This window comes from Pleurodeles waltl, chromosome 5, assembly GCF_031143425.1.
Source record: "Pleurodeles waltl isolate 20211129_DDA chromosome 5, aPleWal1.hap1.20221129, whole genome shotgun sequence".
NCBI lineage: Eukaryota > Metazoa > Chordata > Amphibia > Caudata > Salamandridae > Pleurodeles > Pleurodeles waltl.
In genome coordinates, this window is record NC_090444.1 from 76,165,033 (window position 1) to 76,300,813 (window position 135,781).

A 135,781-nucleotide genomic window follows, 5' to 3' on the forward strand; every position below is an offset into this window, starting at 1 on the left:
TATTGAATGAATATGCCAATGTTGTACCTGGCCCTCTCAGCAGGGTCACCCTCAACTTTTGCCCTTTCCCTCCACTTTTTGCTGATTCGTATTTGTTGCTCTCAGGACTGTGCACTTTACCACTGCTAACCAATGCTAACGTGCTTGTGCTCTCTCCCTAAAACATGGTACAAATTGGTTTATACCCAATTGCCATATTTAATTTACATGTACGTTCCTTGTAGAGTGGTATACCATATACCCAGAGCCTGTAAATTAAATGCTAAGAGTGGGCCTGCGGCACTTATTGTACCAACCACTATTGTACCAACCACTTAAATAGGCCTTGAAATCGTCCCAGGCCTGCCACTGGAGCCTGAATGCAATAGTTAAAAGATTCTACATGTACTTTTAGGTTTTACATGTCCTGATAGTGAAAAAACACCAAATTTGTTTTTCACCTCTGTGAGACCTACCCCTCCCATAGGATAACATTGAGGATTCCTTATTACATTTAATAAGCTGTAATTCCTAACTGAAAGGAGGGAGACAGTTCAGGTTTGATATATTTTAGAAATGGAGTCTCTAATTGGCAGTGGTTTGGACAAGTCCAAGTAGGGAAACTAACTCTAATCAGGGCAAGGGAGCCACACAGCTATGATAACTCCTGCTCACCTCCTTGGTAGCTTGGCTCAAGCAATCAAGCTTATCTCAGAGGTGTAATGTGTAAAGTATTGGTACACATACACACTGTAACACAGTGAAAAAAACCTCAAGAGTACCCCACACCAGTTTTTAAAAAAAACAGCCAATATTTATCTGAGTAAAACAAGACCAAAATGACAAAAATCTAACATACACAAGCAAAGACATCACTTTTAAAAGATTAAATGTAATTGTAGTTCCTTGAAATCAATGAAGCGCTTGACTGAAGCAAAGTACCCGAGATGTGTCAAAAGTAAAGACAAAAACCTCCTTCAAGGGCCCAGACTGGATTTGGCACCACTTGACAGGACAGGGCTCTTGGCAGAGGAGCCCAGGTGCTTGCGGATGAAGTATTTGATGTCCCTGAGACTTCTTAACAGGAGGCAAGCTCAACTCAAGCCCTTGGAGAACCTTGAAAAGAAGTGAATAGAAAGCAAAGTCCAGTCCTTTAACTCCCAGGACAGAAGCAGCAAGCAATTTGAAAATGGCAGTTTTAGAAAGTTGGCATTTTCCTGCCCTTAGCCCTTTGTGCTTGCAGCCTGTCTTGGGTTACATGACTGGGTGTAGCTGACAGACTTTATGAATTCCTCCCAATCACACAATAGAGGGATTAGCTGAGCCTCAATGGGCCATCAACTGGCAGGATGGGGGGAAGGGGCGCGGAGCTGAGCACAGCACCACTCACACCTGAATAGGCTCTGTCCTGCCCCCTCACAATAGGCGTAACAACCCTGTATTGTCGCTGCAGCCAGCTTAGAGCCAGGGCAGGGGAGCCAGGAAACTCCACAAACTTCAAAGAACCTTTCCAGAAACTTCTCCCAACTTCTATGACTAGGGCTCCAGGGTATAAAAATAGGACTCTTAGACCCACACTTCAGTTCACTACTGGACCTGTGGAAGGACTCTCTGAGGATTGCCTGCTGCTCTGACCTGTTGTGCACTCTGCAAGGCTGCTGTTCTATTGGGAAGGACTGCTTTGCTGCCTGGAGCCTGCCTTCAACTCTCAGAGGCCAGCCCTGCATATACACCTGAACCCAGGACTTCCAGAAGTGACTCCATGGTGTAGTTTGCTGGCCTCCTTCTCAGAGCCACAGGGACATAACTGACTCCCACCATCTTGAACACACACCTAGACCCTGCCTGAGTGAGTTCTGAACCCCCAAGAGTCTCCATCAACTCCTGGTCCCTTGGTTGTAGTGCTAAAGGTACCCTGTTGGCCATTTCCAAAACTGAGGAGTTGAACAAAATTTGGCCAAAAATTGCTCTGAGAACCAGGAAGAGACCAGGATCAACCTGCTCGCATATCAGCCCAAGGTGCATCACCGGTCTGATTGACTTTGCAGCTTCTCCCACTATGTTCTTTACTGCAGCAGGAAATCTGTTTCAGCGGTCCATCTTCAAAGGGATATCCAACCTTGTGGAACTGTCTCCAGCTACAGCTTTCTGCTTCATCCCACTGGAGATTTTCGACTTCCATTCAAGCGACTACGTTTGAAGGTAAAAATCTTCACAGCGGCTTCACTCCACGGACATCTGACGAGGACGCTCCCTCCTCGGACACTACTGCAGTCTTGCGCTGCTGAAATTCTACCTTCTCAGACATTTTTCTCTCCAAGTTATTCTAAGTCCGAAAGTAAGTGCTAACCAGGACCAGGATCTTCTAGCATTTAGGGGCTATTTTGAACCAGAAACTTTAAAAATCCATGTCCTACTGATAGGATTTTTGTTGTTTTGGTGTCAAATAATTTATTACAATCTTCTCTAATTTTTTAAATTTATTTAAGATTTTTCTTGTGTTGTGTTTTCACTTTATTACTGTTTGTGCACTGCATAATACTTTACTCATTGCCTCTAAGTTAAGCCTGACTGCTTTTTGTGCCAAGCTACCCAGGGTTAAGCACAGGTTGATTTAGTGACTTTTTGTGGTTCACCTTGCAAGGGATTGTGGCTGTTGCTTGACCAGGGGTCACACTCTAAGCCAACCAACAAGCCAATTTCTCACAGTCAAGGCCAGCATACTGTCCTTTTTGATGCATCAGGGGCTATTTGCAATCATTTGCATGTCAGTCCCGTGAAAGGAACATTTGTGTATGTAACTGGCATGGTTGAGGGAGTGAGCCACCAATTCCTGGTCCAAGGCATTTTCTTTCTCCTTACTCTTCTCTATCACAGAAATAAAATTAGAGGGATTTTCCCGGATTTTTAGATCAAGGTCATTTCTAAAGGGAATCGATTTAGGTTCTTCAATCCTGGTAACAACCTGAATAGAAATGGGACACGGATGAAGAGAAAAAGCTAATGAAATATCAGATAAAACTTTATGTCATTCAATAAGCATAAATCTTTTAAAGGGAACTTAGTTCTAAGGGGCACAACATTAGAGAGGGGGGATTCCTTCAATTACTTGGGAATTAATTTATCTACATCTATGTCCTGGAAGAAATATGTCGAAAAACATAGGCAGATAACTGGTGTAATTTACAAAGAGCATAGTGAGTCTGTTAATAAGCCGGCAGCCCTAGCACTTTTGATATATAAGGCGAAATGTGTGGGGTCTCCACTTTATGGCACTGAACTCTGGGAATGTAACAACTGCTCTGGTCTAACACTCTCAGGAAATAAGTTCAGATGAAACTTGGCCCACCTACCGCCCAGCACTCCTGTATATCCATTGCTGCTTGACAAGAGGAGAAGGGCTATAGCTAACAAGGCAAGATTGCGCCCCCTTATTATTCTAGAGGAGGATATGGTCCAACCTGGAACTTGGCCGCTACGCAACTGCCCTACAGGAAGCTATGCAGGCAGATAAGTAAAAAAAAAAACAGTTGGTTGGTATACACTAGAATGCTGTTGTTTACGCTGGCTTTGGGGGAACTTTGGGAGTCTGTCTCGACATACCATGCCATCACAAGAGCAGCTGAAAAGCCATCCTGGGCTTGGGTGTTGCAGTCCGAAGACCACACAGCTGTGAGATCTAGGCCGACGGGAGTTTCTTTCCTTTGGTGTCTGAATCTTTTTGGGACATTATAATGGTCCAGATGGACAGAAATTATATTTCCAATTCAGAGTGGGTACGCTCCCCTCACCTCCAAATGGTCATCTAACAATTCCATTCTGTGCCCTGCCTATGCCAACGCTGAGGAAACCATTGCACCTGTCCTTTTTGGTTCTTCAGCATTTGCAGAAACTCGTCAAGGTCCTGTGCAAACAATTGGGCATACGCAACTATTGTGTCGCTCTTGGAATTTTAGGATCTGAAGATCGCCCTCTGCATGGGCTGTCGCCACATTTCTGGGGCTATTTTGGAACATGAGAAGAAAGGCTTTATCAACTTGAGGTCAATGCTGACTGTACTATATACACAACAATCTTAATTTAATTTTTTGCACTGATTTTATGTTTTTATTAGAGGTTGGGCAAGAATGGAGTATAGCTTTATATTATAATGTCTTAATGATTTTTTTTTAGCATTTTAATAACCATTATATTGTATGCATTTTCATAAATTATTGTGAACTTTTATGACAGTATTGCCGAAATAAAGTTATTACAAACAAACAATCTAAGCCCATAGGCCTGCTGGTGGTAGCCTTCATCAAGATTAGACAATTGGGAGCATAGTTAGTTGTAGCATCACCAGCCTCAGAACATTAAGGTATCTCGTCTTCTTTTTCATGCTGAAATCCGTCTTCAATATCAATATTGCTAAAATTGGATAAACATTTCTGAGTTGAGTGTAGTCAAAGACTGTTTTATGTTAATTGTATGTCTTTTATATGTTTTTTCTAATAATGTGTAATGCTTGTTTTTGTTTTACCTAGCACCTTGAGAGTGTGCGTGTGTGCGTGCGTGTGTGTGTGTGTGTGTGTGTGTGTGTGTGTGTGTGTGTTCTGTGTAGCTAAACTCAGCTATAAGGCACACTGCGCTTGACAGCGTCAAAGGCAAAGATAGTCAACAAGTAAAGGGAGGGGTATTTGGATTCGGAGGCTTAAGTACAGTTACTTTGTAGTGTTCTTTAAAGAGGGAGTAGTCTTTAAAAAGGGTTGTGTCTTCAGATGTTTCCTAAATTAGTTCAGATTTATGGCAGTCCTGATGGATAAGGGGGTGCCATTCCAGATCCTGGGGGCACAGGTGAAGAAGGATTGTTTCCTTGTTTTTCTTTTTGTGCATCTTTTCGTCTCTAGATCTTTAATGGTGTGTATTTTTACTACACAAATATTACAACAAACAAATCTGGTGCAGAAGCAAGTCTTACAGCTCTCCATGGGTAGAGCACGTTTGCCAACCTTGGAGCTGCAACTAGTACTGAGCCTGTCTCACATTGGATGAATGTTGTGGAGTTCTCTTTAAATAGCTTATGTGCTTGTCCAAGATGTTGTAACGAAGGCATGCGAGTTTACGTGGGATGAGGCGGCAATCCAGAAACGCCTACGAGAGAGGCCTGTAGTTTCAAAATCAGTTAACCCTCTTGCTAAGCGTTTCTGTTTCTACCACAAACCAACATTATGGTGTCAATGGTTAGGAGCACAGGAGACAAGTCGATACTCTCCACTGATAATCAGCTATCTTCAATAAAACATGGCTGCTTCTGCGAATAAGGAGATTTGACCAAGTGACAAATTGTGGTTGATGGGCTAGCTGTGCGAAAGGGTTTATTCTTCACTCTTAATTCCTTATGTTGCTGCTGAACTCATAATGTATGTTTAAGGAAGAGTGGTCTGTGTGGAGACATGTTGTGGTGGGAGTATTGGAAGACAAGGTGCTGTGACTTCTGGAATCCAGTAAACCAATGAAATAACTGAGATGATGTTGATTGAAATGTGGTAAGATTAAAGTTCTAGAAGAGGGTGGTTAGCAGTCAATGACTTACCTCAAGGTGGTGTCTTCTTCGCTGGTGCACTTATCTTTCTGGAATAAACATCTTATACCACCAGCTTGTCTCTTCGTCTTCTTTGTTCCACACATCTGCCAGTCTGTCTATGAAAAGTTTCATCCAACCAAAATACAGCCTAAAAACCACCTTCCAAAGCTCCACGCCTCTGAAACATTCATGCCATCTGGAGTTCACACAGGGAACTCATATGCACAACATATGTATCTTCTAGGTTACTCTTACCTCATGTGTTATAGAAGTTTCTGAACATGTCACATGTTATCACAAAGATTCCTAAAAATATTACAAAAGAAAATAAATTCTTCTGGACTGATAAAAAAATCATTTATTTCCTTTGGGTAGTCCACCAGGGAACATAATAGCCTCCTGACCAACGAGCACTGGAAGATGTGGAACAGGTGAAAGCCTGGAAGTAACTGAAAGGACAATAACTGGATGCATGATCCCATAAAAGGAATGCGACAAAGATTTTTTTTTTTACTTTTATTTTTACTTTTAGTCTGGCTTTGTGAGGTCATACTGAGTAAGACAACAGATGAAGGGAGTTGCTTGTATGTTATGTGGCTGTGAATTCATAGAAATAAATGTCTGCACGTAATTGTTCATTTCCAGACTCTACTAAGACATCAATGGTGCTGTAATGTTTTGTGTTACTTCATGAGAGGGGAAGTACACAAAATGAGGGACCAGAGCCAGTGTTAATATGTCACAGATTTGGCAAATATTGCAGCACGGAGACACAATCCATGGTCTTTCAAGATATGCAAGGGCATCTGTGTGCCCCTAGGTGGGCGATCTTTCAACAGAAGCCCGACACTCATGACAGACATTGTGTTTCGCTTCATGGACTTTGATGTTCCGGATAGGTCTGGATACACAGCAGATTTCCTGGCTACCTGGTTCACATATGACCTATATAGAAGTCGGTGTTTTCATGGACACTTCTTTTCCAAGTCGTGAAGTCCAGGCCCATTCTTCTCACTAAAAAGGGAGGCTGATGTCATACAATCCCATCATATCCTTGGATTCCACACTTCTTGCCTGCAATCTGGCAGCCAAAGGTCAGGGCTTCCTGAACACTCTTACCTAAAAGCAGCACAGGGAGAAGTATGAAATAACCACAGACGCACAACAACATGACCACCCAAACCACCATTTTAGGGGAAGCTACAGGCAGAGAAAAGGGGAACGGTAAAATGAGGATATCTACTAGAAGAAACTGGCACAAGGGGCTACTACTACACCTATGTATTGTTTAGCAATGTAGAGGAAGGGAAGGTCTGACCTCCATCACAACTGATTGCGCTTAAAGAGACCAGAGAGAGCTGATTTTTCAAGATTTTACTTTACACTATACATGCATACATTTTGGGCACAGAGAAGTAGAGTGCTTTGCTCAGATTTTTGGTCAAACTATAAAACCATGGTTTACACTCCAGGACTCTGAGACCCAGGGTTAGCAACTTAGCCACCAGACGACACCGACTCTGGAGTTAAAGGGTTAAGACCGGTAGCGCCACAGAGATTAGGAATAAGGGGCCAGATGTATGTAGTTTAATGATTGCGATTTCTTAATAGCGACTCTTCGCGATTTGCTGTTAGGAAATCGCAAACTGTGATTTTTGGCAGTGTGTTTGACACAGTTGGCGATTTGCAGCGATTCGCAACTGGACCTGTCTCATCAATATTTATGAGGCAGGTTGCAATTTGAGACACACTGTGAATAGCTAGAATCAGAGGGATGGTGGCCTGCTGGGGTCAGCAGACCCCATGTCGTGATTGCTTTTAAATAAAGCAATCTTTGGTTTGTAATGCAGCCCGTTTTTCTTATGGAAAACAGGATGCATTACAAAAGGGAAAACGGAAAAGTTGTATTTTTATTTTTTTAAGAGTAGGCAGTGGCCCATCGGACCACTGCCTTCTCTTCAATTATGTTTGCACTCCCATTCGCAAAGGGGAGGGGTCCCTTGAGGTCCCTTTTCTGTTTGCGAATGGCTTACCACCAACTTGAAGTAACATTCTTACATCCCCCTGGGACTCACTATTAGGAAGGGACCCCTTTGGCACACCCCTTCCTAATAGCGCTTCAGTAACAGGTTAGCAACTCGCAAAATAGGGATGGTACATGGCAAAAAGCCTTTTACCGGTCGCAGATGGCCCAATGGTCTGTTTTTGACCGGTAAAGGGGCTTCATACATCTGGCGCAAGTCTCTCAAAGTCGGCTTTCCTACAACAACGAAGGAGAGGCTGGAGAGAAAGGGGTGAAACAAAGCTCCTCGGAGACACTGAGTGCCACATACCTGCAGAGAGGGCGAATATCACAGATGCATTAAATGTATCCCCAGCTCCCAGCGTGTCCACAATAACATCAGGGGGGAAGGCGTCCGTGTGAATTAATGTTCCATCTGGACCCAGGGCATCGGCTCCTTTCTCTGCCCAGGCACAGATTAGGTGGGCTCTGTTCATACACAATACAAATTCATGCATTATCCAGCCAGTTCTGTACAAAAGCGCTCATTCAGAGACGAGGGACCAACAAAGGTACTTTTCTGTTTGGGTGATTTTGAAGGGTTGTATGGCTTTTTTTAAAGAGATTTCTTTTGTCCCAATATATCAATTCATTTCTTCAAGCTTTTCTATGCTGTTAAGTTATTGGAAAGCCTCTCTTGGCTGCCTTCTTACATATCAGGTGGAAGCGAAACCAGTAAGATAAGGGGGAGGGTGGATATTATGGGATATTTGGGTTATCCATGCTGGACATATTGTTACAGTTAAAAGACCCGGTACAAACTTACAAAGTGCTACACCGAAATCTACAAACTTGTTTTTACAGAAAGTGTCAACTGATTTACACATAGCTGTTTCACATATTTTCCGGAAGGTTGGTCACTGCCTAGGAGTTCTCTTTCTATCCTCTATCCCAATTCCAATCAAAAGTTTTACAAAGTCTGAGAATGAATCATCAAGGACACACAGCCTTCACTCTTTGCCCCAACCCCACTCCCTACTCCATGTGAGCGGAAATGCTACATTTGAAACAAACACATTGAAGGCACTTATGCCGCTTCAGAAACAAAGAAACAAAACATCTAATGGGATTCCAACTAAGCAAGTGAAATGCCAGCTCCACAACAACCTTCATGTTTGATCTCAGGACTGAGAGAAAGGTCATTGTCAGGTGTTCATCTCAGGTCTCCATTTGATCTCCCAGTTGTGGATACAAAACTGAAGAAACTCAACACAGGAGCTGTGAACACTTTAACCACCAGAACAATGTCACAGGTGAGAAAAAGAGACCACAGAAACAGCAAAGGTATGCATTCAAGCCACGTTCACCAACATCACCGACTGTGCCCGCCATTCTCTGGCCTGGGTGGGTCTTCCTTACCCTTTTCTCACGCGGCCATACAGGCCTCGGAGTGCCTCCGGAGCGGAATGAAACCCAAAGTGCTTTGCTACATCCTTGCTCACAAACACCTGTGATGAGAGATAAGGAAGATGAGGAGGTTTCATTAAACACACAGCACCATACTTACACCCCCAGAGCTGAGCTCCTTTTCATGCAGCACACCAGAAGTAGTGGAAATAACAAAGAGCGTAGACCCTGCTCACCTCCCCTGAGACCTCTGCACCCAGGATGGGATCAATGAGTGTGGACATATAGGCATCTACAATCTCAGCTCTCATGTGCGACCTGTTTGTGAGACGCGCCGTGTCAACCATCCTAAATGGCAATGATCAGGACTTTAAACCCACTCCAGACATGTAATGTACTATCCACAATCCAGGGTGCACACATCAAAGAACACACAAAGTGCTGCAGGACTGAAAGACCAGCTTCAGACTGGACATGCTAACGATGCCTCACTGTCAGCGGTAAAGATGGGCTCCTCCACATTGCAGCAGGAGACGTACACCCCTCCTAGTGCTACTTGGCTTGCCTACAGAGTTAGAAATAATGGAACAATAAAAAGTGTGTTCTTCTTCAATATGCTGTCTCAAGTGAGTGCAGACATTTCAGCACCCCCACACAACTTTAGCATACAATATATACAGCCATTGCCTGAGCATTCTTAAGAAGCCTATGTAAGCTGAATATGAATCAAGCACACCACCAGCTAGCCATCCTCAACATTAGAGAATAAGGGGCTGGAAGGTGTCAAAGCTAGGATTTCAGGTGCTGAACAGTCACCTGGAAACATCACATTCAGATCCCTGTGACTGAAGCAGCATTGTGGAAAGCAATCAGCTCTTGCTTCAGCAAGCAGAGAAAGGCTGTCTCCCTTCATGGATACAGGTCTGCTGCAGAGCACGGCAGCAGCCTGATACTCGGCACAGACACTCGAGCCTCAAGCCTGAGCCCACCGAGACTGGGATGAGTAAAAATGCAATGTGGCCACCTGAAAATAAAGGTTTGCGAGGCATTAAAGCATGACTCCTTAGTTGTGTGTACCAGAACTGAAGGCACGCCAGAGGGTATAACTGCACCCCTAAAGACGATGAAGTGAAACCATCTCACTGGAGCACAAAAGCGTAAATATACTTGAAAAAACAATTTAATTTGGCACATCGAGCAATCTACGTGTCAACTTTCACACACCAATGTGTGTGTGTTCCAGTTAAAATCTTAAAGGCATACTTTGTACACGGCTGGCTGCAATGTTCTGCTCCTCAAGGAGAACCTGGAAAGGCGGAAGCCACGGAGGGGCACATCACACATCCAGAATTTCTTTCGCCTGATCTGTGCTCAATACAAGGAAGTCTACAGAGAAAGAAGAGTCTCACGGCTGCGAAGAGCTGACATCAGAGCACAGCCAAGCGGCTCCAAGTGTGTGCTCAGGACAGCGAGGTGACAATTTAAATGAAGAGATACTACAGTCAATGACTATTTCAGGAAGAGTCAATCTGGCACTGTTTTGAACACCCCAGCTCTACAGCACCCTACTGAGCCTTTGGGGAGGGACCTCAACCTAATTCTCCAAATCTTCAATATTACCAACTTTAGAGACATTAGGGAACAGGGAGGACACGAAGGCAACTTGCTGTTAGAGCCTAGACGTTTGGGGTCAGTGTGATGGAGATGCTTTCAGTAAAAGCCCAAAGGCAGATTATATATGGATTTAGCCTTAATTTTGAAATTCCAGATATGTCAACTTCCTCTGATAAAAAATAAATAAATTAATTCATGCATGTAACCCCATGTGGAAAAGCCCGAATAAGGTCACCCACACTTTGGTTACTGGCCGGAAAGCAAATAGAGGTGAAATCCCTACAGCGGAAAGGGATGTTACATTTTGGATAAGACAAGGCACATAACCTAGGTAAGAGCATACAGCGAAAATAACCAAATCTATACACTTTCGTATTTTAAGCGCTGGTTAGATCGCACCTTATAGAACCCATTAACCATCCTCCATCTTAGCATACAATCGCATTGTGCTTGTCACTTACAAAGTCTCCATATCCGAAGAGTTGATAGAGGTCTTCTCTCTCTTTCTCGATCTCCACAGAGGTGGTTATCTTCTGGCCTTCGGGACAGGTTTTGTTGTAGTTGTCCACTCTTTGAATCATCTTCACCTGCTCACCAGCATTCCTTCCCTTTAGTCATAAAGAAAAGTATCAGTTATTGCAACCAGATTGCTGTAGACCGGCATACGGGCATGCTCCAAAACCTTAAGTGATTAGATGTTTATCCTATTTCAAATTCCAGTGCTATTTTGATGTGTATCCACACAAAACAAAGCATCTTTGTATTCCATGGGCTCTATATGGACTGATATATCTAAGAGTCCAAATCTTCGGTCACAGAAGCACAGCATTGCAAATCGAGGGTGGGATTGAAGAGACTGGAGATTCAAATGCCCTTGAGTGGTAGTAACCAGTGAATGGTTCGCGAAAGAACCACTACGAGTAAGGAGTCAAGAAAATATGCATTTGTAAGACAGAATTTCCAAATAATGTAACGAGGAGGAGCAGTACTTACTCACCTAAGAAATTCTAACTCATAATTCCCTCCATCTCAAAAGCAAAGCCATGCTCACCCAGCCTACGTTTTAGGAACAAACCAACAGCCCACTCCACGGATATAATCGTAAGCATTCCCAAGTCATGAGTTTAGGAATTTTCTCACCTGACAGCTAATAATAATAATATTATTAATAATAATAGCCACAATTGGGACTGCCTGATCAAGGAAGCTAAGATTGCAACTGTGCCGGATACCTGGGACAGGCGAGTGTGGTCCGCAGCCTGGTGTCCCGCCTGCCCCGTGCACCACCCTCCCCCCTCCGGCCGGGCCCCGCTCGCTTGCGGACACACCTGCAGACCACGTAGTTTGGTTCACATCACTGGGCAAGTTGTATTGTTTAATATGTTAAGATTGTTCACTTCAGCACTTGAATTAGTCAGGTACCTGAGAGCCTAGAGTCGAACCTATTGGTGTATGGCCACTCGGCCTTCTGAACACACCGCACGAACCAGAGAACCGCTGGTAACTCACACTGTGCTTGTCTTTTCTATACACAGAGTAAGCGAGGGTTCATCATCAGTGTGAGGCGCATGCTGAAGGATAACAGTGTATGTTGGTTAAGTAATGCTCGTCATGAACATGTGACCAATGAGACTAACAGTAAAGATGATCCTGTGACTAGGACGCTGTACCAAGCAAAATACCAATAAATAAAAATGTTACAAATAATAATAATAGCCACAATTGTGCAATTTCTAATTGTTTAAAAAATGGATGGTAATATCATTCAATTTAATGGTACCCACAAATGATCATATAGCATTAAAGAACAAGATCTGCTCACTTGAAGTCCATTCACTGAAAATCTACAGCTTTGAGGAACAGAACCGGAGAGTTTTTGTAATGTTACAGCTCAGAAAGTGATGATTCCTTAGAGTCAGCCACCATTAACTACACATCCTAAGGGCCTACTTGTCTGAGACAGTCCCTCATCCTCTCATGCTGAGCTTGTACATTGCTCATAGTTGATGCAATCCATGCAACTGTGTGGAGACTTGCCTGTTCACCCCAGAAAAGTAACTTTATGAACCATAACCTCACCACTACTAAAAACCCCGCTAACTTGACACACACCTTGTGAATGCATTCCCATTGACCTGCATCACTGAGATGAACACGGTTTAGAAAGGCCATAGTCCTTTTGAGCAAAAACACACAATACCTTTTACTGTTCTCAATGATGCAATCCCTTGCGTGACAGTTACAAATATGCTTACCTCCCAGTGGATCCACTTGTATTGGGAAAGCTCCACTTTTTCGAAATCCTCTGCAGAAACATCAGGCAGATTTCTATTACAGGAAAAAATAGATGTAAATTAAAGTCAATATGCCCACATGTAGCTTACTCAGGGTGTGCTTGTATATTTTAGGGCAAGTTCACAAAGCTTTGTCCCCATGAGTAAGTATATGTTACTCAGTGAAAATCAAGAGTAGGTTTCAGCTACTTACAAAAACTTTGTGAATCAGGCCCTGTATGTTCATATGTTTGTGGGAGAGGGCGTGCATCTTCTGCTCACTGGTCTGCCTGTTTTTCATACTGAATAAGAGTTTATGACAATGTGTGTGTACAACTGTCCTGTGTTTCTTGTCTCTCTGTATTACTGCAGAGGGGGTTCTATGCCTCTTCTCTCATGCTTACAAATGTCCTTGAACAGATATGTGGTTGTCCATCTAAGCAGGTCTTTATTATAGAAGAACTGCCCACTGCCAAGGGCCCAACTGGTTGTAGAAGGGCCCTGAACCCGAATGATATGCCCAGAAGGTTACAAAATCACCCATAGAGACCGCACCAACAAACCAGGAGGAGGTATCGCCATAATACACAAAAACACCATCAAAATTTCCAACGACACTCTAGACAATGCAGAACACCTACGCTTTCAAATACACATCAACGCCAACACCACCCTTAGAGGAACACTCATCTACAGACCACCAGGACCCCGCCCCCCATTCTGTGACACCATCGCCGATACCATCAGCTCCCACGCCCTCACCTCCACAGGCTACATACTCCTTGGTGACCTCAACTTTCAACTGGAAAGCACCCACAACTGCAACTCCACAGCCCTGCTGGACAACCTCACGAACCTCGGCCTCAAGCAACTGGTCACCTCACCCACCCACTCAGTGGGACACACGCTAGATGCCATGTTCACCTCCAGCAGCCACATCACCTTCACTTACACCACCAAAATCCACTGGACTGACCACTACTGCGTCCACTTCTCCTTCATGAAACCCACCACCAACACACTACACCCTACCGCAAGTGGAACAAGATCTCCAAAGAACACCTGATCTCCAACCTCGCACAAGGTCCAGCTCCCATCACCAACGACCCCAACACCGCCGCCCACAACCTCACACGATGGCTAGAAACCTGCGCAAACTCCCTTGCCCCTTTGAAAACAAACAACAACACCCTCACCATAAAGACCGCCCCCTGGTTCACCACAGAACTCCAGTCTTCCAAACGAGAATGCCAAAAAATTGAGAAAGCCTGCCGCCAAGAACCCTCAATGAGCAACTTCTCCGCCCTCAAAACAGCCATGCGCAAACACCACCAACTCATCCGGACCACCAAACGGTCCTTCTACAAAGAACGCATAGACAACAATACACGCAACAGCAAGGAACTCTTTGCCATCATCAAAGAACTCACCAAACCCAAATCCTGCACCATCGACCCTCCACACTCCCAAGACCTCTGCAACTCCCTCTCCAACTACTTCCACCCCAAAATCGCAGACATACACGACAGCTTCACATCATCAGCACCCACCATCACCACCACCGAAACAACCAACACCACAACACCCTGCAGCACCGACCGACTAAACACCTGGATCCCCACCAACGACGAAGAAATCGGCAAAACCATGAACTCCATCCACTCAGGCTCCCCAACAGACCCTAGCCCCCACCACATTTTCAACAACGCCAGCCAAATCATCGCTCCCCAGCTCCGTGCCGTCATCAACAGTTCCTTTGACACCGCAACCTTCCCAGATACTTGGAAGCACGCCGAAGTCAACGCTCTTCTCAAAAAACCCAAAGCAGACCCTGAAGACCTCACAAACTACCGACCCATTTCTCTTCTCCCCTTCCCCGCAAAGGTCGCTAAGATGATAGTAAACGCGCAACTGTCTCGCTTCCTAGAAGAAAACAACATACTCAATGCCTCCCAGTCTGGATTCCGCAAGAACCACAGCACTGAGACCGCCCTCATCGCCTGCACAGACATCAGGACCAAAGTGGACAAGGCGAGACCGTAGCCCTCATCCTCCTAGACCTCCCTGCAGCTTTTGACACTGTATGCCACCAAACCCTCGGCGCACGCCTTTTTGATGCCAGAATTCGCCACAAGGCCCTGGACTGGCTCACCTCCTTCCTCTCCGAAAGAACCCAAAGAGTTTGCCTCCCTCCTTTCCGGTCTACAGCCACCAAGATCATCTGTGGGGTCCCCCAAGGATCCTCCCTCAGCCCCACCCTCTTCAACATCTACATGGCTCCTCTCGCCAACATCCTCTGCCCCCACGGCATCACCATCATTTTATACGCTGACGAAACCCAGCTCATCATCTCCCTCACCAGGAACCCAGCCGCCGCCAAGACTAACCTGCACGCCGGACTCCTCGACATCGCCAAATGAATGACAACAAGCCACCTCAAATTGAACTCAAACAAAACAGAGATCATCATCTTCGGCCCCAACAAGACAGCTTGGAACGACTCCTGGTGGCCCACCACCCTCGGACCACCCCCCCAACACCCATCACGCACGCAACCTTGGCATTGTACTGGACTCATCTCTCTCCATGACCCAGCAAATCAACGCCATATCATCCTCCTGCTTCAACACCCTTCGCATGCTACGCAACACTTTCAAATGGATTCCTTTAGAAACAAGAAGAACAGTCACCCATGCCCTCATTAGCAGCAGACTGGACTACGGCAACACCCTCTAGGCAGGGACCACAGCCAAGCTTCAAAGAAAACTCCAGCGAATCCAGAACGCAGCTGCACGTCTCATCCTCAACCTCCCTCGCCACGAAAACTTATCCACCCACCTTAGATCCCTACACTGGTTGCCCATCAACAAAAGGATCATTTTCAAAGTCCTCGTCCACGCTCACAAAGCCCTCCACAACACTGGACCGGCCTACCTCAACGAACGAGTAAACTTCCACATACCAACTCGGCAGCTCCGCTCCGCCGACCTCGCCCTCGCTACAGTCCCCCGCATCCAACGCACCACCTCCAGCGGAAGATCCTTCTCCCACCTTGCCGCCAAGACCTGGAACTCCCTCCCCACCAACCTACGCAAGACCCAGGACCTCCTAACTTTCAGAAAGCACCTAAAAACATGGCTTTTCGAGCAGTAACCGCCCCCCCAGCGCCTTGAGACTCTACCGGGTGAGTAGTGCGCTTAAGAAATTATTTGATTGATTGATTGAGTGATATGCCCGAGCCACAAATATAGCCACAAGCATAGCATGCTATAGCAGAAGTAGCCCAAGGACGAAGGGCCACAAGGGCACTTGGCTAGTGCAATAAAGCAAGACAATTCACATGTTCGTTATCATCTGTATTCCAATATTGAAGTATGCTAAACACCCACAGTCTCGGTCAGATCACAATCTACCAATCAGAATTCAGATGGCATTGGCTGAGCCTTATTTAATAATAACTTGTTTGATATATGCACCCGTTGACAAGTCCTAGTCCTGTTGATGGGGCACAGTCTAAGATTAGCCTACAACAGTCCTTCTGCGTGTTAATTTGTAGCTGTGTGAAATGAAAGCTATCTACAGCCGTGGCATGTACTACAGTGTCGCCCACAAAAAAGACAGAGAAAACAATGTACACGGCTAAAGTACTGACTGTAGAATGGAATCCATTATGACGTAACCAAACCTACCAAAAAGTCCCTGAAGCTGAGCACTCCTGGAATTTGAATTGTGATGCTATCCAATACAATATTAAGTGGGAAGAAAGTTTGCATTAACAAGGCAATATTTTTGTACTGCAATATTAGCGTGCACTTGATATTTTCACTTTCTTTATGTATTATGTATGTAGGACATGTATAATGCAAATCTAGCCTAAAAGGAAGTGGAGTGATGTACAGGGGCAAAGGCAGACACAACGTTATTGATTTACAGGAGCAGTAGCTGGTTACTAGATTGTTACTTCATAGTGATGTAGTATTCTTCGAAGAGGTAAGTCTTCAACTCTCTCCTAAATTGGAGTAGCATTTATGAGGTCCTGATGGATATAGGGATGTTATTCTATGTCCTGATTGCACAGGTGGAAAACACCTGTTGCCTGGCTTTTCTTTTTCACACTTTTTAGCCGCACAGCTAGCGGTGTCTTGGTTGGGTGGTATTTCGAGAACCACCAGAGTTGTGAGCTTGTCTGAAAAACAGGTGGGTTGCTGGTCATACTATGTTTGTAGACAATGCAGCTTCTTATGAAGGTGGTGTGGGCTGCCTAGGAGAGCAAGTGGAGTTCCAACAAGATAGTGGTGATGTGACCATAATTTTTCTGGTTCTGGGTGAGACCTGGTGTGTTGTGGAGGACGCCAGAAAAGGATGCCAGTCTGAAGTCTGAGGACACGGAGCAGGTTGTTACCACCATCCAGATCTGAGAGTACAAGGACCTGAACAGCAGTTCTGAAGTACCTTTCTGGAAGAAATGAGTTCACTTACTTTAGAAGAGAATGCTGGAAGCTGCAAGTCTTCGTTTTTAGCAATTAATTCCCTGAGGACGAGGTTGGTGTCAAAGGTGGAGCCAAGTGACTTTGCATTCAGTGAAAGTTGGGGGTGGAAGCTAAGAAGGTTCATGTCATTGAGCCACGTTTGTACTATTTCTTGCTTGTTCTTGTCAAATAACATGAATTCTGTTTTGGTTGGGCCAGTGCTTAATTTGTATTAAAAAAAAAAGTGTCAGGGACCTTGTCAGGAGATAACTGCAGCTTGCTTCACCCATTACCTCTGCCAACACAGCCAACGATAGTACCAACATGACTACTTACCATCACACTCCTGCAAGTGGGACAATTCGGAAATATTCCAGGCCCTCAAAGCCATAAGAATGGCAGGTATTATATTTTTTATGTATATTCAATTAATAAACAACTGTTCTTGTGCTCGTTTGTAAATGAGACAAATAGCGCCATCGTTGACAATTAAGTGCCGATGCCGAGCCCTGGACACCAGCAGCTCACATTTAAACACTGGGTCGAGTTGAGTTTCAGCCAGACACTAAACATCCAGGTCTACATGTGTTGCCGACACTGTTTTGAGAAGCTGGATGTCTAGAACAGAGGAGATTTTAAAGTAATGTGTATCATCAGCATATTGTTGAACTCTGATGCAATTATCTGTCGGTACAGGCCCAAAGAGCACCATGCTGAGGTTTAAGATGACAGGAGACAGTACAGGACCCTGGGGGCTCCGCAGGTAATAGCGGTCTTCCGGGGCCTGCAGGTGAGGATGTGAAAAAAACTGGTGCTGACTGGAAAGGCAGGAGGAGGACCAGTGAAGGACATTGCCAGTGAATCACACTCCAGGGTGTGGATGAGAGTTGGATGGTCGACTGTGCTGAAGGCAGCTGAGAGGTCCAGCAAAATTAGGAGCCAGGGACCACCTTCATCTGTGGTTAGGAGGGCATAGTATACAAACTGTCAGGTAGCAGTCTTCGTGCTGTAGCGTGATCTGAAGCCAGACTGGTAGTCATGCAGGAGATGGATAGCACTGATGTGATCTTGGAGCTGAGGAGAGACTGCTTTTCCATTTTTACTCTACAACATTCTACCGAATGTCTGAGTTCTATATGTTACCATGAAGACAATATTTACTGCTTCTCTGTAGCTGGACACAATCTCGATGTGTCGGGTAAAAAGTAAAACATGCCACCTCCAAGAGAGGCGGGGGAGGACTTGTTAATGCTTGACCCCTATCAGACAGTGTTGATCTGCCGCCCGAAGTGAAATGGAGAGGGAAGGTTAATGTTTGACTCTTATATCAGCCAGAGTGGTACGCAAAAAGTGGACTTGGCACAGATGATTGTTTTGTACTGAGATAAAGTAGGAAAAAGATGTGAGTTCACAACTAATGCAGTTAACCCTTTGCTGGAGATATAGGGTGGAGCATTGCCAAGAGGATATCCGACAGGTACAGTGGTCTAGGCTGCTGTTAATCTACGGAGGGTAATAACAGCAATTGTGAACAGGCACTTGTGAAAAAACTTGTGAACACCTCAACAGCACATGTACCCCTGAACTGTGTGTGAACCCCTGGAAGCATGACTTCTAAAGTAATCCAAACACCCTTCCCTTGTAGCCCAGGTTGAAAGGGTGCTGTTCAGTAACCTTATCTGGACCAGAAGAAAATACTGAACACGAGTTGGATGATAAAGCTCTGGGTTAAATATTCCTTTTCGGTAAATCTTTAAACGGTTACACACTGAAAAGCAACCCTGCACTTGTACCATTACTTGTTAGAGCAAAATCTAATCGATAAACGTTAACATACGTGAACCAGGGTGAAGCAGTAAACATTTACAGGTTACATTTACAGCTTCAAGCATGTAAAAATACTGGTATTTAAAACCAATTCCGAAGTCCTGAGTAAGTAAGAACAGAAAGGACCTACTGATGTGCCCAGCTCCTCTTCTCAGAGAAGTGACACTCCTGAAATTCAGTAACTTATGTGGTTGAGCTGCAGGCCCGTACAACTGAGTGTATGGGTATCCTACAAAAGCTATTGCATCCCCATTCTACCATAAACATCAGTGCCTCCCTGCCAGTCCCGGGCACGGGTGAAAGTCATCTGCCTGAGCTACACGTCAAGCCAATATGGCCATTTATACATTCAGCAGAAAGTCCTTTACTAGAAACCATAAGAGCCTGGGTGGGACCTCTGAGAAGATGTACTATAGGGCAACAAAAAGATCTCCAGTCAACAAAGGTCCCTCCGGGACAATCTTCTTTCCCAGTAGTTGCTGCCGTCCTTGGCTCACCACTTGCACAAAAGCCATGAGGGCCCCTCTCTTCAATGACAACACCCTTCCAAGCCAGACACAACCACACCCCCACCACTACAGCCCAACAGACAAGGAAATTAATCAAACTGCTATACCATACGTATGGAACAGTATTACCATCGGGCCCGGGTGTGGCCACTCCTACATACCCTGAAATAATGCTATTTGTTCCCCTATTAATGCAAATAATATAAATAACTAGTTGATTCAAAGGATACTCAAGGACACTATTTGTGAATGAACATGTATGTGATTTGCACCACAGCACTATCAACTTCCCTACACTGAGTCTTGCGGGGCTGGGCCATGGCTTGTGGCACACAGTTGATCCACTCAAATGCACGTGAATAATTTCCTTAGAGCGGATCTAGCCATTCATCAATAGTATGTCACAGAGCCACATCTGAGAGGTGCGAAAAGAGATACCTTTGGGTCCTGAAGAGAGACTGACACAGAAAAATTTGATACCTAGATTAAAAAGTACATCGGCCCATTTTAACAAGAGGAGTAACAATTTAAAAACACTACTGTGATACACAAATACACGTTATTAGCACTTTTTTGGTACACCATAGACAGAACTCCAAATGAGTCCCGCCTCAATCTTTAAAGAAGGAGCCTGGATTGCAAAAAGTGACCCAGATAAGGTGGAAGCTGTAATGGCAGATGTCTGAACTGATCCTGTTTGGTTCTCCCCGTGTGTCGTTCCTACTTGAAACTATCCCAAATGTCTGCATAAGTTGAAAAGAGCACTAAGCGGGCAGCAGGGGAGCAACAATGTCCCCTGCAAGGTAAATGGACTTGACCCCTTTCCCTGAGTGACCAACTATTTGTGTAAATGGTATAGTGACTTTCTGAACTTGGCAGCACGCTAATCGAGCAGAGTCCTGGGTCTATCCTGGGTAATGCAAGGCCCTAAACCTGTTGTGTGACCTGAAGGAGCACATAAAGGCACTGGGCACCTGTCCATGCCCTGTGTATGTCACATAGAGATGTGGTGGTCTCGAACTGAGTTTTTGTGCCCGGGGTACTGCTTATAAGTCCCAGGGCCAGTGCTCTGTGTAAAGTGGATATGCAAATTAGGCTAATTATAATTGGAAGTATAAACCTACCTATAGGTCCCTAGTATATGGCATGAAGGGTTAGGGACCCCAGCATAGGTAGTGTATCCATAGGTGCAGTGATGCGGTGCCCAGTGTCATTTTAAAAACAGGCCTGCCTTGGTGGCTGCTTTTAAACTAAAGTTATATGCAAAGTCAACTTTGGAATTAAATGTACTTCCAAAATCGTACACTACCTTATTTGTACATAAAAGTCACCCGAAAAGGTGCCCCTAGGGCTGGGTGCTATGTAACTATAAACAGAGTACTTATAAAAATTGTTTTATAAACCCTGGTGAGGAAAAATAGCCAAATTTGTTTTTCCCTCACTGTAGTGAAGGAGCTCTATAAGCTATAATGGGGAGACCTTGTTTCTAATTAATAAAGTCCCAAATGGAACTAGATATTTCAAGTTTGGTATCAAACTGATTGTTATAATAAATCCCACAACTTGCTGCTGTTGGATTTCTATAATTAGTTCAGGGAAAGAGTTTTAGAACCCTACCTGAACTTTGCCAACTTCAGCTCCGTGGTGCTCTTCTCTGATTGGCCAGCCTCTGGCAGCCTGGGCAGGCTGCCTTGATGAGGTGTGAAGTGTCCTGGGCTGAAGATAAAGAATGTGCCCTGGGAGAGGTGGTGAAACAGGATGGTGTTAGAGCAGCCAAACTGGACTTCAAAGGAGGGAAGAACATTTGAGCCAGCTCAGGACCTCCCCCATTTCCTGCAAACCCAGACAACCAGGTGCCCTCTTGATTAGATTAGGAGAGGGCAGGAAAGGGGTGTGTCAAGGATTTTCAGCCACACAAGTGGGTGGACTCAGCCAGACCAAAATTTAGTTTTCACCATTTTTGATTTTTAAAGAATGTTGCTCACTGGGATTGATTTTTGCCACCCTTCCCAGGAAGTGGTCATTCAAGAGGGTGGTGGCCTGCCTGTGATTGGACAGTTGTCCTCCCCGCTTTCCACCCGAGGAGCACGCAGACCAATAGCAATGCACTGGACGGCAGCCTCAGAATCGCTGATGGTGGTATGGAGGGTGACATGAGGATATAAGCATGGGAAGAAGACAACATAATAAAATGCTTTCACCATCAGGCCGGCAGAGACCCGCAGATCATGGGATGGGATGTGCTATTGCTAAGACGAAACAAAGACTCAGATTTGAGACCCCCCCTTACACAGCTACACTACGTACACCCTTGCATACTCTCCAAGCTAGATCACCAACCTCGGCGGAAAACCCCAAGACCTCTCAGACATGCACAGCACACACAGTGGCTTCTAAAATCTTACTTCTGTAGCATCTGTAACCTACATGCATGTCTGCCCCAACAAGATGATGCCGCTAATTACGACCTATGATTACTGTACTTGTATATTCATAAACTTTCAATATGGAACAATTAAAAAAAGAGTTCTGAAACCATATCACCTGTCTGGAAAATGCATATGATAATGGGATCCAAACCACCCCACTTTGCTCCAGTTCCATGTTCTAAATGACCAAGAATGGGACTGTTTGTGATAATACTTGGAGCGCTGTGTGAACGGAGATGTGGTCAGCATGACATCTAATCTCCCAGAGATGAGGGGGCATCACCTGAAGTCTGTACTTTCTGCTACAGCTGCTGAGGAGCTACTTAGATCCTAAACTCCTGCCTGCATTCAGAGAGATGGAAGGAGTGTGCCTGGCCCTGCAGGAGAGGAGACTATCCTAAAAGAGAAGCCCAGTATGTTTGCAGTCTAGACTTTAACTTGAGAAAGCAAGCAACTACAAGAGTAATCTGCTTGTAAAAGGTGTCCACTGGTGTACCTAAGCAGTTCTTGTCATGATCTGCATCAAGATCTTTACAAGTATCAAGCATCATGTGTGATCCTCTGCCTGCCAGGTGATTAAGAGACTGATGATCCTGCTGCTGTAGGAGTTGCAACCCTTTTTTGAGCACTGATTGGTCTGGAGGGACAACAGCTGAAGACATCCACATGGCAGAGATCAACCCTAAAGCCTCACCTTTCCCCAGCACCCTGTCTGCACCTGCCCCAGGGAGGCAACAACTGCAGAAGAGGACAGCTGCTGTGTGAGCTGCAGTGCTGAAATCTCTCAGCTGTCATATTCTGAATGGGTTCCTAGCCGCTATATTTCAAGAGTTACTGCTGCAAGAGCAAAACCACGGTCCACGTCCGTCCCGCACCAACTGAACTGCAACAACAAAATGCAGGTAACTGTGGGGCCTAAAACTGTGAGTTGACTGAGAGACTGAGGAAAAAGATCAAAATCTGAGGAACAAACCTAACAGTTTTACTAAGTAACCATAAAGAGGCAAAGCAAACTGAACTGTTTGGGGTATCAACGTTTTGGGGGTGTTTTAAGTTAACTGCAGCTGTGGTTAAGCAGTGCCTTATCCTGAGTTATATGCCAGGGATGACAGATGCTGGGGAACTTAGCCAACAGGAGGAAGGATTCCAACACAAAGTGCCTCAAAGAAGACCGTAAACATAATTACAACCCTGTGCCCGACTCCCCAAATTGCACTGTGTAGCGTCATGTTGTGTGACTGAAGTGCTTTTTTTTTTCAATTCAAAAGATAAGCCCTGGGCTCGCGTCTATTAGTTGATTGCTCCCTCTTCCTACCCTGAGAGTCAAGTGCAGAAAGGGTGTACTTTGCCAAGTTTGCAGAGTCATTGCAGGAAGGACCCCTGGATAGCAGAGGCAAGTAACCTCAACCATCACTGTCGGGGTCCAGTGGTCTCTGTCTGCTCTGGGGACACTTGATCCGGTGTGACAAACGGCAAATCCCATTAACATTATCTAGCAGGGTAAATACAATTATTACGTGAAGTATTACAAAATTAAAGAATCTGACCATGCAAAAAACAGTCACAAAACTAAGAAAGGAAGATTGCTCTATAATCTTGCAAAGGAACAGTATTTAACTAAAGGTAGAGAGAACACAGATCAGTATAGAGCTTCAAAACAAAGATAGGGAAACAAAACTCCTGCCTTTTGAAAGTGAAGTAGGCAAGAACGGTTGTCCAGTGCTGACTTGAACAGCTTAAAATCTGACCTTAAAAGAACCTTCTTCAACCCCTTTCCCTTACCCTTTCTCAAAAAGAAATAAATGGCCTGTCTTAAGGTGCGAGGAACCACAGGGAACTTCTCAGTCTCGCCTTCATATAAAACAGTTTTAAAAGGGATGGGATTTGATAAAGAAGCAGCACAGTCTGGGTGCCGACTGACCAGTGGGAGCCACGATCCATCCAATGTATCTTTGCTGGCACCTACTGAGTGCTGAACTCAGCAGCATGCGAGAAGCTATAGGCACTTTGAAAACCTACAGAAAGACCCAGATCATTTCAACAAGTGATCAAGTGGTTCCTCTAAAAGAAAGCAAATATCAAAAAGTGAATGTCTTATTAGCATAGCCATAGGAGAGGAACAACAAAGATCGAAGAACTAAGGGCCTGATTTAGAACTCAATGGATGGGCTACTCTGTCACAACCGTGAATGACATCCCGTCCGCTAAACTCCAAATCCCATAGACTATAATGAGATTTAGGTTTCATTGTGGTGGAGTAACCTGTTCGCGAGTTCTAAATCGGGCGCTAAATCTGCCTAACTTGAAACCATTGGACAGATTCTTTTCTTCTGTCATGATAATAGCCTGAATGTGAGACAGTCTTTAAAAAAATGCTAACGTAGGGTTTCGGTGGACTAACGTTATTCATACTCACCTTCTTCAGGAAATGTAAAAGTAATTCTTCTTTTCACAATGCAAACAAAGTTTTTATGCTGTGTGGCTCAACAATGCTTATGATTTCAAATTATGCATTATAGAAAGCTTGGTGTCTTATTTCTTATATTAGAACACTGGAATGTTGGGAACTCCGCTGAAGACAGTGGAGTCGCTCCGGGCTTCTAATGGCTGGTAGAAGCCCACAGATCCAACATGCCAATGTTGGTCACAGCTGTTGCTGTGAACAAAGGCCTCACGGAGCCTGAGGAGATTTTAAGGCTATAATAATGTATACATTCTTACTGGATCCAAACTTTAATTCCCAAATTCAACATTGCTATAAAAGAAAGCTGAGTCTGCTTAATCAAATATTACAAACAATACAACCATATTCCTTGAACCTATTCATTGTCTTTACACAAGTGCTTGTTTGCCGCAAGCCAGAAAATGTATATAATTAGACCACTTTAGAAAAATCCTTGGCTAAACCCAATATATCAGAAACCTACAGATTTAGCTAACCAGGGCAGAGAAAATCTAAGATTTTAAGACAAGATGGCAGAAGACCTATTCCTCATGGGTCTGACCCAGTTCCGATGTGTCTACATTCAGGTGTTTCTTCTAACCAATTCCTTAAAGCTACAGAATTTTGCATATTTTCCCTTGCTTAGCAGGCACCAACCATACATCTACCACACCTAAACAACTACATTAATCAGCCTTTTAATTGCTTCACTGGCCACCAAATGCTCCACCTTCAAGGCACTCTAAGTATTCGGCATTTCCGACATGGCCATTAGTGGCGCTAGACCATCCTTCCTTTAAGCACACCTTTAAAGATACTGGTAGAATAGAACCATAGACTCTAGACTGGGACTCCTAAAGACCTTCCCTCCTGATCTTAAACGCTCCCTATGCTACAAAGGCAATGCATCAATGCATCTGCCTTCTCCGTCCAAGCAACTACTAGAAAGAGCACCAACATCTAAGGCCACCTAAAATTCAGAAAGGCTCTACTGCATAGCTAACTGCAGCCACATTGTTGTAAACAAGAGCAATCCTCCTATCATAAAAACAGGACACCAAAATACTTCCCACATAATTCAGACTTGAAACCCACACATTCCCAAACATAATAGTGATGTAAAAAAGAAGCAAACTTCATAAGGTTCTATGGCTTCCTATACATCAGACAATTTAAAATGTCAGGAATTCTCTAATATTCACACCAAGTTCAGGACTTTTGCCATCAGAATAAATAAATGAAACACAATGGGATTACAATCATCTAAATGCCATTGAATTTATCAACACAGTGTGGACACCTTACTAGCTCAATACTTGAATGGGCACTTCTGTGGCACGCATAGCAAACAAGATCACAGGCAGGCTAACACATTTATGTGCATTTTCATGACATGCAATCTGAGTGAGTTAAATAATTAATGTGATGTTTGTGTATACACCACCCAATGAATCTAATTACAAATTGTGCATGGGATTTATCCACACTCCCTTTATGACTTGCTATCTGAATAAATAAATGGATGTTGGAGATACATGAGCAAACAATGATAATCTAATCCCTTCACAGACATCAAATTTATCTAGAACATGTTCACAATTTACTTTCTGAATGCATGAGTGAATGAATTAGACATTTGTATAACTCATGCTGTGAGTCCAATCAAATCTAGAGTTTTATTTATCTCTTTGACAAACCCAACTGAGGCTTTAATGTCAGGGATGCTTACTGTGTCAGGCTGGACCCATTATACAAACATCTAACTACCTCTGTAAGATAACAGGACTCTCAGCACTAGGAGAAAACTCTGACTGCAACCCCTATACTAAAGATGTTTCATACATAAATACAAACGTGATTAATGTTTCAGAACAATTCATTCTACTAAGCAAAAAAGTGTGCATATCTGAAAAATTACCCCCTGCAATAAACATATGAAAAGTATCAATAAAATGTTAAAATATTCAAGTGTTTTCCATCTGTCAAGTGTTTAAACTTACATTGTTCATTCCTGCAATATGAATTTTGCAACAACTTAAGAAATTGAAGTGGAAATTACTTATGATTCAATATCCTGATCCAAGTACCATGAGGTAACGCTGGGGAGAAGGGATGGAGTGATAGGGTATTAGATTTGCTAGGGCCAGCGTGGAGATACCCAGACTCTAGATCATCCTCTGCCGAAGAGGGCACAGAACCGCCAGGTGGGACATGGATGAGGCTGTGTCTCAACACAACCACCAAAAATAACCATTCAATATTCTTGCTCTAGCCAAAGATCAGATCATTCATGTGTGCGTGGCCTATGCTTGTGAATGAAACACTATTAAGAAGCTTCCTCGGGGAGTAACCATTGGTGTCTGGGTTTGAGCGATTAGTTTTGATCTATGATCAAAGTTTGTTCTGCTTATACCTTGTGAAAACAGTCTATTGGTAGCTGCTCTGATTTATGAGGATAGAAGGAGAGTACACAGAATCACACAATCCAAGTTAATTTCCAGGGGCAGGGCGGTGCAATTGATTTTTCTTTTAGGGGAGTAACGCATATTTCATCTGTATTAAATACCGAATATCCAGGGCCCTACGAAGACCTTAGAATCTGTGGATCCTCATTAGGATGCTTTAATTAGTGAACAGTTGGGATTCCAATATTGTTCAAGGGATGTCCCAAAAATGTTAGCGTACACTTTTTCAAACATATACATTTACATTAGCCAGGGAAAGAAAGGCTTCAAACTAAGTCCAATTTACGAAGAAATTAGGATGCCTCAAAATATATCTCTGGTTATTGAAGATGTGCAACCCCTACCATATATGTCTATACAAGTGCCTGTAAAATGCTAACCAACATATAATTTGACTCTGCACCACCACAATTTGCCACTGCTCTGTTTTTCAGGTCCTCTTCTTGGTTAACAGGGGAATACATGACCCGCATCCCCTACACTGCCAATGCCACAGCATTTTCACTCTCTGTATCCCACATCCTAACACTTCTGAAGACTAACCCTCAATGCAGATTGTCCTGGTACGGAGTCTTTGATCTCCGTGCTCCTCTTCATCACAACACTGCCTCTCCACACCCAACGACATTGGGCTACCATCAAGAACTCAAGAAAGTCTACAAGGCCCGCAAGACGATCTGCTACCGGTTTGTGTTGCCCCACTGCTGAACTCTTGGACACCCCGGTAACACGTTAGCTCTTAGCTTGGTCCTCTCAGAAGGTTATTAATGATATTTGCTTAAGGAAAGCACCATCTTCCCCTCCATAGCACCTCCTTCCTGTACTTTTGCCTTGCTGAAACTCTATCTTATACCACATAAATAAATATAAAATTCAAATAACTACCTCTAATAACAGGTAAACAGTATTTCACAACCTATGCCTGTACTGTGAAATGAATAACTTGTCAAAGAATTACCATATACCCTTTTTTTTAGGCTTGTGGCAAACCGTAAACAGACCATCAAAATAAAACAGAGTACTAGGTTATATATGTGCTTACTCTATTATAAAATCTCCAAATGTAGTCATTAAATTCCTTCCACCCAAAACGGGCAATCTAAAGAGACACATGCGCAATTTACAAAACACACCAAGCTGATAAAACACCCAAAAAGAATTTTGGAGGACTACATTCAAAACCTACTGTATCATTAGATACTGGTCCATTGCTTTGCAATACTGAGCCAGTGGAAGCAGATCTTTGGTAGATCACATGCAGTTTTTTGTACAGAAGTTTTTTCAGGAATTCTTGCTATTTTGACAACACCTGCAGGAAGTAGGCACTGTGAGGAACATAGCACACACTGCTACATCTGCTTCTTTTGTATGTCAATTTCTTGTTTGAAAGGGATATATTAAATGTTAAGATTTTAAATTTAAAACATGCTCATGAGCTCTTTAATGACAATATGAAGATAAGATTCACCTATAAGTTAATAATTATAACACATGACTTTGCTGATGAGTGATGGGCTTAATAACTGTATTTTACATTGATCACGTGAAGTGAACTGAGGGAGAGAATGAAATGTTCTACAGACCTTAGACACAACATAGGTTTTTATGGGTACAAACTGACAATATCGCATGACGTTGAAATGTCAGAGGTAAATGACATAAAATGGGTTAATAGTTATTTAATAACAATAGGGCGAGGTAACTCACATTAAGAAAGGAGTCAGGGTTTTCCTTCAAGATGATGTAACGACAGGTGCTGTAGTGAAGGGGATGTACTTCTAAGTGAAGAAGTAACAATCAACCGTGTTTAAGGCTGGCGTACAGAATCGCTATTGAGCATCTTCAGCCCAAACCACACTGTTGCATTCTTCAACACACAGTGAAGTCCAAATGCCTCCACGGATACAGCGTAAAGTGAACACGGTGGGGATTTGAAAAATCCAAACTAGTGTGAATCTAACTGACCTTTGTTGTCCACTTTGACATACAATACATTTTGAAAATATTTTATGTGCTGTGAAATCAGGACTGAGGTTATTGCACTGAGTCACTGAAGCCTTCCATACAGAGGCAAAGAAGACCTACAGTGGTGCTCAGCAGCAGTCAGTCCTATATTCCAGCCTTCTTCTGGGGAGAGCTGAGCTTCCATCCAATGAAAGACTAGAATCTGCCAAGTGTGAGCATTCAAGTCAGCAGTGACTGCTTCAACTGATGGCATAGGACCAGACGAAGAGGCCAAGGAATATTGAGTGGTTAATGTGAGGTTGGTGTCAATTCGTTAAAAGCAAGGCTCTACTAAACCAGCACAAATAAATGGTAGAATATGTCAGAAACAGTACAAACAGAGTATCACTGTCTCTTCCTGGCTTCTTGGGTGTTTCCACGCTGGCACTGTAGAAGGAATTAGCAGTAAAGTATTGAATTAGTAGTAGAGTATTGAATTAGCAGTAAAGTATTGAATTAGCAGTAAAGTATTGAATTAGTAGTAGAGTATTGAATTAGCAGTAAAGTATTGAATTAGCAGTAAAGTATTGAATTAGCAGTAAAGTATTGAATTAGTAGTAGAGTATTGAATTAGCAGTAAAGTATTGAATTAGCAGTAAAGTATTGAATTAGTAGTAGAGTATTGAATTAGCAGTAAAGTATTGAATTAGCAGTAAAGTATTGAATTAGCAGTAAAGTATTGAATTAGTAGTAGAGTATTGCGATTTAGATGTGATTGGCTGTTCAGATTTCCCAGTGGCATCTTACGTGTCATACAGCGTGACCGTCCGCGAGCCGTTTGCCGTGTTCACAATGCAACAAGCGGATGGCGTATCCCCCTGGCTCTGCCACGCCACATTTGATGCATCCACACCCCTTTTCTGAAAGTCCATCATGATATAACTTTGAAAAGGTGCAGGAGGAATAACAGGAAGGGAAAATAGGCATTACTGTCAGGGCATCCAGATTAGCTACTTAGAGGTAGGAGTTGTTCGGGAGTTGTAAAAATATGAGAAATTGGTAGCACAGCACATCACTAGAGTACGAATGAACTTCAAGGATGCCAGCATCATCCAACAGCTCCTTAACTCATCTCATACTGTACATTCAAGACAGCACATTTACAGAATTGTCTTGCTTTACACAAGAATTAAGTTTTGAAGAACTTACCTGTGTTACAACTCACCGATTACCGCTGCTCCCACGCAATCACGACCATGCCGTCAGTTGTTCTGCAGTGCAGAGATTCTCTACACACTGAGATTTAGGAGACAGGTGCAGAGGGAAAACACAGCTAGACTCTTTAGCCAACAATCAAAGCAGTACATTGACCTTTCATTTGGTTCTACAGACACCAATGTTTGCTCGTTCCTCATAGGTCTCAAAACACAGGCATGTCACAGTGAGGACCTTCACCTTGACAGCTTTGCTGCTGCTCACCCCACAATACGTAAGCACGCGTATGATCTCAGCGCATGTCTGTTTACCATTACACACCTGTTCATATGGAGAATGGTGCGGCTACCATTCGTTGTGTTGCAGATGACTATGGAGGCTGGGAAGGAGCATCCGGCATGGGTGGTCACGTGACTGGTGTCAATTTTGTAGCTTTCCAGGCTGTCCAATACAAAACTGTCGGAGGTATCACAGAGAAGGGGGAGGAGAGGGTTTCATCAATTCAAAACCAAAGTTGGAAACACTGTCACTTGCAGGGAGAGAGAGTCTGGGAAAAGAGAATATGGAGTTTGGATAATCAAGGCAGAGAAAAGTAAAGGAAGACATGGAATGGTGCAGTGCATGCTGGTATGGTGAGAGCAAGAGGCATGCTGGGTGTTCGCATTGTTGCATCAGAAAAGTAAGGCATGCTGGGATTATAAAGTAGCGATGTGCATTAAATGCTGGGAACTGATTGGAATAGTGATAATGCAGGTGCCTGCTGGAACTTTAAAGGAATAGTGACATAAAACAAGGGCAGCTGGGAATATGCAAGTATAGTGACATTGCACAAGCATGCTGGGAATCCCCAGGACTAGCAGCATGATAACTGAGCACGCAGGGAATGCAAAGGCGTAGGGGCTAAGTGAAGCAAACTGGGTATCCTCCGTGTCAAGCCCACAGAGTACCCAAAGATTTGCAAAATAGCCAAAAGTAACCAGGAGATTAAAGAGGCTTGCTGCCAGCCCATAGGCATGTGAAGATTCAGGTGTATGCAGGGAATGCAAACGTATGGAGGCAATAGAGATATCGACTGGAAATCCTACGGATTGATACAAAGACGGTGCATGCGGGGAATCGCTCCGGACAGTGAAATTAAATGCACAGACATACTGGAAACCTACTGTGATTGGAGATGAAAAAGACTACTTACCAGTAACTTGGCAACTCTTAGAGTAAACAAGCCTTCCCTACGAATTTATGGGAAAACCAATTTAAATCATCCAAAAAGCTGTAGATGAAAAGACTTTCTTTGGATGCTCCACTAAGGATATTTGGGTAGATATTGAGGCATCGGTTAACTGTCTCAGCGAATTAGACTAGGAAGAATTAGTCACTTTTAAGTAAATTGTTTTAAGTATGCATTCTACTTTGCCTATTCCCCATACATGCAAACTAATTTCAGAAATCTCTCAAAGTTAGACACAGAAAGTAGAAGTGTGCAAAGACGTGGTGTTTAAAACTTCAATAAAGTGGCTTCAGAATTCAGTCTCAATCAAATAAAATTGTTACCCGTAGTGAAGTGGTGTGTAAAGCACACGTATGGCAGAAATGGACTTCCTAACCTTAGTTGGAAGAGGCAGGCCTTAACTTATTTCAAAATCTGGCATTCAAAGATGGGTCAAAGACTAGAATCTTGCCAAGCTGTCTGGTTACAGAAGACTAAGGACAGGAATCTTGCCAGGGTTACATCCCAAACACATGATTGTGCCAGGGTGAAAGGAAATCCTGACTGACGGATTGATCTTGAGATGGTTATTGATCATCCATTGCCTGACCACTGTAAGCGTGGAGACCGGATCTGTCTGTTGTGATCCCTGCTGGCTGTGGAGGCCTAGGACCAGCAGAATCTCATCAATGTAAATGAAAACACAGTCCCCGAAAGAATGAGGTTCACACATCGAAGGCTGCTATAATTACAAAGAAGACTCGCGATGGCAGAACCTTGGGGGACTCTCCTAGTTACTGGTTTGAAATTAGTAGACACATCCTCCAATAAATCCCATACATGACAATCATTAGAAAAGGCACCCAGAACTGCGAGGTGGGCCAAAGACTAATTGCTTCCAGGTATCAGATTTATCCGGCATGATTGACCTGGATGACTCTTTCCCCTTCCCTTCATCCACAACTCCTTGGAGCTCTCTGAACATCTGAGGCAAGGTCGGCGCTAGGACCAGGGAATAGTTGGCACTTCAGAACACCTCTAGAAGCTTCAAATACAACCCCATTGCCAGGAGACAGAGTAGCAGATGTCTAATTCATCAATGCTTTTGCATCAGCCGTGAACTGAGCTATTTATAGGCAAATGAACACGCTCCATGACAAACTTGCTTTTGCACATGAGGCAGTTGTATGGTTCAAATCTCTGATATTAGAAATGTATAGAACACATACGCCCACCTACATCCAGAAGCCAGTGAGGCGAAATCTTGGGGAGGAGGGTACTCGGGAGGCAGATAGGATGATGTTTGAGGGTGGAGGGGGGTAGGTGGGCGGATCAGGTGATTGAGAGGGGAAGGGAAGGGAAGCAGGGCCCGGTAGTCCTGCTGGGGGCCGCAGAGTGGTGTGTAATTGGCCAACAAGCAGAACAGTCCATTCATTGGATTGAGCCAAGTCTAATCAGCTGGTGTGCTGAATCTCACCAGCCGTCAATCGAAGCACCCTAAGGCAGCGGAACAGGTATGTTCTCTGTAGTCCTGGGCAAGGAATCGAATGCATGGCTCCCACTTTTTAATCGAAGCATGGCAGCTTGCGCTGATGGGAAACCGTGAGCTTTCCCATAGCGACAATGTCCCATAGTTTGCGCAACCAATTTGAGTGGGCTGGTATGGTGTCCGTGCCCCATTTAAATGTGATAACTTGCCTTGCAGTGCATAAGGCCATTGTCGTAGCGCTACCCCCACCAACCCACCCATCCGATCAGAGTGGGTTGTTATCTGGCTGGGGAGACCCAGAAGAGCGTAGCTAGGACACTGAGGAACGTCTGTGTCGAAGATGTCATCAGTGCCTTTATGCACCTCCTCCCAGTATCGCTTGAGTTTAGGGTATCGCCAGAGGAGGTGAGTGCACCTGTTTGGACACAGCTCCGCCGGCAGGTGTCTTTGGTGCTGGAGTGCCACTTAGCATGTCTAGCTGGGGTATAGCACCAGTGGTGAATGATTTTCAATAGAGATTCTTTCTCTACGGCATGGAGCGAAGAGGTGAGAGTTCTGTATAGGATTTCAGCCCTATCTTTGTGAGTAAAGGTGTACTCTAGCTCTATTTCCCAATGCTGTTGAGCTGGTGATGTGTTGGTTTCAGCCCTAAGTCAGAAAGCAATAGATGCCAGAAAGCACGTTTTTATCGTCTGCTTTAGTGATCCGCCATTTTTCAAATTGTGGCAGTGCCCGGGAGGCATATGGCGAAAAGTTGGTTGAGTTACCCAATGTCTGTTTTAGGTGTAGTGCCAACATTGACTGTTAGGTAGGTCATAATCGGTTTGCAACCTTGGGAAGTCTTGAAGCCTCATGTGGTTGAATAGGTCACCAACTTGTTTACAACTAGCAGTTTACCAGCAATGGAATTCAAAGCCCGCTCACACGGGGGGAACGCTGGGTCGCCTATGATCGGTGTGAGATGGGAGATAGGGGTGGATAAGCCTTTTGTAACCCTTACCCTGTCCCAGGCTGCTACAGCTGCCTGTGTAATGGGTGAGATAGTTAAACCCCTACTCGTCAGTGCTTTTTAATGAGCCTTGGGATCTTCCAGATGTGAGTCCTTGCTTCGGATTGGTCAATGATACACCAATGCTTTTCTGTGAGAGGCCTGTTCCATTCAACCAAATACCTAAATTGGGCTGCCAAATAGTAAAAAGTGAGTAAGGTGTGGGATACCAAGGTCAATGATCGCTATGGGGAGGTTTGCTTGCTTCTTGGCGTGCCGGGTCATTTACCGTTCCAAATGTAGGATTCTATCAGTTGTTGGAGTTTACTAAGGACCAGTGAAGGGGGTTGAGGGAGATGCAGTGGACGTCTGCATAGCAAAAAGAATCTTGGGCAGCAACAATTTTACTGCTGCTATTCCCCCCACCCACGAGAGGTCTCCAACTCACCAGCTCTGTAGATCTTTGCATGCTGTGGTGAGGAGGTTTGCGTAAATTCTCTCCACTGTATCTGTGGGTGAGGGGAGCATTGTAAGACCCAGTGGGGCATCCCTTCAGTCACCCAAGAAACAGGAAATTGTTGTGCAAGAACCTATCTTTCTGTTTGTGGTGTAGTTATACTGAGGATCTGCATCTTTTAGATGTCCACTTTCAAACCTGAGACTTTCCAAAAGAAGTCGAGTTCGGTCATCAGTGTTCAGAAGGAGGACAAGGCTTGTCAGATGTATCATCACATCATCAGCGTAGGGGGCTATTTTATGTTCTCACCCTCCAAGGTCTCTCACTGATGCATTCATTGTTATCCTGCCAGCAAATGTATGTATAGTTCAAAGAGGAGGGAAGATAGAAGACAACATTGACAGGTGCCTCTGGAGAGTACAAAGGGACTGGAGGTGAGGCAGGTTACCCTTACCGGGGCACTGGGGTTGGCACAGCCACTCCACACCCACTGTGAAAATCACAAACCCAGCTCAGAACCCCTCGCAGCCTGTCGAAGAAACGCCCAATGCATCCAGTCTAATGCCTTCTTGACATTGATGGATATGAATAGCACCAGGAAACGTGACCAAGAGGCTTGATCTATGAGGTAGAGGAGGCGTTTGTTATTGTCACTCCAAACCCTTTCAGGAATAAACCCGGCTTGGTCGGGCTCGATCAGTCCCTGCACATGAGGGTTGAGGCCGACTGCTAAGATGCTAGTAAAGAGCTTGGCATCTACATTTAGTAATGATATAGAGAGTGAGGTCATCCCCTGGCTTGGGTATGACCGTGATCACAGCCTCCCTCATTGTGATAGAGAGTGTGCCTGTCTCACTGAAGGAGATATATAAATGTGCATGGACTGGTGCGAGTTGAGACCCAAAAACTTTATAAAAGTCAGGAGTGAAACCAGCGCTCCCTGTGGCTCTGCCTCGTTGTAGCCTGGAGATGGCGGCCAGCACCTCCTCAGTGTGGATGTCCATCTCCACGGAGAGTGAGTCTCTCTCGGGCATTCTAGTACAGGGCGAGAGGAAAGTTAGTTGAGGAGCTCCTTTTGATATATCGTGTCCTCTGCGTAGAGGGTTGGACAGAAGTTTTGAAAAGCTTGGGCGGTATCTTGGTCCCTGTGTACGAAGGTAATCCTGCAGAGCGGATCTCTCCAAGACCCTGTTCTTTTGGGTGTGAGCTCGTAGTTTATAGGCAAGTAGGCAGTCCGCTTTGTTACTGTCTATGTAGAAGGTTTGAATAGTGCAGAGTAGCGTGTACTCTGCTCTGTCCCAATCTAGGGCTTTAAGCTGCTTTTTAGCTGTGGTCAGCTGCCCACACACCCTGTGTGAGCCTTCTCTTGTATGCTAACACTGTCCTCCAGGCCTGCCCTACTATAACATCTCTCCCTATTTAGTTTTGCAGAGATGACTATAAAGGCCCCCCTTAATACTGTCTTCAGTGTTTCCCAAAGGACTTCTAGGGGAGTGGTTGGTGCGTCGTTGGACTGGAGGAAGTGTTGAATGGCATCCGTAATTTTGTTGATGGTTGATTTGTATGTAAGTAGTTTGCTGTTAAGGTGCCACTGTCGGGCAAGGGTGGCCTAGGGTGGTGCACGGAAGGTGAATGTGATGGGGTGGGCTGGGGTCAGACAGTGCAGATACTTTTATTTTTGTCTGGTCTGTGGCTGCCAGGATGCAGGGGGAGACAAGAAAATAGTCAATCCTAGCAAAGGTCTTGTGGGAGGCAGGGAAAAAGGTTCAATCCTTTAATGAGGGGTGTGAAATGCGCCATGCGTCTGTAAGGTCTGCGTTCCTTAACCACTGGTGTTCGGTGTCTGAGAGCAACCCTGATTAATATTGTGTGTTTGCTGACCTAATCTGGATGTTGTTGTAGACTGACAAAGTTGCCCTCTATCACCATATCCTGGTCTGGACTTTGCAGCCACTAGGCCTAAGGCTTGAAGTAGGAAGGCCTTCTGATGGTTATTTGGCACACACAGAGCAGCTAGGGTGAAGGTGTAGACACTCCATTTGGAGTCGTAGGGAGAAAAGCCCACCGGGTGTTCTGCCTGGGTGTGCGTGACATGGCCCCAGAAGGCACTGGTCAGTAGAGCTGCTCCTCCCTTTTCCTGCTGGGCCCGAGGAGAAGTACTGCCCACCAAACAAGCAAGACCGCAATCTCTTCCAGTCTTTCTTAAGCAAGTGTGTCTCCTGGAGGAGGGCAATATCTCAGTTAGAGTCTCATACAAAAGAGAGGAGGGCCATTTTATACAGGGGCATTGACACTTCTAACATTAAGACGCAGGACTTTTACCATTTGGGAATGATGGGGGCGTTCCATGTGTAGGGTGATTGCTGGGAGTTGCATCATGTATGCAAAGAGGTACTTCCGCATGAATATGTGATGGCCTGCTTAGGATGGGCCCCTAGGATTGAGGGTGTGTACAAACTGGGAAAGGGCAATGTGGTGGGTAATTATGTTCTCCATGATTTCCCTTGATAAGTCAATACGATGGGACGTGGCAGCAGCAGCAAGGCAGAGGAAGTAAACAAGGAGGTGTGTGGGTGCTCCCCTGTCCCAAACTTAAGGGATAATGTTTGTGTCATAGTTCTTGCCTGCTAGGATGTTCAGCAAGTGGGCCCCGTGGTCCAAGCTTATCGTCCTATGTATACCCCCAGAGGACATACATAGGATAAGCCTTATTGTGGGGGTTATTCTGAGTGCTGGCCTTCGGTTGCATCACCCCCCCTGGAAGTGCTGTTTGAGCACTTTGCATTCTTGGTGGCTTTCTCTTGGGTTGGCTTGGGAGTGTCTCTCCATGTGGATTGGGTTATTTCTGCTGGGAGGTCTGTGTGTGGCGTGGTCCTGCGAAAGGGTCTCATGGTCAGAATCCCCCCGTGACCCTGCAGGCCCGGGATTGCATTGGCTTCCTAGATGTTGCGGACGGCTCATATTTCTCCTTCCAAGACAATGATTAAGTAAAAGGGCTGTCACCATTTATACTTGATTCCCCGTTCATGTAGGAAGGCAGTCATGTCTTTGAGGACAAAGCACTGCTGGAGTGTGGTGGGGGACAATTGGGGTTGTCTGGGTGCATTGGATGAGTGGCCTGCTCTGTGAGTGGGTCCAAAATGATCTCTTTGTCGGCCAGGGCTGGGAGGACATAACAGAACAGACATATTGCAAAGGTCTCAAGATCCCCTGATGCTACCTGGAGGTGTACCCCTTTAATCTGTCTGTTGGAGTGGCAGAACCTATTCTGTGGATCTTTGAGGTGTATCTATAATACCTCATTCCGTTCCCTCAGTTCCGAGAGTTCCCACCTTCAGGCGCCAAGTTCTTCCTCCTTAGCATCCACGCTGATTTCTAGGGTGTCCACTCATCGACTTCCAGTCCCCCCGGGGAGCGCCGTTTGGTTGGAGCCCAAAAATGATGATTCGCCAGTGCTGCTCCATCTGTCAGCCCTGGTTACCCCTCGTTCACAGGAAATATCCAGGGACCTAGAGTGCACTGTGGGTGCAGCCGTATCAGGCGGAGTCGCCGCACTGAAACACTTCTACCAGGCAACCAACTAGGCCATGCCTCCAACGAGGCAGATTTAGAAAAAATACAAAAACAGTTTATTTGCATAGCACCACAAAAATAAAGCTGAAAATTATCAGAGCATGAAGTAAACAAAAAGGATTAACACAGAATGCTTGCTATTAGTCGACCTACTTAACAAAGTCATTTTAAATGTGTTTTTGAACACTAATTTTTTGAAGAAAAAAAAAATCCTAAAAGTGAAACAAACTTTCTAATATATTTGAATTATAATATGCTAGGAGCTCCAATGCCTCAGAACTTAAGGAGTAAATACTATTCAGTAAGGATGGCATGTATAATGCAGAATTTAGACTCTTTTAAAACATGACTTAACTCTGCTCTCAAAAAGAAGGAAAGTCTAAGAGAAGTTACTCTGCGAATGTTGTCATTAAGATTGTACTGCAAGTAAACAGACAATGCTATTAGGATTGTGCCTCTAGTGTGACTTGGACATATATTGTAGTATGTAGCCTATTTTTTTTTGTGGAAAACTGTTGCACAACAAAGGCAGATCCACACAAGGGTGCTGATAAAGGGAATGGACTTCCTTCTGCATGGAAAGAACATGTTTTATGGAGGAGTGTAGGCCTCAATGATATCACTGTCAATGCTATAAAGTGTTTAAAATGCTAATCTCATGGACAGGACCTTATTGTTTTCCTCTAACGAAATAGATCTTTGGAATCCTTTGCTGACTCTTGTGTATTGTGTGAAACCCTAGCATACGACATAAAACTGTCACTCAGGCCTGGAGGTTAAATGCCATTAGTGGATTGCAGCCCCTACTGTGCCATCTACCACAGTGGCAGTGCAAACATGGCTTCAGGCCTACCCGGTGTAGCCTGCCTGTTGCAGTGTAAACCTGCAGTGTGACCTGTTAAAAAACCTTTGTTACTGGCACAAACCTCCATTTTAAATATTACGTCACCCCTATGTAGGTCTTGTAGCCCACAAAGTAGGATGCATCGTATTTAAAAGTGACATTTTTAGAAAATTAGTACTAGCATGCCCCTATAGTGATAACGTCCTAAAATATCTCTTCACTGAGGCAGGCCTAGCTGTCCTATTTATAAATCTAAAGTAAATATTAAAATACTCATAATTTTAGTTCGGGAAAAGGAACAGCTACAAAAATATTTGAATCTCTATTTTTAAAATCCAGTGGTGAATTTGGATTTTAATCAAAATTAAGGAAATATAATTTTTAGAAAGTTACACTTTATATACCTGAATTATCAGAGCCTCTGCAAGCTCTCAGCCTGTGCTGGAGACTTGAATAGGTGTGAAATGCCTCCCAGGAGCAAACAACCTGAATGTGCAGAGACGATTCATCTGAATTCTACAGACTATTCAGAGTAGGGTTGTTTTGTGTACATTACTGGACACAACACTGAGGGGTCTGTTGAGTCCTATGTAATGCTTGGGGCGCTGTTGAATGGGAGAGAATGGGATGTCAAGACAATTCTTGGGGATCCTCTATCTGGTTGCTCACAGACCCTGCTTTTGTCCTACCAGACTTCTATCTCTGGGTTTGTTGTTGGTACAGTGTTTCAACCTTGTTCATACCCACAGCCCTCAGAGTCCAGATTTAGTGAGCTGGAAGACTTACACCACTTTGAAAATGCCCTGACATATGGTATTTTAGACCTGTTCCCAGTAAGATAAATAGGAACTACTGAAAAGGTTGGTAGGGTTGGCCCCAGGGACTTCTACCCTATTGGTTAGTGAGTGCCCAGGAGTCACCTCCACCCACTAGCTGGTGATAGACATAACTGTGACAACTCTACACACTCACTTCAGAACACTTTCTGGATCCATGGAAGATCAGATGACAACTGGACCTACTGTCTGTGACCTGAGTGGAGCCCTGAAGACTTGGGTCAGATCCCTTTTGTACCCAGGACAAAGAAGTGGACTCCAAGGGCCAGTTTGCTCACCTCCTATAGACTACAGGGAGACAACAATCTGCAAGAGGCCTTTTCTTAGACATAGCCAGCAGACCAGTGGTAGCTGGACTTGGACTGGAGCCTACTGTTGACGTCTGCCCAATACCCTGTGAGCTTTAAGTACCTTCCCTGTGGTCCTGGAGGGTTTTAGCAGTGAACTCAAGTGACTAACTAGGACATAAAAAACCTAAGGGCCCGATTTATATGTTGGCAGAGGCAGTGCTCCCTAGGCAACTGTGTTCTCTCCCTGCCCACGCAGTGACCGCCCGCCCAATAATGCTGGCGGACCATAGTTTGGCCATGGCAGTGACTACTCCATCACTGCTGTGGCCAAACTTCTCCAAAAGCCCGATGGAGTAAGGACCAGCAGAGAACTGTTATATGTCTATCTGCCCAATTAGGATAGGCAGACATATAGCAGTTTTTTTTTTACTGTCCGTCATCATCAGTCAAACCCTGGCTGTAAGGGCAGAAAAAGAAAAAAAAACACAAAAAAAAAAAAAACACCACCAAAAAAAACTAAATGCCCCCACTGCAAAGGGGGACATTTTTTTATTTTCAGAAAGAAAATTCCTGCTTCTGGATTTTCTTTATAAAAAAAAAAAACGATAAAAACAGCCTGGTGCAAACTGCAAAAAGTATTTGAAGAATAACCACCTGCTTGGCAGTCTTTTATAAATCTGGCGCACAGCACCTCCGTCAGGGTGATGGGGTCATTTCTCCGTTGTCCTGGGGGAGAAACAGGCTGTCTGCCAGAATATAAATCTGACCTCAAGACAGAAGGTAAAGTTTTTGACTGTGATGATCCCAAAATTTATGATTAGTCTGAGAAAATGTGAGTTCTATAAGAATCCTGGTACTCTCAGTCTGCTGATCTAGGTCTCAGTGACAGCAGATTTTAAGCAAAGATGATCTATTATCCATAAGCAATCAGAGCTGCAAAAAAAACCTCAGTTAAAAATGTGGTTCAAACATTCTTACCGGTAAAGTCAGGTATGGGTAGAGAGAAATATTTAGCTTTCGATAAGGATGACCATGGAGGAATTGTACTTCTGAGATTCAGAAAAGAAAAAATGCTGACACACTACTGTGGGAGCTTGGAAAATACCTGGTTCAAGCATGTGATAGGAAGCACTTATGCACTGCAAGCTATGTCTTCTTTTTCTGACATTATTAATTTTTATCATGCTTTAAGTATTTTCCCGCTTTTCCTTGAAATTTTATTTCATAGTTCCTAGATTTTGGATCTGACACAGGATTGATTTTTTTCACTTCCAAAGTTAAACAATGGGGCAGTGCGTTAAATCAGCCATTGCATTAGTTCATCGCGTAACAGCACAACTCATTGTATTCTATTTCTCTGCACATTTTTGTATGTATACAAGTTATTTCTTTGTCCTTTCACCTTAGTCAGTAGATTTACTGTAGGCGTAGGAGTCTCAGCTATTAATCATGAGCTGTATTTCCTGATATGAAACTGCATATTGCAAGAACCCAAATGTCAGGTCCCTCATTGCCTTGCTAAATTGATTCTTCAATTGATCCGGTTGTTTATTTGTAGAGATCAGGAGAACTGCAATGGCCTCAAAATCATAGCCGCCATGTTGACTTTTCAGAATTCATTTGGTATTGCCACTGCTCTGGCCGGGAGCTGTAAACTACCGTATCCATCTTCTATTGGCAACATTAGATTCAATTGTCGCTATATTTATTAGGTGCTGCTTTTTTTTTTTTATAAACAGAGTTCATAATGCCCTCCCGATCCCTCCAAAATATTTTCCCAATAGGATTCAGCGTCAATCCTGGCATAATCCTAGGCCGTGTGTGGTGACTTAGAGAGAGTTGTTACTGAAAGAAGATTTCACTCAGGGTTGGGACAGTGGAGGTTGTGGACAATTGGCCTTCGCTGGCAGCATCTACCGCACACAACAGGTATGATGAGACAAATGATCTTCTGCACATGCGGTCACCATACTGGGACGAGAAAGGGGTTGGAACAACATGTTCGGCAGAGGCCATCTTGCTTTGGGATATCATTCATAGAGAACACTGTGCTTTACTGCAACGTGCACGTTTTCTGCTTCCTGTGATGGTCTTTCTTCCAGGTCACGTTAAGTGGGGACAGTAAAAAATGCCAGAAGAACAATCCGTCTTTGCATGACAAAACTGAGGGTTTGTATAATTGGTTTGCACTCGGCCTCCCTGCATTCTGCACCTTTTGCCACTGCCACAGTTCCCTTCATTAGTTGGCTGGCTGTTGCTTTGGTACTCTCTCTCCCATCTCCCTCCCTTTTTATGTTTTCTGTAGAGGCCTGGTTCATCTTTGAAGGATTCAGAGCATCTCCTTAACCAGCAGGACCATCTGGCCTTTGGAGGGTAAGCTGACCATGTATTTACTTTGAGCTGCAATCTGAACCAATCGATTTGCTCTTAGTTACGTGCCCTTTGTTTCAATCTTCCCAGGGTTTGAACTCATTTGTGAGACTTCCTTCAGGCCCAGCAGCGGGTCGAACTGCGGCTCTGGTTCGTATACACTGCTTGCTGACATCATGAGGTCATGAACCCTGTAGAAGCCAGGTCAGTGGAGGTGTGGCTGCCCTCACAGTACATTCACATGATAGAACCCTAGAGCCAGCTCATGGGTGCTATAAAAGCGGTTAAATTTCCCCTCCGGAGGGAAGAGTCTAGAATAAAAGTAAGGATTTATTATGCTATTAGAGCGCATTATCTAAATTAAGCAGAATCAGACTAACATTGAATGCTGATGATGTAGGCCTTTACCAGCTGTTATGCACCCTATGCCCCTCTACTGTTTTGCATGGAGATTCCAATGTTCTGTTATCAATGTGCTGTATGTGTTTCTGAATAGTGTTGCTTGTATTCCACTTCTTTAAAAATGAACTAAGGCTGCAGTCTGAACCAGTCACTAGTGCTCATTTCTTGTCATTGTCTGTGCTTGTTGGTGTGCAGGGGCTTTACAGTCTGTTATCATGTAAGTACTTAGATAGCATCTTTGTTAGGATTTGAAAGCATCTTGGTGCTGCCTGGAACTTGGCATAGACCCTCAATAAGCAGGTTTGTACTGAAAAAATGATATGCCCTTAAGTCATTGAAACAAACTACAGCTAATTGTGCCTTTACTGTTTCTATAGGATCATTAACTGGAGTGTTCCACTTTTAAACACGTCATTGGCTCTGCACCATCTATCTGCCTCCATTTGGTCTTCCGCATACCATCTTATGTTCTTTACTATCCTCAGCGTAGTCGTAGGTCCTTTCATTGTCATAATTTCATCCTTTACCATTTTTTATTTCTCTGATTTTGTTTATTGAATTTACTATATTTTTTTAGTCTTGTTAGAAGTGAGTCTGCATGGATATTGGCACATATTGTGTATTATTTACAGCAAGCATAAAGCCACACAAAGTACAGCTTTGTGTCTCACGCCAAAATAAAATAAGAATCACCTTAGACAACAATCAACAATTCATGCAAACAAATTATGAGTTCAACACATTACTATAATATAAATCAGGTTCAGGTTCTATCGCCTTCATCCTTACATCAAGCTTAATTCTTCTGGACAGCAAGTGCCGGTGCTCAAGGAAGTCAACAGCCACCGACAGTTCTAGCGGCATAACTAGAGCACGTCTTTGTTACACGTATGTCCTCTATGGGCGACAGTACACCCAGCAAAACCTTTTCCACTCTTCAATTCGAATGGAATATAAGTCAATATGGGACGCTGTTCCAAGTGCAAATAACAAAGGTACCTGACACATTCCAAAGTGCAAACAATAGATGGTTAACATGTAGGATGCTGAGAATCAGGCTCTCGGGACACACTCTTTCATTGATCTTAAAGCAATAGAGATATGTACTGGTGCACACATCTGGGATTTTGGGCACGGAGCCCCTCGGCATGATGGACGTTTGCATTGAACATAAATCATCTTACACTGCTTTTGTTATTGTTTCATTTCATGGCAGTCGGTGCCTGTCTTACTGGAAGACTGATGCCAACAGAACCGCAGCTGCATCAATTACATTATACTGTATACAACTCTTCAGAAATGCCAGACTTGTGACATAGAAGCTTACTGTATTATCTGCTGGTCAAAATGGCCCAAGATTGAACCTTACTGCACATGTGTTAGAATTTTGACAAAATCTCTGTTCATATATTTTGCATTTGAGTCATAAGCCAAGGTGCTGGTGTTTTCCAGTAGTTGGCACTTAGGTTGAGCTGTATCGATCACACCGGGGCGCTGGTACCATTTCAAAGAGTTTAGAGATACTGTTGTTCACATTGTTCATTATGAGCATATTGTAAGGGATGTTTGTCTGGGACAGTTAGGTATTAATAAAAGGCATACGCGAAAATGGCTTTCCTGGGATGTCATAGGTGGAGACCTCTTATGGGTCACTGATGAGAGCTGAAACAAGTTTAGACATTTTGGAGCGCCCATCTAGGCTGCATGCATTGCCTTTTGGTAAACTGTTCTATTCCTGATAAATCCGTTTTCACACATGGACCTAATCTACCAAGCACGTTAACTGGCTGAAAAGGGTGGATGGCAATGGGACAAAATAGAGACAATTTTTCATTAATACTGCATACAGCAAACATTGTTTTTGGCTGATGTGATGTTTACGCTGGAACCCCAGATCTTCAAGAAAAGCGAAAAACATCATATTTTCCTTGTCCTATAGCACTGTACGCCACCTGGAAGAACCCAGCTATAGGGCTCCCCCGCTGTCAGCCCTGGCTACTCACTGGATATCCACGGTAGGTGGCTGGAAGCAGGCAGGAAAGACAGTGGTTAATGGAGAGGACATGCGCTGCAAGGGGTGAGGACAGGAGACACAACCAAAAGTCCTGAATGCGAATGTGGAGGATGCCAGTGAGCCATGCACAAAAGGCAGAAGTTGAGAACAGGTTTCAGGGGTGAGACCCTCCAGCCATTTGTGATCCATAACTTACGCATTAAAGTGGCTGTAAACGTGCATAGAAAACACTCAAATACTTTTACTGACCATGAGTTTGAAAATCAGTCATTTTTTTAAATAATGGTGTTTTTCAACCAATATTCTGGAATCAGAAGAATCATATCCAACAGTGTGGAAGAGGTCATTAGGACCTTCAGCACACGCGGCTGTGCGAACAGATACTTGTGACATCTGCACTATGTGGCTGGCAGGAACCAGGGTAGGGATCTGAGAAGATGCTTGTTGGCTCCATTTCGGACTCCTCTTGCTTAGCTAGGTGGCAATAACCAGTGTCATCAAGTCTGCACCGAGCCTACATATGGATGCTGCGAGCAATCCTACGAGGAGAACTTATCACCATCATGTTTTTAATAGATTCAAACCTCCCATGCTGGGACGGCCACACCAAGCGATGTCCTTAGGATTGGAGCGAGGTAGACTTTCTAAAAGAGGAGGAAGCTATTCTTCTGCATGGACTAAGACGGGGAATTCCACAGTTTGCGAATCTGCGTTGACCGCAATCCCCCATAACCTCCTTCATGTGAACTTTCAGTCCTAGGAAAGTCCAGCACCAATATGTCAGTTGTGAAACTTCTTAGCACTATATGTGATAGAATCAGTAGTTTTAGTTTTGGCCCTTTGTGCAATATAAGCCACTGAGATCTTCTCAGCGCCGGAGCGCACCTTCATCTGCAGACATTTCTGACAACTTTCCCTCCAGAGCCTTCTGCCTGAGGCTCTTTTTGGTGGCACCACTCACGCAAGAGTCCCAGTAACCCGTTTTCAACCCCACAGCATCTCATACAAGTGCCTGTCTAGGGCAGGGGACAGGGAGTTCTCTGACAAGTATTTGCAGATCCTCCCAAGAAAGTGGCAGGTCCTAGAAGTTGGCAAAGTACTATTCATCTACTCGATCATGTATATTTTCAAGACAAAAATTACGATTATCTCTGCCGCACCTAAAGGTGAGATACAAGTGTTGGCTATTAGGTAATCTTTTAATTCTTGAATTGACTTGGTGATGCCCTCAGCAGTAATTCAGTCTTGTTGTTATTGAGACTCGGCCACCACGCTTGTTTTTTTATTGATTATGTACTGGAGAAATGTATACTCATTCTACAGTCCACCTCAGCACCATCAGCACCACTTTGGAATCAGACCTCTGAGGGCTGTGAGAGTCAACGGCGCGGTTAGGTGCACACACCAAAACTTCGTGATGGCAAACAAAGGCCCTTGGATTCCATAACTCCTTAACTCTGGGAGAGAGGACACTTCCCCCGGACGCGCATCTGAGACTCTATTTTCAAGAGACAGTCAATAAGCTGAACACCTGGTCTGACACCCACACCAGCTTCTTGATGCAGTGTAGAGGGATATCTGGGTGCCAAACTCTGTCTGGCCCTGAAACACAAGTACAGCAGTGGACTGCATTATTATTTCAGTCGAAGTTTTTTATGGTGTAACCCGGACCTAAGGGTATTAGAGTGTTTCACAACACACCACAGCCTGGTGCACATTTTTAAGTGCTTTTTAAACGTAATAATGCAAGCGATAGTCACAGTAAATCCCTGTTGTGGTGTTTCTAAATATATTTTTAACTAACGACTGCCTAAGCAGAGCAGTGAGCCACAGAAGACACTTTACTGGAGCCCAGGAATCAAAGCTAGCTAGATTTATTTATTTGGGAAACATATTTTGGCTACAGGGACCAGACACCTCCTGGACTGATTTACTTTAGAGTTATTCTATTATTGTATAGCTAAAAAAGGAGTGATTTAAATATTCATTTTCTATTTCCCTGAAGTTTAAAAAGCTAGAGTCACATCTCTTTGACGGATCAGACAATACTTAGCAATGGATACAGTACACAAGTGTCTCCTGCGTTACTTACATTTTAAAGATCTTCTGGGTGTTGTGTGCATTTTACTCCGCTCTTTACGTCTATACAACCACAACAATGCCTACCGCCACCTATCAGTGTTCCTGATTATAAATCCCATGAAACTGGTGCAACAGCTGGGAATAAAATGCCTGGCACTGCCTTATTTCTTATGTGCTTTTAACTGTCAGTCACTGAACTAAAGAAATGTATAATAAGTAGGACACTTGTAGAAACGCCTGCACAATGGAGCAGCAGATGCGACTGTGCGTGAACATCTAACGCTAAACTGGAAGGTGGCAGTGAAACTGCATGACGCTAATTGTAGCCTTGGACTGCATGACGCTGATTGTTGCCTTGGACTGCATGATGGTGATTGTAGCCTTGGACTTCCTGATGCAGACTGTAGCCTTGGACTTCCTGATGCAGAGTGTAGCCTTGGACTTCCTGATGCAGATTGTAGCCTTGGACTGCCTGATGCGGATTGTAGCCTTGGACTGCCTGATGCTGATTGTAGCCTGGGACTGCCTGACGCTGATTGCAGCCTTGGACTGCATGACGCTGATTGTAGCCTTGGATTGCATGATGCTGATTGTAGCCTTGGACTGCATGACGCTGATTATAGCCTTGGACTGCATGACGCTGATTGTAGCCTTGGACTGCATGACGCTGATTGTAGCCTTGGACTGTATGACTGTAGCCTTGGACTGCCTGACGCTGATTGTAGCCTTGGACTGCATGACCCAGACTGTAGCCTTGGACTTCCTGATGCTGATTGTAGCCTTGGACTGCCTGACGCTGATTGTAGCCTTGGACTGCATGACGCTGATTGTAGCCTTGGACTGCATGACGCTGATTGTTGCCTTGGACAACATGACGTTGATTGTAGCCTTGGACTGCATGATGCTGATTGTAGCCTTGGACTGCCTGACGCTGATTGTAGCCTTGGACTGCATGACGCTGATTGTAGCCTTGGACTGCATGACGCTGATTGTAGCCTTGGACTGCATGACGCTGATTATAGCCTTGGACTGCATGACGCTGATTGTAGCCTTGGACTGCATGACGCTGATTGTAGCCTTGGACTGTATGACTGTAGCCTTGGACTGCCTGACGCTGATTGTAGCCTTGGACTGCATGACCCAGACTGTAGCCTTGGACTTCCTGATGCTGATTGTAGCCTTGGACTGCCTGACGCTGATTGTAGCCTTGGACTGCATGACGCTGATTGTAGCCTTGGACTGCATGACGCTGATTGTTGCCTTGGACAACATGACGTTGATTGTAGCCTTGGACTGCATGATGCTGATTTTAGCCTTAGACTGCATCATGCTGATGCTCAAGCTTTTCGTAGGGCCCGGGGAGGGGTCTAGAAATAGCATTTCTTTGTGCAACATATCTCATGGTCATGGACACATGTAAATGCACAGTTATGTCAAGAGCACAACCTTAATCAATACGTTTGCTATTTGGATTGCTTTGGCTAGTGTTATGCATGAACCATAGCATCAAACTGCTGCCTTGAGCTCCCATTCTCTACCCTTAGGGTCACTAACCGAGACAATTACTATAGTTATAATGCAGTTCTAGAACATTTACGTTGTCTCTTAAACCTCTCAGAAATCTATCAATGGTCGTGGGTGTGCTGCAGGTTCATTAACACATTTATTAAAACTGCCTGCATTCCACTTTAAACTAGGGGATTTTGGCTCGCTTGAGCCCCTTATTACCTGGGCCTGTCCCGAGAGGAGGCGATCTTTATACAGAGAGGTTTGTAAGTCTATTGTCGCCAGCTAGCCATCCGTGGCCAGCATTTTTCTCTGAGTGGCCAACTGTGTTTCTGCAGCAGACTTGTAAGAACAGATGGTGAGCGAGCAGAGCTACTTAGCTCAGACATAAATAGGATATGTACAATGTCATGCGCATTGGCTCATAGCACGCGCCAAAGGCACTATTTCCAGAGACAAACCTCGGTCGGCGCAGTCATCACAAGCTAGTCTCTTGTTTCATTGGTAGAGAAGGATGCAGCCAGAGGCCTCTGGTGAAGGACCAGCCAATGTACCCTTTGAGCACCATGTGAACATTACAGATAAAAGGACGTGCCATGGTTGTCTCTTGGGCTTGCTCATTATCTAAATAAATGACCTGGATTTCTCAGTTTGAGTCCTTGCTCGATGAAGGAGAGACGAGACAGCTACTGTAGGAAGGAGGCTGTGGTGGGGGTAGGAGGGAGAGAAGGAAAGGCAGAGGTTGGGTAGCAGCGGTTGAAAGAAGCTAGTTACACTTCAGGAGAAGGAGGAGGTCGTTTAAGAGAAAATGAAGGCAGATATCACAGTAAGAAGCGCTGTCACCCCTGGCCTGACACTGAACACGTGTGTTATTGGGGGACGCGTACCATCAGGTCAGTGTAACAGCTCAGACAGTGTATCTTCTGTCCACTGGAGCTCCCCTCTGAACATTCTGGTCAGTCTGTGGGGGAGGCAGGGGCTGACACTGCTGGACCACCCCCCCCTGTGGAGAGGGGGGGTATGGCAGAGAGAGAAGTCACTGGTAGTCTCCGTCTCACTTTTCATGAAAGACTACACACAGAACCAGCCCTAGGCGTGGGCCCCTGGCATTGCAAGAAAATCAGCAAAAAGCAAACAAGAACAAACTAGGCTTGGAATGCAAGAGTGCAGAAGATCAGATACATGCGGCTCATGAAACCGCATCCTCATGGGTAGGAGGCGAGAACATGGATGACTGCTGCCGCTGAAGGCGGAGAGCCCCGCACAACTAGAGAAGTGATTGTCTCTGCGGCATAGTATATTTAGATGAGGCAGTCATGTGGACACAGTAGGGATGTTCTATGACCAGGTAAATGTCTAACAAAATAAAACATGTTAAGAGGAACAAAATTATGACATAGCATTACATTATCTCATGTCTGGCCAGAGAAGGAAGAAATCAAGTACAAATGTTTTTTAGTTGCATTTTGGTAAAAAAACAGGTTTAGCATCTTTGAAAGATTCTACAGTTGGTCTGAAAGTGATAGATGCATGGGTTGCTTCTTTGGGAGACATCTGGGGTTTAATAACCAAAGTTAGTAAGGCACCTGAACTAATCTACTGTGTCTTAGACCACTATTAAGGCCCTAACCTCCCAGGCCGTGGCTGAGTCTGCCTTAACCCAGTAAGGAAGTGTGTGGGGTAAGATACAGCAATAAAACCATGATAATCTTCTGATCTGAGCTAGTAATATGGAAAGGACATTGGGTTGCACCAGAGGACCTTCTTAGCAAGTGGGTCCCAACCTTTTGACTTCTGTGGACCCCCACTTTATCAATACTTGAACCCGGGGACCCCCACTGAATCATTATTGGAATCTGGGGACCCCCCACTGAGTCATTACTGAAAGCTGGGGACCTAATCTGTTAATATTATTTAATTTTCTGAGCAGTCGTGGACCTCCTTAGGAGGCTTTGCGGACCACCAGGGGTCCCCGGACCACAGGTTGGGAACTACTGTTCTAAGCAACTGACATGAGCCACTACCCTTAGCTTATATACACCAAGCTCAGATGAGATGCTTTAAATCCTCCAAGATACGACAGTAAAGTCAAGCTTCAGTCTGGGGTGGTACTCGGGGAATTCCAGAGCACTCACAGATGTGGGTGTTACCACAAAGAGCTCCTGCATGGTTATGAATTGCATGTAGGACAGTTAGATTCTAGCTTCTCTTGCCCCTCTTCTCAGGCCCATCCCAGGGCAATCCTCGAGAATGTCCTGATTGGACTGGTGTGGTAGGTGCATTAATGCTTCTTACTTACTTTGCGATGTGTCCCGGAGCCAGCGAGCCCATAAAAGCACAGGGTGCCCCCAAAAGGGACAAGACGGTGCAGGAGTTGGAGGCGTTGCCTCCCCGCTGCCAGCGCTGAGACAAACACCTGTGGGAGATCAGCAGGGGAGGTGTTAATTCTCTTGTTAAGGCTGGATGGCAATCAACTGTCAGCAAACCTTTCATGGATCCCCAAATTAGGATTTTTGGCAATTTCCAACAATATTACAGACAATTGTAGTATGAATTGATGAGTGTAACAAGCAAAAGGCGACTGTCAACTGAGGTAAAGAAAGGCAAGATGGCCCAGTGAGCTACACACTCACTGCGGGCGTCTGCGTATGAGCATGAGAACACAAATTTAAGTCCAACCAGGGTCAAATGAGCCTTTCTCCTTTGTGAAGTCAATAAATTGGGTAACAAAAACTGGATGATAGTAAAATGCTTTTACTTATTGGAGACAACTAAAATTGCAGCATACACTATTTATTTATTGGTATTTTATGTTATTGTGTTATGTTATGCTTGCTTAGAAAACGTACGATAACATATGGATTGCCTCTTAGCATGATTATTCTGGTATCTTGGTTCACTCTTCACCAGACTGAACCTTTGCCTGAGCTGAAACCATCCATCTGTCTCCCTTGAGCTTAGTGAGCGGTCTCAAGTGACAGACAAATGGAGGATATGGTCCCACAGCCCCACTCTTTTCAACATATACATGACACCGCTCGCCAACATCATCCGATCACAAGACATCACCATCATCACCTACGCCGATGACACCCAACGTATCCTCTCCTTTATGGACAAGACAAACACCACCACAACCAACTTCACCAACTGCATGACCGTGGTAGCAGACTGGATGCGAACCAATTGCCTGAAGCTTAACTCCGACGAGACGCAAGTATTAGTCTTCTCCAACAAAACCGCCTCATGTGATTCCACCGTGTGGCCATCAGAGCTAGGACCTACACCCAAAGACCATGCAAGAAATCTAGGGATCATCCTAGATGACAAGCCTAACATGACCGCTCAAGTCAACTCAGTGTGCACCTCCTGCTTCCACACGGTATGCATGCTGTGAAAGATCTTCAAATGGTTGCCTCAGAACACCAGACAGACCGTCACACAAGCACTCATCACCAGTAGGCTGGACTATGGCAACACTCTCTAATCTGGAATCTCCAAACAACAGCGACACAAACCATCCAAAAAGCAGCCACAAGACATAACACATCACGCCCACATCACACAGCACCTTAGGAAGCTTCACTGGCTCCCCAGTAACAAGTGCAGCCAATTCAAACTTCTTAAGTACACATACAAAGTCCTGCACAACACAGGACCAGAATACCTGAACAGCCACATACACTTTCACTAACCCACCAGACACCTATGCTCTGCCTCACTTTCACTTGCACACATGCCCTGCATCCACAAAAGCAAAACTGGAGACCGCTTATTCTCCTACATCGCCCCAAATACATAGAAAGACCTCTCTCAACACATCAGAACCTCCTCCTTCCTCACTGAGTCCTGCAAGAAGCGGTAGACCCGGCTCTTCATCGAAGCACCGTGGGACCACACACACATACACACCTTGCCCAAGTGCCTGGGTACCCTCTTGGGTGATTAATGCGCTATACAAATCAACATAACATGGTAAACCTTGGGATGTACCCTCAATGTAGCTAACTTAAGAACTTCCATACTGGGAGCAAGTATAGACAACATGTGTCGCACCACCCTCTGGGCTTCAAATTCACGTTCACTAGGCAAGAGAGATAGAATGTGCAGAATTGTGCAGCAGCGTAGCACAATTAGGGATGCCATGAAGGACTTTCGACCCAAAAACCTGTCCTACTCTGATGCAACTGACCAAAGATTAATGCTGTCATCTGGAACTTAAGCCCATCAGTGCTCCCATGTAACAGTTCGCCTCATGTTGCGAAGTGAGGTGCAATCCTTGCAGAGTTGGAGAACTGCAAGGACTTGAACAAATGTAGTCCTATATTCCTCTACAATCCTAGCACTAACCAGAGAGTCCCTGGCATGGGTTATGGAGACCTCCAAATCCAGCACAGCCTAAACGTTGGCCTACTGAAGCTGGATCTTCCCACTCTTTCCCCAGTGACCCAAGTAAACCAAGGAGCTCTGGCAGCATTTGCTTGCCTTTATATTCAAAATGACTCTCTACAGAGACAGACCATCCCTCCAGGGGGTGGAAAAGCTGATATTTCCAACTGGAACTGAGCATTATTCTGGTGTCTAGGTAGAGAACAGAGATACTCTCCTGCTGTGTCACAACACTGTTCTCAAGCCTCTTGGAGAGGTGGGGGTGGTTATTGACCCAAATAACATAACATGAAAATGATGTGGTGATGGCTATTATCTACCAGTAGGAAGGGTAAGGGCAGTTTGACAATGAAGTCTGTTTCATTCAAATTTGTTCAGGAACTTTACTACACATAACTTGCCCATCAACTCCACTGTGAGTCACATTTACCGTCTCCTACCAAGACATTACCTATACTCATGCCACGAAATACGCATCACACTGCACGCGGAAGAGAAGTGAGGCAGATATGAGACTCATCAGATGTTACCGTGAAGGCCAGCAGGTTCCTCACCCAGAATGCCAGGAAAGGGGCTTCTATGCTTGAAATCTAACAGCCGCCAACAAACACCACAGACCATCTGGGCTGAGAGTACTCCACCGGTGCGCCCCCAGGTCAAGCAGAGCACCCACAGAAACCCTGCGAGGCACCTCACCGTGGGCCTGAGAGCTACATCTACTAAGCAGGTGAGCTAGTCACCAGGACAGAACGCAAAAAAACACATAAGGCCAGCTGGCGCAGCAAAAACCCATAAAGGCCAGCTGGCACAGCTCAGAATACTCCGAGGGGCCTCTGGCTGTAAATATTAACATTGCTTTGACATCAGAAGCCCTCCCTTTGAAAATCTTGAGATTTGTCACTCAGTAACATTTACAGAACAGTCCTCGGGGCCCCCCTTGTAAAGCAGCCCTTAAACCCCACAGAGTTTTGACTAATATTACTGGCATGATCTGCTTAGAAATGCACCACAGGTTTTTGTATGTCCCCAGTTCCTCCCGCCCATGCCTGCCCTCCCCGCAGAGTGCCACCATCTGTTTACCCCTCTTCCACCCCCTCCCTGCCACCACTTTTTATACAGAAGAGCCCCCGGGTGTTACATGGTGCCCTCTTCCGGGTGCTGCCATGCTGGCCACAGCCCTGCTTCTGGGAGATTAAACAGATCCCATATGAGTTTTAAGGGCCAGCAGGCTATAGGTTTTGAGGGCCAGCAGGAGGCTGTAGGTTTTAAGAGCCAGCAGGCTATAAGTTTTAAGGACCAGCAGGCTATAAGTTTTAAGGACCAGCGGGCTATAGGTTTTAAGGGCCAGCGGGCTATAGGTTTTAAGGGCCAGCGGGCTATAGGTTTTAAGGGCCAGCGGGCTATAGGTTTTAAGGACCAGCGGGCTATAGTTTTTAAGAGCCAGCGGGCTATAGGTTTGAAGAGCCAGCGGGCTATAGGTTTTTCGGACCAGCGGGCTATAGGTTTTAAGGACCAGCGGGCTATAGGTTTTAAGGACCAGCGGGCTATAGGTTTTAAGGGCCAGCGGACTATAGGTTTTAAGGGCCAGCGGGCTATAAGTTTTAAGGGCCAGCGGGCTATAAGTTTTAAGGGCCAGCGGGCAATAAGTTTTAAGGGCCAGCGGGCAATAAGTTTTAAGGGCCAGCGGGCTATAAGTTTTAAGGGCCAGCGGGCTATAAGTTTTAAGGGCCAGCGGGCTATAGGTTTTAAGGGCCAGCGGGCTATAGGTTTTAAGGGCAAGCGGGCTATAGGTTTTAAGGGCCAGCGGGCTATTGGTTTTAGGGACCAGCAGGCTATAGGTTTTAAGGGCCAGCGGACTATAGGTTTTAAGGACCAGCGGACTACAGGTTTTAAGGACCAGCGGACTACAGGTTTTAAGGACCAGCGGACTACAGGTTTTAAGGACCAGCGGACTACAGGTTTTAAGGGCCAGCGGACTATAGGTTTTAAGGGCCAGCGGGCAATAAGTTTTAAGGGCCAGCGGGCTATAAGTTTTAAGGGCCAGCGGGCAATAAGTTTTAAGGGCCAGCGGGCAATAAGTTTTAAGGGCCTGCGGGCAATACGTTTTAAGGGCCAGCGGGCAATAAGTTTTAAGGGCCAGCGGGCTATAAGTTTTAAGGGCCAGCGGGCTATAAGTTTTAAGGGCCAGCGGGCTATAAGTTTTAAGGGCCAGCGGGCTATAGGTTTTAAGGGCCAGCGGGCTATAGGTTTTAAGGGCTAGCAGGCTATTGGTTTTAAGGACCAGCAGGCTATAGGTTTTAAGAGCCAGCAGGCTATAGGTTTTAAGGGCCAGCGGGCTATAGGTTTTAAGGGCTATAGGTTTTAAGGACCAGCAGGCTATAGGTTTTAAGGGCCAGCAGGCTATAGGTTTGAAGAGCCAGCGGGCTATAGGTTTTACAGACCAGCGGGCTATAGGTTTTAAGGACCAGCGGACTATAGGTTTTAAGGGCCAGCGGACTATAGGTTTTAAGGGCCAGCGGGCTATAAGTTTTAAGGGCCAGCGGGCAATAAGTTTTAAGGGCCAGCGGGCTATAAGTTTTAAGGGCCAGCGGGCTATCGGTTTTAAGGACCAGCAGGCTATTGGTTTTAAGGGCCAGCGGGCTATTGGTTTTAGGGACCAGCAGGCTATAGGTTTTAAGGGCCAGCTGACTATAGGTTTTAAGGGCCAGCGGACTACAGGTTTTAAGGACCAGCGGACTACAGGTTTTAAGGACCAGCGGACTACAGGTTTTAAGGGCCAGCGGACTATAGGTTTTAAGGGCCAGCGGACTATAGGTTTTAAGGGCCAGCGGGCTATAAGTTTTAAGGGCCAGCGGGCAATAAGTTTTAAGGGCCAGCGGGCAATAAGTTTTAAGGGCCTGCGGGCAATAAGTTTTAAGGGCCAGCGGGCAATAAGTTTTAAGGGCCAGCGGGCAATAAGTTTTAAGGGCCAGCGGGCTATAAGTTTTAAGGGCCAGCGGGCTATAAGTTTTAAGGGCCAGCGGGCTATAGGTTTTAAGGGCCAGCGGGCTATAGGATTTAAGGGCTAGCAGGCTATTGGTTTTAAGGACCAGCAGGCTATAGGTTTTAAGAGCCAGCAGGCTATAGGTTTTAAGGGCCAGCGGGCTATAGGTTTTAAGGGCCAGCGGGCTATAGGTTTTAAGGGCCAGCGGGCTATAGGTTTTAAGGGCCAGCGGGCTATAGGTTTTAAGGGCTATAGGTTTTAAGGACCAGCAGGCTATAGGTTTTAAGGGCCAGCAGGCTATAGGTTTTAAGGGCTATAGGTTTTAAGGACCAGCGGGCTATAAGTTTTAAGTGCCAGCAGGCTATACGTTTTAAGTGCCAGCAGGCTATAAGTTTAATTGCCAGCAGGCTATAGGTTTTAAGGGCCAGCGGGCTATAGGTTTTAAGGGCCAGCGGGGTATAGGTTTTAAAAGCCAGCGGGCTATAGGTTTTAAGGGCCAGTGGGCTATAGGTTTTAAAAGCCAGCGGGCTACATGTTTTAAGGGCCAGCGGGCTATAGGTTTTAAGGGCCAGCGGGCTATAGGTTTTAAGGGCCAGCAGGCTATAGGTTTTAAGGACTATAGGTTTTAAGGACCAGCAGGCTATAAGTTTTAAGGACCAGCAGGCTATAAGTTTTAAATGCCAGCAGGCTATAAGTTTAATTGCCAGCAGGCTATAGGTTTTAAGGGCCAGCAGCCTATAGGTTTTAAGGGCTGTAGGTTTTAAGAGCCAGCAGGCTGTAGGTTTTAAGGGCCAGCAGGCTATAGGTTTTAAGGGCCAGCAGGCTATAGGTTTCAAGGGCTGTAGGTTTTAAGAACCTATAGGTTTTAAGGGCCGGCAGGCTATAAGGCTATAGGTTTTAAGGGCCGGCAGGCTAGTCAGTTTGTTTCTGAGCGTTGGAAAACGAGACAATAACATCATTATTACATTTGCTGACGTAAGCGGGTAGATAGAGGCCGCGGGGTACCTGGTGTCGGTGTCTTCCTCCGGGTATTTATCCACCACACTGATGACGTCCAGGCAGACGAGCCCAATGCACAGGATCCGCTTTTCACCCATGGTCCCTTCTCCGGGTCACCCTGGGGTGCTGCCGGCGGGGTCCGTCTAGCGCCTAGAGACAGGAAGGCAGGACATCAGTGCGGAGCTCCTCACCCCCCGCACACCTCCTGGGTGCCCGCCTGGCGGTGGACTCTGGAACCTGGCAGGGCTGCACCCCGACCCCTCCAGTAACTCTCCAGCACTCCCCACGGGGCCGCGCTGCTCGTGCACGCCTCTCACTGACGGCCTCAGTCTTATAACAACAGACACCCACTTACCTACAGTAACTTTACATTCGCCCTACGGTCGCTCTTTCCCCCTTTCTCGTTTTTTTCTTCTTCGTTTTCCAAATCTTCCACCCCTATATTATGCTTTCATTTTTTAATAAAAGAAAGGATTGGGAATGGGAAGACAGATGCGTTTATTTGTTTAATAATTATTGATGTAATGCACTTTATTTATTAGCGAGTTCAAGGAATGCACGTTCTAGTACCACATTAGTGTAACATTCATTTGTGTTCCTCCTTTTTGATTATTTCTATAACATATTTATTAACTTGCATGCTTTACAGTTTTGGCTGATGACTGGACTCAAGCCTCCTAAGAAGCCTGTTTGTATTCCTCCTTCTGCCTATACATCTGATTGCCACGAGGCAGCTCTTGCCAGCCCTGGCTTTTTAACCAACACCAGTTTGCATTCTGGGACTTGTAGTATTTTCCATTGTAAGATGCACTTACAATGTGCAAAGTGCCCTTTGCTAAACAGCAAGGATGGCTGAAAGTATCCCACCGCCACTTATCAAGAGCTCGAAAAATATCCGAAGAGACGTCCAAGTGCTGAGAGAGCAGGAGCCCAGGAAATGTACCACGGTAGCAATCATTTGTAGCGCCTTCCAAGTCCGGAGCTCACCTTCAGTCGAGAGACCTCCTCCCCACATCTCACGTGAATGAGTAACACACTAGGTGATGGCCCCCTCTACAGTACTAAATTCATGGCCTCGGTGTCCAGTACAAAGTCCACCAACCTGCAAATCCTTCGGTGCCAGTGGTATTGTGCAAGAAGAGATGAAAGTCTGTGTTCAGAGGGTGGGGTATCTGGGTGGCCACCAGTGCTGCATGCACCGGAAGTACTCAGAGGCAGGATGTGTTACTGCAGCAGGGTGGGGGACTCCTCTTACTATCTGTGCACTTAGGAGCATTGGGCCCTGCTTTCCTGACCACCCTACGGGGATCTGGGAGGCCACCAGTGCTGCAGGCACCAGGGGAGTACTCAGAGGCAGGATGTGTTACTGCAGCAGGTTGGGGGACTCCTCTTACTATCTGTGCACTTAGGAGCACCGGGCTCTGCTTTCCTGACCACCCTACGGGGACTTGGGTGGCCACCAGTGCTGGAGGCACCGGAAGTACTCAGAGGCAGGATGTGTTACTGCAGCAGGGGTGGGGTGGGGGACTCCTCTTACTATCTGTGCACTTAGGAGCACCGGGCTCTGCTTTCCTGACCACCCTACGGGGACTTGGGTGGCCACCAGTGCTGGAGGCACCGGAAGTACTCAGAGGCAGGATGTGTTACTGCAGCAGGGGTGGGGTGGGGGACTCCTCTTACTATCTGTGCACTTAGGAGCACCGGGCTCTGCTTTCCTGACCACCCTACGGGGACTTGGGTGGCCACCAGTGCTGCAGGCACCGGAAGTACTCAGAGGCAGGATGTGTTACTGCAGCAGGGTGGGGGACTCCTCTTACTATCTGTGCACTTAGGAGCACCGGGCTCTGCTTTCCTGACCACCCTACGGGGACTTGGGTGGCCACCAGTGCTGGAGGCACCGGAAGTACTCAGAGGCAGGATGTGTTACTGCAGCAGGGGTGGGGTGGGGTGGGGGACTCCTCTTACTATCTGTGCACTTAGGAGCACCGGGCTCTGCTTTCCTGACCACCCTACGGGGACTTGGGTGGCCACCAGTGCTGCAGGCACCGGAAGTACTCAGAGGCAGGATGTGTTACTGCAGCAGGGTGGGAGATTCCTCTTACTATCTGTGCACTTAGGAGCACCGGGCTCTGCTTTCCTGTCCACCCTACGGGGATCTGGTAGGCCACCAGTGCTGCAGGCACCGGAAGTACTCAGAGGCAGGATGTGCTTACTATGCACGTAGGAGCACCGGGCTCTGCTTTCCTGACCACCCTACCCCGCCCCCTGCCTTGAGAGCTGCCAGTGCTTAATTTGTGAACAAAGAAGTACACGGGCCATCGCCAGGAGGGCACTTGAGCTTGCATCGCACATTGCCCCTGCAAGCCCTGCCAATGATAGTGCCAACACAATTACAGTCAAACTCCGAAAAGTGCGACAGTTCAGACTATTTCAGGCCACTTAAAGCTATAACAATGGCCCGGGCAGCAGTATCTTGTTTTTTTAATGCATATACAATTATGAAATAACTGTTCCTGTGCTCATTTCAAAAGTAGGACACAGGGCCCCGATGTGGCGCCCTGCTATAAGAGCCGATGTTAACAAAGTGCTGGTGCCAAGGACAGGAAACTCTGGCACAAATTAAGCACTGTCAGCACGGCTGAGCTCCATTCTAAAGCTTGTGTGCCCCCGCGCGCATCAGTCCTTCCTGCCCTGTGCCAGGGGCATAACGCAGGCCCTGAAGCCCCTGCGGTATGAAGTGCCCTAGCCCTTCGTGGCCCCTCAGCCCCCCCCATACGGCCCCCCATTTAACCCAACACCCATGAATACCTGTGAGATATGGGAGACTCCGGGGCCCTTCTTCATATTCTGGAGGTGGGGCCCCATCATTTTACATGACGCCACTGCCCCTTGCTGTCTCCTTTCAGATGAGCATCATTTGGTTTCCTTCCTGCCCTCCCAGGTGCCCCCTCCCCCTGAGCACCAGCTCGGCTCCTTCCCGACCCACACTGCCACCTTCTTCAAGCCCTCCAGAACCCCATGAGCACCGGTACACTTCCCTCCTGTCCCCTTGCCACCCCTCTCCCATGAGTACTAGCCTCATTCCTTCCTTTCCCCTTACCGTCTCCTCTCCCATGAGTACTAGCCTCATTCCTTCCTTTCCCCTTACCGTCTCCTCGCCCATGAGTACCAGTCTCATTCCTTCCTGCCCCCTTGCCGTGCCCTCTCCCATGAGTACCAGTCTCATTCCATCCTGCCCCCTTGCCGCCTCCTCTCCTGTGAGTTCCAGTCTCATTCCTTCCTGCCCCCTTACCCTCTCCTCGCCCATGAGTACCAGTCTCATTCCTTCCTTTCCCCTTACCCTCTCCTCGCCCATGAGTACCAGTCTCATTCCTTCCTGCCCCCTTGCTGCCTCCTCTCCCATGAGTTCCAGTCTCATTCCTTCCTGCCCCCTTGCTGCCTCCTCTCCCATGAGTTCCAGTCTCATTCCTTCCTGTCCCTTTGCCGCCTCCTCTCCCAGGAGTACAAGTCTCATTCCTTCCTGTCCCTTTGCCGCCTCCTCTCCCGTGAGTACCAGTCTCATTCCTTCCTGCCTCCTTGCCGCCTCCTCTCCTGTGAGTACCAGTCACATTCCTTCCTGCCCCCTTGCCGCCTCCTCTCTCGTGAGTACCAGTCACATTCCTTCCTGCCCCCTTGCTGCCTCCTCTCCTGTGAGTTCCAGTCTCATTCCTTCCTGCCCCCTTGCTGCCTCCTCTCCCATGAGTTCCAGTCTCATTCCTTCCTGCCCCCTTGCCGCCTCCTCTCCCATGAGTACAAGTCTCATTCCTTCCTGTCCCTTTGCCGCCTCCTCTCCTGTGAGTACCAGTCACATTCCTTCCTGCCCCCTTGCCGCCTCCTCTCTCGTGAGTTCCAGTCTCATTCCTTCCTGCCCCCTTGCTGCCTCCTCTCCCATGAGTTCCAGTCTCATTCCTTTCTATCCCCTTGCCGCCTCCTCTCCCGTGAGTACAAGTCTCATTCCTTCCTGCCCCCTTACTTCCTCCTCTTTCCACGAGTTCCAGTCTCATTCCTTCCTGCCCCCTTGCTGCCTCCTCTCCCAGTGAGTTCGTCTCATTCCTTCCTGCCCCCTTGCCGCCTCCTCTCCCATGAGTTCCAGTCGCATTCCTTCCTCTCTCCTTGCCCTCTCCTTCCCAATGGCACTCGTTTGGTTCCTTCCCGTCTCCTGCTGCCTACTCCTCATGTGCACATGTTTGGTTTCTTCCTGACGTTCCCATAAGCAGCAGTTTGATTCTATGACCAGGAAGTTCAGAATTATGCTTCTCTTTCTCTACTGCAAAATGAACAGCAGCCAATCAAAACTTATTGTAAAAAAATAAATTTTCTGTCAATATAAGGGCATTGTTATAGGTCGGAGCTTAATTTGTAAAAATAAAAAAAAAGTGCCATGGCCCTCTTCAGGAGGCCACTGCAGCTTGCAACACCCACTGCCCCTGCCAGTGCTGCCAATGACATTATTAACTCCTACAAGTGTGCCACTTCAGCCTATCCCAGGCCCCCCAAAGCTATACGAAGGACCTGGGTGGCTGGTATTAGTCATTTTAATGTATATTGGATTGAAAAAAATAACTGTTGATGTGCTCATGTCTAAATTGGTCAAACAGTGCCACCATGTGGCAGACTGTCATAAGTGCCAGAGTCGACATTAGGAGCCGGTGCCAAGCACCAGAAACCACCACCACAAATTAAGCACGGTTTTAGGTCATATGCACCAATCACCTCAGGTCTAGTCCCATAAATGTCTGAGAAATCATTTTGCCTCCTCTTTCTTTGCTGCTGCACAGTGAGTTAAGTATACCATCTATATTCTTTGTATTAGTGTGTTATGCATATTACTATACCCATGACGTGTCTGCACTTCTGTGCGTTCCCTTCCGCCGGATATAACATATTATTGTCTGGTCTCGCTTTTCAAGCCTTTGATGATCTACTGATTCATTAACAAAATTTTTTATTTCAGGTACTCCCTAGTGGGCTAGTGGTATATTTTTCATCGAGTCGATTGACTCATGAGGCTTTGTGGAGCGGGAAACAGACTGCGCAGGTTACTGGGCGACGGTGCAGTCCTCTTACATGTCTGTTGTCTGAGCCACACATGCATGTCCAAATACAGTGGGGCTTTCAAACACAGTTAAAAGAGAGCCCTGGCTGTACTACTCACAGGCTGACATGGGGACCTTGGACCACACACTTCCTTCTACCATTAGGCATCACTTTCAATGACAGGCTGTGTCGCCCATGAACAACACGCTCGGCAGAGTTCAGCGGGGGTAGTAAAATCATATGAGGGTTGCCCTTCCACACCCAAATTATTATTTCTATCCTGACTGGGAGATTGCTCTCCCCCTTATTAGGCTGCACCTATATTGCTTATATACTTGATATATAGTCATATAATAAACAAAGTTTAAAAGGGACATTGTAGTTACATGAAAATGCCAATGAAAACATTCTGTTTTTAAACCAGGCCCTGCATACCACAATGCGCTGGCAGTAGCCCCAATCTCGAAACCCGAGCTATAGACAGCAGGGGGGTTGAGCACAGGGCCTGGGTGTCATTTTAAGGAAGGCAGACCTACTGACTTTGTCAAAAGATCAGAACACCTAAATATGAAAAGTGGGCCCATCAGCTTTATGAAGGGATTAGAATATTAACATATTCAAAGCAGATGCATTGTCTTTGTTTAAAAATGACCATAATGGCAATGAAGTGTATATTTCAATAATTCACACAGTGCAATGTTTAATAAAAAAAGTCTTAATTTTGTTTTAAAAGTTTAATTAAAAAAAAACACCAACATGTTTTTGAATCCTTTAACCTGTTCTGTGCTCCGGACGGCCAGGAGCCATCCAACGCTACAGTGCTCACTTAGGACGGCTCTCGGCGGTCTGCGCACATGGCACTTAAAATCCCTCTGGTGCGGGCACCAGAGGGATTTCTTTTACAAAGAAACAGCCTCTGGAGATGGGGAGACCTTTACCATCTCCTGAGACTGTTTCTTTGTTTTTATTAAAATGACGATCAGTGCGCACAATTGGCTCATTTCACTTTACCTGCCTCGATGCTCAGGGGCTAGCTCAGCCCCCGGAGCACCGAGGCAGGCGGGAGAGGTATAGTTAGAAAGTGGAGAATCTCCCTTTTCCAAAGGTACCTCTCCCTAGTGGATCCCTGCTTGGGGATTGGTGCAGGAGGGTGATCCCCATGCAGAGATCCACCCACTAGACACTAGGAAGGGGGAGTGGCCCCTTGGGAAAGGACGTTTTGCTACCCCATTAACTTTTTGGCACAATTCCGTGTTTCTGCCCCCACTGGGGGGCAGATAGGGGCATAAACTGTTAATGGTTTATTACATTTAAAACAAACATTATTATAACATTTTTCCAATATTTGTAATCCAGATAGATAGAAAGAATAAACAAAGGTGAAACCTATTGGTATGAAGGCATGCAGTGAAGAAGAAAGAAGAAAACAAAGAAAGAAGACGGCATGGGGTAAAGAAGAAAGAAGACAGTGAAGAAAGAAGCCAGTGAAGAAAGAAGACAGAAGACGGCATGTGATGAAGAAGAAAGAAGACAGAAGACTGCGAAAATATAAGACAGAAGACGGCATGGGATAAAGATGAAAGAATACAGTGAAGAAAGAAGACAGAAGACGGCATGTGGTAAAGATGAAAGAATACAGTGAAGAAAGAAGACAGCGAAGAAAGAAGATAGAAGACGGCCTGCAATGAAGAAAGAAGACAGCGAAGAAAGAAGACGGCATGTGGTAAAGATGAAAGAATACAGTGAAGAAAGAAGACAGCAAAGAAAGAAGATAGAAGACGGCATACGATAAAGAAGGAAGAAGACAGCGAATAAAGAAGACAGAAGACGGCATGTGGTAAAGATGAAAGAATTCAGTGAAGAAAGAAGACAGCGAAGAAAGAAGACGGCATGCAATAAAGAAGAAAGAAGGCAGTGAAGAAAAAAGACAGAAGATGGCATGCAGGAAAGAAGAAAGAAGACAGCGAATAAAGAAGATGACATGCAGAAAGAAAAAAGAAGACGGCAACGAGGAAAGAAAAATGAAGAAGGCAATGAAGGAAAAATACAGAAGGCGTCAGGGAAGAAAGAAGACATCAGCGAAGTAAGAAGACGGCATGCAGAAAGACACAAGCATTTGCAGTGCAATAAGTCTTGCATTTTCTTGAGTTAGAGCTATTGGCGTTGTAAATGCATAACTGGACTTTTATTGCCACATAAATTGGTCAACCCTGCCTCATAATTTCATCTTTTCCTGCCATATAATTCCAGTGGCCCTGCATATAACTAAAGCACTTCCATTTACCTTCTTCCTCTAGCTGCAGCAAAAAATGAAAATGTTGCCTTTTAGCATCCTAATTTAAATCTGCCATGCTAATTCCAATAGAATACCACTTTCACCACCCCACCACCAGAGTTGCTGGCTGGCTAATACAATCCCCCCAAAAAAGACACCAGACAGCCACAGAGGAGAAATAAACTAGAAGGGTCACATAAACAGTCATAGTGTAATAAGGATGTTAAGTTGGCCTAAATCATGGTTATAACTGTAATAAGGAGAGATTATTAAAACATATACAAGTATCATATAAACCCTTTTCAGAAATAAACTTTTGGCATTAGACTGCAATGCTTGAAACAGCCCCTAGAGGACACCATAACAAAAATATCATTTGTAACAAACATGGTCATGTAACTATATTGTTAGCCTTTAGAGGGTATAACCCCATAAAAAAACAGGAGAAAATAATGGAGTGTAACCATATACTTAGCCCTAGAAGGCGTTTTTAGGGCTTGCAGGCCTACTGCAATGATATTACAAACAAGTCCTTTAAAACAAAACTTCTACCAGCTGTAAAACAAAAGTTCTAGCCATGAGAATGCTTAAAAGACACTGAATGGTGGGAGAGGTTATTATTAATTTGGGGTCCCCACTAAGCTAGTGTGGGGACCCACATATGATGTAGACAGAAAGAGCACGTTGTTGTGAATGTTTTGGTGGCGCTCCCATTGTCTTCGCAACACCACAGGCTGACCTATGAGCAAAATTGTTTTGTAAACGTAATGCCTTGCAAAGCATTATAAGGCACATTTCCCAAGTGCGCTGAATATTGTACTATCGGCTTTCCTGCTGTGCCGGGAGAGCAGCTTTCACTTTGAGGATTTCTGTTTTAGGTAAAGCAATTACTAATTTCAAGTGTTTTAAGGGGACAGCCACAAGAAACGACTCTGATTAGGTAACTGTGAACAATGTGACAAGCTCTCCAATACTGCAGATCGAGTTCACGCTGTTGTGCTTGTTTGCGCTGGGAGCGCCATGTAGCACGAAGGGGAGAGACAACAGAAGGAAAAAAAAATAGTTCACCCACGCTTAAGTATATCGCCAATCGGGGGGGCGTGGCCAACATGGCAGCCGAAGCAGTCGTATAAATCGCAGCTCCGCTCTCGGCCTTTGGTAAACATCCTGCACAAGACGCCTCTGTCCTCCAACACAGGCATCGCTTGCGCAGTCATCGGGGCTTTCCGGCGCCCTGCAGCATGACCCAGGGGCCATTGGGACTGCGGCGCCGCGGCTGCGGGGATGGACGCCCGAACCAAGCGCCGGAGAAAGCACCTCACCCGTGCGCGACGACAGACCGAGTGGCTGTCACATATCGTCCAGAAGAGGAACGGCGGCAAGGCTGAAGATTCCGCGAGGACTCGCGGACCTGGAGCGACGGCATTGGGCTCGAGGCCCGTGATCCTGATGAGGACCCAATAAAAAGTGGCAGCCCTGGAAGCCCTCTGGCTGCTAAGCCGCGACCGCTAAGCACAGCAGGCCCGGCCGTACGGGCCGCAGCAACGCATCGGCGGGCCCCCTGGCGCTGAGCCCCCGGGCCCGAAAGACTCTGCCCTCTCCCCTTCGGGCACGCGCGGCCCCAAGTAGCAAACACACCGCCTGGCAAAGCTATAAAACTGCCATTAGTACTAATAGTGAGCCCCGCCTGCAGCAAATATTAGAAATATCGGTCCTTCCGAAACGCAGGCGGGAGCGATCACACGGCTCCTGTGATGAGGGCGTGGGCATAGACAGACACATCAAAAGTCATATTAACAGCCCAACAACTGAAGGCCTTCCATACCCCACAGAGATCTGCATTGCGCCCTATCGGCGACGTAAACCGAGTCGCCAGGCCCCACATAAGTACTTGGGAGCCACAACAACAACAAATCAATACCGTACGGCCCGCAGAAAAACTGCACTGCACAAAGTAACTACCCACAACAGATCGCGCCCTACAACCACCGTCTGCTTCAAAACAAAGCCAAAATTACCCAACCGGAGTGAACATCATCCAACTATATCAGTCCAGTCCTGCTGGAACCTGGCCTGCCTCCTATGCATATCTTGTGCTCACATATAGGGAATAAGACACTTGATTAGCGGCTGACTAAAACTACAACTTACCGACTTAAAAAAAAAGGGCCTCACTTGCCTGGAGCCCATGATCCTGTGAACTAAGATACTACCCCCACTCGCACAAAACTAACAGCTCGCAAATTCATATCAAACCTGCACTGCACCCCCGACTGGTACCACTCAGAGTGCAATAGAACCGAACAACATCGGTAAATATAATTAATAAAGCCTCCAGAACGACTAGAATATATTACGTTGGCCCCGATAAACCAAGCCACATCAAGATCACCGATGGGCAAGCCAAAGACTCCACATGCACCACCAGGAAACATGGACTCAGACGAGCCAGCTCCACCATCGAACCTTAGGTAACACACCAGGCACTAAAGAAGATGGAGGCAACTCTGCAAACTCATAAAACACGATTGAGAAAATACTACAGGCTATCCTAGATACCAAAACTACGCTAGAAGAAAAAATAGGATCAGTTGCTGAAGATGTCAATCTCCTTCAGATGGACCAACAAGCCCTAGCAGAAAGGGTAACAACGCTTGAAGAGGATGCGAAACAGATAGCACCATCGATAAAAGACCTCCAACTGCAACTAACGACAATATCATCCGAGGTTGAAGCCTTGAAACACAGGGCCAAAGACGCCGAGGGCAGATCACGTCGGAATAACATTAGTTTTGTGGGATTTCCAGAACGGGCAGATGGTCCCAGCACAGAATTATTCATCGAACAATGGCTAACGGGTACAATACTGCAAAATAATATCCCAATTTTTTTTTCTGTAGAGTGTGCACAAAGGGTCCCTGGAAGACCCCCCCCCCCCCCGGGACGCTAAGCCCCGCCCGCTCATAGCAAGACTACTTAATTATCGTGATAGGGACCTCATCCTGCAATTATTCCAAAAATCAGGCCCTGTTAGGTACGAAAATGCAGAAATTACGGCTTACCCAGACTTCACAGCGGAGGTACAAAAGAAACGTAACTCCTTCTTCAGGGTCAAAGAAAGACTGCGTGAGCATGGCATTAAGTACGCTCTGTTGTTTCCTGCCAAACTGCGCATACAGGACAACACTCGCACTCTCTTCTTCATGGCCCCAGAGGATGCCTGGACCTGGCTGCACGCTAAAGGCCTAGCCGACCCGATAAGCCTAAGAACTCCAGCGGAGAAATGGTTATCTCCAAAGAATAGGTGCAAACCTCGCAGGAAACAAGACACTAAACCCTCACTGGAACAGCCTCAAGCGGAGCATACTTCACTACTGCAGGCCACAGGGCACTTTATCAACACATCTCCAACTTCCCTCTCCACCCAAGACGAAGCTGAACTCGAGCCAGATGTACAATATGACTCCACAGACTCCAACCGAGGCCCTGCCCTCACACCGCGCACAGCAAATAATATCTGCTAATCATGCAGGACAAGAACATCTCCACAACTTGAGACATGTCCCTCCCCCATAAAAATCTGACTACCTTGCCTAACTGATCGGACTTGAGTGGTGTGCAACCAGTCCTTATCACTAACCTAAACTACAGGCCGGTGGTCGTCGCAGGCCCCCATGCGGACGCACCAGCAACAAGAGCGATATGGGCCGGGAAACTCACCGACTTGAAAGCATGAACCCGAAGCACCCCCGCTCCATATGGACTGGTTCACCAAGTTGGCAGACACTGGCTCACCTTCAGCCGTGTTGCATGCACAGTTAATGTTTTACATAGTTATTGTTTTTTATGTCACTAAATGGAACCCACTCAGGGTATGAAATGTAGATCACGGTCATAGTAATTGGCGTCACAATTGCGCTCCCAATACAAACACAGTAAACGATACCAAAGTTGGTAAACGCCTATACATAAAGCTCGCTGGGTATATCATGGCTGCGCACAGCACAAGGACGGCATATCCACCAGGATCAATAAATCAGCACACACATCGTGACCCCTCAATCTCCACATAACACCCCACAATACAAAATAATCACATGGAACATCAGGGGCATGGCATCCACACACAAACGCCAATGGATTTATACATACCTTAAGCGGCACCAGATACATATAGCTATGCTACAGGAGACTCACCTAAACGGGCCCTCACTGGAGAGCTCACGCGCAAAATGGTGAGGACAATTATACAGCACTACCTTCTCAACCTTCGCGCGCAGGGTGGCGATCTGGGTAGCACCAGGAGTCCCATTTGTAATGTCCCCAACACAAAACGACCCAAACAGGCGCTACGTGATATTGGAGGGGGTCCTGGGCGGTTATCCCTTAGCATTAATCGCTCTGTATACCCCTAACACAGGCCAACGCAAATTTTTGTGGACACTCAATACCAGCAAACTCAGAGACCCAGCTGAGGCTAGCATATGGGGTGGGGACTTTAATTCAGTGTTAGACATACATATGGATCGCTCATTTCCCCCACTCGCCACTGCCCCAGCCAGGCAAACTTCCACCGATCTAGTAGAGTGGGCCTCCAATAACGGTCGGAAAGAAATCTGGAGAACGGGACACCCCACGCAACGCAAATACTCCTACTATTCATCAGTACATAAACTACACACCAGAATAGACATGTTATTTGCAACACCTGACATAATCCACAGAATAAACACGTCAGGATATCTGGCCCGTACCATCTCAGACCACAACCCGCTACATGCCACATTATTATGGGGCCGCACGCACACTCGTATCCCAACCTGGCGCCTACAACCAGAAGCCCTTACAGACCCCCCCTTCCATGCAGAGATATCCAAATGTTTATCAAATAACTTTACGCTAAATAAGGATACCGCTTCAACGCGCGCTATCGAATGGGATGCTCACAAAGTAGTGGTTCGTGGCCACTGTGGGAGTTAAAAGAATAGTCAATAAAGAATTGAAAGAACTAGAAATCAAACTACGCAAGACAGAAGTAGAGGTTTCCACGAATATATCCTCTCTAAAAACACTGAGCGCGCTCAGAACCAGTTATAGGGAAGCAGACACCAGGCTGTGCAAGCACGATTATAGACATTACCAGGCACGACAGCATGCCGAAGGGGATAGATCCGGGAAAATTTTAGCCTGGCTGGTTCGCCAGCCAACGCAGTCATCACCTATATGCGTGATTAAACTACACACAGGCCTCGTAGTTAACACCCAGGTCGAAATTAATACAGCCTTCCATACGTATTATCGCACCTTATATCAACACTTCACCTCCCCTACTGAACAACAACTGACTGAATTATTAACAATGATCCCCCAAAATCTGCATATAATGAGCAACACAGATATGCTAGACGGCCCTATTACAATAGAAGAACTTAGATTAGCTCTTTCTCAAATGGCAAGTAATAAAGCCCCAGGTCCAGACGGTTTGCCAGCGGAATACTTTAAATCACAACCCAGTCATCTTTTGCAACCCCTCCTAGAGGTGTTCAATGAAGCGCACAACAGTAAGCAACTTCCAGACTCAATGCGAGAAGCACTAATAGTCGTGCTCCCAAAACCAGGCCGAGACCCCCTGGATGTCAGGTCATATAGACCTCTCTCCCTCCTCAACTCTGCTAGAATCTTCCTAGAAGTTTACAGTCAAACAGACTACTCCCTTATCTACCAAACTTAATAAACCCAGACCAATCCGGATTTATACCAGGTAGAAACACTTTTTTAAACATTAGAAGATTAATTAGCTTAATGCATAGTACTACCGCGGAAGAAGCAGTGGCCATGTCCCTGGACATAGAAAAAGCTTTTGATACGCTAAGATGGAATTACCTTTACCGCACATTGAAGGCATTTGGTTTTCAACCTGGCTTCATAAACTGGATTAGGACATTATACCATAAACCCATTGCCCGAGTTAAAATGGGACAAATCATCTCCAAAGTATTCCTTATTGGTAGGGGCACCCGACAGGGCTGCCCGCTCTCTCCATTATTATTCGCCATCACAATGGAACTACTAGCAATCAAACTCCGAAGTAACGCTCATAATTGGGGCATCCCAGAATTCAACTCATATCACATTGTGTCTTTATATGCTGACAATGCCCTAATCTATCTGCGCAAACATTCTACATCTGTTACAGAGATAATGCAAATACTAGACAACTTTGCACTGGCCTCGGGATTACGCATAAACTGGTCCAAATCATGCATTTTCCCCCTCACTCCTATATCAAATGAACAACAAAGGATATTACCTCAATATCAACTCCCCTGGTCCCTCTCAACCTTTAAATACCTAGGTATACAGGTCTATCACTCAATGACGGACCTAAAAGAGGGTAACCTGGACTGACTGATTAGATCCACCCACGGCTCGCTGTCATTCTGGAGCTCGCTCCCACTATCCCCTATGGGCAGGACCGCCATAGCTAAAATGTTAATCCTGCCGCGCTTTCTATATTATTTTACAGCCCTCCTGATATCACTGCCACGCTCATTCTTTCATAAACTACACTCCCTTCTGACCGACCTACTATGGGCAGAGACAGACGGAGGGTGGCACTATCTATTACACAACACTCACAAGAGGAGGGTGGTCTAGGCATGCCAAACTTAGAATTATACTATGCAGCGGCTCAGTTACAATGGATAGCACTATGGCTTAATAACTCAACCACCCCAGAATACGTAGCGCTGAACATATACACAGCACCACAAACAATCCTAACGACACTATTGGCTGGCCCCCCTTATCCTCCGAAAAGATCCCCATTACTAGATGCAGCCAGATTCTGCTGGAAAAGATACATCCGGGGCAAAACCAACTCCCCCCCTTATTCTCCTTCGATACCACTATCCCAAATACCAATGGTACAGGACCTGTCATCTCATCATGATATACCAGTAACTAAAACGTTAAACGTGGGAGACTTATATTCTAACTCCCATATAACCACTTTCGCAGAACAGGTGTCTGCTGGGACAATGCAAACTGGAGCTTTCTTAATATATGGCGCCCTCACTAAACTTTTGCGTAACTTCTGGGGTAACAGTCATACTGAACCCAATGAATCCCTCTTCTTACAGCACTCCTAACTATAGGCAACACGAAAGGTATTATTACAACATTATACAAAATACTTATAGCAGGCGCCTGCACAAATTTATCCCCGGCTAAATCCCGCTGGGACACCACCCTTAAAGCACCAATCCCCCAAAAAACCTGGGAAGCTGCCCTTACCACGATTAAAACGGTGTCACGCAACACCAGACTAAGATACACACAATTTAACTATATCCATCAGGCCTATTTATCCCCAGCCCGCATCAATAGAATTTACCCCAGCGCCAAGTCAGAATGCCCCAGATGCGCCGCAACCTCAGCAAATTTTTATCACATGGTCTGGGAATGCCACCCAATAAATGCAAGCTGGCAGCGTATTACAGAAACTACATCAGAAATCGCTGACCACACACTCATCCTTTCCCCGGAATCGTGCCTACTGGGAATACGCCGGCGTTCCAAAGGGGATAAGCATCAGCACAGACTCATAGATCTGGCATTCGTGGTATACAAGCGTCTGATCGCTACACATTGGAAGGCCCCCCAGGCCCCTCCTTACTCAGCCTGGTTCCGCGACCTATACAGTCGCACACAAGCAGAAGCCCACACATTACGACACCTACAACAAAAGGGCCAGGTACAGGAAGGAGTTGAAATCTGGGACAGATTTGGAATAAAAATAGAAACCAGAGATGACATGTACCCCCCCATAACCCCACACATTCCCTCTAACAAAAGGGTCGTCACTGTTACATTCCATTATTATACAAACGGTGCAAACAATAGCATCACCACCAGTGGGGATCCCCGGCCACTGCACTAAACTAATACATATAAGTCAGAACTACCCAAACCTCGTTCCCGTTATTAATGCCTAGACCTATATCAGTCGCACACCTTTTGTCCCCTTGCACTCAAACGCTACCCTTACTATTTAAAACGCCATTACGTACGCACATACAAACGCTACAATCAGAGTGACTACAGTTATATATTACACAGTTTTGCCCCTTTTCTTTTTCGTTTTAACCTCCTTTGTTAATGCATATCAGCAAAGTGGATTTTGTTCGCGCAGCACCAAGTACATAAACACTAGTGAATATATATAAGCAAAGAAGTTGCATACTTTTTTGTAATAAATGTAATGCATTGTTAGTTACTGCACCTTGTTCAATAAACAGATTTTTTCAAAAAGTATATTGGCAATCGTGCAATAATCCATGTAACAGGGGCAGTCTGCAAGGTGTGACAAAAACAGTCTCAAGGCGGGACAAACTTAAAGCATTTACCAATGACATCAAGTGATTTTTTAAAGGCAAGCCCAAAAAACGAATGAAAGTGATGGGCATGGTTAAAAGCCCACAGTACTTACAACAGGTCAAAGTGCTTGCGCGCTCGACCTAAAAAGAAGACAGCAACAAAAAAAGAAGATAACGAAGAAGGCAGCGAAGACAGCAGGCATCAGTGAAGAAAGAAGGCATGCAGAAAGAAAAAATAAGTACCTTCAGCATTGTAGCCAGAGGAAGGACACTGGCCAGTGTCCAATGAGAAGTGACAAGAAGGAGTACTTGGTCCAAAGGCAACTTGACGGCAAGATCGGTGAAGAAGACAAAGAAGACAACCGAAAGTGACATGCAGATGACGTGATGGCCAATCAGAAGCACGTAACTCAAAGCGCCGTTGGAGTAAGCCATTGGTAAGTTCAGCTAAGTAAGGAGCTGGTTCTAAGCCCCTTTTAAGTTTGTTTCTTATTAACAATAGATTTTGCAAGCAGCGCACAAGCGCGCGTGCAGGCAAAACCTAAAAATTTGTCCACTTTCAGTGGAACAATATGGCACTAGGCCTACTCACACAAGTGAGGTACCATTTTTGTCGGGAGACTTGGGGGAACACAGAATAGCTGAACAAATGTTATTACTAGTTGTCTAGTTTCCCTGCATTTGCACCTTCCAAATGTAAGACAGTGCGTAAAAAATAAGTCATTTTGAGAAATGCCCTCTAATTCACATGCAAGTATCTGTACCCACAAATTCAGAGATGTGCAAATAACCACTGCTTCTAAACTCCATATCTTGGGCCCATTTTGGAAACACAGATTTCCTTGATACCTATTTTTCACTCTTTATATTTTACTAAATGAATTGCTGTATACCCGGTACACAATAGAAACCCTTTGCAAGGTGCAGCTCAGTTATTGGCTCTGGGTAGCTTGGGCTCTTGGAGAACCTACAAGCCCTACATCCCCACAACCAGAAAGGTCCCGTGGATGTAACAGTACATTGTTTTCAAAAATCTGCCACAGTTAGAAGAATTTACAGATGAAAACATAGAAAGAAATGGCCATTTTTAACCCAATTTCAATATTTTTTCATTTGAACTGTTACTTCCTTTAGGAAAACCTTGAATGATTTACACAAATGACCCCTTTCTGAATTCAGAATTTTGTCTACTTTTCAGAAATGTATAGCTGTATGGGATCCACCAATGGTTTTACACCCATTTCCGTCACTAACTGGAAGGAGTAAAATGCCTAAACTATGCTGAAAAAATTGTTTTTCTAATTCCAGTCTTCCTGTTTCTAAAAGCTGGTGATCTTAGCACCACAAACCCTTTGTTCATGCCATTTGCAAGGAAAAGATGCTTTCTTCTGCAGCACTTTTTCCCCAAAAATACAAATTTTAGATGTATTTTGGCTAATTTCTCAGCCCCCTCCAGGAGAACCCACAAAGCCTGGGTACTTTTAGAATCCCCAGGATGTTGGGGAAAAAAAGGGTGCAAATTTAACATGGATAGCTTATGTGGCAAAAAGTTATGAAAGCCTAAGCATGAACTGCCCCAAATAGCCAAAAAAAGGCTTAGCGCGGGGGGGGGGAGGAGAAGCTTAGCAGTGAAAGGGTTAACACTTTTCAAGCTGCAAAGTGCAGCCATAGAACCCACCACATGGGAGCTGCACTTCAGCTGAAGAGTAGAGAGCTCCCATTAGGTGTGCTTTAAAAACATATGATAAGCTTTCCTTGGGTCATGGATTTAATGGCCCAGGAGAGCTACTGTTTTTTAAATGTTGGTGGGTGGCTGCTGCACTAAATAACAATAAACAAAAATGCTTGGTGGTGCCCCTCACCCTACTAGGGGTATCACCAAGTGCCAAAAAAAAAAAAAAGTTTTAAGAGCCTTTGCAGGACATTATGGGGCACTCCTTCAAGGAGTAGAGAATAATAAATGAGTAACTCCCGGTGCTCATTTATTATTCATATTTTTGAGTATTTTATTTTGGGTGTCCTGGTGCCCACCCAGGACATCTAGATCCTTATTTTTTGTTGGGACCGCAGCCCCAGAGCTCTGTTGGCTTCCCTGCAAGCACCAATCCTAAGGTCTTTATTTATTTAGTAATTTTAATTTTTGGGGAGTGGAGCATGCAGGCCGCCTTCCTGTTCCTTTACAGGCCCCAGGGACCTCATCCCCTGGGACATACTCTTTTCTTAAGGGGAGAGGGTGCACAGCCCTCCGAGCCTTTACAGACTCCAGAGACACTATCCCTTGGGTCCTAATGCGAGTGCCCCAATGCCTATCCGGGGCACCCACAACACACAATGCTGGAGGCCACAGGGACAGGCCCATGGCCCGGCAGGCTTCCCTGCATGCACCCTTCCTGGGTAAAGCAGGAGCTGGCTTTGCTCCCACCCGGTGGGAGCAGGTTTTTTTCTCTGCTTCCACCAGGAGGTAGCAATCTGTTTCACTGCCCGCAACAGCACATGCAGGGACAAAAAGTGTGCTCCCAAGCGTGGGAGCATTTTTGCAGCTCCCATCGGGTGGGAGCTTACAAGTTTTCCCTGGCCGTGCTCTTGCCTGTATGGAAACAGAGTCCCATGGGTGGCCCTCCTGGCACACTACAGGGGAGCGAATCATAGGGTATAGGGTCATAAGTGGCTTTTGAGGCTCAGGGAGCACGCACTCCTGCGTCTTTTTAAAATAGAGGCCCCTGGTGATAGGGTCGCCAGAACCCTTTGAGGCTTGGGGAGGGGGGCTGCGCTTCCCTCCCCTTTAAAACAGGATCGACCTGGGGGGCATGGGTCCCCGGGGCCCCAGAGAGGCTCTGGGAAGGGGGCTGCGCACTTCCTGCCCTAAATATTTAAATGTGTCCCACCTCCCCATCCCCAACCACCCCCGGGCGCTGGCCAACTCTGGGGTTTGTATTTTAAATGCGCTTTAAAAAAAATGGTTGAAAAATGTTAAAGCAGATTTGCGGATCCACCACCAATGTGCCATAAATGTAAAAAAAATATAGATGTTTTTGGTTCTTTGGGACCACTCAACTCCCCCCACCAGAGGTGGGGCTGCAGGGTATCTATACCTTAGCCCTTAAATATTCTTTTTTTCTCAAGAACTTAAGGCTGAGTCCTAAGATGGCTGGTGCCACATCGTTGTTGATGTGGTGACTGCAAATCAGATATCATTTTTGAGACCTGTCCGTTCTGCTGATCCTCCGCGGTGTGAAATATCTATATTTTTTAAACCTTAATTCCTTTGAAACTACTGAATGGAACTACACCAAATCCCTAAAGCACGCTTTCAGGGCCAAGATCTTGCTTCCATTCAGTCATTTGGGTTGTAGCTGTGTCTAATTCTCCTACAGACAACTGAATGGAGAAAATTAGTTTTGGGACTGCCCCTTTTTCATAGCCCCCCATTGATGGATCATCCTAACACTTCCAAGAAGGAGCTAAGTTGGAAAAAACGTTATTTTAAAACTTTTGTGAACATTCGTTAAACAGCGCCAAAGTTATAAGGAACCCCCACAATGCTTTTCCTATAGAAACACGATCCTAACTTTAACTACCCAGTCATACTTATTCACACTATAGTGGAGAAGGGTGTAGTAGAATGGAGTGACGTAGCATACAGTCGAGTAAAGTGTCATAAATTAGAGTATCATGTTGTACAGTAGAGTGCAGTGGCGTGTTGTACACTATTGCAAAGTGATGTAGGCTACAGTAGAGTACAATGGCACGCGGTCTTCTTGATTTTTGTAGAGTGGAGTGGTGTGCAGTACAGTACAATGTTGTAGAGTGTGGTACACTGGATTGGCATACAGTGTTATGTAGTACAATGGCACTGAGTGGCACAGAGTGGAGACGCATTCAGTGGAAGAGAGTGGGGTAAAGTAAGGCGCAGGGGCATACAAAGCGTTGCGTACAGTGTTGCATAGAGGACTAGAGTATCGTAAAGTAGAGTAGAGTAGTATGTTGTACAGTGGCACACAGGATAGTACAGTCTTGTATAGTGGAGTGAATGGGTCTAGATAGGAGTAAAGCATTGGAGAGTGGCGTACAGTGTAGCAGACTGTTGTAGAATGGAGTTGCAAAGAGTACAGTAGCGTGTGAAACAGTGGAGCTGCACAGAGTGGGTTGTGGTATAGTAAAGGAGAGTGAGGTAAAGCCTCGTAAGTGGAGTAGAGTTGAGTGGAATGATCTAATGTAGCGTGGAGTAAAGCACAATAGTGTGTATCGGTGTGTCAGAGTAGATTGGCACTGAGTGGAGTGTACTGGTGTAGCATAGGTAGTAAACTGTTATAAGTTATGAGTGGGGTCTTCCATAGTAGAGTGAAGTGCTGCGTCATATAGAAAACTGTTGTAAAGTGGAATAGAGTGTTGTACATCGGAGTCTACAGGCACAGAGTGGAGTTTAGAGTAGATTAAGATGTATTCTATTTGTTGTGTATGTGCTTATAGGGTCCCATTAGCATGTGACCATAAGCTAGTCTATCAGGTGTTCATGTAGTAAATCTGAAACTTTACTTATGCAGTCTAGTTTAATTTGTTGGCTTCCTTGCTACTTTTAGTAGTATTGTGCTACAAGATATCACCAAGTTGAAAAACCTCATAGCTTAACATTTACTTACTCAATTTACCTGCAGTACCCCCACAGAATCATCTGAGACCCCTAATAAGTAATACTGCCAAATTTCATAAGAATCCAGCTGAGGGTTTTTGCGCCATGCGAAATACAAAAGTCTACGGAAAATGAATTAGACGTAAAGCCCGGTTCAGCCTCCCCCCCCCCCTTTTTCTTTACACCCCCTCGATAAAACGTAGCGAAACATTCAATCCTCCCAAAATGAAGCAGGGGCAGAAGGTTTGAAAAGTTTCACGTACATTCGTCATACAGGTGCAAAGTTATGTAGGGATAAAAATCTGAAAAATCCCAATCTTGGTCACCCTAACTATAACCACAGAGTAGCTACCGCCATGTTGTAATATATGTACCTAACCAGGATACAATAAATCCAAATCCTCCAAGGGGCAAGTCAAAAGTCAGAGGCCTTTGTGAACCTATCCAGCTCTTACCTAGTGCATTATGCATATGGGTTGCCCTCTGCATTTTCTGGATCTAAGTCTAAAAACAAAAATGACAACCTGGATACTAACGATTCATCATACTTAGTTTCAAACCAGCCAGACGATGAACCGGGGCCGGAAACATACACGCATGACGGAGAATTCCCCTCCGCAAGATCCTAACGCATGGAAGGTGCTGGATTTTAATCCGGATGAGACCTTATACCACGATCGTCAGACTGGGTTCCCTAGACTTAGTGGGCCTAATCCCTAAGATACCGGAGATGGCGTATAAAGCCAAGAACACGTGAACACATTCAAACCGACATCCCAGTGGGCTGGGCGCAGACAGTGACATGCCATCTCTGCAATGCAAACTGCACAATTTCTATAGACCGGCACCAATCTATTCTGATTCGGAATAACCCCAAGTTGAATGACTTGGTTAGTTCGGTGGTGGGTACTATTGCGTATGGCCTCTTATTTGCCCCATTTGTGAAAGATCCAAGTAAATTTCTAGCCAACTTCAGCACCATAGGCAAGGCCCAGACTTTCCGAAAAGTGTATTCAACTACAGCCTTTTTGGCAGGGCGGGATGTTTCTAGGGAGGGGTTCGATCATCTGGCCAGGTTTCCTTCTAAGACTCCCAGAAAGGATTCAACCCCGGAGGGTGGAGAAGTTGGTATCACTCATTTAGAGGAGTCTTTCCTTCAAAGTTGCGAGGCGGCAGAGGAATATATATCAGAGGCAGCTATTGAGGAATATCATCCACTGGACCAGCAACCAGTTTTACACATTAAACTTGTATCTCTACACAAAGTAGTTTTGGAGACAGAGTTTAATATTATAGATCCAACTGGCAAAACATATTGCAAGATGCTTGGATCTTGGAAAACAGTTATGGACTATAAACTAGAGTTTTAGCACATCCCTCATCAACGTCTCCCAAGACAGATGTGTTTTTTCCCTACATGAGCAAGGCTTTATAACATACAAGAATGTAGCAATTTGCATGACAGTTTCCCATTCCAAGCGTTTAATCAGCACAATGTTCCTAGAAGATAAGAAAGTGAGGATCCAGGGTGGTTTTGAATTTTAAGGAATTCAATGCATAAATACTGTATTACCATTTCAAGGTGGAAGGGATCCACGCCTGAACCTCAAAGACTGTACTTAACAATTCCGATCTTTGCACCACACATGCTCTTTCTGCAATTTCTGGTGGGGTACTTGCTAGGAGTTCAGGGTGCTTCCCTTTGGACTATTATTGGCTCCACTGTGATTCCCCAAGCTTGTGAAATCAGTAGTGGAAGCACTGAGAACCAGGGGTGTGCGGGTGATTGTTTACTTGAACTATGTGATCATCATGGGACAACAACAAAAACAACTGTAATCCTTCCCCTCACATGGGCGGTTCAACTGTTACAGGACCTGGGTTTATTATAAACACTCAGAAATCAATTTCAATCCAGTGTAGATTTTCTAGACTTCCAAGTGGGCTCAGTCAGGGCGCAACTTTGGTTACCATTGCCGAATTTGAAGACGATCAAGAGAGAATTGAGGTTAGCCTTGTCCAGTCATATTGTGTCACTCAGATCCCTAGCCAGAATAGCGTGTCTCTTAGCATCATCTATCCAAGAGATATTCCAGGGGTCTCTACACTACAGAGCTCTTCAGATCTTGAAGATCCAACATCTTTGCAGAGGCTTGTCATGTGCCAACCAGGGAGCCCTGTCTTCGGATGCCAAGACTGAATTGTCATAGTGGCTCGACCACATGGAAGCATGGAACGGCCGGGTCATTTTCGGCAGCTTGCGGGAGATTGGGCTGTGGAGTGAGATGTGGGCCAATATCCATGGGACAAAGATGGTCTCTAACGGAGTTCAATCTCCACATAAATTGTTTGGAACTCTTAGCAGGCTCCTTTGCCATCAAGAGTCTTTGCCCTGAGCAAAACCAGTTATTCCATCCTACTTTGGATCACCAGCATCTCAGTTGTCTAATATATCAACAAGGCAGGAGGGACAAAATCCTGCTTGTTGGCGGAAATAACCAAAGACCTCTGGCATTTTTGCCTATAACAATAGATTTTGGTGACAGCTGAATACATTCTGGGCCAATGGAATGTGATAGCCAATAGGAACGCTGACCACCTGATAGACTGCATCCAGTAATGTTTGAGATTCTCAATCGGACTTGAGGGTCACTGTCTAATGGATCTATTTGCATCCTGCCTCAAAAAACAACTCCCAGACTTCTTCATTCGGCAACCTTATCCTCAGACACAAGCCATAGATGCTTTTCTCTAGGAGTAGTTGCACTAGCCTCATTTGTGATAAATCCCAGGGTACTGACTCAGGTGAGGCAGCAGAAAGCAGAGATAATCTTAGGGACTCTGATTTGGAAAGCCCAACCATTGTTTCCAGTCCTGCTTGACATGTTGTGCGACTTTCCGATGAGACTTTCAGCATCCCAAAATCTTCTTTCAGACCTGGGGGGATTCGATGGCACCTGTTGATTCTTTCGGGTCAGCTTAATCTCATGTCCTGTAATGTTTAAATGAATGTTTGAGCTTGCCAGGTCTTTCGCACCAAGCTAACTTCTATATCCAGCAAGCCTAGTCTATAAATACCCATAACCACTATGCTTCAGCATGGAAAAGATGGGATGGTTGGTGCAACTAGAGAGGTGTTAACCCCTGAGAGGCAGATATGAGCATGATTATTAATTTCTTGTCACAGATGGCAGACTCCGGACTTGTTTATAGGGTGGTAAACAAGTTTCCCTCTGCAATATCCGCAGGTCACTCACCACTGAGGGAGGGGGGGTAATCCAAATGCTGAACATCCCGTAATATTTGAACTGATAAGGAGTCAGACTGTCTACACCTCCCAAACCATGTTACTCAGATTGCTTGAGCGGTGCCCTTATAACGGAAGATGTGGCTCACAAGCAGTTGTCAGAAAAATGAATGATGTTATTATGTTTGATATCATGCAACAGGGTTTTTGATGTACGAGTGCACGACTCAGGCAGAGTTTTTCCCCAAGAATTGGGTTTCCTTTTCCATTTCGAAATGTACAAAAACTAAAACTAATTTTTTTACTTAGCCATCTTTTCCGAATAAACCTAATTTATGTATTGTGCGATGTGTAAAAGAATATGAAGCTTGCACAAGGGACTTGCAACAAACTCCAAGTGGCCAGTTATTGATTGCATTGCAGACACCGTTTGAACCTGTCTTTGCTGCCACAGTGGCCAGGTTGGTATGCTGGCTATTGTCAGAGATGGGTATAGATGTTACCAAATTTAGAGCCCATTTGGCGAGACGTGCAAAGGCCTGAAAATCTTTTGAGTTGGGTTCTAGTCTAGAGGATATCATAACGGTAGCCAGTTGGTTGTCAGAATCTATCTTCTAGACAGCTTTGAACAAGCATAATCTGAGCCTCCGGTCCTGATACAGAGTAAAGAAAATTTCTAGGTGATGTGTCAAGAATGTTCAACTCTATTAAGGAAACACAGAAAGTTTGTCTGACATCAAATCTTACATGATCAAGTTACATCCAGGTAAGCCAAGAAGGGCTGACCTATGGTTAGCCTGGGTATTATATAGTAATATAAATTCATCATATAGAACCCTTCTGGCCCACACAAATACTAATACCAGAACACTCAGCGGTCATCACCGAACTATAGCTTAATCCTCTAACACTCAAATAATACATATCTGATACGGATCCTGTCCATCATCAAGTACTGTACCAGCCATCGCAAACAAAACAGGCACATAATAACTAAAGAGATCTGCTGCATACTACTGATTAATCTGAGCACTTTAATCTAGTTCCCCACTGCAGGTCCCAACTAGCTTTAGACTATGGCCCATTATTTACATCTCACAATGACATTCAGACATGGGATAATAGTAACAAAGGACATCCCAGCAGATCTCCCTGGCCACTTCTCTCTGCAACAATGCCTGCTCAAGACCAAAAACGTTAAATAAAATAATAGTATGGGCAATCCAGTGCAGTGACTAGCTAAGTGGCCTATGACCATACGAAATACCATAAAGGGACCTGCATGGCTGCCCAAAGTTGCCAACCTACAGAAAAATCATGCATGCAAGTGTCTGGTGTGTGTGTATGGCAGAGTAATGGACACAAGTTTGGTCCATCTCCTCCTTTGGCCACTCTTTTCACATACCGTTAGGTAGTAAAATCAGAAGGATGAAGCACGCATCTTTTGGTGACAAAAAGCTGAATCAAAGAATGTGGTGAAGACAGAAGGATGAAGCAGGTGTCCTGTGACGACAAAAAAGATGAAGAAAGTGTTTGGTGTGTGTATGGCAAAGTGTAATGGACACAAGTTGGGTTCATCTCCACCGTGTGCCACCCTTTTCACATATCGTTAGCTGGTAAAATCAGAAGGATGAAGCACATATCTTGTAACAACAGAAGGTAGAATCAAGTACCTGGTGATTACAGAAGGATGAAGCAGGTACCTGGTGATGACAGAAGGCTGAATCAAGTAACTGGCGAAGAAAGAATGATGAAGCAGGTATCTGATGACAACAGAAAGATGAAGCAAATATGGTGTGTGTATGGAGGATGGAACAGATCCAAGCTGGCAGATTCAAGCAGGCTCCTTTCCCTCCTTGTCTCACTCTTCTCACATATCTTTAGCATGTGAAGTTAAAAGGATGAAGCAAGAATCTAGTGAAGTCAGAAGGATGAAATAAGTATTGGATGTTTGTGTGGGATTGTGGAATAGATGCAAGTTGGCTACATCTCCTCTTTGTCGCACTCTTCTAACATATCAATACAAATCTTCTCACAATAAGTCTCCTAGTATCTGGCAAAGGCATCAACTTGATCTAGTGGAACAACATCACCACAGGAGACCACACAGCAATCATGTAGACCATCCACTCTGGGGCCCCATCAGACCCTTGCCCCCACCACGCCTTTGACAAGGGTTCATGCCCCATCAGCAAAGTCCTCGCCCCATCCTAAACACCTGCATTAACTCTGCTACTTTACCGGAAACGTTGGATGCAGTCGTCAACATCCTCCTGAAGAAGCCTTCAGCTGACCAAACTAAGCTTGCAAACTACTGACTTGCCTCCCTCCTACCATACCCAGCCAAAGCCTTCGAAAAAGCCATCAACAGATGCCTCACTGACCACCTTGCCAACTACCAGCTCTTCAACACCATGCGATCATGGTTCAAACCTAATCACAGTACAGAGACCTCCCTCATTGCAGCTACAGACAGCATCCGGATGATTCTCAACAGAAGGAAAACCGCAGCCCCTATCCTACTTGGCCAATCTGCAACTTCGACACAGTCTCCCATCCTATCCTGATCAGACAAATCATGTCATCCAGGGAACCATCCCTAATGGATCTGTACCTTTATTGCTGGGAGAAGCCAAACAGTCAACATGCCATAATACTACTCAGAAGCACTGGAACTCATTTGCGTAGTCCCGCAGGGTTCCTTGGTCAGCCAGGCCCATTTCAACATCTACATGACTCAGAAGGCAGACGTCATCCACCCACACATGGACATACTCACTTATGCAGAAGACACACAAATGATATTATCCCTCTTGAACAAAACACCCAGCACTAGGATCAGCCTCAACGTGTGCATGACGGTAGTGGCCACCTGCATGAAGTCCAAATGCCTCAAGCTGAACATGAGCAAGGCCGCAAAGGTAATCCTCAGAAAAGATGCCCCGCTGTGGGACTCTGCCTTGGGGCATACAGATCTCAGACCCACTCCCATCCTGACCAGACAAGAACGAAACCTTGGAATCATTATCAATAAAAAGTTGGACATGTCCGAACACATCAACACAGTTGCCATGTCCTGCTTCCACACCTTGAGGGTGATAAAAAAAAAAGATATTCAAGTGGCTACCCAAAAACATCAGGAAAATTGTCACATAAGCCCTTATCCCCAGCAGACTGAACTATGGGAACGCCCTCGACATGGGAATAACCATCCAACTCACAAAAAGACTTCACACCGTTCAGAACCCAGCAGCCAGACTGAGCCTCAACCTCCATGCCTGTCTCACGCCACACCACACCTGAGGGAACTCCACTAGGTCCTAAAACATAAGCGCGCACAATCCAAGCTCCTCGCCCACATATACAATGCATTACACAACACAGGCCCAGTCTACCTAAACAGCATGGAATGACCTTTCACTCTACATTGAAGCTTCCGCCTCCCTTCTTGATTTCCGCATGAATCTGAAGATCTGGCTATTCAAGTAAGTCCCACTGAGGCCATCCTCACACACCTGCCAAAGCACCAGGATATCCTCAAGGGTGATAGTGAGCTATAAAAATACACAAAACATAACACATCTTTAGCTAGTGAATTCAGAAGGATGAAGCAAGTATCTGGTGGAGAAATAAGGATGAAGCAAGTGCGAGGTGTGTGTATTTGGCAAAGTGGAATGGACTCATGTTGGCTCCATCTTCCCCTGTACCACTCTCATCTTTAGCTAGTGAAATCAAAAGGATGAAGCATGAAGCTGGTGTGCATATTGCAGTGTTGGCTCAACCTCTTCCTTGTGCCACTCTTCTTACATAAGGATTAGGCTCTATCTCCCCTTTGTGCCACTATTCTCACATATCTTTAGCTGGCACAGTCAGAAGCATGAAGCAGGTATCCTGTGGTGACAGATGGATGAAGCAAGTATCAGCTGTGCATTGCAGAGTGGAATGGACATAGGTTGGCTCCATCTCCTCCTTGTGCCACTCTTTTCACATAATGTGAGGCTGGTAAAGTCAGAAGGATGAAGGGAGTATCTGGTGACTACAGAAGGATGAATTGAGTAACTGGTGAAGACAGGAGGGTGAAGCACGTATCTGAGGTGTGTGTACAGGGCAGAGTGGAGCAGACACAAACTGGCTCCATCCGCCATTGTCCCATTCTTCTCACATGCCTTTAGCTGGGGACGTTAGAAGGATAAAGCAAGAGTCCTGTGTGTGTGGCTGAAGGCAGAAAGTGGCACTAAAAAAACCCTCCCAGTAAATGTTTTTGAGCTCCTTTCTAAATGCGACTCAACTTCCCATCACACGTTCCACTTCACAAAGCACCTGAGGTTATACTGTGCTGTGTACTGCAGCAGGTGTATACAATACACCATCTACCTAAACTCACAGCGGGCTCTTCTGATTCATCCTTTCATCTGAGTAAATCCTGAAAAATGGTTATTTACATTCCAAGATCATTTAAACAAAGTTACACTTTCTGTTCTATCCCTCCCATAGGAACAGCCCAATGTGGTTAAGTAGAAAACAGCCTGCACTCGCCTTGGACGCCCCAGTGTAGAGGTAGCAGACATGATGTAGGTTACCTAGGACCAGAGCAACCATTCCTGAAGGGACATCAGTGACCGCTAGGGTGGCCATCCGTCCATAATTTTCACGGACTGCCCGTAATTTTGCCCTGCCGTCCGTTGTCCGTGATGAAAGTTTTAAAGGACAGCATTTGTCCCTAATTTTAGCCTTTCACCTAAAGGACAAAACATAATTAGGGCAGATCAGTTTCCCCAGCTGGAGTGTACGGGAGGGAGTCTCCTGTGCTCTGAGGGAGGGAGGGGCAGACAGATACCAAAAGTCCTTCCTTCCAGGGTGTCTCCTTCCTTAAAGAAATGCAAATGTGCACAACTGGTAAATCTGCAAATGCAAAGGGGCTTGAAAACCTGCATTGACTTTATTCTAAGGAGTCACTTGAAACCTTCTGATGTCAAAGACATTTTCTTTTAGAGAGGTACTGTAAGGGTATTCCAAGGTGAGCTGTGGAGTGTGTGATTTTATTGGACTGTTATAAATAACATGTTAGTACTAGGTATAAACTGTATATTATTTAAATCTGTATTTTAGAAGGACTTTTTTTATTTAACCAAAATGTATTTGCGCATTTTGTAGCAGCCTATATTATGATGTGTGTAATGCATGTTTAAAGTAAGGACTTACACATTCACAGTTCTTTCAGGGACCTCGGTACTTCATAGTAGTAACAAAGATTGGCAAAGCCAATAGGTGTCATCTATGCAAGAGTTATTGGCTTTGCCAATGTGCTTAGCCATGATATACACCAGAGTGGCTGCTGCTTAGCATGGCTAAAGGTTAGTGGCATAGTGGTGTAGAGTGAAGTAGAGTGGCATAGGAGGAGTGTCGTAGAGCACAGTGGTGCAGAGTAGAGTGCAGTGGGGTACAGTGCAGTTGTTCAGAGTGCATTGGCGTAGAGTGCAGTGATTTAGAGTGCAATGGCATGGAGTGGCGTGGGGCAGAGTAGAGTGGCACAGAGTGAAGTGGAGTAGAGTGGCGTACAACAGAGTGGCAGGGAGTGCAGTAGTGTGTGTAAAGTGCAGTGGCATTGAGTGCAGAGTAGGCTCATGTGGCAGAGTGCAGTGGCGTAAAGAGGTGCAGAGTGGAATAGTATAGAGTGGTGCAGAGTGAAGTAGTGTAGAGTGGTGCAGTGCAAAGTAGGGTATAGTGATGTAGAGTGCAGTGGCATAGAGTGCAGTAGTACAGAGTAGAGTGGTGTAGAGTGCAGGGACCAAGAGTGCAATGTTGCAGAATAGAGTGTCAGTGCAGTGGTGTAGAGTGCCATGGAGAGCAGTGGTGTAGAGTACAGTGGTGCAGAGTAGAGGGCAGTGGTGTAGAGTGCAGCTTAGAGTGCATTGACGTAGAGTGCAATGGCATAGAGTGGCATGGGGCACAGTAAAGTGGCATAGAGTGCAGTGGAGTATAGTGGCATACAACAGAGTGGCAGAGAGTGCAGACGTGTAGAGTGGTGCAGTGGTATAGAGTGCAAAGTAGAATCATGTGGCAGAGTGCAGTGGGGTAGAGTGGTGCAGAGTGGAGTAGTGTAGAGTGGCGCAGAGTAGAGTATAGTGCTGAAGAGTGCAGTGGCATAGAGTGCAGTGGCATAGAATGCAGTAGTAGAGTAGAGTGGTGCAGAATACAGTGGTGGAGAGTGCAATGTTGCAGAATAGTGTCAGTGCAGAGTGGTACAGAGAGCAGTGGCGTAGAGTACAGTGGTGCAGAGTAGAGTATAGTGCTGTAGAGTGCAGTGGCATAGAGTGCAGTGACAGAGTGCAGTAGTAGAGTAGAGTGGTGCAGAGTACAGTGGTGGAGAGTGCAATGTTGCAGAATAGAGTGTCAGTGCAGTGGTGCAGAGTGGTACAGAGAGCAGTGGCGTAGAGTACAGTGGTGTAGAGCATAGTGCTGTAGGGTGCAGTGGCATAGAATGCAGTAGAAGAGTAGAGTGGTGCAGAGTACAGTGGTGGAGAGTGCAATGTTGCAGAATAGAGTGTCAGAGGAGTGGTGCAGAGTGGTACAGAGAGCAGTGGTGTAGAGTACAGTGGTGCAGAGTAGAGTATAGTGCTGTAGAGTGCAGTGGCATAGAGTGCAGTGGCATAGAACGCAGTAGTAGAGTAGAGTGGTGCAGAGTACAGTGGTGGAGAGTGCAATGTTGCAGAATAGAGTGTCAGTGCAGTGGTGCAGAGTGGTACAGAGAGCAGTGGCGTAGAGTACAGTGGTGCAGAGTAGAGTATAGTGCTGTAGAGTGCAGTGGCATAGAATGCAGTAGAAGAGTAGAGTGGTGCAGAGTACAGTGGTGGAGAGTGCAATGTTGCAGAATAGAGTGTCAGTGCAGTGGTGCAGAGTGGTACAGAGAGCAGTGGCGTAGAGTACAGTGGTGCAGAGTAGAGTATAGTGCTGTAGAGTGCAGTGGCATAGAATGCAGTAGAAGAGTAGAGTGGTGCAGAGTATAGTGGCGGAGAGTGTAATGTTGCAGAATAGAGTGTCAGTGCAGTGGTGCAGAGTGGTATAGAGAGCAGTGGTGTAGAGTACAGTGGTGCAGAGTAGAGTATAGTGCTGCAGAGTGCAGTGGCATAGAGTGCAGTGGCATAGAACACAGTAGTAGAGTAGAGTGGTGCAGAGTACAGTGGTGGAGAGTGCAATGTTGCAGAATAGAGTGTCAGTGCAGTGGTGCAGAGTGGTACAGAGAGCAGTGGCGTAGAGTACAGTGGTGCATACAGTGGAGTTGTTTAGAGTGCATTGGCGTAGAGAGCAGTGGCATAGAGTGGCATGGGGCAGAGTAGAGTGGCACAGAGTGCAGTGGAATAGAGTGGCATACAATAGAGTGGCACAGAGTGCAGTAGTGTAGAGTGGTGCAGTGGCATAGAGTGCAGAGTAGACCGCCCACTATCAGAAGTATACCAGGGATGACACAACATCTTTTTACTGAATGAAAAAAGGCAGACTACTCTAAATGGGAAGAGCCGGGGAATAAATGTGCTGCTTCTGCCTAAAATTAACAGGTGCGGAGTTATCCATAGTGCAGCAGGTGCAGTGGCAGTGGGCCCTAGGGGTGTGAGGGACCACCTCTACCCCATGATGTAGGAAGAATAGGAATACATCACATACAAACAAACATACGTTCCCCAAATCCCAATACAAACATTTTAGGCTAGATAGTTGTAAACCAATGTAAGTAGTGAAAGGCTTAATACATGACATGTTAAAAAAGACAGACTGTGTGATCAATAGAAAAGGCAGGTCATATTTAGGACAAACAAACACTTATTACTTAGGAAACATATACACGTGCTGCATTGTTAAGTTAGCTGTGCTGAAACACACAAGAGGCCCAAGCCACATTAGAATGAGAGTTTTTCATTAAAGCTGCACCAACTGTTGCTTTCATAATGTTCACTTAGCATGAACAGGGTGGAACAGAAGGGTGTATCCTCCCTTAGCACAGGGGTCCTAAAAACCACAAGTCATTCATATCGTGTTAATGGGAATTGTGTAAAGGGTCAGATAAGTATTTGCAAGGCAGGGCTACCATGAGCAGCACGCAACATATAATCTCTTGTTGTGCAGAAAGATAGATATGGTGAATGACGTCAGTGTAACTTGCCCACCCATGAGGCCAACAAGTGCAAGTGCTTCTTTCCAGAGGCACCTCATTACCTTATCTGTACTGCTTGTAGTTGCTTACGTAAATGCTGAACTCTTGACCATAGTTTTTTGTGGTTTTGACAGTATAAATGCTACTGGTGTTTGAACCAGAACTTTGAACTTCAGTGATGGCCTCTATGTGAGACTGCCTGTTGTTCCCAGCTGAAAATCGATTAAACTTATATTATTGTGTCAAAATGCTTTGTTTTATTTTATTAATAGATTTCCCTCTAACATATTGGCGAGCCAGCCAGGAGAAAGACGGGTATTTCCGCGTCGTGTTCTTATGCGCTTAAGCCAGCCCGCGAGTCATAGATGGGCGGTTGCGCTCATCGGCATTAAAGACCTGTTGCCCCCTTGCTATGCCACTGACTGAATATGAACTGCCTCCTTATAAATAACTGAATTTGTAAATAAGGGATAAAAAAATGTCTAAGTAGTGTCATCCATGATAACGATTACTACTCTTCAGTAAACCTACACTTTTCCCTCACCTCCCAGTGCCAGGAATATGCTACTGGGTTATGTGTACTTTTCTCCACACAGACCCAAAGTAACCAGCAGTAATTTATGTGTTTGATTCTTTACCTTAAGCGGCTTCTGCAACCTCCCTCACAAGAGAATGCACTGTTTGTGGTTTTTCTCAATTTTTATTTTTAAAAATATACGTAGTAATCGGCCCCTTAACTTCTTGACCAACTACTTCATTCCAGTTATTACTGTAAGAGTGTGTAACAAGCATCCGTGTCCTGTCGTTTCACTAGAGTTTTAAAGACCAGTGAGAGAGCAAGGCTTTCAATGACGTGTCTCCAGAACGAACCGGAAGCACAAAGATCCTCCATAGGAGATCGGGAAGGCGGACTCAACTGAGTCTCTGCAGAGGCCAAGAACAGCAACGAGGGTAGCTGCACCCCAGAAGACATCACTGAGGCATTGCAGCAAATCACACCAGGCCCTGGGGCTGGAGCCTGCCCAGAACCACACCAATGAAACCCAAAGTGCAGCAGAGTCCACGGGAAGCAAAACCAAGACGATGCCCCAGAAGCAGAAAGAAACACAGGAAGAGGAGACCAAATGGCGAAGACCTCACAACCCCAGCTACCAGGAACAGAGAAGGTGCCCGCAGCTGCAAAGCCAAAAGCCACACCATGGCCCAGAAAATAAAGGCGTGACAAAGAGAACCGGAGAGGCGATGCTTAGGGGCACATAACCTCCACTAAGAGAAGAAACTGCAAGCCCAGGGACAAGGCCAAGCAACAGACTGAGGTCTCTCTCAACAGGGTGCACAAGAGTACAAGATGCAGAACAGGAAACTCAAAGACCCAAGCCTGAGCCTACTGAAAGAATCCCAGCACCACAGAGGTGACAACGTGACACACCTGGGATGGGCTCAGCGAGCATGAATACCAAAATTGAGGCAGCAGTGCTGAGACCAATCAGGAGACAACAACTAGAATCCCACCAAACCTTGAAAATGTAAAAAAAAGAAAAAATAATAATCCCACAAAATCTCAGTCCACTTGCTGAGGCTGGTGCTACCCCAAGTACTGGACACTTGGACCCCAGTACGCTGAACAGAAGCAGAAGCTAGAGACAGTAATGGAAGCAAAAAAGAGAGCAGAGTACAGAGGCTGGCAAAACCAAAAAGACGTCAAACTGTCCAACCATTTGGGCCTGGGCTGCTCTTAAGCCAAAATATTCACTGTACAAAAGAGCTGCTGCGTACTGGCTAAAGCCAAGCTAAGTGATACCTCAGGACAAGGTGATGCAGCCCACCAGACTACTGCTGCATACCATAGTTGGCAACCAAACTGAAAACAATCACTTGGTGACTGGCGCCCAGGGGAAGAAGTGACCCATCTATGAATTAGCTATAATGTACAGATGAGGCCCAAAAAGGCCAACGTCCTTTAGAGGAAACATGGCAGTTTGGGCTGGGCTGTTTTTATTTTTTATTGTGAAACCATGATTGATTTTCCTGTGGGTGGTACATCTCCAAAATGACACAGTGAGTAAAAAAAAAGATGGAGTGGAATGCCATCCAAAGTAATGCCAGTGGTCATATTTAATCAAAGATTTCACCAATCACTTTTTTTTTTTTACTTTGAAAGTTTTTTTTTACTAGGAAAGATCATGAGAAACATGGGAATGCCCAAACGTATGTCCCATTGCTGACGAAGCCACTAGGACTGAATGCCCAGTGGACACAATATGCGTCTGAACTTACATGTGTTCCTGGTCAGAGAGGTCTGTGCCTAACATTTCGGGATGATTTGGTCCCGTCAATAATGTTGAGGTTAGTAATAGCCAAAGGATTATTTAGCCTTTCTATGAATTTAGATCTTGACCTCCAAATCAGACATAGAAGTCCGCAGGAATCTCTTAAATCGCTGAGCCATCTAACCAGCCTAGTCACAGTGACTGTAACTGGGATGGGCAGTTTGCCCCAACTGTGTAAGAAGAGCTGGGGGTGAGCAGAGGGTGCCATAGGGGCTGTGTATAGGGTGGGTAGTTTTTCTTTACTATTTCTGATGTGTTGTGGATTTACCGGGGGCTATTCCAGCAATTGCTGACTCGACTACGTAGAGAACTGTGTGTTGGAGTTGTCATCTTGACTGTACTCCCACAGCAGAGATCTTATGTTTCCCTAGGCCATTTGGAAATAGCTCAAGTCTATTTTTTTTTATGTCAAACGTAAGCGTACAGCCTCTTGTATACTTTTGTGGGCTCAAAGCCATTTCATTTGTTTGTTTCAGTGTCATTTAACAAATCCTTGCTTGCTAGTGGTCAGTCATGCCTCTTTGGCCCTCCTTTTTCTCTTTGGGAGCAGGGACTAACTACTGTATAATTACGCTCTGTTGTGTTTATCTGTTCTTAGGGGACTTTTTTTCCTTGGTTTTCTGCTCTTGTTCGGCAAAGCTTCCTTTTTCATTTGCAGAGCATTTTTGCTCTCAGCTAACGTAACCATGTTGTTCCTGCTTACATTTCACATGCTTAATCTAGCATTCTCTATGAGTGTTTGCTTTTTCCAGGATGTTGCTACTTATTTCTTTTTTCAGCCAGCATATTAGTCTCATCTCCCCTTCCACATAACCTGGATGCGCAGCGTAAAACTTTTCACAAAACAGGTGCTGCGCTTCATTTTTCTGCACGGCACCTGAAAGTCATTGGGGATGTGTGGAGTTCAAGACTGCAGGGTGCAGTACCTTATGTGCCAAAAGAGGTCCCAAGGGACACATAGGGACAGCCTGGTTTGTGCACATTAGAACGGTAAATGGTGCAGGTTTGTTTCAGCCAGCGTCTCATAAGTGTGAAAGCGTTAATGTAACCATGTTCTTCCTGTTTACATTTCACATGCTGTGAGAAAGTAGCCTCTTTCTAGCCTTGTTACCCCCACTTTTGGCCTGTTTGTGTCTCATTGGGATCCTGCTAGCCAGGGCCCAGTGCTCATAGTGAAAACCCTATGTTTCCAGTATGTTTGTTATGTGTCACTGGGACCCTGCTAGCAAGGACCCCAGTGCTCATAGGTTTGTGACCTATATGTATGTGTTCCCTGTGTGATGCCTAACTGTCTCACTGAGGCTCTGCTAACCAGAACCTCAGTGGTTATGCTCTCTCTGTACAAATTGTCACTAACAGGCTAGTGACCAATTTTACCAATTTACATTGGCATACTGGAACGCCCTTATAATTCCCTAGTATATGGTACTGAGGTACCCAGGGAATTGGGGTTCCAGGAGATCCCTATGGGCTGCAGCATTTCTTTTGCCACCCATAGGGAGCTCTGACAATTCTTACACAGGCCTGCCACTGCAGCCTGAGTGAAATAACGTCCACGTTATTTCACAGCCATTTTACACTGCACTTAAGTAACTTATAAGTCACCTATATGTCTAACCTTTACCTGGTAAAGGTTGGGTGCTAAGTTACTTTGTGTGTGGGCACCCTGGCACTAGCCAAGCTGCCCCCACATTGTTCAGGGCCAATTCCCCGGACTTTGTGAGTGCGGGGACACCATTACACGCGTGCACTACATATAGGTCACTACCTATATGTAGCTTCACAATGGTAACTCCGAATATGGCCATGTAACATGTCTAAGATCATGGAATTGCCCCCTCTATGCCATCCTGGCATTGTTGGTGCAATCCCATGATCCCACGGGTCTCTAGCACAGACCCTGGCACTGCCAAACTGCCTTTCCTGGGGTTTCACTGCAGCTGCTGCCAACCCCTCAGACAGGTTTCTGCCCTCCTGGGGTCCAGCCAGGCTTGGCCCAGGATGGCAGAACAAAAGACTTCCTCTGAGAGAGGGTGTTACACCCTCTCCCTTTGGAAAATGGTGTGAAGGCAGGGGAGGAGTAGCCTCCCCCAGCCTCTGGAAATGCTTTCATGGGCACACATGGTGCCCATTTCTGCATAAGCTAGTCTACACCGGTTCAGGGACCCCTCAGCCCTGCTCTGGCGCAAAACTGGACAAAGGAAAGGGGAGTGACCACTCCCCTGACCTGCACCTCCCCTGGGAGGTGCCCAGAGCTCCTCCAGTGTGCTCCAGACCTCTGCCATCTTGGAAACAGAGGTGCTGCTGGCACACTGGACTGCTCTGAGTGGCCAGTGCCAGCAGGTGACGTCAGAGACTCCTTCTGATAGGCTCCTTCAGGTGTTGCTAGCCTATCCTCTCTCCTAAGTAGCCAAACCCTCTTTTCTGGCTATTTAGGGTCTCTGTCTTTGGGGATTCCTTAGATAACGAATGCAAGAGCTCATCCGAGTTCCTCTGCATCTCTCTCTTCACCTTCTGCCAAGGAATCGACTGCTGACCGCGCTGGAAGCCTGCAAAACTGCAACAAAGTAGCAAAGACGACTACTGCAACTCTGTAACGCTGATCCAGCCGCCTTCTCGACTGCTTTCCTGGTGGTGCATGCTGTGGGGGTAGTCTGCCTCCTCTCTGCACTAGAAGCTCCGAAGAAATCTCTCGTGGGTCGACGGAATCGTCCCCCTGCAACCGCAGGCACCAAAGAACTGCATCACTGGTACCCTGGGTCTCCTCTCAGCACGACGAGCGAGGCCCTTGAATCCAGCAACTCTGTCCAAGTGACTCCCACAGTCCAGTGACTCTTCAGTCCAAGTTTGGTGGAGGTAAGTCGTTGCCTCCCAACACCAGACTGCATTGCTGGGAACCGCGACTTTTGCAGCTACTCCGGCCTCCATGCACTTCCGGCGGAAATCCTTTGTGCACAGTCCAGCCTTGGTCCACGGCACTCTAACCTGCATTGCACGACCTCCTAAGTTGTCCTCCAGCGACGTGGGACTCCTTTGTGCGACTTTGGGTGAGCACCGTTTCACTCCACTTCGTAGTGCCTGTTCCGGCACTTCTGCGGGTGCTGCCTGCTTCTGAGAGGGCTCCTTGTCTTGCTCGATGCCCCCTCTGTCCCCAGACGCAATTGGCGACATCCTGGTCCCTCCTGGACCACAGCAGCATCCAAAAACCCTAACCGCACGATTTGCAGCTAGCAAGGCTTGTTGGCGGTCTTTCTTCAGGAAAACACTTCTGCACGGCTCTCCACGGCGTGTGGGATCCGTCCTCCAAAGGGGAAGTTCCTAGCCCTTGTCGGTCCTGCAGAATCTTCAGCTTCTACTGTCCAGTAGCAGCTTCTTTGCACCCACAGCTGGCATTTCCTGGGCATCTGCCCATCTCCGACTTGCTTGTGACTTTTGGACTTGGTCCCCTTGTTCCACAGGTACCCTCGTTTGGAAATCCATCGTTGTTGCATTGCTGATTTGTGTCTTTCCTGCAGAATTCCCCTATCACGACTTCTATGTCCTTTGGGGAACTTTAGTGCACTTTGCACTCACTTTTCAGGGTCTTGGGGTGGGCTATTTTTCTAACCCTAACTGTTTTCTTACAGTCCCAGCGACCCTCTACAAGGTCACATAGGTTTGGGGTCCATTCGTGGTTCGCATTCCACTTTTGGAGTATATGGTTTGTGTTGCCCCTATCCCTATGTGTCCCCATTGCATCCTATTGTAACTATACATTGTTTGCACTGTTTTCTAAGACTATTACTGCATATTTTGGTATTGTGTGCATATATCTTGTGTATATTTGCTATCCTCATACTGAGGGTACTCACTGAGATACTTTTGGCATATTGTCATAAAAATAAAGTACTTTTATTTTTAGTATATCTGTGTATTGTGTTTTCTTATGATATTGTGCATATGACACTAGTGGTACTGTAGGAGCTTCACTCGTCTCCTAGTTCAGCCTAAGCTGCTCTGCTAAGCTACCATTATCTATCAGCCTAAGCTGCTAGACACCCTATACACTAATAAGGGATAACTGGGCCTGGTGCAAGGTGTAAGTACCCCTAGGTACTCACTACAAGCCAGTCCAGCCTCCTACATTGGTTGTGCAGTGGTGGGATAAGTGCTCTGTAACTACTTACCACTTTTGTCATTGTACTTTTCATAAGAGAAAAATATACAAAACAAGTTCAGTGTATGTACACCTAACCAAAAAGTTTTGCATTTCTTTTCTCACTTCTTTTCTAAAGTGCTGAAAAGTACCTCTAACTTTCTAAAAAGTTCTTAAAAAGTTTTTAAAGTTTTTTTTCTGTCTTTCTAAAAGTTCTGAAAAACTTTTTTCCTTTTTCTATCACTTAAACACTTTCTAAAAAATGTCTGGCACAGGCCAAACTGTTGATCTGTCCAAACTTGCTTATGATCACCTTAGCTGGAAAGGAGCAAGGAGTCTCTGCATAGAAAGAGGTTTAAGTGTAAGGAAGAATCCTTCTAGAGAACTGTTAGTGAATATGCTTATTGAACAGGATAAGGCCACAGCTGGCACTCCTGTTGAAAAGTTAGCTGATGGTTCCCACTCTGACTCTGGGGCACCCCTAGCTAAAGAAGTGGGAGGGAAACTTCCAAGCCTGCCCCCTAGCAGACAACCTAGCATAGTTGGAACTGATGTTGAGTCACATCATACAGATAGTGTGGTCTCACATCACAGTAAGAGTATTACTTCTCATCATAGTAGAAGTGTTGTTTCTGTGAGCCAAGCTGTTAGGGTGCCTTCTGTTAGGGACAGGTCTCCTTCTGTCCTTTCTCATCATACTTCTGTTTCTATACATGTCCCTCCCACCCACCCTGATGACAGATTGTTAGAAAGGGAGCTCAATAGATTGAGAGTGGAACAAACCAGACTGAAGCTCAAGAAGCAACAGCTGGATTTGGATAGACAGTCCTTAGAAGTAGAGAAAGAAAGACAGAAGTTGGGTTTAGAAACCCATGGTGGCAGCAGCAGTATTCCCAATAGTCATCCTGCAAAAGAGCATGATTCTAGGAATCTGCACAAGATAGTTCCCCCTTATAAGGAGGGGGATGACATTAACAAGTGGTTTGCTGCACTTGAGAGGGCCTGTGTTGTACAGGATGTCCCTCAAAGGCAGTGGGCTGCTATCCTATGGCTATCATTTAGTGGAAAGGGTAGGGATAGGCTCCTTACTGTGAAAGAAAGTGAAGCCAATGATTTCAAAGTTCTTAAGAATGCACTCCTAGATGGTTATGGCTTAACCACTGAACAGTACAGGATGAAGTTCAGAGAAACCAAAAAGGAGTCTTCACAAGACTGGGTAGACTTTGTTGACCATTCAGTGAAGGCCTTGGAGGGGTGATTACCTGGCAGTAAAGTGACTGACTATGAAAGCCTATATAACATAATCCTGAGAGAGCATATACTTAATAATTGTGTGTCTGATTTGTTGCACCAGTATCTAGTGGACTCAGATCTGACCTCTCCCCAAGAATTGGGAAAGAAGGCAGACAAATGGGTCAGAACAAGAGTGAACAGAAAAGTTCATACAGGTGGTGACAATGATGGCAAGAAGAAAGATGGTGAAAAATCTCAAGATAAGCATGGGGATAAGGGTAAAACCAAAGATCCCACTTCAAATCTTAAACACTCTTCAGAGGGTGGGGATAAAACAAATTCTTCCTCTTCTTCTCAACCTGCACACATTAAAAAGCCTTCGTGCTTTGTGTGTAAAAACAGAGGCCATAGGCCAGGGGATAAGTCCTGTCCAGGTAAACCCCCTGAGCCTACCACCACTAATACATCAAGCTCTAGTGCCCCTAGCAGTAGTGGTACTAGTGGTGGGACTGCTGGCAACAGTCAAGTTAAGGGTTTAGTTGGGTTCACTTATGGGTCCATAATAGAAACTGGGGTAGTCAGTCCCAAGACAGTTTCTGTCACACCTAGTGGCATTGGCCTTGCCACACTGGCTGCTTGTCCCCTTACAATGGATAAGTAGAGGCAGACAGTTTCAATAAATGGTGTTGAGGCCTTGGCCTACAGGGACACAGGTGCCAGTATCACTTTCGTGACTGAAAACCTAGTGGCTCCTGAACAACACATCATTGGACAACAGTATAAAATTATTGATGTCCATAACTCCACTATGTTTCTTCCCTTAGCTATAGTTCAGTTTAGTTGGGGTGGAGTTACTGGCCCTAAGCAAGTGGTGGTATTACCTAGCTTACCTGTAGACTGTCTCTTAGGTAATGACCTAGAGGCCTCAGGTTGGGCTGATGTGGAGTTTTATGCCCATGCAGCCATGCTGGGCATCCCAGAGGAATTGTTCCCTCTCATTTCTACTGAAATGAAAAAGCAAAGGAGAGAAGGCCTGAAAACTCAGGATCCCTCTCCATCAACAGGTAAAAAGGGTATCACAGTATCCACTAACCACCCTGCCATTCAGGATACCATTCCTGTGGTGGGAGAAACCTCTCCTGGGGTGGCACCTGTTCCAAGGGAAGCATCAGCTGGCAAAGCTGTACTCCCTGAGGTAGAAGTACCTCTCTGTGGGATAACTAACATTGGTGAGAAAAAGAGCACCATTTTAGTTAACATGGAGCATCCCTCCAACCCTCCCAGAGAAACTTTAGTGCAGAAACCCTGCACTGCCTCACAACACTTAGGACAGCATCCCTGCCCTAGTGTGGAGCTCATAGGACAGCATCCCTGCCCTGCCCCAACTCAAGAGAAACAGCATCCCTGTTCTCTCTTCCAGCCATATGGACAAAGTTTTTGCCCAGCTATGGCTTTTCTGAGACAGCATCCCTATCTGGCATTTCCATCACTACAAATAGGTTCAGTGGACAATTCCCACTGCTCTAAACTAAAACTTACTGATAGAAACTCTGAAAATACATCTTCACATTGTTGCTTAGCTAAAAAACTTCAAACAGGGTGGTTTACATCCCCACAGGGAAGTAACCATATAGTGGATGATAAAGGGAATAACCAGTCTATTGCAGAGCTACTCTCTACTTATCACCACTTAGACAATAAAGTCTCAACTGGCCAAGGTTAGCCTTATTGTCCTTCGTTTGGGGGGGGGGGGGGTTGTGTGAGAAAGTAGCCTCTTTCTAGCCTTGTTACCCCCACTTTTGGCCTGTTTGTGAGTGTATGTCAGGGTGTTTTCACTGTCTCACTGGGATCCTGCTAGCCAGGGCCCAGTGCTCATAGTGAAAACCCTATGTTTCCAGTATGTTTGTTATGTGTCACTGGGACCCTGCTAGCCAGGACCCCAGTGCTCATAAGTTTGTGACCTATATGTATGTGTTCCCTGTGTGATGCCTAACTGTCTCACTGAGGCTCTGCTAACCAGAACCTCAGTGGTTATGCTCTCTCTGTACAAATTGTCACTAACAGGCTAGTGACCAATTTTACCAATTTACATTGGCATACTGGAACACCCTTATAATTCCCTAGTATATGGTACTGAGGTACCCAGGGTATTGGGGTTCCAGGAGATCCCTATGGGCTGCAGCATTTCTTTTGCCACCCATAGGGAGCTCTGACAATTCTTACACAGGCCCGCCACTGCAGCCTGAGTGAAATAACGTCCACGTTATTTCACAGCCATTTTACACTGCACTTAAGTAACTTATAAGTCACCTATATGTCTAACCTTTACCTGGTAAAGGTTGGGTGCTAAGTTACTTAGTGTGTGGGTACCCTGGCACTAGCCAAGGTGCCCCCACATTGTTCAGGGCCAATTCCCCGGACTTTGTGAGTGCGGGGACACCATTACACGCGTGCACTACATATAGGTCACTACCTATATGTAGCTTCACAATGGTAACTCCGAATATGGCCATGTAACATGTCTAAGATCATGGAATTCCCCCTCTATGCCATCCTGGCATTGTTGGTGCAATCCCATGGTCCCACGGGTCTCTAGCACAGACCCTGGCACTGCCAAACTGCCTTTCCCGGGGTTTCACTGCAGCTGCTGCTGCTGCCAACCCCTCAGACAGGTTTCTGCCCTCCTGGGGTCCAGCCAGGCTTGGCCCAGGATGGCAGAACAAAGGACTTCCTCTGAGAGAGGGTGTTACACCCTCTCCCTTTGGAAAATGGTGTGAAGGCAGGGGAGGAGTAGCCTCCCCCAGCCTCTGGAAATGCTTTCATGGGCACACATGGTGCTCATTTCTGCATAAGCCAGTCTACACCGGTTCAGGGACCCCTCAGCCCTGCTCTGGCGCGAAACTGGACAAAGGAAAGGGGAGTGACGACTCCCCTGACCTGCACCTCCCCTGGGAGGTGCCCAGAGCTCCTCCAGTGTGCTCCAGACTTCTGCCATCTTGGAAACAGAGGTGCTGCTGGCACACTGGACTGCTCTGAGTGGCCAGTGCCAGCAGGTGACGTCAGAGACTCCTTCTGGTAGGCTCCTTCAGGTGTTGCTAGCCTATCCTCTCTCCTAAGTAGCCAAACCCTCTTTTCTGGCTATTTAGGGTCTCTGTCTTTGGGGATTCATTAGATAACGAATGCAAGAGCTCATCCGAGTTCCTCTGCATCTCTCTCCACCTTCTGCCAAGGAATCGACCGCTGACCGCGCTGGAAGCCTGCAAAACTGCAACAAAGTAGCAAAGACGACTACTGCAACTCTGTAACGCTGATCCAGCCGCCTTCTCGACTGCTTTCCTGGTGGTGCATGCTGTGGGGGTAGTCTGCCTCCTCTCTGCACTAGAAGCTCCGAAGAAATCTCCTGTGGGTAGACGGAATCATCCCCCTGCAACCGCAGGCACCAAAAAACTGCATCACCGGTACCCTGGGTCTCCTCTCAGCACGACGAGCGAGGTCCCTTGAATCCAGCAACTCTGTCCAAGTGACTCCCACAGTCCAGTGACTCTTCAGTCCAAGTTTGGTGGAGGTAAGTCCTTGCCTCCCCACACCAGACTGCATTGCTGGGAACCGTGACTTTTGCAGCTACTCTGGCCTCCGTGCACTTCCGGCGGAAATCCTTTGTGCACAGTCCAGCCTGGGTCCACGGCACTCTAACCTGCATTGCATGACATCCTAAGTTGTCCTCCGGCGACGTGGGACTCCTTTGTGCAACTTCGGGTGAGCACTGTTTCACTCCACTTCGTAGTGCCTGTTCCGGCACTTCTGCGGGTGCTGCCTGCTTCTGAGAGGGCTCCTTGTCTTGCTCGACGCCCCCTCCGTCCCCAGACGCAATTGGCGACATCCTGGTCCCTCCTGGGCCACAGCAGCATCCAAAAACCCTAACGCACGATCTGCAGCTAGCAAGGCTTGTTGGCGGTCTTTCTTCAGGAAAACACTTCTGCACGACTCTCCACAGCGTGAGAGATCCGTCCTCCAAAGGGGAAGTTCCTAGCCCTTGTCGTTCCTGCAGAATCTTCAGCTTCTACTGTCCAGTAGCAGCTTCTTTGCACCCACAGCTGGCATTTCCTGGGCATCTGCCCATCTCCGACTTGCTTGTGACTTTTGGACTTGGTCCCCTTGTTCCACAGGTACCCTCGTTTGGAAATCCATTGTTGTTGCATTGCTGATTTGTGTCTTTCCTGCAGAATTCCCCTATCACGACTTCTATGTCCTTTGGGGAACTTTAGTGCACTTTGCACTCACTTTTCAGGGTCTTGGGGTAGGCTATTTTTCTAACCCTGTTTTCTTACAGTCCCAGCGACCCTCTACAAGGTCACATAGGTTTGGGGTCCATTCGTGGTTCGCATTCCACTTTTGGAGTATATGGTTTGTGTTGCCCCTATCCCTATGTGTCCCCATTGCATCCTATTGTAACTATACATTGTTTGCACTGTTTTCTAAGACTATTACTGCATATTTTGGTATTGTGTACATATATCTTGTGTATATTTGCTATCCTCCTACTGAGGGTACTCACTGAGATACTTTTGGCATATTGTCATAAAAATAAAGTACCTTTATTTTTAGTATATCTGTGTATTGTGTTTTCTTATGATATTGTGCATATGACACTAGTGGTACTGTAGGAGCTTCACTCGTCTCCTAGTTCAGCCTAAGCTGCTCTGCTAAGCTACCATTATCTATCAGCCTAAGCTGCTAGACACCCTATACACTAATAAGGGATAACTGGGCCTGGTGCAAGGTGTAAGTACCCCTAGGTACTCACTACAAGCCAGTCCAGCCTCCTACACATGCTTTACTTAATCTTGTTTTTTTTTGGCCCATGCTATCCAAGGCGTTACCGCTGTAATTAATGCTCTCCATTAACAGATGTCTCAAATGTGGCGTAGTGACAAACCTGCTCCCTCTGTAACTGGGGAATAAGGTTAGAGTATAGACTTCGGTTCACCATCCCGTGATTCTGGGCAATTCACTTAATCTCCCCGTGCCCCCCAAAAAAGTGAATCTGCACTTGTGTAATATAACTGGTGCTCCTGTAAAGCGTTTCGATGTCTGCTGGTCAAGTTTGCGCTATATAAAACTGCAAAACAACCACAGTGATTTTGGAGAAGATTTTAAAATCATCCTGCACCAAGAATTCAGATAGATGCCGAGCCTGAAGTTGCTTTAAAATGTATACCGTAACCCTTTGTGGCATGGAAAGGTGCTTTCAGCCGGGTATGGTTTGGTGTCTGTCAGATTTCACCAGGAATTTTTACACACAGGCAAAAACAAATTCACACACTCTCCCCCTCTCTGTTTGGAAAGACTTCAAAAATGTTGGTCATTTCACAAAGTAATGTGCTTTATCCCACTTACTACATCTACAAATATGCATTCATCTCTCTTTCCATTGCCCCTTAAGCAGCTCTCTTGTGTGCCCTGCTTACCATATAATAGTATGTTTCAGCCATTGAAAGCATGGGAGGAAAAAGTGTGTTTACACAGATTTTCGCTTGTCACATTGATTAAAAGCCGCCCCTAAGGTTCCAACTTCTTCTTAGTAACATCAGCGAGTTGTCAGCCATCATGACTCGATTTTGCTCCGTCTAAAGCTCCACATCTGTCGTAAACTCTTTAGCTAGCGCTTTTCAGGAGAAGAACCATCTTCATAAGATATACTCTCTCAGCTGCAGCCTAATCCAATTCCCTACTTTGGGCAACAACATTTATCATACTTTTGCCCTAGTTCTCCTTTGAGGCATCTTAAGGATTTTGGGGGCCCTAGGCCAAATTTTGAGGGGCCCTGTTCCTAACAGATTTGAGTTTATGTTCCAGTTCTCTCTCACCCTGTTTGATTAAGTCACTGACAATGCACAGGCACAACTGTCCAAATTCTTAATGTGTTTATATCTAATATTCAGGGATAGTGATGTGTGTTTTCAATACTTGTAACAGAGCAGCAGCTCACCAATATGAATGCAAATAATGTCTGGGACACCCTTCCATTTCTTATATGTGAGGTCCTGTTTTGGTCTTAAAGAACCTTTTTTACGGATTCTGCATGAAACAAACACAATGTTTCTCTGAAAATGTCAGTAACAGTCCTTCACATATCACCTACATTAAAATTAAATTAAAAGAAAACAGTACTAAAAACAATCTAACGAATGTTCAAGGTCATCAGGCCAAGACTCGCTGCAGTGAATGGAAGTTCTTGACTTATATTCAGGGCCACCTGAATTATGTGGCCGAGGGGCCAAATTATGTGGCAGGGTTGACCAATTTATGTGGCACGAAAAGTCAGTCATGCATTTACAACGCCAATAGCTCTTACTCAAGCAAATGTGAGACCTATTGCACCGCAAAAGCTTGTTTTATTTGCATTCTGGAACTTCCAGCTCTGTTTATCCTACTGTAAAACAAAAACATGTATAGAACGGGTTACGCATGCATGGACCTTACAAGTTGGAGGGATCGGCAGTGATCGTACATTTGTGGTTGTGGAGCTGGCCACACGCCCACTCCCTTGTCACCCGCTCCATGGAACTTCATGAAAGATTTGGAGGATCGTATCATATACATAGAAAAGCCGGGGACTGATATGGCGAGGTAATATACATGCGAACATTTGGGAACAGATAAGAGGGAGATTAAGAAAAATAATTGTAAGTGCAATTTCCTGATTGACTTTGTCGTACGTGAGTTAACGTACGAGGCCGGAGGGACAGAACTGGTCTGTCTTCTATGTTTAGGCGCCTCATGACGCCACGACCAATCCGTAGCGAGGACGGTCGTGACGTCAGGGGGCGGCGCGGCGGAAAGGCAGAGGCGCGAACAAAGCGCGGTGTTGCGGCCGGCCGGCTGCTCGTGGGCCTTATTTCTTGTGGCAAGAATAAAAGATATTAACATGAAATCCGGCTCCCTCGCATCCTTCATACCTGCCACTACAAATGGCGACGAGGGTCACAGCTTCTACCAAGGCCCACGAGTGTAGCCCACCTTACCTGGTGTTTCGGGAGGCCAGTGGAAAGCGCTGATATCTCTTCACGTGAGAACTACATGCAACCCCTAAGGCGCTGATGCTGCGATCTCCACACGATTGATTTTGACGACTCCTACCGTTCTGCGCAGCCCAGTAGCCTCCCATAGTGGATGCTGCACCTGTATCACGCGGTCCTTCCAAGTGTGGCGCCCGCTTTCCGGCCATGTCGCAGACAGGTCATATCTGCGTGCCTCCTCTCTTCCTGGACTCTCCTGGTAAGCCATGCATGAAGTGGAAAGGATGGCTGCGCGCATTTGAGAACTATATTATCTCAATTGATGGTCAGGGGTATAGCCCCGAACGGAAAAAGTCTTTGTTATTCGGACTGTTGGGGAAGGCTGGACAAGTGGTTTTCGATAGCCTGCCGGTTTATGTGAATCCCCATGGAGCCACAGCTCCGCTGAATGAGTACCAGGAGGCTGTACGGCGGCTTGAGTTGCAGTATGCAGAGGAGTGCAACATCATGGTGGGGCGCCATAAATTCGCACTGCGGAAACAAGAGGAAGGAGAGACTATCGAAGAGTATATTGCATGTCTACGTGTTCTAGCTCAAGATTGTGAATTTGCAGCGATGACTGATACGTACATTAGAGATCAGGTGGTGTTCTACTGCCATTCAAAGAAAGTGCAGGAACGTTTGCTTTCATGCAGGAATCCTTCACTGAAGGACGTAATTGCCATTGCAAAGGCAGTGGAACGCTCCATGGTATCTTCCAAGGAACTGGCGAACACTAGTCAGGCTTCAAATGTGTTCTATGTACAGGACAGCCGTAAACATGTGCCCAAGACTTCAGACAGGGCGGCGAGTGATAGAGGGGGAGGCAGCTCGTCTGTTTTAGATGTGGGTCAAAGGATCACTTAGCGGATAGCAGGGCCTGCCCTGCCGTGCACAAAAGCTGTTCTAAATGCAGGAAGTTGGGCCACTTTGCGGCAGTATGTAAAGCAAAAAAATATAATACGGGCATGAAAGTGAGCTCGGTAAGCGAGAGTGACACTGATGCGGATGCGGACATGGTGTTGTCCATTGATGGTGAGGACGGTAGAGTGAAGGGTCCCATTGGCTCCGTCATGATTGGTGTGATAAAATTGCCATTTACGGCTGATTCTGGTTCCCCCCTTACCCTGATCTCTGATAGGACATTTGATTCGAAGTGGCAAGATGTACGACTGCATGAGACGGATGTGAGTCCAAAGGCCTTCGGGGAACAAGACATAGTGATGAAAGGTTACTTCTGGGACTCCCTCACCTTTCGCGGGCGCACTGTGAGAACAAAGATATATGTGGCTGAAAATGGGAGGAGCCTTGTGGGATGGAAGGACCTGGCGAAGCTAGGTGTGATGCTAGTCCCTGGGGCAGAAGATCCCATAGTTCTGAGAGATGACTGGGTCAATTATGTGCAGCCTGATGATTTACATGATGGTTTAGCTGAGGTCCTCGAAATGTTTGACTCCGTTTTTGAAAACAAGGTAGGGTGTGTAAGAGGATTTGTGCATGCTATACGGTTAAAAAAGGGTGCCCTACCAATAAAGCACAAAGTCAGAACGATTCCTCTTTCTGTAAGGGGGGAGCTTAAGGCTGTTCTTGATAAGCTGAAAAGGGAAGGAGTAATAGAGGAAGCAGGTGCATCAGAATTGGTGTCCGCAATCGTGGTGTTCAAGAAGAAGAGGACAGGGGACATTCGGTTGTGTGTAGACCTGCGATCACTGAACAGAAATATCCTGGTGAACTGCCATCCACTGCCCAACATTCAGGAGATATTGTCGGCCACAGCAGGATCGAAGTTTTTCACCCTGATAGACCTGAAGTCTGCATACCACCAGGTATGTCTCACGGAGGAATCCAAGGAACTTACCACCTTTATTACCCCGTTTGGAGCATACAGGTAGATCCGTCTTCCATTCGGCCTTGCATCGGCCTCGGGCGTCTTTCAAAAGCTAATGGACCTCCTCTTCTGCGATATGAAGGGGGTTGAAGTATTTCAGGACGACATTCTGATACACACGGAAGACGAGAAGGGGCACTTAGAACTGCTGCGCAGAGTGTTGGAGGTGCTACAAAAAAGGGGGATGACAGTCTCCAAAGACAAGTGCAAATTCATGGAAGACAAGATAGAATACTTAGGGCATGTGCTTACCCCAAATGGCATTGCGCCGAAAGATGATTTAGTGAGGGCCATACGAGATGCCCCTTGCCCAGGAGACAAAGACGCCTTGCGATCGTTCCTGGGACTCAGCGAATACTATTCCAAGTTCATGCAAGGATACGCAACCACTGTGGAGCCTCTAAGGAAACTGCTACGGAAGAACGAAAAATATACGTGGACACAGGAACAAAGCACTGCCTTCGAATCCGTCAAACAGGCAATCGCCGCGGCCCCAGTATTACGACCGTACAACAAGGACCTCCGGAATGTAATCACGGTTGACGCTAGTGCCAAGGGAATTGGTGCAGTGTTTTGCCAATTCCAAGGGAAGAAGGAGAACACTGTTGCATTTATATCGCGGTCATTGAGCGAAGCAGAGAAGCACTACAGCACCATCGAGCGGGAGACGCTTGCGTGCGTCTGGGCCGTGGAGAAACTGAGAAATTATTTGTGGGGCAGGGAGTTCGAATTAGTCACCGACCACAAACCCTTGATATACATGATGGACGGTGAAGGACGTGGCAATGGCAAAGCCAGCTCGAGGCTCCTACGTCTACTGTCTAAGTTGCAAGAATATCACTTCACCGTCAGACACATCAAAGGGGGTCTCAACTGCAGGGCGGATTGCCTATCTCGCATACCGATCCCGGGTGAGGAGAATGATTCCCTGGATGACACGGAGTGCGTTGTGGCAATGGTTGACGCAACAGCCATGTGCGAGGGATCCATATCAGAGGAAGAATGGTTGACGGCTCAGGAGAAGGACGTGACTATGCGGAGGGTGATGGACCACATGAAGGCTCATTGGCCCCCTATCCGGAACTTGCACGGGGCACTCAGAAGTTTCCAACAGATTAGTTCCGAACTCACCATCGAAGGCGGCTTTGTGAAGAGACACGAGCTGTTTGTACCTCCGGAAAGTTTAAGAGACAAGCTAATCAGGATTGCCCATAAAGGCCACCCGGGCAATACCGCTACAAAGAATCTCCTCAAGCAGTACTACTGGTGGCCAGGGATGTGCAGCGACGTCAGCAGATTCATTGATCGGTGTGGACCGTGCTTAAGGGCCGATAAGCACTGGAAGACGACAAAAGGAGAGTTGCAGCTGGTGGACATACCTGCCGGCCCGTGGAACAAGATTGCCATTGATTTTGCGGGCCCATTTACAATGCTACCTGACGAGTGTAGACATATCATCGTCCTTACGGATTACTTCTCCAAATGGATTCACTACAAGTTCGTCAGGGAAGTTACCACTGAACGAGTGATCAAGGCATTGACGAAAATTTTCGCGATTGAGGGACAGCCGAAGATCATGGTGTCGGACAACGGCACCCAGCTAGTGTCCAGGCAGATGACGGATTTTCTGTTCAGGTTGGGGATTAAGCAGGAGAAGACCCCGCTGTACAGCCCGAAGAGCAATGGGCAGGTTGAGCGTATGAATAGATTCCTCAAAGAGGGCGTGCAACAGGCGATCGCTTCCAACATGAATGTGAAAGCGTTTCTGGCGGACAAGGTGAACACTTTCCACAAAACGCCCAGTGAGGTTACGGGACACACTCCGTTTTATTTGATGAGAGGGAGAAGATGCATGAGTGAGCTTAACCCCAAATTCAATAAGTGGTATGACATGAACCGGGAAATTGAGGCAGAATCTGATGAGAGGTTGAGAGTCAAAGCAAGAATAGTGGCCAAACAGGAAAACAATAAGAGGTACGCTGACATGGTGAATAGAGCCAAAACTAAAAATATAGCGCAAGGGGATTGGGTATTGGTGAAGAAACCCAACAGGGTGATGAAGGGGGAGTCTGTGTTTCAAACCCCGGTGCGTGTGCAAGGAGTGACAAGAGGGGCAGTCTGTCTAGAAGGAGCGGGGTGGCGGAGCAAGGACGACATAGTTAGGCTCAAGGCTGGTCAAGAGAAAATCATCATGAAAGATGTCCGTGTGGATGGGGCCGAATGCACGGATGATGTTGACGAGTGGCAAACTCACGAAGCCAGGGATGTAGTCATTGATGAAGAGGAATGTGCGAATACGCCTTCCAGGCCAGGAATAAGTGGACAGGGGAGTGCAGAGCGATGCGAGAAGGCATGGCGTGGCTTGACGGCTGCCTCAGGACAGAATGGTTGCAGGCCCGAATCTGTGGAGAGCGACAGTCACAATGTAATGGGGTCAAGCCGAAAGGATGCGTGCGCCGTCAAGGCGAATTCACTTCAGTATGTTACTCCGAGCAGGCCAATTAGGCGTATCCGAGCACCCAAGAGGTTTGAAGATTTTGTTATGAGGTGAAGTTCCTTAAGTTTTCTTGTTCTGTTGAAAAGGGAGATGTCATACGTGAGTTAACGTACGAGGCCGGAGGGACAGAACTGGTCTGTCTTCTATGTTTAGGCGCCTCATGACGCCACGACCAATCCGTAGCGAGGACGGTCGTGACGTCAGGGGGCGGCGCGGCGGAAAGGCAGAGGCGCGAACAAAGCGCGGTGTTGCGGCCGGCCGGCTGCTCGTGGGCCTTATTTCTTGTGGCAAGAATAAAAGATATTAACATGAAATCCGGCTCCCTCGCATCCTTCATACCTGCCACTACAGACTTCCATTGAACTCAAGGATTTATGCGAGAGGAGGGTTAAATAAATAAATCAATTTTGGCTTAAAAATCAAGAGTCTCCTGAATTAATCAGGACTATTGGTATAGTGACTGTTTGCAACTAAGAAATGTATGCTATGCCACTAGAAGACAAAATGTTACTAATATTCCGCACAATGCGGACATGTTACATATAAGCAGACGACCTGCTTGGAAATGTCACATTTTCGAACTGAAACCCGCATCCTCGCAGCGCAGCTCCAGCACCCCTGGCAGAGCGAGCGACGAGGCCCGCGTTTCTGTTTGCCCAAGTGGTTTGATTGGTGTGATCTAAACTACAACTCCCATAATGCATCAGAATGCTAAATCTACGCTCAGGACTAGAGTGTAACGTTGCTGATAACACGGAACAAAGTGTGTGTATGTAGGATGTCTCTTGTTGTCAACTGGTTGTTTGGTTCAGTACCCCCTGCCGAAGTCTTTTGTAAAATAAGCTCTTCCGACATACCTAGCGCTTCTGGGGAGAGTACTGTTTACTCGTCGTCTCGGCCCATGGAGGCTTCTATGTCGTGTACAGTTAGACGAGAGACATCAGCCATTGACGTTTACAAACACCGGAAGTGACCACTCCCACCCAATAGGGATTCTAAGTTTACAGGCTCGGTCTAGCCTTAGCACGGTCACCATGACGACGAGGCACGCTTGCTCCAACTAAAAACACTTCTGTGCTCACAGCCGAAGTTCTCTGAAACCAGCCAATCGCTTTTGAGTCCTGGACTTAGAAACAAAAGAAAGACAAGCACACACTCGTTGGTGAGGGTAGCGGTCATAAGTACCAATCAAATATGGCGGCAATAGTTACAGTTTTAGACGCGAGTACATGCCGATGTTCTTGTCCCTTGTTTGTGTCTTTGGCCTTAGCACCTCTAACCTGCTCATGTTATTTAAACTAGTTTTCTGTGTATATCTTTCCATAGGATCGAGTTAATTACGTGAAATGTGTTTTAATGTGTACAAGCTGTGAAATTCTTTGAGGCGGTTCAGCCTGTGAAAAGAAAATCTGAAATTCATTAAAACCATGGAGTTTTAAACTGCCTTGTTTAAGTTTTAGCAGCAAGCACGCTGAATGAGAGGTACACAAATCATTATTTCAACATACTATCTTTTACTTTTCCATAGCTGCTAAGGTTTCAGGTTATGTGTGACATTTTCACAATTTCAGTGTAATTATGAGTGACAATCAATGACCATGAGTGACACTTTCTTGCGGGCAAAATCAAGCAATGAAGATGAGGGAAACATATAAATGATAGAAACTACATCCTTTTGAGCAACAAGAAACTCCAAGGAGATCTTAAAACTGCTGCAAAACACCAGAAATGGAAGGGCATTAACCTAGCTCCCAGTTTACTTAGGCCCATGATCATGACACTCTAAAATTAAATTAAACAGTGATTGGAGAAGGTTCTAGTGGCACTCACTAGTCTGTAGAGAGCAGCACAGTGAGAAGGTATTAGATTTTATTACAAGAACGGAGGCTCCTATTATGCTTCCTTTTCTTGCTTTATTTGAATAGCAGCCAAGATAACATAAACAACAAGAACTACATATCCCATGAATCAAGGAAAAAAGATGTCATTCATGAAGTCATAACCAATAGAAAACGCCCAACCCCAATAACTATCTTAACTGCGAACAACAAGCCCTCTTTTCTTGCTGCTCGCAGTCAAGATAAGTTCTATTTTCCCACATTACATAATCTGTGTCGTGTATTATATGTATTTTGTGTGTTTATGTGTCCTGTTAACTTTTAAATTGGGTAATTAGTCGTCTTTCGGTTTTAAGAAGCGAGCGCTTTCTTCGCGCTTCGTTGGGTGAGCCGAACGCCCTTCAGAACGTTCGGCTCTCCCGCCTCGCTCTTCTGAGGTACGCGTTTCATTTGAGCACTTACCTCAGGAGAGCTCGGCTTGCAGCTGCGACGCGTCTCCACGGTAACTTCTTCTTCTTCTTCTGAGATTCCGTGGCTCCTCAGCTGATCGCTGAGCGCGTCTGGAGCACTTCTAAGGAATCTGTTCCTGCTTCGAGGGAGGCGAGGAGCGTGCCACGCCTCCTCTAACCTTTTTTGGTGGTTGGGGGAGTGTCATCCATTTTACACTCCTCTTCCACACGCCCACAGCCCAGAATATTTTTAACCCCTTGTTTACTGGATTATTTTTAAACTTTTGATTATCCTTTTCAATTTGTGAGCTTTCTTTCTGGCGTTTCTTAATTTTTTCTTTCTTAATTTTTCTTTCTTAACTTTTCTTAATTTTTTTCTTAATTTCTTATCAGATAATGTCTAAAAAAGTGGATGAACATTCTAGTGAGGTTGATATGGATAATCTTCGTGCTGATTTGAATTATTTTATTCAAGATACTGTTCAGCAGGCTGTGTCAACGTCTATGTTGCATATGTCTAAAAATTGGAATTATCTTTAAAAAAATTGTCCTCCCAGAATACCAATGTTTCTGAACCAGTCAAAAGTAAGAAGCGCACTATTTCTAAAGTAAAAGCAATGTCGAGCGCTGACGAGTCTCCCCAGGTTGCTGGTCCTTCCCCCCGTAAGGAGTTTAATACGGTGGAAAAGGGTCCCTCTCCTCTTAATATAACACAGTTGAGGGATACTGATGATGATATGGAATATGATGATGGGGAAAATGACGATATTCCGGGTTCTGATGATCCCTGGCAAGGGCCTCTGGAGAAAAGGCAAAAAATATCTCTTTCTGATTCAAGTCCATCTTCATTTGTTAATGATTTTACTGTTCTTGATGCTCTGGGGGAACCAATGTTTGATCCCACTTTGATACACCATCCAAACTCCACTGAATGGTTCCTGTCTGATCACGTGGCGGAATATGTTTCGCTTCATTTAAGACACTCTTTGGACAAAGCCACGAGAAATAAATTGCGCTCTGAATGTCCCCATCCCTCCCTTCCGCACAGCATCACTTCCACGCCTGTTATTGATCCTAATATGGTTTTATTTTTCTCTAAGTTTGGTAAGGATCCTAAGAAAGGGGTCGACAGAGCATGGTCCGTTTGCCAAAACAGACTTTTAGACTTGGTTGGTCCTCTGACCAGGATTCTTGATTTGGCTGAAGATGCCAGGTTGGAAGGCTCACAAATTGATCCTGATACCCTTTCTAACTGGGCCCAGCGGGCAATTTGTATTTTGGGCAGTGCAAACACAGCTATTTCCCAGGAGAGACGAAAGAGTCTTTTGCTCAAAATGGATCCTAAATTGGGCAGCTTGGCTGCCAGGAAAGAAGGACAGCAAGGTAACGGTCTTCTTTTTGGGGACTCATTTATTAAAGAACTCAGTAGATACGTTTCTACCTTTGCAACACTGGATAAGGCTCAGGTATCGATGAAGAAGATTTTCAGCTCCAGGGTTTTTAGCAGGGCCGGTAAAGGAAGGAGGGGGTTCAGGAGTAGAGGTTACCGTCAGAGAGGAGGACAAGTCTCAGGTAAGAGATTTAAATTTTGGCCCTCTTCCTGTGGGAGGTCGATTAGCCCATTTTCTTTCAAATTGGTATCGAATTACCGCAGACCCTGGGGTTCTTCAGACCATTCAGGGGTATTGCATAGATCTTTATCAGGTTCTCAGCCAATCTTCCCCACCTCCCCCTCTAAAGTTTTCCCAGGAACAATCTTGTTTGATAAAATTAGAGATTTTATCTTTGATTTCAAAAAATGTGATAGAAGAAACATGCTTTCACCCCTCGGGTTTTCTCAGTACCATATTTCTGGCCCAAAAGAAAAACTAAAATTTTCGTCCAGTAATAAACCTAAAATTGTTCAACAACTATGTTGTTTACAACCATTTCAAAATGGAAACGATTCTCCATCTCAGGGACATTTTGTTGGAAGGCGATTGGTTCGTTCGGCTGGATCTCCAGGACGCTTATTTTGCGATTCCTATCCATCCCTTTTACAGGAAATTCCTACAGTTTCAATGGGAAGGTTTGATTTTCCAGTTCAAGGCTCTCCCTTTCAGACTCGCTTCGGCTCCATGGTGCTTCACAAAGGTGATGAAGCCAGTGGTAGCTTATTTAAGAGCTCAGGGAATAAGATTGATCATCTATCTAGACAATTTTCTCATAATGGCTCAGAACAAGGACACCCTGTTGGAGCATTTGCATATTTCCCTTCATCTGTTGCAGTCCCTAGGTTTTCTGGTAAACATGGAAAAGTCTTCTCTGGTTCCTTCGACTCAGGTGGAATTTCTGGGGTTCCTCATAGATTCCAAAGCTACATCTCTGTCTCTACCCCAACAGAAGGTAAGTCGAATAAAACACAAGCTGCGGCAGGTCCTCAGTCTTTCCCATCTTTCTCTTCGATCTCTATCAAGAATTGTAGGCCTCTTGGCCTCATCCATTCAGGCCATATTTCCAGGTCCGTTACATTACAGAGCTCTTCAGAGGCTAAAGATTCGTCATCCCCGCAGGGGTCTTCGGTACTCAGATGTAATTCAGTTGGATCATGACTCTCGTGCAGAGATACAGTGGTGGCTCGATCATTTGGAAGCCTGGAATGGAAAAGCAATTTTCTCTTCGGCCCCAGATCTAGTATTAGAATCCGATGCAAGTCGGACAGGTTGGGGCGCAAGATGTGGCAACATCTCGACTGGGGGCGTATGGTCAGAGAGGGAGTCTGCTCTGCACATCAATTGTTTAGAGATGCTTGCAGGCTCCTTTGCACTAAAGACTTTCGCAAAGGACAAGGTAAGTTGTTCTATTCTTTTAAAGATGGACAACATTTCCGCAGTAAAGTATGTCAATCATCTTGGAGGAACGAGATCCAACCCCTTGCGGATCTAGCCAAAAGCTTTTGGGAGTTTTGCCTTCTTTGAAAAAATTGTCGGTCACGGCACAATATCTACCGGGCAAAATGAACACAATAGCGGATTGGTGTTCACGCTACCTAAAAGATTCCAGTGATTGGCGACTTCATCCTTTAGTGTTCAACAAACTTTCTTCGAAATTCGGTGCCATGTCGATAGATCTGTTCGCTTCGCGATTAAATTCTCACCTCCCAAAGTTTTACAGCTGGAGACCGGATCCTCAGGCTCTTGCTACGGACGCTTTTCTCCAGGACTGGTCTTTCCATCTCAATTATGCCTTTCCTCCTTTTATGATGATAGCCAGAGTCCTGGCCCAGGTTTGTCGTCAACGAGCCTCCCTGGTCTTAGTGACCCCCTTTTGGCAAACCCAGCCTTGGTTCCCTTCAGTTCTGGAATTGTCAATAGATTTTCCGGTCCTGATTCCTTTTTTTCCAGAGCTCCTTCTCGATCCAGAGGGTCATCCTCACGATATGGTTCTCGACCACACCTTAACTCTGGTAGCATGGAAGATTTCGGGTCAGCCTGGAGAACCCCCGGAATTTTGGAGGAAGCTGCCCAGTATATCCGCCACTCTTGGGCTCTAGGAACAACTAAGGCTTACAAGTCTGCCTGGTTGGTCTGGTGTGGCTGGTGTTTGGACAGGAATTCAGATCCCTTTTCAGCCGATGTGACTTTAGTCGTTAATTTTTTAGCGTCTCTAGCCTCCCAGGGGAAGGCATACAGAACAGTGAATACTTATAGATCTGCTATTTCTGCAGAACATGTTCAAATTGATGGAAAACCTGTTGGGGAACATCCTTGGGTGTGCCGTCTTTTGAAGGGAGTAAGATTTTCCAATCCCCCTGCATCTAGTTATACTCATTTATGGGATGTGAATTTGGTTTTGAATTTATTCAACTCTTGGCTCGATAATGAATTGCTCTCTCTGAAATGTCTTTCAGCAAAGTTAACTATGTTGTAATGCTTAGTTTCTTTGAAAAGTGTTTCTGATGTTAGAGCTTTGGATGTATCCTCTGTCCAGTTTTCTCCTTCTAATGTGTCTTTCAGGGTTCATAGAAGAACTAAGACTAACATTTCTATGATTCATTACCCGTACTTTCCTTTGCATCCTAAACTCTGTGTTGGTAAATGTTTAAAAGTCTACATTGCTAAAACCGCAGATTTAAGAACGTCCTCCTCTCCCCAGTTACTTATTTCTTTCTCTAAACCTCATAAACCTGTCTCCTCCCCTACCCTTGCTCGATGGGTTAAATGGTTTATGACCCTTGCGGGTATTGACACCAGTTCATTTGGAGCACATTCTGCCAGAGGTGCTATGGCTTCTAAGGCCCTTTGGGCTGGAGCTCGCTTGGAGGACATTCTTAGATCAGCAGATTGGTCTAATGTTACCACTTTTAGGACTTTTTATTGCAAACCTATTTCTTCTGTGGCTGATTCTGTTATTAATATGCTTTAAAGAAGCATAATAGGATCCTCTGTTCTTGTAATAAAATTCAGATTTTCCTAGCTTTAGTGAAGAAAAGTCTAGATTTTATTAAAGACACGGAGGCGAGTATTATCCCACCGCTTTTATTAACCCACCCATTTCTATTTCAGTGCCGGCTCCCCCTGCACCAATCGTTTCATCTTGAAGATACTGGTTCAGTGTCTAAGACCCTTCCTCAGGAAGTTCTTTCTTCTGGCACTTTCCACGACATTCGTTTAACGCTTTCCGGATGTTGTGATGACCACCTGAAGCCGTTTCCTCCGTCTACCCTGGACTTTGCAAAATACTTTTTACGTTATTGATGGCTTTTTCCATTATTTTGGTCATTATTCCTTTGTTTCATCCGGCCTTGATCTGCTCCTGCAAGAAAAGAGGGCTTGTTGTTTGCAGTTAAGATAGTTATTGGGGTTGGGCGTTTTCTATTGGTTATTGGTTATGACTTCATGAATGACATATTTTTTCCTTGATTCATGGGATATGTAGTTCTTGTTGTTTATGTTATCTTGGTTGCTATTCAAATAAAGCAAGAAAAGGAAGCATAATACTCGCCTCCGTGTCTTTAATAAAATCTAGACTTTCCTTCACTAAAGCTAGGAAAATCTGAATTTATTTTGCCACCCATACACTACATACTACAGTCGGCAAGTGTTAGACCGGCCCGTCCACTTGGCCCCAGTACCCTTATCAGCAGTTGCAACATAGTTCTGGAACACTCATGGGCCTGGTCGGGTAACAGTGTCTCCTTTAAGGTACTGATGTAAGCTTGCCCATGTGTCAGGTGCACTATTATGGATGTTTTGACCAACGGACCTGGCAGCCACTAGGTGCCACTGTCTCGCAGCTAATTGAAAAGAGTAGAGCCATTCACAGAAAGCACGGAATTAGAGATATCCCGCTTAGCTTTCTCTTCATCTTGTTTACGTGACACATTACTGATGAAGCAGTAATGCTAGAACTTAACTTGAAATGCAATAAAATATCTTTATTGCTCGATTAATAAAAACCCTTACAATATAAAACTTTATAAAACATAATAAAATGACCAACTGCTAGAGTCAAAAGTTGAGTTCTTAGAAATGCTTGAAAGCAATAGGAACTAGAGTTTTAACAAAGGCTGTATAAAATTAATGAGAGCCGTGCCTGCGCGTTACAGTCATTGATGAAGAATTTGTACTCAATACAATCATAAATCATGAGTGGGGATTAAAACTAAGGGGGTCATTACGACCCTGGCGGACGGCGGTAATTTGGGGAAAGATACTGCCAACAGGCTGGCGGTACGTTTGCCCAAATTATGATATTGGCAGTTTGGATCAAGCCAAACCACCAATATACCGCTCCGTCCACCAGGGTGGTAACAGCCACCGGGCTGGAAACTTCAGTCTCCAGCCCGGCGGCTGTCACAATCCCACCCTCGGCATTATGACCCTGCCTACCGCCATGGTTTTCATGGCTTTTTTACCACCATGAAAACCATGCCGGTAGGCACTATCGGTGCCAGGGAATTCCTCCCATGACACTGATAGGGGTCTCCCCCACACCCCTCCCAAGAGCCCTCTGCCTACGGTCATAATGCGGTTGGCGGGTGGTAGCCACGGCGACGGTACGTTGGTGGCTGTTGCCTTGGCGGTAGGCGGCATTTGCCGCCAACGTCATAATGAGGGCTAAATTCTCTTAAGGTAGAGAGACTTGAAATGTGTTGTCCACAACGCTGTATGTATCAACAGTTATCCCAAATCGGCCGTGGTCAGTTTCTTTTGAAGCAGGTATAAAAACTTTACCGCCCTGCAGCAGAATGGAATTGAATCGCTCTTGAGCCAGGTTATTACCACTGGTCTGCAGGAGCGAATATAATAAGTTAAAAAGACAATTTTTAGCATCTTCCTTGTTTCTAGGTCTAGAGCTGGGCAGGTGCAAAAGGTGTGCAACAATGATTCCTGATTGTATCCACAAAGGCAGTTCTGGTCAGGATAATGCTCTTTCCAGGGTGGGCTAGCGTCTTTGGTATCAAAGAATCCCATGCGATATAGCAAAAATTGTTGTTTTGTTTGATTGGAAAAGTGTTCCGCTAGGTAACCTTGAGGAGACAGAGTGGAGTAAGACTCTAAAACTGCCCAGGCATGCCATCTTTTGGCTAAGGAGGCTTTGTCACTGATGAGAGAAAAAGAGCGAACAGAGATATTAACTAATTTGTTGAATTTGGACTTCCCTGCGCTGCTTTTCCATGCGTCTTCCATACCCAGGCTAATAATGACTTGGTTTAGATAACTTCCTCAAGATCCTTTTCTGTTTCTGGTTTCTTGTGCCTGGACTTCTTGCCAGCAGGAGTGGAGTATGGAGGTGTTCTCTGAAAGCCGTAGCCTCCATGATGCTTTGAGAAAGGCTCACTGTCGCTGAAAAATCTGATTTTTTAAAAGTCCAACTCCAGTCTGACCTGGGTAGGGGAGGTGCTTTTGGGAATGTTGAAGACAGCCTTGTAAGCTCTAACTTGGCTGGTGTTTAATGATGGAATTTCCCGGCCCTGCAACACTCCGGTCCAATAAGAAATGGCTGGGAGCAACTGGGCTGACATGATTTTTAAAACGTGAGACCAATTTGGACAATCCAGCTTCCTCTTAAGCAACTTGAAACTGTAAGTTAGTGAGTGGGCCTTTGCCTGGATCGACATCAGGTGGCGTTTCCATTTCAGACGCGGTTCGAGATGGACTCCCAAATATTTATATGACTGCACCATCTCAACTTTTTTATCTCTTAAGAACCAATTGAAAGATTTATGATTCGCCCCAAGGAGACTCGTCAGTTTTGTTTTGGCCAGGTTTATTTCTAGACCTTGCTGGTCCATGAAAGTTTTAAGCGCTGATAGACTCTGTTGCAGGCCTCAGTAATAAGATGTCATCGGCATATTGTAGGCACCCAGTTTTCTCTGTACCTAAAGCCGTGCAAGGCTGTATACCCGTGCCAACGCACCAGCGAGGTCTACCAGATATAAATTGAAAGAAATTGGTGAAAAAACACAGCCTTGCTTTAGGCCTGACCTTGTGGGGATTCTTTTTGTGAGTCTTGTGCCATCTCCGATTTTGACATGAACCCAGGTGAGGGTGTAAATGTCTATAATGGCCCTTAGCAGGTTGTGTGGGATGCCCCATTTGGCCAACTTGGACCAAAGCCTTTCCCTGGGGACCCGGTCGAAGGCCGACTTAAGATCAACAAAACATGCATAAAGGCTCAACTTCGTGTGGCTGGTGTTTTCCACAATAAGTGAGAGGGCGATTAGGTTTGTTGATGTTCTCATGCATGCCCTGAAGCCCGTTTTAAATCTCGGGAGAAGCATGTTATCATCAGCCCAGGTTTGAAGATGTTGTAACAGGCAGGAGCCATATAGCTTAGCTTCTACATCGATGAGAGCTATTAGCCTGTAGTTTGAAGGAAGGGCAGGGTTTCTGCTTTTAAAGATAGTATGTAAAATGCTGCCTCTCCACGATTCTGGAATCCGATTAGCATAAGCAGTGGTAATGAAGAGTGGCGAGAAGTACTGCACCCAGGAGTCTGGATCGCATTTAAAGATTGCATTTAGGAGACTATTAGGTCCGGCGGTCCCTTCGGGCTTCATCTTCCTAATCAGACCAGCTATTTGTTCTGGCTTCCAAACTTGATCCTGATGTTCTTTCTTGGAGATGGTCAGAAGCATTCCCTCTGCTTTCTGACTTGGGGGGTAGTCGTTGCTCAGAGGCAGTTGCACCCCCATCAATTTACGTGGAGGATTGGCTGATGTTCCACTCCCGTCTGTCGGTCCATACAGACTGCAAATATGACTCTCCCTAGGGGTTGAATCAATTCCAAAGCTATGGTGTCTATTTTTTTTCTGGGGCCAGTTCATTCACCATTCCCCAAAAGAGCTTGCTGTTTGGCATTTTGCTTGCCCAAAGTAACTTGGTCCATGAATATTCTTGAAAATGTTTCTTTGCAGACCAACATTCAGAGTGATACTTCTTTTTCATGGCCCTCAAGGTGAGATTGTCTCCACCCTCTGCCCAACTGATCACTTTTACCAGTTTTCTGGCCTACTGCGCAATTTGTGATTTATGTGTGTGCAAGGCTTTGTTGAACCAGGACTCTCTGACTTGAACCCTTTTTGAGTCAGAGGCCAAACGCTGAAGAGTTGTTTTATAGGTGGCCGGAAATTTTGAAAGCAGACCGCAGCTGAGTTCAGCCCAATCTTCATTCCAATGCCTTTTGAAAGTGGGCTCTTTTTGTTGCATGACAGCTATATTTGTTCTCTCTTCAAGGGACCCTGCCCTTTGATACACCACTATCCATGTTTGACCCCATTTTAATCTCTTAAGGTTGTACATCACTGGAGTTGAAAATAAGTCATTCAAGGTTTGTAGCTTCTCAGGTTTGTAAGCCAATTCCAGTGTTTGTTGGACATTATCACTCTCAGCTCTACATTTAATTTGAAAGTGCCACACCAAAGGTGCCGCAAAGTTGTTTATCAGGGTGTAATCGATGGTTGAACTTGTTTTTCTGCTTACAAAGGTTACGTATGCTGGAAAGTCCTTCTCGCTGTTTCCATTTAATAATGTTAGGCCTAAGTGTTCCAGGTGTTTCCTATGAGTACTTTCCCTTCGATTCTTCACGGTTCCTCCTTTTGTGGTGAGCAAGTAAAGATTAAAATCGCCACTGATGATAAATATGGATTCGATGTATTGTCTTTGCAGGACCTTAATTAGTTCGCCCAGTTTTTCCACTCCCCCTCTTTGAGCTTTTCTTTTGGTGAATATACATGTTTATAAGGATTTGACTGCTATGTGGCCTACCAAATGTGACCTTGGTTGCCTGTATCCAGTTTGACTCAGTGCAATTGAGACTTTGGCCCTCATTACAACCCTGGCGGTTGGTGATATAGTGGCGCTAATACCGCCAACAGGCTGGCGTAATAAATATGAAATTATGACCACAGCGGAAACCCCTCAGACAGACAGCCACTTTAACACACCGACCGCCAGTGCGAAATCAACAGGCACCACGCCGGTAACCGCCTACAGCCAGGCGGAAGACAATGTTCCACCCACTGTATAATGACACACCAATCTGCTACCTTTTCCGGGGCGGTACCAATGACATCAAAAGCCTGACGGAAACACTGCACAGAATGGAAACAACTCACCTCTGGAGACTCAAAGAAGAACCACGCCGCCATGGAGCCCGAGTTGCATGTGTTCCCCCATGCTCTTCTACGTTCTGCTCCACTACGAACACCAACGCCAGCAAAGACGACCACGGTGAGCACTGCCGCTTAGCACACAGGGGAGGGGGGGAGGAAAAAGAGAGTGACACACACACGCAACACGAAACACAAGCAGATGCACTAACATTACATATTCACCCCGTACCCCTCAGAAATAATGCAAGGACAACCAAAATAGAGTAAAAAGAGTGTAATAAGATAAATATATTAGTAATATGTGCATTCAAATACAAAAATATATACATATTCACAAATCAAGGGACACTGCCCAGTCCTCAATGTCCATGGGCCACAGGGCCACATCAGAAAGTCCAAGGCCCCACCTCACTCCTGCAACAACACGGAGAGAACACTGCAGGGGCATCAGGTCAAAAATAGCCAGGCACCTCAGGGGGATGGGAAATGGGGGGGCACCTCAGCCGGAAGATGGTACAATGCCACTGGTCCTGGAGGGAGCAACATGCCCATCACTCTGACCTGGGGAGTGTAAGCCCACAGTCTCTCAAGTGGGTGACTTGCCCACATGCTCTGGAGGGGGCATCATGCCCAATGAGCTTCTCCACTGGTTGTGGAGGGGGCATCGTGCCCTGTGAGCTTCATCCTGGGGAGGATGGGGTGAGTGGATGGCTTCTCCACTGGTTCTGGAGGGGGCATCGTGCCCTGCGAGCTTCATCCTGGGGAGGATGGGGTGAGTGGATGGCTTCTCCACTGGTTCCTTAGGGGGCATTGTGCCCTGTGAGCTTCATCCTGGGGAGGAAGGGGTGAGTGGATGGCTTCTCCACTGGTTCTAGAGGGGGCATCGTGCCCTGTGATGCAGATCTTGGGGAGTGCAAGGTCACAGTCTCTCACCTGGGTGTCATACCCACAGGATTTGCAGGGGCCAGACCTCACAACAGCCTGTGGACGCATGACTACACACTGTCCGCCGGCGGTGACGGCTGCTCAGTGGTGGCAGTGGTGCTGCTGCTGGTGGCGGTGCTGGCAGTGGTGGGGGGAGGCTCCAGCCCATCCCCTGCAGCCTTGGATAGCTGCTCACTGGGGCTGCTGCTGCTGGTAGTGGTGCTGGCAGTGGTGGAGGGAGGCTCCAGCACATCCCCTGCAGCCTCGGATGGCTGCACCATCATGGTTGGTGGTGGGGGCTCCGACTAAGTCCCAGCACCAGGCCCCTTTTCTCTACTGTCTGCTGTTGCAGACCCCTTGCCCTTCCTTCCTGCAGCAGGTGTTGCTTCCTTGCCCTTCCTTCCAGCAGCTGGGGCTGCCTCCTTGTCCTTCCTTCCAGCAGCTGGGGCTGACTCCTTGCCCTTCCTTCCTGCAGCTGGGGCTGCCTCCTTGCCCTTCCTTCCAGCACTCCTTGCCCTTCCCTCCTGCAGCTGGGGCTGACTCCTTGCCCTTCCTTGACACACTTGGGGCTGGCACCCTGTCTGTCTGGCTGGTGGCCGGGATCCTTTCCCACCTGGAGTAGCTGGGGCACTACTGTGCCCATGGACTGGGAGGCTGAGGTGCTTCCCTGGGTTTTGACCACCCTGGCCTGATGTGAGGGACGGGGGGAGGGCTAGGGAAGAGGTCAATGTTGGCAAGGAAAAGCTTGTTAGGGACATTGGGGCAGGAAGAGGGAGATGGTTTGGGAGTGGTGGAAGAGGGAGTGTTGGTAGGAGGTGTCAGTCTGCTGTGTTTGTGTGCAGGTGCATGGGCTGGATGCTGGTGTGAGGTGGATGGCTGTTGGGTGTCTGAGTGCTTGCGTTTGTGTACTTTGGGAGGAGGGGGCACAGACACAGTGGGAGAGGACATAGGTGTGCTGGTGATGGTGGTAATGGATGAGGATGTGGTGCATGCAGGTGTGAGTGTAGACGCAACTTGGAGGGAGGTGGAGGACAAGGAGGAGGGGGACACAGTGGAGGCAGTGGATGTTGGTATGTCTGATTCTGGATGTTGTTTGTATGCCTGTGGGATGAAGTGTGGTGCTTGTGTTTGCCATTGTCATGACTACACAAACTTGCCAAGTCAAATCAAAGAAGTGCATGAGAAAAGCAAAGAGATATCCTCAGTGGAGACAGCAAAGCCCAAACTGGAAGAAGGTTTGCAGAGTAATCTTGTGTAGGAAGTTGGCTCTGTATGTGCTATTTCAAAGTAAGGAATAGCATGCACAGAGTCCAAGGGTTCCCCTTAGAGGTAAAATAGTGGTAAAAATAGATAATACTAATGCTCTATTTTGTGGTAGTGTGGTCGAGCAGTAGGCTTATCCAAGGAGTAGTGTTAAGCATTTGTTGTACATACACATAGACAATAAATGAGGTACACACACTCAGAGACAAATCCAGCCAATAGGTTTTGTTATAGAAAAATACCTTTTCTTAGTTTATTTTAAGAACCACAGGTTCAAATTTAACATGTAATATCTTGTTTGAAAGGTATTGCAGGTAAGTACATTAGGAACTTTGAATCATTTCAATTGCATGTATACTTTTCAAGTTATTCACAAATAGCTATTTAAAAAGTGGACACAGTGCAATTTTCACAGTTCCTGGGGGAGGTAAGTTTTTGTTAGTTTTACCAGGTAAGTAAGACACTTACAGGGTTCAGTTCTTGGTCCAAGGTAGCCCACCGTTGGGGGTTCAGAGCAACCCCAAAGTTACCACACCAGCAGCTCAGGGCCGGTCAGGTGCAGAGTTCAAAGTGGTGCCCAAAACGCATAGGTTTCAATGGAGAGAAGGGGGTGCCCCGGTTCCAGTCTGCCAGCAGGTAAGTACCCGCGTCTTCGGAGGGCAGACCAGGGGGGTTTTGTAGGGCACCGGGGGGGGACACAAGCCCACACAGAAATTTCACCCTCAGCGGCGCGGGGGCGGCCGGGTGCAGAGTTAGAACAAGCGTCGGGTTCGCAATGGAAGTCAATGAGAGATCAAGGGATCTCTTCAGCGCTGCAGGCAGGCAAGGGGGGGCTTCCTCGGGGAAACCTCCACTTGGGCAAGGGAGAGGGACTCCTGGGGGTCACTTCTGCAGTGAAAGTCCGGTCCTTCAGGTCCTGGGGGCTGCGGGTGCAGGCTCTTTTCCAGGCGTCGGGACTTAGGTTTCAGAGAGTCGCGGTCAGGGGAAGCCTCGGGATTCCCTCTGCAGGCGGCGCTGTGGGGGCTCAGGGGGGACAGGTTTTGGTACTCACAGTCGTAGAGTAGTCCGGGGTTCCTCCCTGAGGTGTTGGTTCTCCACCAGCCGAGTCGGGGTCGCCGGGTGCAGTGTTGCAAGTCTCACGCTTCTTGCGGGGAGATTGCAGGGTTCTTTAAAGCTGCTCCTTTGGATAAAGTTGCAGTCTTTTTGGAGCAGGTCCGCTGTCCTCGGGAGTTTCTTGTCGTCCTCGAAGCAGGGCAGTCCTCAGAGGATTCAGAGGTCGCTGGTCCCTTTGGAAGGCGTCGCTGGAGCAGAGGTCTTTGGAAGGCAGGAGACAGGCCGGTGAGTTTCTGGAGCCAAGGCAGTTGTCGTCTTCTGGTCTTCCTCTGCAGGGGTTTTCAGCTAGGCAGTCCTTCTTCTTGTTGTTGCAGGAATCTAATTTCTAGGTTCAGGGAGAGCCCTTAAATACTAAATTTAAGGGCGTGTTTAGGTCTGGGGGGTTAGTAGCCAATGGCTACTAGCCCTGAGGGTGAGTACACCCTCTTTGTGCCTCCTCCCAAGGGGAGGGGGTCACATCCCTAATCCTATTGGGGGAATCCTCCATCTGCAAGATGGAGGATTTCTCAAAGTTAGAGTCACCTCAGCTCAGGACACCTTAGGGGCTGTCCTGACTGGCCAGTGACTCCTCCTTGTTGTTCTCATTATTTTCTCCGGCCTTGCCGCCAAAAGTGGGGGCCGGGGCCGGAGGGGGCGGGCAACTCCACTAGCTGGAGTGTCCTGCGGTGCTGTGACAAAGGGGTGAGCCTTTGAGGCTCACCGCCAGGTGTTACAGCTCCTGCCTGGGGGAGGTGTTAGCATCTCCACCCAGTGCAGGCTTTGTTACTGGCCTCAGAGTGACAAAGGCACTCTCCCCATGAGGCCAGCAACATGTCTCTAGTGTGGCAGGCTGCTGGAACCAGTCAGCCTACACAGATAGTCGGTTAAGTTTCAGGGGGCACCTCTAAGGTGCCCTCTGTGGTGTATTTTACAATAAAATGTACACTGGCATCAGTGTGCATTTATTGTGCTGAGAAGTTTGATACCAAACTTCCCAGTTTTCAGTGTAGCCATTATGGTGCTGTGGAGTTCGTGTAAAACAGACTCCCAGACCATATACTCTTATGGCTACCCTGCACTTACAATGTCTAAGGTTTTGCTTAGACACTGTAGGGGCACAGTGCTCATGCACTGGTACCCTCACCTATGGTATAGTGCACCCTGCCTTAGGGCTGTAAGGCCTGCTAGAGGGGTGTCTTACCTATACTGCATAGGCAGTGAGAGGCTGGCATGGCACCCTGAGGGGAGTGCCATGTCGACTTACTCATTTTGTTCTCACTAGCACACACAAGCTGGTAAGCAGTGTGTCTGTGCTGGGTGAGGGTGGCATAATACATGCTGCAGCCCTTAGAGACCTTCCCTGGCATCAGGGCCCTTGGTACCAGAGGTACCAGTTACAAGGGACTTATCTGGATGCCAGGGTGTGCCAATTGTGGAATCAAAAGTACAGGTTAGGGAAAGAACACTGGTGCTGGGGCCTGGTTAGCAGGCCTCAGCACACTTTCAATTCAAAACATAGCATCAGCAAAGGCAAAAAGTCAGGGGGTAACCATGCCAAGGAGGCATTTCCTTACATCTTGCGCTTATTTCAAAGGAAGAATCAAGAAGAGAAGATCCAAGATGGCCGCTGTGAGTCCTGAAGGTTAGTTACAGTTCTAGTCTTGCAATCGGTTGGTTGCTAGGTTACGAGCTCTCCAGCTGGAAGCCTTGCACTTCAACTGAGGTCTGACAGGAATCAGCTGTGTGGAGAGAGAGCGCGCTTCAGAACAGAAACTCCTGTGAGGTAAAATTACATTTGAAGATTATATTACAGAAAACGGATAAATATTGTCAAGGTTTATTCTAAGAGTTTGATAGTAGACCGTTCCTGTGGAAGTCGGCAAGGCTACAGAGTTAATGTATGAATTAACCTTATGTTTACAAGGTTCTTGTTTAAGATATTAAAGTCAAAGAAAAAACGAACTTTAAAAGAGCAAGTATCTACAAATGTCAAGGTTATAAACAAAGGCCAAGTTTAAAGGAGAAACGAACTGTTAACAAATAAGCATTTACAAATTCAATGGTAATAAACCAAAATAGAGTTTAAAAGAGAAACGAACTTAAATAAACAAGCATTTACAACTACAAGTTATCGACAGATGTCGAAGTAAGGAAGGAGAAACTAACTGTAATAAACAAGCATTTACAAATACAAGTTATCAACAAATGTCGAAGTAAGAAAGGAGAAACGAACTTTAATAAACAAGCATTTACAAATACAAGTATTGACAGAAGTCACAATAAGACAGGAGAAATTAAATAACATCAGCTGATTTGAAGAACGCATCATCACCAACTATATATATATATATAGCAACATAAAACCAATCTCTAACAAAGGTTGAGAAGTTCTTCCAGAATCAGTAATAAGCATTTTTTTAAGAAGAGCTATCATTTATAGAGAGAAGCAAGGCTACAGAGAACTCAGGGTGAGTAAAGAAATAATAGAATTAAAGAGAATTTAGTGTTGAGAGTAGAAAGTGAAAAAACTGATGTTGTATGTCCCTAGTAATTGCGGCTGTGACTCTTGCAGGTGCTGTATCCAATCTTAGATGTGAAGAGGCAGACTGAGTACTGGCGTTCATCATCTCTGTGGCAGTCTCTCTACCATCCCATTCCCCTTTCCCCCTCCGGGGTTCTCAGCACGAAGGATTAATATTCGTTGTGAGTAGCTCGGGTCGGGACTGAGGAGTTATCTTCTGCTTCTGAGGAAATCGAATTGAAGTATCCTGACAGATTGAAGTGCCATCACCCTAATTTTAGGGAAAAAACTGATTTCCTCCTGAGCAGAATGGCAGAAGGAATTGATATAAAAGCATTAGCCACCGTTTTGGAAGGGTTACAGAAACAATTAAATAACACCATAGAAGAAACAGTCCAAATAAAACAGCGAATAAATGAGTTAGGGAACACTGCTAAATCAAATTGAATCTGTGTTTTCACAAATCCCTAGCCCTTCACAGTCTGCAGGTATATCCACTCAAGTAATTCATGCGGTTTCCCCTATTATTCCTTTGGCTCAACCCGAGCGCTTCGGTGGGGATCCAAATAAGGCGCAGATTTTTCTGACCCAATGCTCATTACATTTTTTATGTAGACCAGTCATTTTTTCCGAAGACCAGTCCAAAGTGGCATTTATATTGTCTTATCTGACAGGAGATGCGGCCGCATGGTCCATGCCAATAATTTCCAGAAATGATCCTGTTTTATATAATTTCCAAAATTTCAAGGAAGAGTTCTTAAGAATATTTGATCGGCGAGCTGCAGCTCAAGCCACTGACAATGAACTACTGGAAATCAGGCAAGGTAATAAAGATCTAGTAGCCTATCTGTCTCATTTCAATAAACTCATTGTAGAGACTGCCTGGCCGGAGTCAAAAAGAGCCACCATATTTTATTGTGGACTGAGAGATGAATTGAAAGATGCCTTAGCACAAGTTCCAAATAGACCCACCGAAATTTCGGAGTTAATTGATCTTGTGTTACAGATTGACCACCGGTTAACTGAACGAAGAGCAGAAAAGAGAAGAGAGTATCGACCATTTCCCCTGAGAATTGATCGTGTAAGAAATGATCATACGAGAGCCGGAGAAGGGATAACGCTAGAAGAACCAATGCAAATTGGTTCCATCCGAGGTCCTTTATCTATGGAAGAAAAAGAGAAAAGAAGAGTGAATCAACTATGTTTATATTGCGGTGCATCTGGGCATTTTGTTAAAAACTGTCCCAAGAAACCCAAAGCTCTTCAGTCGGGAAAAGGCCAGCTTCATCAGTAGAGGGAGTTGCCCTGATGAAAGCAGAACCCAAGACAACTCCTTTAGATCAACGAGTGGCGAATACCTTACAAACCGCAGCGCCACATTTGGTACAAACAGTATCAGTTAAGACCCTTGAGAAGGAAATTCAAGGGATCTCAGTTATGATAGACTCTGGAGCTACGGGCAACTTCTGTGATATCAAATACGCTCGTAAAATGGGTATTCGATTTATCAAGAAATCTACTTTGGAAGTAGTAAGAGCTGTGGATGGAACCAATCTTTCTTCAGGACCCATTTCCCATGAGACCGAACCAATTCAGATGCAAGGTTTTGGTGGACATCAGGAGCAGATAATCTTTAATTTGATAGATGCTCCACAATTTCAACTCATTTTGGGTCTGCCTTGGCTTACAGAACATAATCCACAAATTGATTGGAGCAAAAGAACGATCAAGATGAATTCCTCTTACTGCAAAGAGAATTGCTTTCATGATGGAGTGGAAGTGTCCACCAAGTCCCAAGCGGCCTGTTTATCATCACACTCTTCAATGATCTGTGCACTAAAGACAGCAGAAATCCCAAAAGAATATGAGGATTTAGTGGCCGTTTTTGATGAAAAGGAGGCTGAGAAATTGCCACCACATCGACCCTACGACTGCAAAATTGAACTGGAGCCAGGTGCGATATTGCCATGTAGCAGAATATATGCATTGACCGAAGCAGAGAATCAACATTTAAAGGAGTATTTGGATCAATATCTTGCTAATGGTTTTATTCGTCCTTCTGAATCTCCAGTGTCATCCCCACTATTTTTCATACCAAAGAAGGATGGGAGTCTTCGAACTTGCATTGATTATCGAGCCCTCAATCAGGTTACCATCAAGAATCGATACCCACTGCCTTTAGTGTCAGTTTTATTAGATCAAGTAAAGAATGCTAGAATCTACACCAAATTGGACCTGCGAGGAGCATATCATTTGATACGAGCAGCTTCAGGGGATGAATGGAAAACCGCTTTTCGGACTCGATACGGATTATTTGAATATCAAGTGATGCCTTATGGGTTATGCAATGCTCCCGCTGCCTTCCAGCATTTCGTTAATGATATATTACGAGAATTCCTCGACCGGATTGCCGTGGTTTATATAGATGACATTTTAATCTTTTCTGACAATCTACAGGAGCACATTTCCCATGTTCGATCCATCCTCACAAGGTTGCAAGAAAACCATCTCTATGTAAAATTGGAGAAGTGTGCATTTCATGTGGAACGAGTTGAGTTCTTAGGATTCATTTTGTCACCAGAAGGAGTTAGTATGGATCCTGCCAAGATAAAGACAGTGCAACATTGGCCTTCTCCTTGCAATGTCAAAGAGATCCAGAGTTTCTTGGGGTTCGCTAATTTTTATCGAAGATTCATATCCAATTTTTCTCAAACAGTTACACCCATTACTCGATTGTTGAAGAAAGGAGTGAAGTTTGAGTGGACAGAAGAAGCTGAAAATGCTTTACATTTTTTGAAGAATTCCTTCGTCTCAGCTCCAATCTTGCTCCACCCCAATCCAGATGAGCCATATTATGTGGAGGCAGATGCTTCAGATGTTGCCATAGGAGGTATCCTTTCCCAGCGTCATAAAGATACAGGTCAATTACATCCAGTGGCCTATTTCTCTCGAAAATGAACACCACCAGAGATAAATTATTCAATTGCGGATAAGGAGCTATTGGCAGTCAAAGAAACTTTTCGTGAGTGGAGGCATTACATTTTGGGAGCTAAGCATAAAGTGACCGTTTACACGGACCACCGAAATTTACAGTTTTTAAAATCAGCTCGAACTCTAACAGCTAGACAACTGCGTTGGTCCCTATATTTTGCAGACTTTGATTTTGTTGTCACTTTCAGACCAGGAAAAGTAAATGGGAAGGCAGATGCTCTGTCTCGAATTGATACCGGTGCAGTTAAAGAGCCTCCAGAAAAATAATTGATTATTCCACAAGAGAAGTTCATATCTGCCATATTGTATGAAAATGTAACCAAAGAAATTCAAGAAAACTTAACATTCGAAGGAATGCTGAAGTGGTCCAAAGAAGGCTAAGGAAGAGAAATCAAAAAAGGTTTGCCATACTTTAAAGGTGCACTGTATGTTCCGACTGTGGAGCTGCAAGAAAAAATTCTTCAGGCTTATCATGACGATCAATTGGCTGGACGCAAAGGAATTCAAAAGACTCAAAATCTAATACAACGAGAATTTTGGTGGCCAAAAATGAAAACTCAGATAAGACAATATGGCCCTCATTCTGACCTTGGCGGTCTTTTCGCAAGACCGCCGAGTTACCGCCGCGGTTAAGACCGCCGACCGCGGCGGTATGCCGCTGTGCGCATTCTGACCGCTGGGAGCGTACCGCCGGAAAACCGCCAGCAGCCACACTGGCGGTCGGCGGGAAAGTGGAGACTGGTCAACCTCCACCGCCACGCCAGCAGAACACCGCCCACAGAATTACGACCCACATTTCTGTGTGGCGGTCTTCTGTTGGCGGTCTTCTGTTGGCGGTCACCTCCCCATGGCTCCTGTCACCTCCCGGAGGACCAACGCACAAGGTAAGTTGATCGTCCGTGAGGGGAGGGGGTGGGGGGGTGTTGTGTGATGTGTGCGTGCATGGGGGTGTGCGTGGGAGTGTGTAGAGTGTGTGAGTGCGTGCATGCGGGCGGGGAGTGCTGCTGTGCCTATGGGCAATGTGTGTAGTTCGGCGGGTGCGCATGTCGGCATGTATGTGTGCGGGTATGTGTCCCCGTTGTGTATGTGTGTGTGTAGGGGGTGTGTATATGTGCATGTAGGGGGTGTGTGCATGTCGGGGTGCGTGTATGTGCATGTCGGGGTGGGGGTGGGGAGGGGGTTCGTACCACCTCTGGGGGGTGGCAGGGGGGTGGAGGGTGTGGGGGGAGGACTCGGGGGGGCAGTGGGGGGTGGGGGAGACCCCTATCAGTGCCAGGGAAGGAATTCCCTGGCCCCGATAGTGCCTACCGCCATGGTTCGCATGGCGGTTCCCGACTGCCAGAAACCGCGGCGGTAAGCAGGGTCATGATACCGTTGGCGGTCTTGGGTCGACCGCCGGACCGGAGTGCGCAGACTCCAGCCCGTCGGTCATGACCGCCGTGGCTGTCGGAGTGGGGAAGTGGCGGTCGGTCGCGGCGGGGACCGCCGCGGTCAGAATGCCATTTTTAATACCGCCGGTCTGTTCGCGGTCCGACCGCCGTCTCTCCGCCGACCGCCAAGGTCAGAATGAGGGCCTATGTGTCAACTTGTGACAAATGTCAAAGAGGGAAATCAAATAGAACAGCTTCACAAGGTCTGTTAAGACCTTTGCCCACTGCACCCCATGCCTGGCATACTGTTACTATGGATCTTATAGTGGACCTCCCTAGTAGCCAAGGTTTTAACACTATCCTAGTTTTTGTAAACACTTTCACTAAAATGGTGCATTTCATTCCTTTGAAAGAAATCCCTCGAGCCCCACAGGTTGCACAGTTGTTTACACAACACATAGTACGCGCCCATAGTATCCCAAAAATTCTAGTTTCAGACAGGGGGTCCCAATTTGTTTCTCGCTTTTGGAAGGCCTTTAGTAAAAGATGAGGAATTGATTCTCGTTACTCTACCAGTTACCATCCTGAAACCGATGGGCAAACAGAGAGAGTGAATCAAGAGTTAGAACAGTATTTAAGACTCAATTTATTCGATAAAGAGAAGGAATGGCCCGAGTTGATGTGGGCAGCTGAATTTGCTTACAATAATGCTGTTCATTCCACCACTGGGTTCACCCCCTTTTATCTGAACCATGGTAGACATCCTAATGTAATGTTGGGTAAAGAAGATGATTCAGTGCCTGCAGTAGAAGAGATGGTGAGGGATTTGCAGACGACGTTAGTTAGGGCTAGAAAAAACATAATTCAAGCAAAAGACTCATATAAGACTCAGGCTGATAGAAAAAGAAGAGAGAGCCCCATTTATTCTAAAGGAGACAAAGTTTGGTTATCCACTCGTCATTGACGTCTCAAAGGAAATCGCAAATTTCAGCCACGATTTATAGGCCCATTCAAAGTTGACAAGATGATCAATCCAGTGGCAGTTAAATTGCAGTTGCCAGCTCATCTAAAGATACATCCTGTTTTCCATGTCTCCTTGTTAAAGAACAGTCCTCCAAATTTACGTCAAAACTCCCCTCCAATTCCTATCCAGATTAGCTCTGCAGAAGAGTATGAGGTCAATCAAATCTTAGATTCCAAAATCCGTAATGGCCAGCTTTATTATCTAATTGATTGGAAAGGTTATGGTCCAGAGGAACGATCCTGGGAGCCGCACGAGTATGTACATGCTTCAAGATTAGTGAGAAACTTTCATAGAACCTACCCAAGCAAACCTAAATTGGAGAACTGTTCCTTGAGGGGGAGTACTGTCATGACCACACAAACTTGCCAAGTCAAATCAAAGAAGTGCATGAGAAAAGCAAAGAGATATCCTCAGTGGAGACAGCAAAGCCCAAACTGGAAGAAGGTTTGCAGAGTAATCTTGCGCTTATTTCAAAGGAAGAATCAAGAAGAGAAGATCCAAGATGGCCGCTGTGAGTCCTGAAGGTTAGTTACAGTTCTAGTCTTGCAATCGGTTAGTTGCTAGGTTACGAGCTCTCCAGCTGGAAGCCTTGCACTTCAACTGAGGTCTGACAGGAATCAGCTGTGTGGAGAGAGAGCGCGCTTCAGAACAGAAACTCCTGTGAGGTAAAATTACATTTGAAGATTATATTACAGAAAACTGATAAATATTGTCAAGGTTTATTCGAAGAGTTTGATAGTAGACCGTTCCTGTGGAAGTCGGCAAGGCTACAGAGTTAATGTATGAATTAAGATATTAAAGTCAAAGAAAAAACGAACTTTAAAAGAGCAAGTATCTACAAATGTCAAGGTTATAAACAAAGGCCAAGTTTAAAGGAGAAACAAACTGTTAACAAATAAGCATTTACAAATTCAATGGTAATAAACCAAAATAGAGTTTAAAAGAGAAACAAACTTAAATAAACAAGCATTTACAACTACAAGTTATCGACAGATGTCGAAGTAAGGAAGGAGAAACTAACTGTAATAAACAAGCATTTACAAATACAAGTTATCAACAAATGTCGAAGTAAGAAAGGAGAAACGAACTTTAATAAACAAGCATTTACAAATACAAGTATTGACAGAAGTCACAATAAGACAGGAGAAATTAAATAACATCAGCTGATTTGAAGAACGCATCATCACCAACTATATATATATATATATATAGCAACATAAAACCAATCTCTAACAAAGGTTGAGAAGTTCTTCCAGAATCAGTAATAAGCATTTTTTAAGAAGGGCTATCATGTATAGAGAGAAGCAAGGCTACAGAGAACTCAGGGTGAGTGAAGAAATAATAGAATTAAAGAGAATTAAGTGTTGAGAGTAGAAAGTGAAAAAACTGATGTTGTATGTCCCTAGTAATTGCGACTGTGACTCTTGCAGGTGCTGTATCCAATCTTAGATGTGAAGAGGCAGACTGAGTACTGGCGTTCATCATCTCTGTGGCAGTCTCTCTACCATCCCATTCCCCTTTCCCCCTCCGGGGTACTCAGCACGAAGGATTAATATTCGTTGTGAGTAGCTCGGGTCGGGACTGAGGAGTTATCTTCTGCTTCTGAGGAAATCGAATTGAAGAATCCTGACAGCCATGTCCACTTTTGTGTGTTGTCCAGGGTGCCTGCTTGTCTGCCTGTGTGCTTGGGATAGGTTGGGGTTGAGGGGAATGGGTTTGGGTGGAGGAAGTTGGAGGGGGGAGGGTGGAAACAGGGACAATGGCTGCCATCAGAGAGGAGGCCAGAGCCTGGATTGATCTCTGTTGGGCCACCAAGTCAGTGTGAATGCCCTCCAGAAATGCATTGGACTATTGCATTTGGGCTGCCAGCCCCTGGATGACATTCACAATGGTTGACTGCCCCACAGAGATGGATCACAGGAGGTCAATAGCCTCCTCAGTTAGGGCAGCAGGGCTAACTGGGGCAGGGCCTGAGGTGCCTGGGGCGAAGGAGATGCCCACCCTCCTGGGTGAGCTGGCACAGGAAACTCGCTAAGGGGCTGCTGGGAGGCGGTGCGGGTACGGGGGTGGCGGCTGTAACTGTAGCTGGGGTGGGCACAGAAGTGTCTGCCACCACCAGGGAGCTTCCATCAGAGGAGGAATCCGTGTCTGAACTGTCTCCTCCAGTCTCCGCCGTGGTGCTCCCCTCGCCCTCCGTCCCACTGGTGCCCTCACTGTCGGTGGATTCTGCCTCCTGGGTCCTGTGGGATGCAGCTCCCTCCGTCACCGGTGCCTCTGCTCCTCCGCCAGATGATGCTAATGCACATAAGGACAGGGTGACAAAACAAAAAGGGGGGGGGAGAGACAAAGGATACACTTGGTCAAGGGCGGCACCAACACCACCGTTGACATACACAACACACTCACACACAGGGAACAGCCGTACGTAATAGACAATGCACTACCAGTCACAATGCTAGTCACCGGCCCATGGATAGGGACATCTAACACAAATTGCAGCATACCTAAGCCGAACAGACCCCTGTCCAGTAGTGGATGTCTACTAGCTTGGTTGGAGGACTTTCACATCAGAATCCTGCACAACATGGGACCTACTCTGCAATGCCAGGCCTGGCCTAGGGGCACCCACAGGGCCCACACTCCCCACCTGGATACCACCCCACCAGGCGTAAGTTGTAAATTAAGGCACTGTACTCACCCCCTTGTGGTTGCTGTGATGCCCACAAGCGCCCATCTAGCTCTGGATAGGCCACCGCCACTACGTGGGCCATCAGTAAGGTCAGGGCTCGACGGGCACCCCTTCATCGTTGGGAGGCCATCCCCAGCTGGGCCTCCGCCGTCTTCTGTGCCCAGTATCTCGGGTCCTCCCACCCTTTCCGACAGTGGGTTCTCCGCCTGCCGTAGACCCCCAGGGTCTGCACGTCCTTGGCAATGGCATGCCATATACCCTACTTTTGATGGGCGCTGACCTGCAGGGAAATAGACACAGGGAAAGGTATTAGACTGACCGTCCTGCCTGTAATACTCATGGCCCACCATGCCCCTTCCCATCCCCATTAGCACAGACATGGACCACCATACATGCCCTACGCTGCCCAGGGCCCATCCACCAACACCCCCTACATGAGGCCTTCAAACACAGCACTCCTTGCACTCACACCCCATGCATCATACTCAGGATGTACTCACCTGTTGGTCTGGAGGCCCATACAGCAGTCGGTACTGGGGTAGAACCCCATCCACCAGTCACTACAACTTCGCCGAGGTGAAGGCAGGGGCCCTTTCCCCAGTAATCCGAGCCATGGTCGGTTCCAGACACAGGTCACAGCAGCACTTGCAGTGTAGGTCCTCTCCTGTTGAAGGTCAGGTAGCAAGTGAGTGCACAGATAGAAAATGGCAGTCACGTCCGCAGCAGTGCGTACTGTCACCACCGGCGTACATCACCATTGGCCACTGGACCCCATAGGGCCCAATGATAACCAGTGAGGAGTTGCACGGCGGTTCTCGACAGCCTCCCGCAATGGGGCACAACGTCAGCAGAATTACCTCATTTCCACCTGTCCCTCCATACAGGACAGACGGACGCCATTTCAGGGGAGGGTGCAGGTCATGGATCCTAACTGTGTCACAGTACACAAATACACTATTTGGACATCTCCAACAAAATAATGTTACAATCACAATATGCATTGAACTATAGTGGTTGGAATGTAGAGATAATGACCAGTTGCTCACTCTTTTGCCCCATAGATTGCAACCGTTGAGGATGAATAGGAGATGGAGACATACCTCCATGTACAGACCCCTGGTGGACTGTGCAACAATTGTGGCCAGGCACATTATCCTCAACTATAGACTTGACAGGGCCACAATCACAGAGCTGTGTGCCCTATTGGAGCCTGACCTAATATCTGCTATCTGTCACCTCACCGGGATCCCCCCTCTTGTGCAAGTCCTATCAGTGCTCCATTTCCTGCCAAGTGGCTCTTTCCAAGTGACAGTGGGCTTGGCAGCAGGAATCTCACAGCCAATGTTCTCAATAGTGCTGACCAGAGTGTTGTCTGCCCTGATTAAACACATGTGCAGCTACATTGTTTTCCCCCAGGTGGAGGATTTGGCCACAGTGAAAGCTGACTTCTATGCACTGGGACATATCCCCAACATCATTGGGGCAACAGATGGAACACATATTGCATTTGTCCCTCCCCCCCCCCCCCGGCGAAATGAACAGGTGTTCAGAAATCAAAAGAGTTTTCACTCAATGAATGTCCAGATGGTGTGCCTGGCGGACCAGTACATCTCCCACGTCAATGCAAAGTATCCTTGGTCTGTGCATGATGCCTTTATCCTGAGGAATAGCAGCATCCCAAATGTGATGGCCAAACTCCAGAGGCACATGGTGTGGCTAATAGGTGAGTCCTGGTTCCCACCCAGTGGATGTTGGTGTATGGGTGTGGTGTGGGCCCTAAAGGTGAGTGTGTGGGTAACAGTTGTCCCTCAATATCTTCAGGTGGCTCTGGTTACCCCAACCTCTCATGGCTACTGACCCCCTGTGGGGAATGCCAGGACAAGGGCAGAGGAACGTTACAATGACCCACATGGGCGAACATGAAAGATTATAGAGAGGACCTTCGGCCTCCTGAAGGCCAGGTTTCGTTGCCTCCATCTAACAGGTGGATCCCTGTGCTGCTCACCCAAGAAGGTCTGCCAGATCATCGTGGCATGCTGTATGTTGCACAACCTTGCCTTGCGTCGCCAGGTGCCTTTTCTGCAGGAGGAGGCTGGAGATGGCCGTATGGCAGCAGTGGACCCCGTGGACAGTGAATATGAGAAGGATGAGGATCAGGACAACAGAAGTGCAATTATTCGTCAATACTTCCAATGAGACACAGGTAAGACAGTGTTAGTACACATTTCATTGACAGTTTGATGTGTGACATTGTCACTGACGGTTGTGTATTCCTACTTCTATGCCCACTCACTGTACCCTTTGGCATTTCTTTTTGCAGATGTTGGTGCCCCGCTATTGCTCCTGGTGTGTTCAAGTGCAGCCAACTACAGGTCTTTCCAATGTAAACATTATTGTACAGTTGAATTGCAATGTTTGAACCTGGTTAAATGAATACATTTTGAAAACATTTGACATACACCATAATTGTATTTTTTCAAAGTGTGTTTAGTGCAGTGCTCTGAAGAAGAGGGGGTAGTGGAATGGGCTGGGGTGAAGATGGAGGAAAGTCCAGG

At 46.0% G+C, this 135,781-nt stretch overlaps 1 protein-coding gene across 4 annotated transcripts; it reads right to left on the reverse strand.

The window, feature by feature from the left end:
* Window positions 1-5,892: 5,892 nt before the first annotated feature.
* KHK (ketohexokinase) lies at window positions 5,893-108,459 on the reverse strand. 4 transcript variants are annotated; one of them, XM_069233609.1, is made up of 9 exons: window positions 108,325-108,459; window positions 56,578-56,721; window positions 50,500-50,616; window positions 29,735-29,869; window positions 12,824-12,896; window positions 11,030-11,176; window positions 8,967-9,055; window positions 7,879-8,036; window positions 5,893-6,664 (listed from the first exon to the last, which is right to left on the reverse strand). In XM_069233609.1, the coding sequence occupies exons 2-9, from the start codon at window positions 56,667-56,669 to the stop codon at window positions 6,579-6,581; spliced, it is 897 nt and encodes a 298-aa protein (XP_069089710.1). In that variant the 5' UTR covers window positions 56,670-56,721; window positions 108,325-108,459; the 3' UTR covers window positions 5,893-6,578. The 4 variants fall into 4 exon arrangements, with proteins under 4 accessions (XP_069089710.1, XP_069089711.1, XP_069089713.1 ...); XM_069233610.1 differs by lacking the exon at window positions 29,735-29,869 and adding an exon at window positions 30,464-30,598; XM_069233612.1 differs by lacking the exons at window positions 29,735-29,869; window positions 56,578-56,721 and adding an exon at window positions 30,464-30,598.
* Window positions 108,460-135,781: the final 27,322 nt, after the last annotated feature.

Bases quoted from the DNA above. Each gene is read 5' to 3' on its own strand.
- KHK (XM_069233609.1), bottom strand. From the start codon at position 56,669: ATGGGTGAAAAGCGGATCCTGTGCATTGGGCTCGTCTGCCTGGACGTC. The intron at 12,897-29,734 runs GTAAGATGCCAC...TTCCTGTAATAG, and splicing joins ACGGTCACGCTGTATGACAC to AAATCTGCCTGATGTTTCTG. The intron at 8,037-8,966 runs GTAAGGAAGACC...GTGTATGAACAG, and splicing joins TATGGCCGCGTGAGAAAAGG to AGCCCACCTAATCTGTGCCT.